Raw genomic sequence first — 133,856 nt, 5'->3', positions numbered from 1 at the left:
GCTGACTAACAACTCAGTGACATATAATTTCTTCTTCCTCAAATCGTCATCATCTTCTCCTTCGCCGTTAATGAGAACATTTTAAACTTTTAAACACAAGAAACCAAAGAGCCAATAAATATCAATAGGTAAATAATAAATAAATAAATGACAGCTAAAAGTAAATAAAACTAAGAAAATGAAAAAAAATAAAGTTAAAAAATATTTTTTAGAAAATAAATTACAATTAAAAAATGAAACTTAAAAACATTATTTCTTTTAATTTTTAAGTTTTATTTCTTTTAGTTGTCATTTATTCATTTATTTATTAATGTTTATTGGCTATTTGGTTTCTGGTGTTTGAAAATTTTAAATGTTCTCATTAACGGCGAAGGAGGAGACGATGACGATATGAGGAAGAAGAAATATATGACTGAGTTGTTAATCAGCGCTGCGAGTTTGTTTCCTTCAGTCTTGTACACGTTACTAAAAAAAAGTAATCGATTACAATTACTATTACTCTTGGCTAAAAAGTATTCGATTAGATTACTTGATTACTCGACGACAAAAGTAATTGGACATTACTTAAAGAAGTAATCGTTACTTTTCCGATTACTTTATTGTGTGAAGACAGATCTTTAGCGCTCATAACAATGAACTACTTCCAACCTATATTTCACATTTGCACAAGTATTGAAGAAGAAAAACTGACTCCCTCTTCGTGGTCGTTTCACCTTCACAATGCGGACACAAGCATAGAATTCGTTTGAAGATGTTTAATGAGTTATGCGTTCGCCAGTTTGGGGGGGGGGGGGGGGGGGGTGAAGCGGAGGAGGTTCTAGTCGCTCAAAGTTTGCGTCGCTCATTTTATTATTCATATGTGGATGAGCTCGCATGTTATACAAAAGACCAGCAGCTCCAGGATTTGAAACGGATCATGTGTAGTATCCATTAGCGGAAGAGATCGCCCCGACCACTTCTCAACTCGAAACATTGCTTGTCACAAAGACCACGTAGGGGAAATGGGGAAATATTTCAACTGCCTTTGTTATATTTTGCATCCGCTTTAGGCATTCTTCGGTTCTGGTCCTCCTACGGTCTGCGAGTACGTACCCTAAGCAGGATTTTTTTTTATTTCTGTGTGTGCGTGCGTCAGGGGGCTAGTTTGAACGAAGGACTCACAAAGCTACATTCTGCTTCCTCATACTTCGCCCTGAAAGGCCTTTGTCACGCACTGTGGCTTCCCTGGGGCACCCGACTCCCAGTCCCAGCTCGAAAAAAAAAAAAAGCGGACATTCCACAGAAACTGTACATAGAAAGAGATTGACCTCGTTTCCTACAGCTCCGCAAAATCTTTCTTTTTTCCGTTCGAAATAAAAAAATAGAAGCTAATATTATTTTTGTCATTTCATAAAAAAAAAAGGCGTGTGCCCGGGGGAGGGGGGGGGGGGGGGGGGGGGGGGCGGCGGGGGGAACGGGTTCCCTGGACAAATTGTAACGGTTACAAGTAATTTTATTACTTCAAAAGTAAACAGATTACTATTGTGATTACTGCCTAATAAACGTAATCAACTGATTACAAAATTACTCCAAAAAGTAATCGATTACAAGTAATTTGATTACTTGTAATGCGTACGGTACAAGTCTGGCACGTAGTGGTGATTTCAACTGCCCAACGAGGTATGCGAATAATCTCTTTCTATCAGCAGCTTTGCAAGTCTTCATCTGGGCGGTGTTGCACCTGAATGAGTTTATAAACGCTATGACACGGAGAGACAATGAATGATGTGTCCAAGAATTTGACAAATTATCATTCCAACATCTTCACTATGGAGGGGCATGCAGAGGAAGTGCGCCTTTAGAGCGTGCGACACTACCGGGTGATTCAAGGAGACGGCAGGCTCTTTAAATCGACCGGAAAATTCGGTTTCCTAGCCTATGGCGCTACGACCTTGTGCAGCGTTGCCCACAAATGGTGCTTTATTTTTTTTTTTTTTGTAAAATTTGCAAAAAGCGAATTTACCTGAGGAAAAAGTAAAGAAAGAAAAAGGCTTAGCTGTTGTGGAAATGCAGCGACGCCACCGGTCTCCAAACAACACGGCGCCGTTTCGCACGGGAGACAAGAGATGGCGCAACGAACGCCGCCACCGCAGAGCCGTTTATCGAGAGAGTTTGGCCATACATTGGTTTGAATAGGCGAGCATCTCTGGGCCAACCACAGGCCGCGAAACAGCCCCTAGCGGTGGTCGTTAACTCTAAATTTGTGACACGACTAATTCAAGCCGTTTTAGCGTCGCTAGAGTTAAAAGGTGTAACTCTCAGTGACTGAAAACTTTGTGCGTGCGAGATTTTCGTCACGCCAATATTCAAGTGTAGAATAAACGAACGTGCGCTCCAAACCAGGGCCAACTTGCTACAAACAGCGTCTCAGTTGAGACGGTGAAAGAAAGCACTGCCGAAGCCAGCGCACGAGCCGAGCGGGACTCCGCGTCTCCAGATGCTCGCGCGCCCAACCCTTTGCACTGTTTTCTTTCCGCCAGTCCAGAACGCTGTTCTAACAAGCCAACATCAGCAGTGCAGACAAAGGCAAGGGCACGATCGCGTGGCTTTGGAAAGTGGCTCCTATGCACGAGTTCTCGTAGAAACAAAAGCGTTTTGCTGAGCTAGGTTCACGCGCCTGTACCTTTGTCTTCACTGCCGACATTTGTGAGATGGAGCAGAGAGGCCGAGATTGAACGCCTCTATTTCACGCTTTGAATGTCGTTTGCAATATAGTGACGTCGCGGTCTCCTGATTGGTCGACGCTGTGTCACAAATTTAGTTTACGCTCTAAGCGCGGGGGGAATAATCGGCGCTGGCGGCGGCCTTTGCTCCGCCTATTGGCCAAACTCTCCCAATACACGGCTCTGCGCCACCGAACGAGCATACGGCGCCGAGAGCCAGCGTCTTTAGCAGACGATCTTTTCGACTCAAAAGCGGAGCGCGTTGGGCGGGCGGCGACAGTCGCAGAAACAAAAACAGGCGCGGTAACAACAAGCAACTGCAGTTCCTTGTCTGCTAAATACGCCGGCTCTCGGCGTCGTCTGCTCGTTCATTTGCGGCAGTTGGCTTCGCGACCGCTTGCGTCATCTCTTGTCTCCCGTGCGAAACGGCGCCGTGCTCTTTGAAGACCGGTGGCGTCGCTGCGTTTCCATAGGAGCTACGCCTTTTTCTTTCTTTACTTTTTCCTCAGGTAAGTTCGCTCTTTGAAAATTTTGTAAAAAAAAAAAAAAAAAAAATGCACCATCTGTGGGCAACGCTGCACAAAGTCGTAGCGCGATAGGTTAAGAAACCGAATTTTCCGGTCGATTTAAAGAGCCTGCCGTCTCCTTGAATCACCCGGTAGAGTGCCGACGTTAGAGCGCACGACACGAGGGCGCCCTGCTACATAATGCTGCATTTTGCCAAAATATGGGTAATCTGCGCCAAGCCTGCGCCAAAAAAACAATTCTGGTCGCCTTTCAAAACCGAAACTAAACTGAGTTCTGTAATTGAGCATGTGTGTGTTATGTGGCGCAAGCGGCCGCCCGACACAAAGTACCCTGCATCAATTGTCCATCCCGTCTTGCATGGTTTTCCCGGCGGCCCGCGTTTCGCAATTTCGTCGTCTTGCGGTTCTCGTGTCGCGTCTTTTTAAAAACATTTTCAACGATAGACGCAGGTGTGTGCGGTGGCTCCGACGCCAGCGTGCCGGGTGCCAGCCACGCGGTCACGCTGTGAAAGGAGACCACGTTCTTGCGGGGCGGGAGTTACTTTGTGAGCTGAAGCACTCACTCCTGAAAGCAACGGCGTGGGGAAACTATATTTGGTCCCTGACTTCCAGTCACCACGGTCGCGCGACGTCGGGTTTTGCCGTCCCAACGTTGCTGCAGATATGGCGCTTTCTAAAATTAAACTAAGTACCGCCGCATGTTCATCAACATTCCTGTTCTTGTTTAAATCATGCGTTACTACAAAAATCCCTCCTTAACTCAGGCTGCTGTGTTGAAGTATTGATTACCTAGGTTTCTCTCGATAGGCTTTCTTTCGAGAGGGATGCCGGTACATGAAAAATCCACCGCGAAAGAAAGTTGGTGAAGAGAAGTGTGCTAAAGCAAAGAAGGCAATGTCTGCACGCTGAGCCCGCATAGCGCGCTCGTTTATCTAGAGTTCAGTCGTTGCAAGAAGCGCTCCAAGAACTTTTTAACCTCGGCTTGCAATGTCTTGCGACGATACGCTGAGGTTATCTTTTTCCTTTTTTTGTGTGTGTGTGTGCGTGTGCGTGTGCGTGTGCCTGTGTGTGTGTGTGTGTGTGTGTGTGTGTGCGTGTGTGTGTGTGTGTGTGTGTGTGTGTGTGTGTGTGTGTGTGTGTGTGTGTGTGTGTGTCTTTCTTTTTCGCCGGCCTGGCAAGCCCGCGCCGCTGAACTGTTTTTTGTCGTATGCTCGACAGTTACATTTTGCATACAATTTTGGGAATCGGTTGGCGAAGGCGCGGAGTGGCATGGTTTCGGTTTCGATCGAACAGCCGTTGTCTCAGCTCGCGCGACGAAGCACACGCAATTGCAAGCGTGCCGAAGTTTCTCTCACGTGCATGCGAACATGATTGAATGACAGAGGCACCGGTCGGGACGCTTGCAATCCATTGTTTTACGTTCGCTTACCTTTGACGAAAATCTGGCATGTCGGGAACCAGTAAAACGGTGGCAAGCGGTTTTTCGGAATTGCTCGGCAATGCCTACACCACTGTACGCTTGCGGGATGTCTCAGCAGTAAAAACACTAGCAGCAGGTTCCGTCACATCAGAACGCAACACAGCACAAAGTGCCCTTCGTTTGTACAGCAGTTATAACGAATATTTTTAATTCTCTAAGAATATATGCTCCAAAGTCCACTTTTGCTGCTCCAAAACACTGTTTTGGCTGCTCCGAAAGGTGCTCCAAAATGGCTTAGGCCAATCACATCACTGAAAACGTGCTTACACCAATTAATATCTCTTCAGCTCGATGTGGTGTTGGTGGCATTGCCATTTGCAATACTAATTTGTCCCGCGGCACAAGTTGCACACATCTGTGGCTTCAATAGACGTCTATACCTTGAAAATAAACTCCTGGAGGTAGTCGCTGGAAAGCATGTATTTATCCCATCCCATTCCATGCTAGCCCGCGGCTGTGCGAGGTGGAGTGGTGAAGGTTGTAGTATGGAAGTTTCAATTGCCCCCTTCCAATTTTATGCAATTTCTCTTTATGCAATCTTTATCTGTTTTAAAAACACAAATTCTCCTTCCTCTTAAAGCACAATTAGCATGGAAACTGGAAACCAGTACAGAGGCTTTTGTCGTGACCCGGATGTACGATGACATGCCATCCTGAACCTTGACGAGATAAGCCGTAAGAACCTTTTTGTCAGTGATTCGAGATTTGAGAGATAACTCTGGTGACATTTCTCCGGGACCGTTGACTCTGTGCGTTGATCAAACTTAATTGTAAAATACCGCCTTTACTTAGTTTATTTGGGGGAGGGAGGGGGGGTAGGGGTGGAGGGGGGGGGGGAGGGGGCATTGGCACATCGATATTAGCTGTTTATCGGATAAATCCGAGTTTACCAAAGTTGTGCCGGCAGATGTTTTTCGGAGTTGTTCGGATTTACCCGATGCCTTTAATAAAAAGCCGCTTACAACTCCCTGTAACGCCGAATTAGAGCGCAGCTCTTGAGGAGGAGGAGGGAAGGGCACTGGGGGGGGGGTTAAACTAACCAGGGGGGGTCACGTTACCTTGAAGGTCACGTGACCCCCAATGCCGATGATGTCATCACTGACGTCACTGATGACGTCATCAGTGACGATGACGATGCGGGTACCGATGACGTCATTAGTGACGTCACTGATGACTTCACCAGTGATGATGACGATGACGATGCGAATGTCGGTGACGTCATCAGTGACGTCGCTGATGACGTCATCAGTGATGATGACGATGACGATGCGGATGCCGGTGACGACATCAGTGACGTCACTGATGACGTCATCAGTGATGATGACGATGACAATGTGGATGTCGGTGACGTCATCAGTGATGATGACGATGACGATGTGGATGCCGGTGACGTCATCAGTGATGATGACGATGACGATGTGGATGCCGGTGACGTCATCAGTGATGATGACGATGACGATGTGGATGCCGGTGACGTCATCAGTGATGATGACGATGACGATGCGGATGCCGGTGACGTCATCAGTGATGATGACGATGACGATGTGGATGCCGGTGACGTCATCAGTGATAATGACGATGACGATGTGGATGCCGGTGACGTCATCAGTGATGATGACGATGACGATGCGGATGCCGGTGACCTCATCAGTGATGACGATGACGATGTGGATGCCGGTGACGTCATCAGTGATGATGACGATGACGATGTGGATGCCGGTGACGTCATCAGTAATGATGACGATGACGATGTGGATGCCGGTGACGTCATCAGTGACGATGACGTCATTGGGGGGTCACGCGACATCGGCGGGGGTCACGTGACCTCGAGGAGGGGGCCACGTGACCTCAGGGGAGTCACGTGACTTCGGGGGGTCACGTGACCCCCCACGAGGTCACGTGACCTTGGTGGGGCTCGCGCGGTGCATTATGGGACATTTCCCATGATGCACCGCGCGGTTACGCCGACGCCGACGGCGACGGCGACGCCGACGCCGACGGCGACGCCGCTCAAGCCGGAAACGGGCCCCTAAGAGCTGCGCTCTAAAATAAGAATAAAACGGGTACGACTCATTTTGCCAATCGTTTATTGACATTGCAGAGAAAGGGGGCAGGGGAGTGGGGTGGCGTATGTAGGTACCGGGGATGTCTGCAGTTGGGTGGAGTAGCCAGTCTATGATTTCGTCACGGTGCTGCGGTGCGCCTCTCGGATATCCTATTAATAGTTCACTTTTTGCTAGATTCGGTCTATTTTTGAAATGCGTTTGGACTCCGATCTATTGGGTGGCTATTTAGACGTCCCTCACATAAATATAAATATTATTGTGACGTCCATGATCGTAATGAAGAAAGCTCACCGCTAATAAAGGATCAGTAAAAAAACTCGTCGACGTTGAGCCCAATTTTATCGGATGCAGAGCTCTCCAGGCTTTTGACGGATACAGAAAAACTTTGATACAGTCATTTGTGACAATATGAATGGTTGGCATATGACACGTGACACGAGAGCATCTTTCCCGAAATTGATTTTGAAAACCCCAAAATAAGGGGGAGCATGTTACATGTCTCCTTTCCTTTTGAATTTTATAAAAGTAGTCGGGTGGGTGCTGAACTTTTTCAATTAAAATCAAAGATCTAATGAACCTAGGTCAGCTGCAATGCTTTTTCCTGTGGAAATGGAAGCTACAAATATTCTTTTTTTTTTTTCTGCTGTCAGTTTTTTGCGACACATCTTGGTTTAGCGCAAGCAAAAATTTCGTCGACTCATTTTGCAATGTCTTTTCTGAATGCCGCGGCGTTCAGAAAATCCGCGCCAATTTCGCATAAAACACGCGATGTCCGAACAGGTGGTCGGTCTGGTCGGGCCACTCGCGCTGGACTGGTTGTGCGCTACTGTCGCTGCGCTCTCGAGCCGCGCGCGCTAGCGTCTCAACGCTCTCGAGTGGCGTTCTACCGTCGCGGCGCTCTCGCGTCGTGCGCTCTAGTGTTGCAAAGCTGCATGCAGATGTTGTGTGCCTGGGTGTGAAGTTTAGTTTAGTGTGAGCAAACAATTATCAAAACGGTCTGCTCACTTTGTTTCTTGATGTTGATGTCTTTATCGCAGTGGAAGAATTGGTTTGTATTTTTTTCTTTGCGACGCAATAATATTTTGATTGTAAACTAGACACAAAACGTTCTGCCCTTGAATCGAGCGCGGAGTAAACCTTTTATAAAAGTGTGTATGGTGATAAGACCTTTAGGGAAAATAAAATTAAACCTGTAGCTATTGTTTCATCAGATATTGTTTCGGGAAAGGTCAGTAAACACTCTCCTTAGCCCTGTGCCTGAACAATGCTCTCTGGACATTGATTTGTGAAGTGTTGCAGAAATCTGATTTTTTTTAGCAAAGCCTTTCGACACACTTAACCGCGAGTTGTCATTCGAGAAGTGCAATGTTTTGTGGTGAAAAGCTAGCGAACAAATACGTTAATAAAACAACACGTCAAAACTTCCGAATTGTATGGCAGCAGTAAAATGTAGACTGTCTTCATAGATTACGGTGAGTTCTCAGGAGCCCTGTGAACAATTTTGCTCTAAACAGCCATCTGAAAATGTGGATATCACTTGAGAAGTTAAAATGCGTGGCCGTACCAAAGTGTAGAAAGCCTCGCTGATTTTCCATATTTATTTTGCTGACTCAAGGAACAGGTACGTACTACATATCATACTTTCAACATAAACGAGTAAATCAGCACAGACAACACAGTACTGGGAATAACTGCTAGTTTGCCAACAGGGAGCTTACTTTACATATTAGAGGTCAAGAGCTTGCATCCGTAAATCTGCGTTCTCACCACACATACTTGCTCTGATTTTTCATGCCAGAAGCTCTGGTGGCTTGTTCATTTTAGGGAAACGGTGGGAACCCACCTGGTAGTTTATGCAGGAAACTCCTTTGAAGTTCCTATAAATGCCTGCATAACCGCCTCCGGGCTCCTGACACGCAGGTGCGTGAACCCAGTTACTCGAAGGAGGCGTATGATTTCGGGAGCGAGCGACAGATTCCTTGGGGTAAGGCGCGCTACTCTCCCGATAGCACGGCACGCTTTCAGTTGTAAAATGGTGACAGGTAGAAACATCCTGTCATTAAAAGTCTCAACGTGACTAGCAACTGTGGCTTGGGTATCAGCGGCAGCCGCCTCTGGCCGCCGTTTGGATCAGGCGGTCGATCCACGGTCGAGCAGCTCCCGTGCCGTTGCCTTTTGTCGTCGCACATCGTGGGTGGGATGCATTCGATGACGGAGGGATGGCCGCTTCTCTCGACGAGAAATACCCGCCCCCGTAGGCAACGCCGTAACTGTGGGAGACAAATATTCAACGCGGCGATCCCATATGCGACATCATATCGGCGAGCCGGCATATAGAAATGACTACAAAGACGCGTTCAAGGTAGGTATATGGGACTTCCGGTTGCAAATTGAAGCAGACAGCATACAGTCTAGATTTCCAGCCTTCCTGTGTATTCCTATGGGAAAACGCGCGTGAAGTTTGTCTCTTCACCGGAAAATAACATGAATAACCATTTGTCATTTTGATTGTACCGGATAGTATGTACCTTTATTGGTATTATGAGAGTCCAATTGCTTTAGTTACAACAATTTTCTTTACTACTGAACGATGTTAAACTTCGCTCTATTTCAGGCCCAAACCTCTGTTGCAAGGAAGCTATGTAAAAGCAAGCGACGATTCTAAGCAAACTGACGATCGAAAGGAATGTAGAGCGTGTTCAAGGTTCGCTAGCATTTCGGTAGTGCTTATATGTTACTAATTGCCCATCCTGTCACTGGATGAAAATGACTCCGTCGTGCATCTTTACGATCGGTTAAAAAAACATTCGAACGCAAAAAAATACAGCACGTGAACTACGAAAGGTGTGTATTTTTATTATTTCCTATGTCGGGCACTTTTTATCGGGCACCTGCTCTCTAGCTCCTGCAAAGATTTGGAGCGTACGGGTGATGGGGGATGATTTGAATTCCCAGAACAAGCATCTTCGCACATATTCATGAGCAGGAATAAAGCAGTACTTACTTATTTGCAAATCAGACCATATTACGTGGCATTCAATTTATTTTGATCGTCTGCATGCGCAAGGAGTTACTTATCCAGTGTTACTGTGTAGTTCTTGAAGTCTCTCTTGGTTTTCCACGTGTCTTTCGTTCGTTTGGCACCTATATCCCTCCTGCTGGAAAGCGTCGACGCCGTGTTCGAGCTAACAGTGTCCGAGAGTGCGCATAAATACACGTACGGAGCGGTTTTAGCATCGTTTTTCATGCCACGAACTTCAAATAAAAAGACTGTAACTGACCAATTATTTCGTCTGCGTGACTGAGAAATGTTCCAATGTGCGTAGTACGTACAAATTATTCGTGATATTTGCTCTTATAATCGAGCAAAGAGAGAAAACGCATTCGCTTTTTCCCATAGAAATGCATTACCGGAAGTCAATTTCTGACTGCTTGCTGTCTGCTTCAAAATGCAACAGCACACTAGCGCCAGCTGAGCCTCTAGCGTTTATTGTAATAACTCTATGGGCCGAAGCAGCTTCTGCAGACATCTTGTTTCATCACTGGAACTTTGGCAGCGATTCGGAAATACGTCGCAGTGGGTCCTTTTCACTTCTCGCACACTGTCTCAGTGCTCGGTGCAACATTACTTGCCCGATAGGGCTTTGAAGCAGGCGGCAATCTGTCTAGTGGAGTTCATTTCGTCTAATGTACACTAATGTTTTCTAGACTCCCTCAAATCTTGTCTAGTCCCTCATTTACGCGACTGACACTTTTTAAACAAACCAGTTCTGTTTGGCTAGTGTCAAGAGATTACTGTAACTATCAAGTGACTAACAACAACGTGCAGTCACGACCACTAGCCACAACTTCCAGAGGACAGTAAGTACTTCTACGGCCGAGTATTATTGAATAATGTACCTAAAACAGTGATTATAGCCGAGCATCTTGAAACGTAAATGTTCACTTTATCCCTGTAGCATTTAATTAAATCCAAGGCATCGGTCAGGACTGTTTTTTTTTTCAATAACAGTATTTACACATGTGGTAACTGCAGTTTTTTCTTGGTGTGACTATATTCCTGCGGTTTCTGTATCCAGAAATTTCAAGTTACGGTCATACGAGTAAATGGTGTGACCGTGACCCGTCCATGGCTGCGAGAGAGGCCCCCATTGCTCCAATCCATGAGATATATCAGGTGAAAATGTTATTTACAATTTCAGCTTTTCGACGAATCAGGCACGACCTGTGCCTGAATGCTAGGATTGGTGTTTCAAAACGTCCATGGAAGCAGGATATTGGCCCTCTTGATCTGGAAGCCCGTTGCTAAAAGCATTGTTGGCATGTGCCAAAGGCATGTTCAGTGTATTGATATGTCCAGTAATTTCAATAAGATATGTCCAGTACTTTCAGTAGGATATGTCCAATACTTTGAATATGTCCCGTATTTTCATTAAGATATGTCCAGTACTTTCAGTGTATTGATGAGCCTATCTAATTGTTCTTAGTACATAGTTGTCTCAGATGATGAACCTGTCTTTCTTTGACTATTATGCTGGAATCGCACTTCGATGATTTAGTGTGCCTGATGAGTTGAGGTCGCTCTTAGTTGAAGCCAAGTTGACTCATAACCTGCGTAGGACTTGTTTTGTTCTGAGGATTTGGTTCATGAATCATTATTATTTTTCATTATCATTTCATGAATCATTATCATTAACATTTTTTTTGAAGTTTCAATTTTTTAACTTGCAATGTATATCAAAACATTTATTTATTTATTTATTTATTTATTTATTTACTTAAAAGGTGACGAAACCTTCAAATGCCAACTTTTAAACCAGTGGCTCGATATTGATGAAAATTGGAAGGTGTATTTATCTCGTTGCCTAAATGCACTCTATGAAATTTCATCTCTGTGGGGCTATTTTCCGATAAGATACAGGGGGAGGTAAACAGATACTGATGTAAGCCGCCTCACTTGGCAAGGAAATATATCGTATAAAATTGCTGAAGAATATTTAGAAGTTATAACCTTTAGCCTTAACTAAAACATATGGTGGATGGGGCTATCTATAGTTTTACCTTAAAATCCATGTTTTTGTTATGAAAAATGACAATCTGAAAAGCATCCCCCATAGTGAGGCATTTTCTCGTCATCAAAACTCCACTTTTTCGCAATAAGAACTTCATTTAAATAAAAAAAAAATATCTAGCCCCCTTCCTCATTCAATTTCAATTCAGAAACATCCACAGCAAACAATACGTTTCGCGATTCATTGAAATTATAGATTTCCTAAAACGAAAGCTGCTGCAAACGTGTGAAACTGAGAAAAACCTGTTTGAAGTTTCCACACCACTACATTTGCTTCTACTGATGGTGGTGGACACTAAAAGGCATCAAGAGCATAGATGGTGCCTTCTGCTTACACCCTAACTCCAGCATGGCTTTGCTGAGTGGGTCCGAGCGTAGAACGCTTTTTTGAGTGTCATTTTGTTGTCGTCATGTGGACATTGATTGTGAAAGGGGTGATGAATTTGGTATGCTTGCAATACACAAATTGACATCAGCAAGTATGGGCGGGGCAAGCATCATCGAAATACAAAGCAGACAAACCGACGTGACTTTCTATAAATGAATGCTGGCTCTTGTCAGTTTTGTGTTCAATCAGGGTGGGCTTTTCCATTCTTGGCCATATACATAGCCTCTTCGACGTGAAAGCTGGACTTCTATGGTGTTCTCGCCCAAATAGAGTCTAGTCTCGAACAAAGATAATTAATGTACTGAAATTGTGAAGAAATACTATTTTCAATGAGAGTGTGACCATCATTATAGGGCACACCGGTTCAAAGCTACAGCAGTTTGAAAATAGGAAACAGAAGTTTCACATTTCAAAAACATGTGATTTTGCATCGTTGGCTGACCGAACATGTTTTATTTCTCCGAAAATACTTCAGATTGAAATCTGCTGGTTTGGCTAGAGCCACTAATTGTGCTACACTTAGAGTATCGGCACTCTGTTCCCGATATTGTTGTGGGCGACGCCATCTTTGTGCTTGTGCAGAGCAGACGCAACTGCCGATCGTTATTATTCAAAAGTGCGACTTGCTCAGCCTTAGTTTCAGCATTAGGAAGCTCATGCAACATGGCTTCGCTCTATCGCGAGCTGTTTAAACATTTCTGGATAACGGGAATGCGTTTTTAGTGATTTCAGTTAAAGCTTCAGATAACTGGCAGCCATGATTTTAAGCCACAAGATGGGCCAGTGTCGTTACCCTGAAGCTAGTGCCACTAAATAAGCTACGCTTATTTAGTGGCTCTACCTGAAGCGTGGCTAGCTTATTTAGCAGCATTAGTTCTGGCAGCTCAACTATCGGGGTAGGCAAAGGTCTGGGTTGGAAGGTACTTGACTGCACTTGGCTATGGCTGGCTACAATAACTTGGCAGGACCTTGGCCGGTTGAATCGAGCTGGCTAATCCCAAGTCAGCCCCTTGCCTCCTCGAAAGAACGAGGACGAAGACGGAGGGGCGCTTTGATTGAGTTTTGACAACGAAGGTTGTGGTAGGGTTGCCTTGCTGCATGCCCATCCGGGAGGAACAACACGAAGCCCTGCTTTCCAAAACGAGAAACTACATTTATTAACGTGACAGGAAAGGGTTGTTAGTAAAAACGTAAAACATTGCCGGAGCGTTGGAACCGCACGCCTCCGTGACCACGGTCCGTCTTCCTCCTTTCCGTGGGCGTGTGCCCTCTTTTATAGGTTTCTGCGCCTGTCATATACGTGCGATATTGCTCGCCTCGGCCGTTGTCCAGTTTGGGCATTCGGCAGCGGCCTCTGGCCGTGGTGGGAGACTCTTGCTCCCCCAAGGTATATTATGAACAGTGTTATGTAGTTTATGCAGGTAAGCTCTCGGAATTGGATTGTTGCGTTTTTAGTAATGTCACGTAGGCATTTTCCTACCCTCCACATGCCATGAAGCAGTAGCACACCTTGCAGTGATAACCTGATTGGAGCACCTGCACCGGGTAGGAATAGGTACTCTTGCCGAAGATGAATTAGCCGTCAGAATAAACGTGACAATGAGTATGATAGAAAGCCCTCATGATTCACGCTCGCAATTGACTGATCTTATTAATAAGAATCCTTGTAGAACGTCTGAAGCTTTATAAAATTGCAGCCATACGCGCGCTGCACCTTTTTGTGCTCATCGCATCTATTCCGCGATTGTTCTTATTCTTATTCAAATTATTTCTGCACACGACGACAACGCATTGATAGCCAGACAGCCGCAGATTTTGGAAATTGTAACACAGAAAAAGAAGCACTCAGAACTAACTCAGCACGACGGCCGTATCTAAGTCTTTCCACCCATACCCTTGGCGGCTGCATGCCATGTGTCGGCGGGCAATCCGAAAATACACCGGGACGAGGGTACGTAAATTAAACGCTGGTATGAGCTTATGCGAAAAAGGTAGATACAAGTGTTACCGCGAGTTTGTACAGGCTCACAAGGAATGAAGAGGTCAAAAAATGAAAGCCGTTTACGATTCCCTGTAACGCGGGTTAGAGCGCAGCTCTTGAGAAGGAGGATGGAAGCGTACTGCGGGATAGGTGGCTCCTTGAGGTCACGTGACCTCAGGGCGTCACGTGACCTCAAGAAGTCCCGTGACACCCTGGGGTCACGTGACTCCTTGAGGTCATGTTACGTCCCGTGGCTCCTTGATGTCGTGTGACGTCAGGGAGGGTCACGCGACCCTCGGGGAAGGGGGATCACGTGACCTCAGGGGGTCACGTTACCTTAGGGGGAGAAGTCACGTAACCTCAGGGGAGAGGGGTCGCGTGACCTGGGAAGTCACGTGACCTCGGGGGGGGGGGGGGTCACGTGACCTCGCGTTTACGCCGACGACGACGTCGACGCCAACGCCGACGGCGACGCCGACGCCGCCGAAGCCGGAAACGGGCCCCTAAGAGCTGGGCTCCAAAAGAAATTACTCATTTCATGGGCCAAAATTGCGAGCACTACTTTACCAGGTTGGAGTGACTTTATATTTCAATAGTTTTCAAAAAAGTACTATAGATAATAGACCTTTTTTTCTAGATTTCGCATGCATCATAAAGAGTGCTGTGAACGTAGTACAGGCGCTGCACGGGTTCGCCTTCTCTGTATTAAATATTTGAAGGAGAAAAGCCAAATTAAGACGGTGACGAACGCGCATACAATGGGAAACTTGTTTTGAAGCTTTCCCAGACAACACCCGACATCCTCAGGACGTCCTCGAAAAAAACGTCCTCAAGGTTTTCAAGACATCCTCAGGACATCCTGAGAACGTCAGTCGGTGGATTATACTAGAAACGTCCTTCCGAGGACTTCTTGAGGACGAAGGATACAAAGTTAGAGGTAATATATACGTCCTCAATTTGATTGCGTTTTTAAACAAATAAATGAATGAAATAGCGGTAGTATACACAGTTCACGTCCACTGCTGAACTAAATTTCACATACAAATTATTACATGTAGTTGCGTAAGTTTATGACATCTTTTAACTATAGTTTTGATCAAATAATTCTTTAATAAAACCAGGACGCACTACAATTATTATTAGTTTTGTATTTGCGCAGTATTTCAAAATTCAGTTCCGTTGGCAACATTCAATCTAGGTGGCGCAAGCTACCGCCTACTACAAGGTGTACCGTTATGGCAATTATCCACCCATCCGAAAGACTCAAGCAAGCTAAGCCAAGCCAGGACAGAAACATAAATAGCGCTGAGGTTGATGATGGCTTGATAATGTGGATGCTTGGGCAAGATGGTTATTCATGTTTGGATGGAGCAGCGGGGATACAGTCACACTCACAGGCACACATGAAGGAAACCAGACTTGTACCGTACGCATTACAAGTAATCAAATTACTTGTAATCGATTACTTTTTGGAGTAATTTTGTAATCAGTTGATTACGCTTATTAGGCAGTAATCACAATAGTAATCTGATTACTTTTGAAGTAATAAAATTACTTGTAACCGTTACAATTTGTCCAGGGAACCCGTTCCCCCGCCGCCCCCCCCCCCCCCCCCCCCTCCCCCGGGCACACGCCTTTTTTTTTATGAAATGACAAAAATAATATTAGCTTCTATTTTTTTTTTTCGAACGGAAAAAAGAAAGATTTTGCAGAGCTGTAGGAAACGAGGTCAGTCTCTTTCTATGTACAGTTTCTGTGGAATGTCCGCTTTTTTTTTTTTTCGAGCTGGGACTGGGAGTCGGGTGCCCCAGGGAAGCCACAGTGCGTGACAAAGGCCTTTCAGGGCGAAGTTTGAGGAAGCAGAATGTAGCTTTGTGAGTCCTTCGTTCAAACTAGACCCCTGACGCACGCACACACAGAAATAAAAAAAAAATCCTGCTTAGGGTACGTACTCGCAGACCGTAGGAGAACCAGAACCGAAGAATGCCTAAAGCGGATGCAAAATATAACAAAGGCAGTTGAAATATTTCCCCATTTCCCCTACGTGGTCTTTGTGACAAGCAATGTTTCGAGTTGAGAAGTGGTCGGGGCGATCTCTTCCGCTAATGGATACTACACATGATCCGTTTCAAATCCTGGAGCTGCTGGTCTTTTGTATAACATGCGAGCTCATCCACATGTGAATAATAAAATGAGCGACGCAAACTTTGAGCGACTAGAACCTCCTCCGCTTCACCCCCCCCCCCCCCCCCCCCCCAAACTGGCGAACGCATAACTCATTAAACATCTTCAAACGAATTCTATGCTTGTGTCCGCATTGTGAAGGTGAAACGACCACGAAGAGGGAGCCAGTTTTTCTTCTTCAATACTTGTGCAAATGTGAAATATAGGTTGGAAGTAGTTCATTGTTATGAGCGCTAAAGATCTGTCTTGACACAATAAAGTAATCGGAAAAGTAACGATTACTTTTTTAAGTAATGTCCAATTACTTTTGTCGTCGAGTAATCAAGTAATTTAATCGAATACTTTTTAGCCAAGAGTAATAGTAATTTTAATCGATTACTTTTTTTTAGTAACGTGTACAAGACTGACAACAACACACCGTGGCTGCTGGTAATCCCGAGTGACCTTCGAGAGGAGATCTTCCAAGCCTGCCACGACGACCCGACGTCCGGACACTTTGGTTACAGCCGGACACTGGCCCGTATTCGTGAAAAGTATTACTGGCCCAAGCTCCCCAAGACCGTCCACCTATACACACGATCATGCCACAAGTGCCAGCGACGCAAGAAACCTCCGACGAGGCCGGCCGGACCCCTGCTGCCATTCCTCCTCCAACTGCACCCTTCCAGCAGATCGGAATGGATCAACTTGGTCCTTTTCCGCCCTCGACGTCGGGGAACCGCTTGATCATCGTCGCCACAGATTATCTCTCGCGGTACGCCGAAACAAAAGCTCTTCCTTCGGGGACTTCTGTGGAAGTTGCCAAGTTTTTCATTGAGTTCACCGTCCTCCGGTACGGCGCTCCAGAATTTCTGATTACAGATCGCGGATCATCGTTCATGGCACAGCTGACCCAAGAAATCCTCCGACTCAGTCACACCCAGCCATCGTCGTACAACTGCGTACCACCCGCAGACCAACGGGCTGACGGAGCGACTCAAGACAATCGCCGATATGATCTCTATGTACGTCGACGTAGAGCACAAGACGTAGGACGAGGTGCTGCCCTACGTCAGGTTCGCCTACAATACGGCGGTTCAAGAGACCACTGGATTCACACCCTTCCAGCTGGTGCATGGTCGGAAAGTAACGACCATGCTGGACGAGATGCTGTCCCATGAGCCAGCTGACAATAAGAGCGACGACGCCCAGGTGGTTGTTCAACGGGCCGAAGAAGTCCGCCAGCTTGCCCGACTCCTGATTCAAGAACAGCAACGCGTCGTCGCGGGCCGCTACAACCTTCGTCGCAGGGACGTCCACTTCCAGCCTGGAGACAGGGTGTGGGTGTGGACGCCCATCCGTCGCCGCGGCCTCAGTGAGAAACTGCTGAAACGGTACTTTGGACCATACAAGGTACTTCGTCGCCTCGGCGAGCTGAACTACGACGTGATGCCCGACGGAACACGAACATCGTCACGCCGCCCACCACGACCTGAGGTCGTCCACGTCGTGCACCTGAAGCCGTACTACGCTCGATAGGACTGTGGATCTTATGCGCTCCAAAGGTCTCTTTAGTTTATCGTTCGTTTTTTTTTTATTTTGTTTTGTTTTGCATTGCATCGGGGTGATGCACGTTTTAAAGGGGGGAATAATGCCGCGCGCCAAGTAGGCAGCGCGGCCGTGGCCTAACAGTTCTCGCGCTTGCCTCCCACGCGAAGGGCCAGGGTTTGATTCCTGGGAGCGGCGCGTCTTTTTGTTTATTCCTGCAGACTAGTATTCTGGTAAATTCGAGAACCGTCTTGGCTGATTCGAGATTAGAATGTTCTACGCGCCGAACCTTCTACGCCGAATGCTCCAGAAGCCCACGCGTGTACAAAAGCAGCTCCGCGTGGCAAGCCGGAGTCCGTTTCGCCCCAGCGTGCGACTCTACAGCTACGCCGACTTCGACGCCCGCGACCCTCTGTTATTATCTTTTGTACCCTTTTATTTTTGGCACAAGTTCGCCACATTAAACGTTTATTTATTCCTGTTTATTTCTTGTTTATTGGTCACCACCCGTGTAAAGATTCTGGGCAAATGTTTCTGTACGTGAAAGCTTGACGAGGTAAATATAGATGCGAACATTATGATACCCGGTAGATACTTCCTGGTCGCTGAAGTCTTTATGAAGTTGCTCCGTTTAAAACAAGCCTTTGTGGAAACGTGCAAGCTACACAGAATAACGTTTAAAACAGCCGAGAGAGTGTTTAGGCCAGGCCGCATATAGTTAAGACTTTACATATGCGACTGAACACGTACCCAACGCCGCATAGTTTGCAAAAAGGGTATGTTGCAGAACACTTACCTGATTTGAGCACCACTTCAATTTGGATTCCTTTCCTTCCACATCGGGACTTCCAAGCATTTTCTTTTTTTCATTATTAGAGTCCCGTGGGAAAATTTTATGAGGATTTTAAACTTTCGTGTTCAGGCTTGTGGATGCAATGCAAGACTCGGGCATTTGCTTGTATACCTTTTCGTGCTTGTTGATTCCAGATATGCATTTCTTTCTTGTCTTCGGTATATCGTAGTTCAAGCTCCTCCCGAGTTTTTAAAATGAAGGAGACGTCGAAGCTCACATGACGCCAAATGTGGCCAGAAGCGAGGGACGCCGACGAGAGAAACAAAAAGAACAAGCGCCTTTAGCCATTGCCCAAATGAACCAACGTTGCTACACGGACACGGACATTTGTCTAGGAAACGCCTACATTGTTAGTCTTTAAACCCGCGCATCAGCACCTTTCGCGATTTTCATTCCGTAAAGACATACTATGTAAACAAATTTAACGAAGGAATGTTCTTTATCTTTTTTATTGTGGAACAGTTTTTAAAGGAAAAAGCGCAGCCTAATCTCGCCCCCATGCGGGGAGCACCGCGAGCGCTCGCGACTTGAGCGGGACCTTACGAAGGAAGTTCGCGGGCGCGTCTATGAAACGTAACGGCCGCCTTGGGAGCTTTCAAGCCGAACAGGGTGTTAAGGCAAACTTGAGGAAGTCGAAGTTCGGCTTCAGATCAAGTCACATCTGTGAATTCAGAGGTAAGCAACGAAGCAAATAAGCAACTAAGCAACTAAGCAACTAAGCAACTAAGCAGCTAAGCAACTAAACAACTGAGCAAAGAAGCAAAGAAGTAACTAAAATACTGAGATATTAAGATCTTAAGGTACTAAGATACTATGATATTAAGATACTAAGACACTAGGACACAAGGATACTAGGATACTAAGGTTATAGTGAATATCCCTCGCCATTACATCAGAACGATTTTCACGTTTTGTTCTGACCACACTTGCAGGACGTCTGAGCTCATAGCGTAGGCAGGTGCTTCTTTGCACGAGAACAGCTGCAGAAAAAAGGAAAAGCAGCGCGCAAAAAACAGGGACAAAGTAGAAGCGAACGCAGGACAAGCGCTGCCTGTTCGCTGTTTACCCTTCCGCAAGTGTGAGTTACAATTTTTAATTTAAAAAAGGACGTCCATAACGAAATTAGGCCGGATTTGAAGTCTGTCAAGTGCCCCCGCCCGCGCTCCGTCTTCGTCTTCCGTGGTTACCGGCAAGCGCCTCTGCACGCCGCTACAGTATGAACCAAATACCCCGCATCTGTGTTGTTAGTTTCTTTTACTCGTCCGTTGGTTTTAGCGCTTTTACCCTTACAAACATGAATCATCAACTAGCTCAAGGGCATACCCTTCTACCCCACATCGCCACCCTCAAACTGGTGCAGTGGGACCTCGTTCCCCGGAAAACTCGCTCATTAAAAAAAAAAAAAAAAAAGTAAACAGCCACGGATATTGATATCAGGAGAATGAAAAATGCCACACTGTATCGAAGTGCCACAGCACACGATTTATTGTGTTCGTGCAGGGGTCTGGAAGGCGACCTTATCACCATCTGTTGGTTCAGAATCGCACTAACCAAGGGTGGGCTTAGGGGCTGGGAGTTCGTGCACTTCTCCCAAAAATAGCATACGGCCGGTAGCTTTCTCGCGGATGTAGAAGAGGAAAGGTCTATTCACGACGAAGGGTTCTGGAGCACTTTTAAAGATTATTACTGTTGCGGCGGCGGCAACCGTGCCTTCTTCGTTGACCTGAATGGCAGCCTTGTGCAGGACATCGGTTACCACCAGCCCTCTATTGCCAGTGATTCCCGACAGATCGGCGTCAGAGAAGATCGATCGCACGCCCAACTTCTTCAGAGCAGGGACGAGGCCGTACTCCGTTTTCAAGTCGAACTTGGGAAGTTGAATCTTGACAGTCTTTTCTTTCAAACTTCCCTGGATTTTTTCTATGGTCTCGACAGTCATGGCGTCGCGAAGTTTGGAAAGTCCATTTCTTTGTCTTGGAAGTATGATTACCATGCAGTGTTCGTCCCCTTTGTAAGACAATTCTATGGCTTCAAAGTCAGGTTCAGAGGCGAACGGTACGTTGGAGACTCGCGTCATTGTTTTTACCAGAACCACCTTAGATCCTTTGTTGTGAAAAGGAAGCGGGGAGGTATTGTTGGGATCGAAAGATGTGTTCCATAGCCCCTTGAAGTAAATGGCATTGAGAATCGCCATTATGGTGTTTGGGGGAATTTTGAAGCCCGAGATCTTGCCTCTGGTCTTGTTCTTTACCCACTCGTTAACCTCTGATTCCATGTCAGAATTTTCTGCCCCAATGCCTATCGACCGGAACAATGCGGCAAAGATGTTAACGAGCTCCTTCCGGTAACTTTCGAGAACGTTCAGTGTTTTCATTACAAAGACTGCATTGGCTATCATTAAACTTACATTGTCATCAGTCTGTTGTTTTGCCAGGATCTTTTTGTAAGACTCCAGTATAGATTCTCTGCTGGGCAGTCCCGCTGCGGTGTGGCCGAGAACAGTGGAAAGTTCCGCTTCGGACTTGCCCCTGGCGCCGGCGTAGACCATGGCGAGTGCGACGGAGATGCTGGTTGGCGAGAAGAAAAGGTTCGATTCCGGTGCTTCGCTGGACAGTTCCTTGAGAAGCTTGAGGGAAAAATGGTTCTGGGCGCGGGCGAGCTTCATGTCGCTTTCTTGAGCATAGCATTCGCTATCCCACGCTAGCAGAACGAACGAGACGAGGAAAACCTTTTCGGCAAGCATCATCGAAACTGGACTTTCGTCTGTTTTTGCCACGTTCCTTATTGTGTGCATTTATTCATTCATGAACAATGGGCTTCTTCGATCGTCGAAACCTTCGGAATATTTAGCCAATAAAACAAAACATATTTTATGCATATTTTATTGCTCCTCGTAAGTTGTTGTCTGTCAAGGATACGAGGAATTCGTAATAATAACTATGCGCAACATTCAAGCCCCAAGAATACAGATTTTATTTTCATATGATTGTGATCCGTGTTCGAAAGCTGTCATTAATTTTTCCTGAGCTTTTGTTAGGTCCTCCACTTGCTTGCCTCGCTTGTTTTGTAACGTCGTTAAAGGGCTGGGAGGAAATTTTTTTTAAATATACTCTGGTGTTTATTACATTTACAAGTTGAGCGGCAAGAATTTTTGTGATTCGTAATTAAATTCCTAGAACAATAACCACAACAAATGAATTGTTGTTTTAATTTTTTTTTTAATCTAAGGATAAGCGGAATTTGTAAAAATAAGTATGCGCAACCTTGAAGCCCAAGACTACTCATTCCATGTTCATATTATTGTGATCTGTGTTCAAATGCTCTCATTTAGTTTTCCGGAGCTTTTGTTTGGTCCTCCATTTGCTTGCCTCGCTTGTTTATGGCGTCATTAAACGGGCTAGAAGGAATGGTTCTTTAAGATATACTCTGGTGTTTGCTACATTTATAAGCTGAGCGGTCCGAATTTCTGCGATTTGAAATTGAACTGAAGGAGCAATAAACACGACAAATAAGTTGGTGTGTGTTTTTTCTATTTTTTTTTTTTTATATATAAGTGTTTTTTATCGGCCTTTACAGCTGGGGTGACAAAATCAAAACGCATTGCTCCTTATGTGGCTTAGGGTTCAGAGCAGTACAAGAGGTGATGGTCTAGGCAAAGAAATCAGCAGCCCCCTAAACGGGAAACAATACAACACACACACCAAATAAAGAACTCGTCTAGAGCACGCAAAAAAAAAATATATACATCTGAGTTACTAAGCAAAATTCAACAAATACTTGCGGTCTTTAACTGCTTTGTCATTACACACGTAATGCAAAAACCAGATGGGCCTTCAATATCAAACTGAAAACAAACTAGGTCACTGCCACTTCCCTGGCGGTGTTGGGAACATACGCTGCTGCCACGCGGATCGAACAAGTTCGAGCCCACTTGTACTGGAATTTTTTTCTTCTTAATCTCGGCTGTTCTGAAAAGTTCAGCCCATTCGCGGCAGTCATCGCGTATTCTTATTCGAGATGTTGTTGAATGTACCGCGTGCATAAAAACAAGCGACGCGCTGTTTTGGGGGCACCATTGCTGCTCTCAGACTTGCAGCAAAAGGATGCTATTTCCACTCTTGGAAACAGCATCATCTATTTTCCATGGGGTTGGGATGCTCCGAGCTTGGAGATCTTAGTGCCCTTGTTAAATGTGCGATGAAGACTTTTCTGAGATTGTCTGCTCTTGGTGATTACTTATTCTACGGGATCTTAGCATTCCAAACTTCGAAAAAGTATGCTCGTGCGACGTCTATTTCCCTACTACAAATGTGATAAAAATTTGTGCCAAGGTCCTTTCTGAGCGGGAAAATCGGGAACGCAGAATTCAGCGGGGGCGTTGGCGGCGTGACGACGGGCGCGCGTCCGCCAGTCGCACCGATAGAGGAGACGCCGCCGGCGCCTCCGCTGGATTTTGTGGTCCAGATCTTTCGGATCAGAAACGGCCGTGCCACGAACTTCTACCACAATTGTAGTAGAGGAATAGACGTCGCACAAGCATAATTTTTGGATTTCCTGGATGCTTGGATCCCGTAAAATACGTTATCACTAAGAACAGAAAATCTGAGAAACGTCTTTAGTGCACCTTTAAGGCCTCAATTTTCGAAGACGGCGGCTAACCTTGCGCACTCCCATTTACAGGCCTACATTCACAGCAGCAGCGGAGGCCAGCTGATCGTGATTGCCCTCAGTATCCTTTTTCCTGCGTCTTGCAGTGTTTATTCAGGAGGTGACCCCAGGCTAGCGGTTGTACTGCACTGGCTAAATTGTTATCTACAGCGAGTGACTCGTCGCAACTTTGAAATGGCTGACCAACTGCCCGGTGTATAAATCTACACAAGTCAATCCTCATCGTGGCGCCAGGGGGAACCACCCGCGATTTATTTGTAGCCTTTTCCTCATAGATGGCGCAAATGTTTTCCAAAAAAAGAAAAAAAAAAAACGACTTGCATGCTGGTTGATGCGCATGCAAGTCGGGTCCTCGGGGTGGGCTCGGACCACGGGCTGTTCGCAGCAGATCTCGTGCTAGGTCTTCTTCGCCCTGCGTCCGCCGCTGGCTGAAGCGGCACACGGGCGGCGCAACATACGAGCCAGCCAAGACGTACATTGTGGGGGCTTACATGACGTAGAACAAGCTCTGATTTCCGACTGGATTGAAAGCTCTAACCACGTTCGAAATTATCGAAAGTACAGGGTGCGGCGGTGCGGCCGTAAGGATAGGCACATTTAGCCTACCTTGCAAAATTCGAATTCCGAACGCACGTACCTCAAACTCGGCTAACGCCACTTGGAGTGCAGTTTCTCCAGGAACCGTAGTATATTTAAACAGCAAAATAAAGGGTGAGGTAGCTTTTTTTTTTCTCGACTTTACCTACTATTGTTTTTTAATGCCGAAATTCCATACTGTAAATATACGTACTTTCCGTCACGATTTCGTACTGTTCACTCCTTGCCCCAGAGCCCAATCGCTCTTGGGGACGAGACAATTCTGACAGTCACATTGGCCACTGTACGATAGGAGCTTCTACTGTTTAGAACAGCGTTCCAACATGACTATTCGCACGTTGATCGATTGCACGTAATCCCTCAAGTGGTATTAAACTTTTTAATGTAAAGCGGAATGTCAACCTGCGACACCCTGCCCCCTCCGATCACGGCCCGACCAACGGCACCAATGCCAAACAGTTTACGATCTCATCTTGTTGTTACACCACTGATACGCGAACACACGGTCGCATCGGCGATAATTCCAGTCTTCTGTTCACAACCCCCAACACTGTCATCACGATATTGCAGCTATGTTGCTGACACGCACAAGTACAGAACCACGTTGAACGCCGGTTGCACTCGGCATCGGAAAACAGAACCGAAATCAGGGGGGAAGGCACCCAGGCAGCCGGCAACAAAACCTGCCTGTCTTGGACGCAGTTCCTGCGGTTTCCATAACGTCGAAAACGTCGACACAGTTCCGCGTGGTTTCGCTACTGTAGTGACGGTAGTTCCGTCGGTTCCGTGCCGCGCGAGTCCCGCAATCCGGAGACGGCCATCCCCCAATGTATACGTGGCGCTGCTGGCACTGCTCCGGAACTTCGCTGTTTCTAGCGGCCTCGTTTGCTCGTTTGATAAAATTAGTGATAAAAACGTCAATGCAACCGAAATGTTCTGCACGTTTAGACTAGAAGACGGAATTACAGGCGGCCTTCGCTGCCGCTGAAGCTCAATCAACTCAACAGCTATTTATTAAGCAACGTGCGCGACCTTCTCGAAAAATGAAACCGAAAGAAGATGAGTCGGAAGGGCGAAAGCTTTCTCCCGTCTGCCTGGAGAAGGAGAAAAACGTTTCGTTCCTCCACTTTTCTCGTGTCCGCTTGGGGGCGCGTCAGTAGAAGGGAGGAAGACGCGCCGTTGCTACTTTTTTCCTCCATTTTTTTCTTAGACTGTAGACATTAGCGCCAGTGGAGCCTCTAGCGTTTATTGTAATAACTCTATGTATAGAAAAATACCACAGTATCGAAGCGCCACCACACACTATTTATTTCGTCCATCTACAAGTCTGGAAGGCGATCTCATCGCCGTCTGTTGGTTCAAAATCACACTAACCAAGGGCAGGGTTTCACCTTATACGCTGCCCTTTCGTTCGATTCTTTCAATGTTTAAACCAAATGACGAGGGATTTATTTCCAATAATCACCTAGCGGCCTCACAGAACGATCTTTGATGCGCCTTCTCTTGCAAACTGTCTCCGGGCGTAACCATTTTATGGCGGCTTCGCCTTGGTATGATAACCTGTGTGGTGAAAGCGACTGGGAATTTGAGATTTAGAGCATTCGATAACAACAGCAATGCTGCGGTCACTTTCCGAGTACCTAGAGGACGGACGAGAGTTAGACGAATAGAGCGGCAAACCGGAACCCACGGCCTGCAGCGAAAATGGCACCCCCCCCCCCCCCCCTTTTCCCTTATGTCGCCGCCATCTTACCCGTTTGCCACATTAGTATCATGTGTCGTGCCCGCAGACGGTCCGAGCGCTACGGTGGGAGTCGCGTTGAACTGCGACATTTGTGCAGTAGGAGCTGATTAATGGCAAATAACGGCACCTAACACATTTGCTTAGGCGGACATTGAACAAAAAGGACCTGGTGTGTACGTATCACACGAGATCTGACCAGGTATTGGGGACTTTTAGCAAACAGTTACCGTATTCCGCGTACCGCACTACCGGGGCCTTTGAAGCAGACTTGGGAAGTAATCCGTTACAAGTAACGGATTGTTTGTAATCCGTCACCTTTCGGAGCATTGTTGTAAATGCCGCGTAATTTTTGTTTGGCGGCAGTAATTCGTAATGTAATTTTGTCACAAATATTGGTATCGGATTGCCTTAATTGCTCACCATAACTTAAAAATGTTAACATAATACTGAAACTAGAGCAATCTGAGCCGGCAATTCAGCAGTATAAAAATAGCAAGTTCAGCAAAGTAGAAACCATTGATAAGAATAGAATGACCGAAAGGCCAACTATATTTTAGTATAACCGGCGGTAACTAGAACCACAAGAAAAACGCGCAAGGCATATATACAAATATCTGAAAAACAAAGATCAAGAAGACAACGCCGAGAAGGTGTTGTCTTCTTGATCTCTATAGTGGAGGTATGGTTGGCCTGGCCAAGGTCCTCGCATCCTCAGATCAAACTCTAACCTAACGTCCGCAAAAACAGAATTCTAGATGGTGTGAAATGCACGTTGCCGAAGCACTGTGGAACTTAACATATACAACTTAGTAGAATCTTTAGCGTTCTAAACCAAATGACATGCATGACTGGCGCTGCTCTAGAGGCCGATGATGTGGCGGCATTCCAATGGAGCTGGAGGAGGAGAAAAACTTTATTCAGAAGCTCAAGTCCGAACCGTATTAATTTTCCGCACTGGAGGAGGAATTGTCCCCTATAACTTGGGTTAGAGCTGTTCGTGGCGGAGGTTCTAAAATCTTCCGCACATGAAGAAGTAGGCGAGGCCAGAGCTCATTTTGTAGGTCAGGAGGAGCTTCACAGCCCGCCACGAGGAGCAATCTTCAAGTCTATTAATTCGTTTTAAAATAATTTTTCTTGACGTTCCTACCGGCAACCCAGAAACGCTAGCCTAGGCTAGTGTTTCTGGGCTGCCGTCATAACATAGACCACATATATATATAAAGATATAAGTTCAAAACATTTCGTTTCCGTACCGCTTTAATGAAGGTGACAAAAATAGGCCGGAAAAAGAGCAACCATGTGCGTTTCCGGAAAACATTGTGCTTTGCCTTTGTAGAAAATCAAAAACTGTTGCTTTCGATTACAAGAGGAAGTCGATAGTGGAGATAGATAACGAACGTTTCTAGGGTCGCTTGAACTTATACAACGCGCGCGTCGATCAAGCCTCGCTCCGGTCGCTTTCAAGATATCCACACAAGAGAGCATTCAGACTGTTTAATGACTCCCCTATTATGTCGCCCGAAATTTCCATTCCTCCGCTCGCAGCTGCAGTTTGAAGCTTTCCTCAATGAAGGCCCTGAATGAAAACCCTCAAACCACCGCCTGTTCTTTCCCTAAGCAGCTCGCCCGACGCCTTTGTTTTCTACCCCTTCTCGCTCGAACAGAGGCGAGCCCCGATGCGCACGGTGCCGGACTGGCGAACACTGTAAAGCCAACTACAACAGATTCACGCCGGTACACTCTAAAAAACAAAGGTGTATTCTTACACCCTTTGTCTCATATAATACACCCCAAAACTTCAGTTCGACGTAACGCGCACTGATGTCAAACTGACGGTACCAAATTTCATGAGATGCTTTATGGCCGTATGGTATAACTTATAAAAATAGCTAATGTACGTGTTACTGACAACAAAAAAATAACCGTTTTTTTTTCCCAACTGTAAAACCTTGTTTTTTTTTTCTTTGTGTGTTCTTTAATACGTACTTTAGCTATTTAATAAGTTATATCGAACCGTTATCAATCCCATCGTAAATTTTGGGGCCGTCAGTTTGACTATAGCGCGCTATACGTTAAACTGAAGTTTTGGGGTGTATTATATGGGACAAAAGGGTGTAAGACGGAATCATTTTTTTTAGAGTGCAGACGGGGCATGGCATCATTGGCTCTGTAAACGTAGCAGGGCTCAAGGAGTCTCAGATTGGCGTGGAAAGTCGGTATTAGCACTTGACACGTTGGAGGAATCGGAAAGTATTTACACCGGCGGAGGATGTACGTACCGGCACCGTACACGCGAAGCCAAATCCCAAAGGTTCTCCACCCTTCCCTCCCCTCCAGGCTAAGCCTCAGGAGGGCTTGAGATGACCGGGCTCGCCGGACCTCCGGAGTGGAACTCCTCGAGTTCGGCCATCGCGACATCTTCGCTGGTACAAATCGAAGACGGCTGCGGAGCCGATGCAGCCGAATGGTGGGCCGGCGTCGGTGGGGACCGGCCATCGTTAGCTCCAAGATCCGGGACGACGACCGCAGCCTGGCAGTTGACAAACGAGACCTGGGCCGAGGCAGCAGGGGAGAGGGAGTCAAAAACAGTCCCCTGTCAGAGAGCGGACGGCTGCTTTTACGCAGGCACAAAGGGCCGTCGTTCTCAGGAGATGCACTGAGGCACCATCTGTCACCAGGTGTACGTGGTGTCCATAGGTCGGCATTTTAAGCCGACCTCACTCACACTCACTATCATTCCAGTTTTCCTTGTCAAAACTCACATTCACAATCACGATTTATTCAAAAACAGGGTCATCGCATTCACTCACCGATTTGATTTATTCATAAAAAGGTCAACACACACTCTCACCATCATGATTAAACACGAAATCAAAACTCACTCACGAACTTTATCACGGTCACCACGCTCACACGTCATCACGGTCACCGCGCTCACAAATCCCCATCAGACTCAGAGGTCATCCCACTCACATGTCATCATGATTATCACACTCGCAGCTCATCAGGGTCATCACAGTACCAACTTATCACGCTAAACACACTCACAGGTTATCACGGTCATCACACTCACTCATCGACCTTATTCAAATATAGTTATCGGCCTCACCGTAGTCGCGGCGCTGGCGCTCGTGCTGCGCTCATGGTTGCGCGCGTACAATCCCGCCACGGTGGCTGCCGTCTTCCACCGCTCTGGCAACTACTGCCGTCTTCTTCGGAGCGCCGGCTGCGAGGTCGAGAAAGGCAAGCTTTGTCGGGGTACAAGGGAGCGTCAGCGTGAGTCTCATGATCTATTCTTCACGGTGTGCACTGTTCGTCTCAAGCATTCGCGACAACCTCGTGCAAGTATGAAGCGAGCGTCTTCCACTTCGGTCATTTGGGTGTGAATTATTATTACTTAAACGTTTATCGCAAGGGTTATTTCGTTTCCGCATATAATAATATTGCGAACCTCTCCCTAATGGTAGGACGGCTTGCTGTGCAATTCGTTGTCGAGTACAACTATTTGGGAACGGCCTATCTCTATATATTTATCGTTATTCACAAAAATTATTTTGCATAAATAACTTCCCGGTGAATTTATTTTCTAAAAAAACTAAAGTTTGTCTTTTTATCATTGCACGTGGTCTCCAGCGAGGAAATAAAAAAAAAAATATGCGAATCAATGAACCGTACATGATCGAATGAATCAAAGTTTACGAAGCTACCGAAAGAAACAATTTTCGGCGGCTTCGCAAATCCCATTCATAACGGACTGAAGAAATACCTGCCAGGTCCCGAAACGTTTCCGGCTTTATTCTCGATCGCCACGCAAGATTTCAACCATGAAGGGCAATTAAACTGGTTTGAGTGCTATTACTCGCAAATGCGTGCTGTCTTCCAGGCGATGAAAAATATAAGCTTTCAGTATAATTGGAAAAATAATTAATTACAAGTAATTACACTGTTAATGATGGTTTCAATAAAAATATGACTGGGCATCACAGAAAATCGCTGAATACACCAATATTACAATGATTTAAGGCACGCGCAGCACTTTACAGCGTTCGAAAAATATTCTCAATTTGGAGGCGTTTCCGGCTGTGGGTTTCCATCGGAGTGTACCTCCGCACGAGTCCGTACCGATCCCCGTGGCCAAAACAACTTAATTAATCAAGGTACAATTATTCAATGTTTTGTCATGCGCAAAAGATTGGGGCACTTTATTCCCCGGGCGGGGAAGGTAGCTTCCGTGCGTACAGGCGCAGGCAAATATATCGGATGCTTTTTAATTGCTTAGGTGCTTAGTCTTAGCGCTTAGTCGTAGCACCCTCTCGGGCACTACTAGCGAAGTGTCTCGGATTAGCCGCTTTTTATGAAAAAATGCGTTTCGTTCCAACGCCAAGCTCGACCGGCACACTGGTCAAGGTCATAGAAACGATAGAACGCCGGACTATATTTTTTTATGCAACCTAGACGTCAGGCGTCACGTACATAAAGTCACCGCGACCTGACTTATCGTCACAACGCCATGCGAGATCAGGACGACGCCTTGACGTCAACGCCGTCATCGATCGACGTTAAAAAAGGTGCGTTACCCAACATCAAAACTGCGTTCTGACGTCATATTCTGGTGACAGCGACGACGCTGTCAATGTTGACGTTGATGACGACGACGACAACGCCACGGGACGTCAAGATGACGGCGTCTTTGTCAATCCAACGTCGTAAGGACGCTTAGTGCCAGGTCGTTGACGTCGTTGTCGACATGACGCCACTTGACGTCACAAAGAAGTTCCGAAAGATTCACGACGTCGACGTCATCGTCGACGACGTTAAACGACGTCAACACTTCGTCGTAACTGCGCGTCGACGTTGATCCTGGCAAAGGCGACGACGTTACAAACCGTCAAGGCTTCGTCGTGACGTTGACGCTCACGGTGACGTCAGGACGACGTTAACGTGACGTCATAGCGACGTTTGACGTTGCGTGGGGCGTCGACGTCAACGTCGGCATCGATGACCACGTCCACATCGTCCTTGATGTGGCGCGCGACGTCATGACCACGTTACAAGGGCGACTTGATGTCGCCAAACGGCGTCGTCCTCGACGCGACGCGATGTCACGACGGCCTTACGACACCATCTTGGAGTCGCGTAACGTCGTCGGCGATGACGTCGTAACGTCGTCGTGTCGGGGTGCTTTGACGTTACCTCTGACGTCAAAATCATAAAAAAATACAATATAGCCCCTAAGGGGCTATATTGCCTATAAGACCTTGCCCTGTGTCGTTGCTCGATCACAGCGAAGGTGGCGCTGCGATCGAAGTGGCTTGGGTCCACAAGATCGCTTTCCACATTTTAAGGTTCAACTGAAAGCATGAGCGGAGCCTGTAGCTCGTCCCACTCGTTCCTTCTGGTACACTCTAGTGGAGTTGCACCTTAAGCGCAAATGGAGGTCTTTGACGTCATTTTCGTTGCGTGTGCTCGCGCACACCGGCGGCTGCTGGCTCGTGGAAAGAACGTGCGCCACTTATTATGGGCACTAAATTCTTTGGTTCAGTATCCCTTTAAGGCTGATTAACTTCCGGTTGTATAGATATGCATACAACGCAATTATATTATTACACAACTAAATGTGCTCACATGTTATGACCCACATAATGGGTCCCGAAAGGTTACACGCGACCCAACTTGGGAATGTGGAGTTTTCTGGAAAAGCGTAATTGCGAAATGGGAAATAGTAGAGGCACTAAATGAGCTGCACTTATTTCGGCACTTCGTTCCCCGACGTTGTTGTGGGCGTCGCCATTTTTGTGCTTGTGCAGAGCAGGCGCAACTGCCGTTAGTCATGATTTAAATGTTCGACTTCCTCAGCATTAGATGCGGAATTTTGCTATGCTCTGTCGCGAACTGTTTAAACATTTGCGGATTACCGGAAAGCGTTTTCTGTGATTTCAGATAGAGCTTCAGATAACTGGCAACCATGATTTAAAGCCACACTATGGGCAAGATTCGTTATTTTGAAGCGTAGCTTATTTAGCGGCACTAGGAAATGCGTACACGTAAATCTATGCGCGCGTGCCCGCTGGCGTATCCGGAGCTCGTGTGTTATCAAGTCATTCGATGTACGCCTGTGTGTATAAATATAAATATTAAAATTACGACAGGTGTATCAATGCAAGAATGGTTGCCACAATAGAAGACGTCATCGCGCAGCTGGATTCAAACGCTCGCGAACGAGTCCGACAGAGAGTGGTTGTTGTGCTATCAAAACTTCCACAGCATCACCGACAGAATTTATCAAGAGAAGAGGTGCAAGCTCTTCGGAAGCTTCGAAAGGACAAAAACATCGTGACCCTGCCAGCGGATAAGGGCAAATCAACGGTCGTCTTAGACCGCGATGCCTACGAGCATAAGATGCGCGATATCCTTGATTGCTCTACGTATGAAAAACGCAAGAGGGACCCAACATCACTAGTCCAGACGAAATTGAACAAGATTCTTACGGATATTTTCAAAGGGCACCCAGATTCCAGGAGCCTTCACCTGCGCCTTCTTTGCCGGAATGGCTTAACCCCCGGTTTCTACGGATTTCCAAAAATACACAAACCTTACGTTCCCCTCCGACCCATCGTGGACTTCATCACCTCTCCACTCAAAGCATTGCCAAACTACCTTCATCACACTATCTCTCCTCTCGTTGGGAAAACCCCGACATATGTGCACAATGCCAGCGACTTCGTGGAGCAGATTTCGCATTTAAAGATGAACGCTGAGGAGATTCTGGTATCTTTTGATGCGATATCCCTGTTCACAAGCGTTCCGGTCTTCTAAGTAGTAATGATTGCCAGAAACGCCCTGGAGAAAGACAGCGATTTGAGCAACAGGACCATGCTCAACGTGGACGAACTTCGCCGCCTCCTTAAATGCTGCCTGAGTAACACTTACTTCAGCTTCAAAGGAGAGTACTTTAAGCAGACCAGTGGAACCGCAATGGGGGAATCCCTTTCTGTCGCCACGGCAAACCTGTGCATGGAAGCCAAAGAACAAAAGGCTCTCCAGTCCTTTGCTGAAATCCCCTAGGTGTTTCTAAGATATGTGGACGACTGCTTCTGCGTCATGAAAAAGTCTCAAGTTGACAACTTTTTGACACATCTCAATTCGATTGAGCCTAACATCCAATTCACCGTGGAACGGGAAGAGCAACACCTTACCGTTTCTCGATGTGCTTGTACAAAGGCAAAAAGAGCATCTCTAGTTCTCAGTTTACCGGAAACCAACGCACACCGGAAGATACTTACAATTTGACTCCAACCACCCAACGAGTCATAAAGTATCGGTGGTTAACACACTCCTATCAAGGGCAAAAAACCTTTGCTCAACTGGTTCTGACCGACGAAAAGAAGAAACCATCATTTGCGACCTCAAGAAGAACGGATATACGGGCAGTTGCATACACCGCATTGACCGTCGTCAAAACTGAATTCGACAACACCGCCGGTCGCAGGTTGATACGAAACGCCGGCCAACCACGCACATCAGCGTCCCATACATCAAGAGAACAAGTGAAGCGCTGGCACGGGTGCTAGCAAAGGAGGGCATTCAGATGGCCCACAAGTCAATTTCAACCCTTGGACGCTTTATGCCACGACCAAAAGATCGGCCCCCTAAAGAGAAAGCGCAAGGTGTGGCGTACAAGATTCCCTGCGCGGAGCGCCCGTCCTCGTACATCGGGGAAACAAAGAACTATCATGAACGGATTCGTCGACACAAGGCTGATGTGCGCAACTTCGATCAAGAGCGCAGCGCAGTTCCTGAACACTGTGAACAAAATGACCACTGCATTGACTTTCTAAACACACGCATCCTGGACATCGAAACTAATCCTCGCCGGAGGCTCTTCCTTGAATCTTGGCACATTCAGACCACGCCAAAAAACATTAATAGGTCTCTTGGCGCAGTGCCATTTGTGTATGTGAACGGGCTCCACCATGTGTCTTCAAAACCGATCAAAGAGGAAGAAGATGGGATCGTGCACATCCGCCTCCGTCATAGAAGAAAAAGAAGATTGCGGCTCCTTTCCTCCATTGTCGCCCCTAAAGAAGAAGCCAAACCGGTTTCGAAACATTGGGCCCCTGATTTAGGAATTGGTTGGTTGTCATATCTTAATAAGAAAAACAATATATTTTCCAATTGAAAGCTACCCGACGATTACGTTTAAAAACCCGTGTTCACATTCTGGTTGGATTCATTCAATAAAGAAGGGAAGAGGAGGGTGGGAGGAGGGCGTTTGTTTGTTATTTTACGGTAATCGAGCGCTGCGCTAGAAAATATCAAATTGAGAGCGCAAATAGGCGGAGTAGAATAAATCGATGTAATGTAGATCTGCCGACGGAAAGTGAGGGAAACCTATATTGGCTCTTAATTTGCCTACCTCTTTCAACATACCCAACGCTTCGTTCAATTGCCAAGCACAAGCCAATGAAATTTCATCTGTTTCTTGGCTGATAGTATATAGAACGAAATAAATGCAGAACACACCAATCGAGCTTTTGTTTTTCACCACTTGACAGCGCTCTTTGTGCTTATTTTGCTGCGACGGACACCGGAACATATAGCAGTGACGAAGGCTGGTTTGTTCATCAGTGCAGAAATACTCCATAATCAGCGAGACGTCAAACCTTATACTAAAATTACATAAGACACGTTTCATTGGACATTTCGCCTTTAATGCGGGAGGCTTCTGCTATGTTCCTACTATTTGTTGTCGCCACACTCACCGAAAATACCACTCGCATGGGACGCGAAGCGTCTAATGGAATTATCCACGAAGCGTATTTCACGCATCAAACTGACAACTTTGAAGATTACCTGATTTTCTTTCCTCTAGCTCATTGTTACTTGTCCCCAGCCTAGATTTTGTGATGAACCCGGTCGAGGTACTCTGAGTTACTGGCATACATGCCTTACATGTAACGTCATATGGCACCGTAACATCCGCCATTGCTGCGCACCACGCTCCTGTGCCTGTACCTTCTGCAGCATACATTTCGCAATAACGAATTTGTTATTCTTTGCAAGCCTTGTGGAGAAGAACAGAGTCGATGGGGGCAAATGTATGCCGTAGGAGGTACGGGCTCTGGAAGATGGCACGGAGCAATGGCGGCTGCCGTGACGTCAAGAAGAAGAATTGGGTTGTGTGTGTGTTTATACAGCCTAGAACTTTGTCTGCCTCACAGGGGCGACGAGTCTCCCAGCTGTAGATGAGAAATTTAGCCAGTGTGGTACCGCCGCTAGCCTGGGGTCTTTAACGTGCATCACGCAGTAGTGATACACGACCGCACGCCGGTACGATGCTCATCCAGATCGAAACGGGCAGGGGTGGGGCTCGAACCCAGGATCCCTGGGTTCTGCAGCGCGAGCTTTCGCTCCACGTGCTCCGAGCTGGTGTGCGCTAGACCACTCGGCCACCGATCCCCCCGTGACGTCAATGCAAGCACGTATAGGGAGTATTCACTGGACGCCATATTTGTGGGTGCTGTTTAGAGCGCATGCTCAGAACGAGCTCTCATCCATAGGCTGCTAAGACCGGCACTCTTGATGGTGCTGAATGTACGTTGCAAAAGAACTGTGGAAGCTCGCCATCAGCACGCGCTCAGCATTCGCGCGCACAGCTATGGCCACCAGTGAATACTCCCTATACTATGACACTTGTATGAGAACATTAAAAAATTTTAAGGGTACAACGCGAAAGACCTTACCAAATGCGGGCGCTAAACCTGCAGGTTTCATTACTGGTGCTGACGTTTCAATTCAAATTAAGGCGACAAGATAAGCGTATATTGGTGCCTGTAAGTAGGATGCCATGTGTTCGGAGTTTGTTTTTCGTCAAATGTGGAGGGTGTTTTATGAACTGCGTTTTTTGCCTAAAATTCGGAACTTATCGGATTTTATTTTCCAGCGACAACTGTTATGGCGCGTTCACACTGGAAGCGGATCCGCAAACGCGAAGCGGATCCGTGCGTTCTCAACCGCAAAGCGGCTAGGATAGAGCGGTTGGAGCGCGTTTTTGCCGACCGCTTCGGGACCGATTTCTCCCAACCGCTTTCACAAACCGCAAAGCGGCAACCAATCACAACACGACGCTGACGTGACGTCAGTGACTTTCGAAACAAGATGGCACCTGTCGCTGGTGAGGCGTCCAAGGCCCTGTAGTCCTAGCGTTACAGCAGACAAATCAACGGAGAAACGTCATGTTCACGTCCGTCACTTGAAGCCGCCGCGAAAATTATTGACTCGTAATTTTAACGGGCTTCGTACCGTTGATTTGGTACGGGCAAGTGTTTGTTTATTCTCCCGTGTGCAACAGGCCGAAACTCGCTGCCTTGTTAGTCTCTGCCCGTAGAACGTCGGAATCCGCCCCTGATCGACCGAAATGTCAGCTTTTGTACCCACTGAGACAGTAGCGTGAACTATTGAAAGCTTTCGACACCGTGCATGACCACCACGAAGGCCGATAGACACGTCGTGAGCCTGATTGCTTAGCCAAAGCCCTGCCGCGGAGCGGGTAGGGTATTTGCGCTAGCTCAACCTGTAACGTTTACTACTAACAAAAGAAATAAAGGGAACATACTTAAGAAATAAAGTGTACGTACCAGACGATGCAGAGGTAATCCATACGGTGTTTATTTGAGCTTAATGTCAAACAAACAGTAGACTCGATCGACGTGCGATTCAAGAGAGGAGAGTCCGCTGCCAACGAAGCCACGACCGGCTAGCACCGAACACATTCCCCTGCTCCACGGTCCACCCCACCGCTCAACCCTTCGAAAATGATAAGAGCGAACGAGGGGGGAAAACTGGCCCTCTATCCTGAAAACAAGGTCAGCTAGTCATGCGGAAAGGGTCCACTTCGAAGAAAAGGTTGGGGGCATCCTGTTCTGAGTCAGCAAGACGCGCCTAGCTGGGCTTCGCTTGTGGGCAAATTCGAGGGAATCACAGGCGAGTTTTGCGGGTCCATGCTTCTTTTTTCGCTGCCTGACCTCGTAGTTGTTTCAACAACAGATCCCGTTTCATCCGGCCCTCCTGCTGGGGGAGAATTCCATAGTCCCTTTTAGCAGGGTAATAGACTTTCTTACTAGCATTGGCATTTTATACCAAATATAGCTTTACCAAATCCTAGGTTGCACTTTGTTAAAACTCTCACCAAAGCATGCTGATTGTTACTATCGTTTGGCGCAGATGGCCTCGTAGCTCTTGCGCCATTAAACCCCCAAAATCATCATCATCAGCTGCCTGATCTCGTGATGCGTGCGAACATCTCGGAGAAAAATCTTCAGAGTACCAAAATGCAAAATTTTGGCTTTGGATCCTCGATTACAGTGGATTTTGAATTGCAAAGCAGGGTTGCCAAACGCAAGTCTCAAAAGATCACGCGTGATCGCCGAGAAACCGCCAACCGCCCCTCGGTGTGTCTGAACGTGGTCGCTCGCGAACCGCATCCGCAATCGCTTCGCAAACGCGGATCCGCTTCCAGTGTGAATGCGCCATTAGTGGCCAGTGCCCCGGTTTCGCGACGGCGTGAGCGTAAACGAAACGTTTCCCCGCTAAATTGGACGGAAAAGTTAACGTCACGTGACCTATGTACCAATTTGTTTCCTTCTATATTTGGCGGGAAAACACCTCACTACCTTAAAATCATTTATTCATTAACAACGTATCGACGCTCAATCAACGCAACGTCACTTCCATATCATGTCACCATACGACGCACGATCGGCGCAGTGCCAATCGCTCGTCATCGCCATATCGTGGAATAAACAGCAAAAACTTAAATATATAATATCCGTGTGCTCTATGTATGCTTGATTCAAGAGAACGCGGTTTGCACCAATTTATATTTCTTGATCTAAATTTCTAGTTGACGCTTTTCCATCCGTTGGCAATACTAATATGCCCCACGAAACAATTTGCAAACAAGTGTTGCTTCGATAAATGTCGATACCTTAAAATCAATAAACTTTTGGAAGTAGTCACTGGGAAGCTCTTATTTATTCCATCCTATCCATCCTTCGGCCTACCCTTGGCTCCGTGGGGCTGAGTGGTAAACAGCGTTATATAGAAGCTGCACTGCTCACACCCTCTTCCCTCGTGTATGAAATTTATGTGGTTCATAGCTTTCAGTGTTAGAAAAAACAAAGCACTCCTTCCTACAAGAAACACAAATAGTAGTACTGGAGAACGGAACAGCGACCTTTGCCATGACCCGAAAGTACAATGACCAGTGGCTCTGAATGAACATTGAGATAAGAGGTAAAATCCCTTTCGTAAATGGTCGGAGATTTGAAAAAAAAAATACTTGAGTGGCATTTTCCTAGGACCTGTGCTCTCACCAAACTTAAAATACCGTCTTTATTTTTTTCCCCTGGCATTGGTACGTTGAATTTCGGGGTTTGTCGCATAAATCCGAATTCAAAAATTTACCAGCGGATGTTTTTCGGAGTTTATAGGATTTATACGAAAACACGGAACTCTAACTATTAGACAACAGCTATTTTTTTTTTTCAGGAGCAAAGAAGAGTGGGGTCCTCATGCTAATAAGAACAACTTTCAGCAATCAACTTTTATGCCGTTTCGCCGTGACGTACGAACACACACCATAGAACACGCATATTCTACGAAAGTCTCACAGTGAAGTACGGACACACACATAGAACACACATAATCTGCGGCACATTACGCAAAATATTAAAAATGTGACAAGAAAAACACAAGACAGCGCTGCGAGTCTGTTTCATTCTTGTGTGCCCGTGAGCGTGACTGTTCATCCGCGCTGTTCCATCCAAGCATGAAATTCTAACTAGCCCAAGCATCCACATAATCAAGTGACAAGAAAGCTGATCAATTACGACGCCACTTTGTTTGACTCATCCAGAGAAAAGTAGTAAGTATTCCGCGGTGCGCACAAAGACGATATTTGATGTAAAAACGGGTGGCTATGAAATACGAGTCTGTGTCTGTTCCTTCTACTTAAAGTTTCCAATTTCTTCCACCACAATCTCAGGTGTTATATGACATGATTAGCTATCACCAGCTCGCCTGCGCACTCACTGTCTTTTCACTTACGAGTTACTTGTTTTTATCACAGTGCGAAAATTATATTTTACGCCTTCGCAAGAATCCTACGCACACCGTCACGAGCGGCAGCCTAAAGCTACACGAGCCTTTGTTTGCACAATGAGAGGAGCTTACAATTTCCACGTAAAGCGGGTTTCACATGCAGCGAATTTTGCCACTAGAGCAGCGCGATTTCTGCCTTCGCAGCACTCCCGCCAGCCGCAGCGGCTGAGCGGCACGGTTCCACCAGGTTGGAAATGTTTCGCCGCGGCAGGGCGGCAGTTTCCGCGCTGGTCACCCGCAGTGCGGCGGGAAATCACGTGACAGGAAGAGAAACACTGCGGGAAAGCTGGCGCATAAGACGGCGGCGTTTAGGCTGTTATAAACGGAAACAATTATTGATATCTTTAGTGTGTCTCAATGACTAGACATTTCATTTTTCACAAGACTTTTATTATGGAAAATTGCTGGGATTATGCTCAAATCGGGGGAATATCCTTTGTTCTTACAGGATGATTGAACTGGTACTCCTGGCCCTAGTTGGGATGTCAATGCAAGAGAAGGTTGTAAAAAAGAAACCCCACATTGTCTTCATCATGGCAGATGATTTGGTATGAATTATTCTGATATTTTTTTCTATTGTCCTGAGACAACTGACTGAATACGAGTTTATAGCTTTAAGTACGTACATTTGTATGTAGTCTGTTAAATAAACTGGGATGGTTGCGGCGGGTCTGCTTTGCGATGTACAAGTTTCTAAGTTTGGATTAAGAAAGCTAGATTGTTGCTGGTGTTTAGCCCCAGTGGCTCTACATTCTTTTGTACTTGGCTTTAGTTCTATTTTTACGGGGTCTTTATACTGACTACAGTGAACCAGAGGCCATCATTGAATTGCATATAGCTAATCATTTAATATAAAGGAAAATATACGAATTTCTTTTGTAAAGTTTGCCTACCGCCCTTAGGGTTCAACGGTGTTGCTGAGATTGTCCTGAGCTCCATGGAAGTGCACGAGCCAGCTTCCGTGTTTAAGAATTGTTGTGCACGGAGGCAGACGTGCCTAGCCATCTTTGCTATCTAGAAAACGGAGAGGCTTATTTGCTCTTCACGAAGCACGTCCGTTTATAATCGGCCCTGCCACGCGAATTTAAAATGATACTAATTGATCTTATTTATCACGTGTGAATTTGTTGTGTTTCGAGTTTCAGAGTCGGAGAGCCGCTTATGCAAATTGTTGTTAAACAGCGGGGGGAGCCCGGAGCCTAGAATCCACCCGGACATGTATAGTGCACCGGTGTCACCATTGTTCTCGACATTCTTTCAATCGAAGTATTAATCACTGGGCGTCGTCAATGGCCAGGTGTAATAATTAGAAATGCAAGTAAATATATTTAAAGATAATAGGTTGTGCTCATAGTTCAGTTACAGCGATGTATCACGGAGTACACAAACCTACGGTATATGGAGAAAATAAAAGTGCCAGGGAAACGGACAAGAAAGACGAGACAAAAACAAAGCGCTGCTATAACTAACTTTAATGCGGAAACACACACACGGACACAAACACACGCGCACGCACGCGCGCATGCTTCGGGCGCGCGCACCACACAGAGACACACAAACATATTTATGAGGACGGTGCACCGACGAATTCTCCTTTGCAGGCTAGCCTGATTAAGTGATTAAGTGATCTATTGCCACGCAACAGGTTCGCACAAGGCAGCGTGCCAGGTGAAACATATAGGTAACCTACCTTTCCATTCTATAGTCGATGGCAGAAATGTTTGCCACCTTTGACAATTCAAACCTACCAGCGTCCAGTGTTGCACTATGTGCGCTTTCACGTCCTTCGGCCCGCCGGAGTTACACGGAGCTCGGGTTCAATCGTGTGTCCCACAGTTGTAAGCGGCAACGACGGCAACACATGGCCATGCTTGTCGTTTTTATGCGTTGGAAGATGCCTTTACGAAGCGTTTGTGTGTTCGAGGATACAAAAATGACTACCGAACGACATTCACCAATGCCAGTAATCCATGAAATCGACATGAAATTATTTTTGATCCTGTTGTCAGATAGCTCTTTGCTCGCTGGCGGATCGAGTAGGCGTACTGGGGTTGAGATGAGAGCGGTGATTCTCGCCAGCGAACGAAGGAGATCCGTCTTCGCTATCCCTAGGCTTGTGTTAAAATGGTTCATGCCGAACGTGGCCTCGAACGTTTTGTATACGGGGTGCGCGGAGGTAAAAAAAAAAAAAAAATAAACTGACGGAACTGGCGTGGGGAGTATGTTACTTTCGGTTAGCTATTGTTTTCGCTTTCTTGTGAGGACACGCAGTGAGTAGCAAGAACTTTCAAAGTCTCACCGTTGAGTGCTAACTGAAGCGAAAAAAAGGGACTCTATCCAAAGATGTAATAATCATTTACCCGACGTTTCGGGACCAGTTCGGTAAATGATTATTAAATTTTTGGTTAGAGTCCCTTTTTTTCGCGTCATGTCTACTCCTAACCAGGCAGAGGGCTGCCGAACGTTTACCTTCGAGTGCTAACTGCCGTACCTCCTAAAATTTACTTATGCGGGATCGACATGCCTTCCTAATCCCTTGGCTGAAAAGAAAGAGCACATGTTTCTCAAAGAAATGACAAGCTAGCAAAGGTATCGTGGGCGCATCTTCAGGACTACCTGTTCGAAGACTAGCCTGGTCTACATATCTGAGAACGACTTAAAACCAGACATGACTTACTTCTGCGTACTTACTTTTTTCGGTAACGAGTAACGTATTTAGTTACTTTTCTAGAAAAGGAACGCGTAACGTACTTAGTTACCTTTAAGGACAAGTAACGAGTAAAGGCATTTCGTTGCTTTTGAAGAGTAACGCGTACTTCAACGTTTAAATAACCTGAAGTGAATCTAAGGGCGCAGACGAGTGGGTTTACATAGACTTTGAGATAAACCCCGAGACTGCAGGCGAAACACGACATGAACACTAAAAGGTCTCAAACAGTTCCGTTTTAATTCTAACCTGAGTATGTGCCTATCACGACAGAGAAGTGTTGGAACTAACGCGCTACAAGTAACGACGTTACTAGTAACGCGTTCGTCTTTATAGTAACATACTAACGTACTCATTAGAATCCCGAATGAGAAACGAGTAATGTCGTTAATATTTTACGGTATCTGCTATAGAATTACGTTACCCGTTACACGTTACTTTTGATTAAAAATGGCCGTATAATAGTTTGAAAGAAATTTTTTTTTTTCTTCTGCGCACTACAAAAATTGGCAAAGAAACCCCAACAAAGCTATGTATAAACGGCGTCATTTCAAACTCCCTGGGAAGGCACTTTCAACGTTTCCACGACCGGGCCCAAAAGACGCGAAATTATCGCTTTGGGGAATGCATAAGCGTCCTTGGTGGAGTCTTTGTATCGAAGCTACCACAGTCGCCGTGCCCTGAAAAAGCAGCCGTCTTGCTGGAAAGAGACATCCGCTCAGAAGGCAACAACCTAGCTGTGTTTGGAGATTAGTGTTTGTCCTCTGTCCCCCTTGTTCCCCTTCTCCAGTGATTATTTTCATCATTCTTGTCCAGTTTGCCGCCGCTCAAAGGATTCTGCCTAATCGTCCCTGATACTCCAGCTGGCCAAATCCTTCTCTTCAAAATAAATAAATTATCGTTCTGTCAACAACAGAAGGGATAAACGCTAAATGTGGAAGCGTTGACGTTTCCACGCTTTGAACCAAAATAAGTGGCAAGGTTATCGCAAAACTGAAAGGCGTCCATCACCAGAAGGACGTCACTATCTTTTAAAATCCTTGCCGCCGTGGTACAAAGGTGGGGACTCTCGCTGGGTAACGACTCGCGTTCAAAAGGTCGCCTCTCAATAAATCCTCTGGGCACCCTTTTTCCCATAGCGCCTCAAAAATTAGACGAAAGACTGCGTAAACACCACGGGCGGCACCTTCTTTGTATCGCAGCTAGCACCCTACTCCCTGGCATTCAAAGAACGAATTATCTATTGCTGGACGCTGCGCCCGCGTTATCCCTCTCGCAGTTTCTGGTTGTCTGTGAAGGCTACTGTACCATTCTTCTAAAGAGACACATTCGTACCTGCTATAACGATGGCTTTCGCCTGCTTCGCCCTTAATTTGCCGCTGCCGGTGTGAAAAAAAAAAGAGAAAGAAAAAAGGTTTTTGGACATAAAAGACAAACTTAGAGTAAAGAGCTTATAAACGCTCGCCACCATTTTTAATCATATCTACACGTAAGGATACTACGAGTAGGCGTGTGATTATAAGCAAAGTATGGCCGGCGCTATACTTCGTTTATAATCACCAATAATCTTCTTTGGTTATAATTATTGGTTATAATAAACGATCGGTGTCCTCTTTTCCTTGCTTGTGTAGCGTCAACCGGACTGTGACAAAGACCGGTGTGGCTATGAGGTGTATTGTTTGTGAGCAGTCCGAGTACTGTAGAGTTAGTTGCCTCTGTCATGCAACTTCTGCCTCTAACCCAGAAGGCCGTTTTGAAACGCTTGTTATAAAAGCCCCTTTTACTGCCATCTCGCAATCACTTTTCGTGCAAGATGGCAACGGCCACCAAAGCTCCGTTAATATGGACCGGGTTAAATGCTATGTTTAAACTGAGGAAAACAAAGTCAGACAATTTGCTGATTAAATGTCTGCTCTGTATGCCGAAACTCAAGCTGATGATCACATCCAGGACGTCGAATTCTAATTTGAAAAATCACATTAAAGGGATACTTCAACGAAATTTGAAATATTCCTGTCGTGTTCAAAAATAGGTTGAATATGATCCACAATATCCGTAAATCACAATGCACGTTTGTATCTTGAGCCTGGTGGCTGTATTTATCGTTATAAACGGCCCACTCTGGCAAGCGCTCGGAGAAGGCCAGCGGAGACCACGTGACATCCTACGCAATCGTCACGTAGGTCGTCTCAAGACGAGCAAAGCTACGGCAAGGCTGACGTCGAGAGGATGGCCTAGTCGTTCCAGGCACCGAAGCGAATTTGTACGAATTTTGAGTGACGGGTTAATCTTCTGTAATCTTGTAGGGGGACAATAGCGACTTCTGCGACACACAAACGGCATTTTCGGGAAGAGGGGAGTTCCTCCTGCACCTCTTCTCTCGTCGTGGCCAGAGACGAGACAACCTCCGTCACTAGCTGTCAAGGTTCCTTGACGGGCATTAAAAGCGAGGCGTTAGCGACATCCACCAGGTGCTCTTTGCTAATCGTTTATTTCGTTTTAAAATTCCTTTTCGTGACTTTTTTAACAAGATATTGGTATGTTCGATGTGATGCTGCTTTTTTGAACACATATAGAACAAAAAATGAGCGCCGAAATTTGGTTGTAGTATCCCTTTAAGGTGATTTATCCTTCAATGTCACTTACAATGTTTCCGTTAAAATGTCGTCAAGTTTTCTTAGCCAAAAGAACGCATCTTTCTTTCAAGGTCGTTTGATTAGTCGCAGTTTTCCAGCTACATCTCACATTGCTCATTAATGTAAGCTAGCGAAAAAGTGTTCGAAAACGGCTTAGTGCAGTTTACTTCAGGGTGTCGAACCGGAACCGAACCGAACCGAAAACCGGAACCGAACCGGTATTTTTTCCGGAACTGAACCCGAACCCAAACCGTTATATTGTTATCGCGATGAACCCGAACCGGAACTGAACCGGAAAAAAATAACGGTTACCGGCTCATGTCACAATGAATGTGCTATCAATGCCATTTGTCTTTTAAGTGCCGTCAACTGACACACACCTCGCTTACATATTTTTCTTCTCCACTCAGTCTTAGGAATATAAACGCTGCATCCATGAATCTTGACATAGGAACCAGTATTGCGCTGGTCGCGGCTTGCACGGAAAAAAGAGAATTGGAAGGCTGTGCAAAAAAAAAAAGATAGCGTCACGGGATTTCATTTTCCTACAATCTCGTAAATCCTAAATGCTGCTGTGTGCTCATTTCATAACACGTTTCTAGAACGCGCGAGTTCTTGAAGCTTGCTTCCATTGGAATGAGAAAAGAAAAGGCTGTGGGAGTTCGATAATAATGCATCCGGTTTCGTATAGGCACTTAGAAGCTAACATATTTGTGAGACAGCGAACTTTTCTATTTTAATATTTATCCTGTTACGTCCTTCTGGCATTGCGTTCGGTGAAGTGTTTTTCATATTCCGTAACTTGTTTAATGAAAACTTCTTTAAGGGTCTAATTTGAGTTACCGAAGGCTAGTTCAAATAAAGAAAGCTGTATTTTCTCCCCACTGTTCCTTCAATTGCTTACACGCCGAGGTGGCGGGATAGTTAGCGAGTTCTGCTTGTAAGTGGGTTTGTAAGGAGCTCGCGGATTTTACAGCTACTGCGTCGGACCCAATTAGATGAAGTCCGAATGCGTAAACGTCGATGAGGTAACCTTTGAGTGCACATAAAGAAACCATTCCTGGTAGAAATCCCTGAGCCTTACACTACGATGTATCCCGTTTCGTATGTGCTGATTTCAGATGTTTTATTTGTAATTTATTTTGATGTTGCAATTTGTCATTTATAATTTCCGAACCGGTTCGCGAACCGGTTCGCGGATCGAATTAATCGAACCGGAACTGAACCGGAACAAAATAAATTTACCTGAACCTGAACCGTAACCGAACCCGTATTTTTTCGGTTCGACACACTGGTTTACTTGTATATTTTAGAAGGAGGGTAAATGGGAATCATAGCAGTTACATATAAACGCGCTTATTTGACATTTGTTTAAGTTTGCGATTTACTTAGAGAGTGAGTTTTTGTTCTATAATTCGTGATGCAGTTTATTGATTTAATATTTCGTTGCATCACACCACTGAAAACTAGAAATTAACTGTGGTGCTTCGCATCAGTCCTAATTTTTTTTTTCTTTTCCGCCAGTCCCTCCATTCGCAGACGCTATCAGAGTTCGCGGTAATCTAAAAAAAAAGAACGAAAGACAGAGACTACAACACACTTTCCCAACAAGCCCTTGCTGAAGCAGAGGAAGATCGACCGTATTCATCAAGCTCACGTGTCTCAAAATGTGTTCGACAATCTTATGGAGGCGTTTGTGGTTGAGACTCTACAGTCATATACTAGCAGCTGTCATATGCTAACAGTGAAACACAAAGTAACGAAAAGCTAATGTAAAAGTAACGTCCGTTAGTCATGGCAAGTAACGACACCGGTATTTCGTTACATTTGCAAAATAGTAAAAGATCTCTGTAACGCGTTAGCTTTTTTTCCAAGCTAACGAGTAACGCTATTTCGTTACTTATTTTCGGTAACGGGCACAATACTGCGGCAGAGGCATATGGGCAACCCGAAAAATAACTAAATAGTATGAGAGTATGCCAACGTTTATTGCTGAACACCTCAGTCGAACTCAGGGCTGCCGACACGGACAATCAAAATCTCCCCTTGCCGACGCCTGAAAATTCCTCATTTCTGCCGAAAGTTTATTTGCTTGCCCCGAAAATTGTGTAATATTAAATATTCCTTGTTTTCTGCATCACCTCCATTTTTACCACGAGACATATATTATAAAGCCACGCGTACTTTCGCAAAAATGAGTTTGTCGGGCCAAAATCAAGGCCAAAGCCAGTCTGGCGAAGGGAGATGCAAACTATCGAATAGAACCCTATTTTCACCTTAGATGTTAAGCACGTCATCAAAACATCGTACTGCTTTAATAACTTAATTAGCGCGTTTTATAATAGTCATTCACAAACAAAAGATGTAACACAAGCGAGAGTTCTGAAACTCAAACACACGGAACACGACACACAATAAGTACCATTTCGTGCATGGCACTTTACGAAATATAATTGATCATGGTAAGCCTGTATCTCCAGACATTGCAGCATATCTTCATGTACTAAAACTGTAATTTTCAAGAAGGCTCATCGGTGCTCTCAGAAGCGTCGACTTGGCTTGGCCCTTCCTCGGCGTGTTTCATGGGGACGAGGGGTGGAATGAAAACTGATTTGCCGAAAACCGTTGTTCGAGTGCTACTCAGTGTTGCCAAATGGTCGCACAACAAACCGCCAAATGGCTGGAGGGAATAGTCTAAATATAGCCGAAACAGCTTAAATGCAATGTTATCGCAAAAAAAAAAAAATTGACCTTTCAAAATTCCAGATATATACGGTGCCCAAAATTTCCCTCCAACCACAAGATTTCCGTTATTCCCAGATAGACCTGATTATTACCTTAATCTGCGAAATTCACTGTGCGCTGGCAGCCCTGGTCGAACACTAAAGCCGAGATTGCCCTTCACTCAGCAACATAATGCGCAGCGCAAGTTTGTCTGCTTCTTTGCGGGGGTTGCGATGATGTCAGAATGGTAAACTCTAATTGGCAGATAAAAAAAATAGTGGGTAGGCCTTAAGGTGTTTCTTATTGAGATCTACCCACTATCCTTTCAATCAAAGCTAATCAGAGCCCGGCGTCGTTCTGACGTAACCGCTACTCATGTGCTAGAAGCAGACGACTTCCTTTCCCCATAGGTTCGTTGGTGGAACCTTCTAGAATAGTGCACATACCGAATGTAAACCCGGAGACTGCCAACGCGGGAAGGCACATAATCTATTGTCAACTTCGAACTTTAGCAGCAGAGAGAACAAAAAAGAGAGAGGAATTCCACATTCACCAGCTCTTTCAGAGCACAACACTGCCGTTCCCTCAAGCGCGTCAAGGGAACGACGCTTCAGCGTCAGCGGAGATGTATTCTCAAGGAAGCGAGGAAACATAACTGATGAAAACTTTGAGAACGAACTACTGCTTATGTGCAATGACTACTAAAAAAAAACAGTTTTTTTTTTTGTTTTTTACCGCTAAAATCAACTTGGCATCGTCGAACGCTCATTCTTCGCCCGAAGGTCGCGCTAGAGATCACAACCAGATGCCAAAGTTTCAGCCAGAATGGACACCTTATTCAAAAGCTATAAGTGATTGTCTGAATATCCAATGGGAAAGAGGCGACCGACGGAGTTTTCAAATACATGGGGCTCTGTGGGCACCAGAAACCGAAAACGGGCAGAAATGGGCTCCATTTTCTTATTGAAAGTTTCAGAAAATCACTTTTAAGTTTTGAATAAGATATCGGATCGGGCTGAAACTTTGGCATCTGGCTGTGTCCTCTAGCTCTACATCTGGGCGGAGAATGAGCGTTCGGTGATGCCTAGTTTATTTTTGCGGTAAACAAGAACCCTGTAATTTTGTTTTTGTGACACCCTGTATTTGGCCGTCAAATTAACGAGAAAAGTAACTCGCTAACACTTCAGGTAAAGTTACGCGTTCTTTTGAGGGTCGGTAACGAACGAGTAACGTATTTAGTTACTTGCTTTTAGGTAGCGTGTATATGTCTCCTTAAAATCTAGAAATTCCTAAACGCGTCCAATTCCTTTCTTTTTTTTTTCTTTGTTAACGGCGAGGTTTTGGCGATTTGCTCCTACCTCCCCTAGCCGCCGAAGATGCGTGCCGAACTTTCCCGGCGGCGTCGCCCGAGCCGGGTCTAGGTTTTAGCAGACAATCCTCCGAAATGTTATTATTACTCTTCCTTTCGCACGACGCGAGTCTCTGTAGTCCACAATGTTGTAGCATTTTGACTTGCGTGTTATGATGTGTAAGGTTTCTTTCCTAGATCACCGTGCACATTGCATTTGTACGCGCCGTAATGAACCATCGTTGTACAGAAATTGGCCGGTCGAGGTGCCGCGGCGCCGGCGCCCCATTTTCGCGCTTCTCGCGTTGCGCCACCTATAGGCAGCACATCGAAGCAGGCTAGCGCACTCTGCCAATGCCGTCATCATGCGATCACCTAATCTCGGCGGCGTCCCTCGTCTGAAGATAATCAAAATAACTTCACTTGGGACATTTTGTCCATGCCGATACGCATCGGCAACTTAAAAGCACGACACTGGGGCATTTCTAAAGCGTAGCTCTCACGGAATTGGTCGCTCGTGAATCAAAGAGTCGTTGCGCACCCACGCAAACACAAGGTAAACATAGGAGAACCAAACGTATTTCTGTCCCCCTGTCAAGGTGGCCGGAAGTGGCCCGCACACCCTGTATAGCAATGTGCTCAGGTAATGGGCAGGTGATCGAACTATAAGGGTGCTCCGACCCGTTCGTTTCCCCACACCTCGGTGTCTACTCAACACAAGGCCTGTGCGCATGCCCAGAGTCTTTATGAGCATGTCCATGTCATCTTCTACAATAGAGCGCGGGGCACAGTTTAATGTGAAAAATATTAACAATCGACGAAGCGACTTTAAGTGCCGGATCTGTCCTCAGAGAATGCGAGCTTGACCCACTTCGGCTTTTGTGCTGAGCTGGGACCGTGCACGCTGCAGGCCGGAGTGGAAACAAAAGAGCACCTCCTCCCCCTCACCGGAAAACACGAACTCCAGCCGAACGCTGACGCCGCGTTCGGTTATGCGTGTGTTTGTTGTCCCCATCCATGTACTACTAAAGTTAATCGCTTGGGCGTCACGGTCGCTCCTCCTCCCCAAAACTGACATTGATCGGAAGCTAAGGTTGGTTGCTACACAGAATATCTATGACAGTTCGGCCGTGGTTTATTCAAACTGGTTCTACTAGGAAGCGCACCGTGGTGACACTATCTTGTCGCACGATTCCAATGGCTACATATGTTGACAGAAAGGGCAGAACGAAGCACAACTAAATCACAACTCATTCGAATGGGAAAATGTAGGCAACGGTGAGATATCTCGAACATAAGAAACATTTCAAGAATAAAGAACCCTTTGGTCCTTGCATTTTCTCCATGGTTTGAGTAAATATTCTGTAATTTGATTCTCATTTATTTTAGAACTAGTTTTTTATTTCCATTTGTGAACTAAGAATCAATTCCATTGTCATATTGTGAAATTCTCCCCTCGCTCAGGCCTGTTCACACTCTTGCAACCGAGTACGACCGAAAGAGACGAGAGCTGTTGAAACCTCTTAAAATTTCTTAGGACTTGGAAACACCAGGCAAATCACTGGCACTCTGGCGCCATCTATGCGGTGATCCTGGAACTGCATTTCACAAGAGCGAAGGTTTTGCGGGATTCCCTAGGTCAAATGTGCGTAGTACCTATAAAAAAGGCTCGTTTCCCTACTGAAAAAAACCATTTGGCGCCCATATGGAAATAAACGGGTCCATACCGGTAACCGTTTAACCATACTGGTCACCAGTTTGTCAAAGGGGTCGCCCGTATGGCTCAAAGGGGTCCCCCGTATGAGCCATAACGGTCACCTATTTGGCAAACGGGTCGCTCGTCTGGGCAAATGGGCGACTCGTTTGGGCAAAGTTGTCGCACGGTTGCTCAAACCGGCGACCATGTTGCAAACTGCACCGGTTTAATCAAACGGCTCTCCGGAGCCCGTTTGATATTGAACGTACAGATCGGCGGCGTGGGCACGCCTAGCGTTTCAGCCGTGGCAGCCAATGTTTTCCGGAAGGCTGGGAGCGCCGGTTCATCGATTTCAGATCGTCCGCGTAATGCAAGTAATTATATTTATATTTCAATTGCGCTGATTTTCGATTATACTGCAACTAAAACTAACACCTTTTTTTTTTTGTTTTACGTAAACCCGCGACGTTGGTGAGCCGATATTTTTGCCAGACTTTAATACTTTGTCTATCTTTGTTTCCTCAATTTACTTATTCAGCTCGAATCTCTCTCGCAGAAGACGCGACCGCGTGAAAGAATGTACGTCTAGACTCCGTTTCACTTTAATTAAAGCGCAGCGAAGGTAGCACGCGTACACGCGGCTGCAAGAACATCGAGCATTGCGAGAGCACGCCCGCCGTTGCAGCACTCACACTACGAGCTTGCGCTGAGTTCTTTCTTCGCTCGGGCGCAAGCCGAGCTTCTGGCAACCCCGCCGCCATTTCCAAAGTTCGAGCGCGCGCGCGCGCGCGCGCGTTTGTTCTTTGGGACTACAAAAACGCATCTCCTTGGAATGCCTGGGGAGAGGGAGAGGGGCTGTCCCGGTGGTCCCAGCGCCTTGACCTCGCCCCCTCCCTCCTCTCTTGTCGCCCCTGTCACGTGACCCACAGCAGCGCGCGAGCTACACGCTGATAAGCATCGAGATCCGGAAGGGCGCGCCTTGCAGCCGCTTTTTTCTTTGTCTGCTTGTTGTCAGTTGCTGCTCGAAGTTCACTCGTCCTACCTGCTTCAATCTGTCGCCTAACCCTGCGGTCTTATTGGGACGCCTCTCGACAACGTATTGGATGTGCACCAAAGCTATCAGTGTTCGAAAAGACCCACGTGTATGTCGGCAACGAGCGATTCTTCAAAGAAGTCGCAAATTCTCGCGGTTTGGTTGGGTTCGGCAAATGACAGCTTGTGCGCCGCATCGTGTTGAAACTTCCAAGGAGCCGTTCCCTCTCGTTTGTGTTATTGTTATGGTAAGTGCACTGCAACCTACGTGTTGGCAACGATTGACCGTTCTTCTACGCGTACTCTTCTAAATTATCTAAAGAATTATGCAGCGCCTATTCGCGCGGCAGCCAGGAGAATAATTTCCCCGAACGTCTACCTGTATAGTGTTCACAGATCGCTTGCACGTTTGTACTTGTCTACAGAAGAGGTAATAAACTTCGAGGAGAATTGAAAACAATCTTTTGTGTCGGTTTTCCTGTCCACTTACAAGCACCTACGCGAGTGCATTTGTTCTACGTGTTTTCTCCATGTTATAAATACGTTTATGAGTTTCGGGACGTCTTAAATATGTTTAAGATAGCCAACCTCCCAGACGATACCCATTTAGGGCTAGCGCATAATTTGCCATTTCGAAGGGCACGTTCAAACGTGTGGTCACGTGCCATGTCGAACGGGTACTCGTACCATACGGCACCCGTATCAAACGGGCACCTGTATCAAACGGGTACCGTTTCGAACGGGTACCGTTTCCAAACGGGTACCCGTATCCCATAATCACGTTTGATCCAAACGGATCGACAGGTTTGATTCAAACGGGCGACCAGTTTGCCACCCGTTTGAATTTCAAATGGTTTTTTTCAGTAGGGTTACAACGTTGACAAAAATTTTTAGAGCCAAGAAAGAAAGGATAATGCTCCAGAGAAATCGATAATATGCCGGACCACCAAGTTTAGACTGCTACCCGATAGCTGGCGCCAGTGTGTCTGTCCTCTCGTTGTAAGAAGTTTTAAGGCACCCAGTTCTAACAGGTCGCAAGAGTGTGAATGGGCCTTTATATTTACGCCAAAAAAGTATATATTTCGCTTCATAGGGAGACTTCCGTACGATAGAACCGGTGTCACGCTTACTTCAACCTACAGGTCTATCGTTTTCGTATCAAGAGCTGAGACACAGTTTGCTTGGTATTTATGCCACACAAATATCATGGCGACATTTACTGTACGCGAGTCTTCGTTAGACACATCTTCCGTCGGCGTTGACTGTCTAAAATAACAATTAAATATGTGGAGTAATAAATATTATAATGAAAAAGGCCTTTCCACCATAGGGATGGGATGACGTAAGCTTTCATGGGTCATCTCAAATACCCACTCCGAACATGGATGCGATGGCGGCGGATGGCATCATACTTAACCAGCACTACGTTCAGCCTGTGTGTACGCCATCGAGGTCCTCGCTTATGACAGGCCGTTATCCCTATCTCACAGGTAAAGTACGCTGGGTGACGTTTAGTTACATTTGGAATTAGAAGGTTTACAAAACCGTCCGCTATATCAAGAAAGAAACTACCGTTTCATTGAAGTGCGTTTTCTCTCGATTAACATTTTATACGCTGTTTGTTAGCGCGCAGTTTCAAGTAATCCTGATTGCATTAAAATGAGATGTAACATTGTCAGCAGTCATAAACAGCAGAAGTGTCAAAACAATGTGATAACCAGACAGCACGTTGTGCTTTCAGTTTTTCTAATAAAGTAAGTAATATAGCTGCGCATTATGACGACTGAATGAGAGTTTTAAAAATTTAAGGAAGATCTATTGGAGGGACCGTGTTGGCATGACTTTTGGGAAAGACCACACGCGTCCCTCTTTGGGTAAACCTAGCGCAAACCCCTTCAATTTTCTGTCTTGGCTTTCGTTTTTGCTTCCTCCATGTTTTGCTGCCTGTTTTTGGCTTCATTACGGGGTCAGCGTTAGCGTTTCTCAAAGGGAAACGTGTGTGGCGTTTCTCGAGGATCTTTCTAATAATTATATCGGGATCCACCAATGGACCTTCATTATATTTTTTCGGCAAAAAGGGCTCGCCGAACACGCTTCACCCCTGCCTCTGTCGCAAGCACGTCCCGCGTCGGCTTGCCGCTCCTTGCGTCGCATTTCGGCCAGCCGAGCTTGGCGCTGCTTCTGCTCCTCTTTCTCCCTCGCCCGCCTTGCACACTTAGCAGCGGCATCCGCTGCCCGACGCTGCTTTCGCTGCGCACCGGTTTGCCTCGCGCACATTGGCTTCCGCCCCGTGACGTCACCTCCCTCTCGCCTTTGTCCCTCCTTACTCTCCTCCTCTCTACGCGGCGCGCTTTTCTTTTCACTGTTTTGTAGGCAGACGGAAGGCGTGAGCTTTTCTCTGTCATGTAGGTAGTAATGCTAACGCATCATTAAAGTCGCATATTGTTGAAGTATTTCTAACGATGATGTTTCAAATATCTTATCGCTTTCTTGGGACGGCATTCAAAATATCTGTAGCAAAACTCGAAATCTTTGCAATAGTGGCCCGTTTTTACGTCAATATTGGCCGCCAAATCTAGATATCTCATATCTAGGTATGCAACATGGTGTAATCATGCCAGCGGAACCATGGGCTGTGCCACTGAAATACACTTTTATGCCGCAACACCTCAAGCGCCTCGGCTACCAAACCCACATGATTGGAAAGGTAGGTAATTATTTCTATATAACATTTTTAACCTAACAAGCGCTGGCAGTGGAAGTTTCCCTCACCCCCCCCCCCCTCCCACTAATTTCTAGAAGTCATTATTGGAGGTAACCAAAATTATTTGCTGATTAGAGTAACACAGCCAATTGTTCCAATCTGCTCTTTACTTGACAGAGAATCTGGTTATGTTTGCTAAGTTTAAATATCTAAACTTTCGCTCTCCGTTTTTCGACATTAAGAAAAAAAAACTATCCTAGCAGCATATTTAAAATGAGTACTGTTCTAGTGTCATCTAGTGTATTTTAGTCAACGGATAAATCATATTCAAGCAGAATAGGGCGTTTGTCATCTAAGCTCCTGGGGGGGGGGGGGGGGGGGTACGTACTATAAAGTAGATAATTAAATATTGATGTAAAAGCAAGAAATTATTAAAACAAAACAGGTGGTGCACTGAATGAATAAATAAATATATAACTAAACAATAAAGAACTAAAAAAATAAGCTAGACAGACATACCTTTTTTGTCCGCAGGATAAAGGCCGTCACCATGGCAAGGAGCGCCGATTTTCCAAACGCCGTCTCCTATTCAATGTTTAATGGTTTTGTAATGAGCAGCCGCAGACTGTCGCAGCGAAGCGGCGTGTACGCAGGCGGGGGATTGGGTTAACATTAGAGATGACGCGAACTTTTTCGAGCCTAAGGTTCAAAGGTCCAGACCTAAGGAAAGGTTCGAGAAGTTTCGCTTTGGCGAACCTTTTGCGTTTATAAATTGTATTATCTCGAATTTCCAAACTTCTTGTATTTTAAACTTCGATTATTTCGAGCTTAATGCATTAAGAAATTCGCGATTAACAAACTTTCGAACTTACTAAATAAAAAAATCAACGATTTTCGAACCTTCGACCTTGTTGCTTTAAAAGTTCGAAAAGTATCGTACTTCCGAACCTGCCATCTTGGAAAGATCGACGAACTGCGAATCTCATCAGGATTCAAAATTTTGCGCCGAATCTTTTATTCGTTGTACCTAGGCGGAGTCACTACAACTTAAATCTAAATGCCTATTTTACTTGTCGTTGGCGAGCCCCGACTGGCGTCGACTGCTCCGACCTCGACTTCGTTGTTTGTAGCTTCGGAAAGCGAGCAAAGCGCGCGACGCAACCGCTGAGAGAAGCTCTGCCTTTAGCGCCAGCTCGCTGCCTTCCGCGGTGCTTTGGTTGTACGTGCGTGCATGCTCATGTCAGCAAGGGCAGAAGAATCGCGCAGAAGCAATTGGCTGAAGGCGGAGAGGTGAATGGAGTATATCTGGGGTGCCCTTCTCCCGGATGAACGGCGTGTGAGCCACAAATTGAAGGTTTAGACTCTCAAGCCTAGTTCGCTGTCCATCGCCACTCCACCAGAGAAAAACGCGCAGGAAGCAGTATACAGACCGCTCGAGTCAACGTTTTTAGATGAGGAGTTTTTAGATACTAAAAACGTTGGCTCGAGTTTAGAACCAAATTTCGTAAGTTGTGTTTGGGTATGGGCATTTAGGTTGATTGTACGCCGTCCAGTGTACATACAAAGCCTTGTGTATGTTTGAAGCAGTAGCTTAAAAAATGAACAAGGTCTGGATGCATCCGGGGACCCTGCTGAACCGCATTTTTGGGGGTCTCGAGTTTAGTCGTTGAGTGCTGCTTGCGCTCTCTCTGTGTCGGGTTCTGCGTTAATTCTATTCTTGCCTGTGGTACAGTATTTTCTCGGTACCGCGATCCATGGACCTCCAGAGAAATAGCCTGCCTTAATATGAGCGCCGGCTTTCTCAGCAGCCAGAAGTTGTGGCCAGTACCGAGTAGTGTCGAAGCAGCAAGCACTAAATGGACTTTACGGCACGTGTAAGATTCGTAGTAAAACTTCTGGAGCTCAGCGCGCGATATTTACGAGAACTCCGGTTTTTGTGAGGTTCGAAGACTTTGAACTTCGCGAGCTTAAACCCCAAAAAATTCGATCGTTTCGAACTTTTCGAACTTGAAGCTCGAACAAATTCGAAATTATCGATTCTTGCGAAACTGAATCATACAGGAATTAAAACCGTCGAATTTTGTGAACTTTAATCCTAAAAAAAATCGAAACCTCGATGACTTCGAACTTTACGAATTCGAATCCCGGCAGTTTTGAACGTTCCGATCTTTGAGAAATTGAACCCCTGGGATGTCGCAAAGTTCGAAAAACGTCGAATTCGAACTTCGAGCGGTTCGCGACATCTGTAGTTAACACGCTCCCCAGTGATACACGCGCCGCCCGAAAAGGTCATTCGGCGTTCGTTGCCATAGTGACGGTGATGAAAGCAGACAGCCTTTTGGCTGTGGAAGAACGCTGCAGCGCTGGGATACGAGGAGAGGGCCGAGGCGCTTTCCGCATGCTTTTCAAAGGATGAACGCGAACAAGAAGAGTTCGAAATAAGGACTTAACCCAGAAGGCTGGTTTTCCCGAGCACCTCATAACCCGGCGAGCCTTGCACGAAAAGCGTACTTTTTGGCCATCCCGCACCCTGTTTTTTTTTTGTTTTTTTTTTTTAAGCGTAACAGGGGCCTAAAGTATCAAGCTACCGAATTCTTGATTGTGGCATAACTATAGTTTACAAATGTAATAATGTTCGCCTAATGTGAATGTGCGGCTGCTATTATTTCTCATATAATTCTCCGGCATCTTGCATCGGATGCAAAATCCTCCCAGAATAAACAAGTACAGTGTACTACCGTCTGCAGGAGGTTTCACGTACGGAAAACGCCAAAACAAAAGCGTATTAGTCCGAGGAGTGAATTGGTTTTTTGATGTAGTATATTTTGTACTCACGATAATAATTTAAGTGTCAGCATTCTCCATGCTCATCGAGTGTTAGATTCTGCCCGACATTTTATTGTTATTTTGATTGCGAGGATTTTTTCACTAACAGAGTCACACGATCAGATTCACACAGACTCTGTGTGAATTCACACAGAATTCGCACAGATTCGCACCAATAATTGAAGACAAAACAGGACCACGACGAACACAAAAATATTAACTGCCAACAAGGATATGCTTCCTCAAGGGCTTAGCACGATTCAACAATTTCTGAAGAACTAGAAAACGGCCTCTCATGCAATTACTTATACTTTAGGGCAGTGGTTCTCAATCATTCATGTCACGCGGACCCCTTGTGGAACGCCAAAGACAACGGAGGACGCCGTTCGTGGTGAGGGGAAGGGAGAGGTATAGGTTAATGATGATAATTTTCTAATATTTTGGTATAACTAAGGGCTAGTGTGAGGTAGACTTCTCTCATTGACGTACACACAAGAAAACTCACCCGAAAATTGGAACGTTTTTTCTCAATCTGAAAAAAGCCAACTTGTATTGCCTGACTTAACTGATGAGGGAGGGCTTCACGGACCCTTAGAATGCCTTCGCGGACCCCAAAAGGTACGCGGACCCCCATTTGAGAACCACTGCTTTAGGGGTAAAAGGAATACAAACCAATCACTAGAAACTAGGGGCCCAACGTTTTCAAAACCGACTTGGTTCTTCTTGATGGGTGGCTATAATTATTTAAAGAGCAGCAACTTCTTCTACAGTTGGGGTGATGTTTTCTTTTTCTTCGTCATGTGCCGTAAAGCGTTTATGTATACGGATGGTAAAGCGCACAGGAATCTATTGATGTTGCAGGGCCAGCTTGCTCGAGGCTAGTTAACTTTAACTGCAGCAGAAGGTTATCCCAATGAGGTTATGATGGGCAGGAGATGCCGTTTCTATGTCCAATGCACGGAGCGAGGTGTAACGGAAGTAGGCGTGGCCGCGAACTCTTCTCCACCAATGGGGAGCCCATCAATTTATTTTTAGGGCAAACTACCCTCGTTGCCGTGGCATTTCCGTGGCAACCCGTTCATTTGCCACAAAAATCAATGGCATGGAGGCGTCCACTGAATTGGTGTTGAACAGGCGAGATTTGGAGCCCAACACTTGCCTGACCAGTAGGAAGTCGGCGTGTAGCGGAAGATCTCGACACCGCGTCTGGAGCGTCATCTAGAACGAGTCGTCATAGCGCGGCCTTGGTGTGTCAATGGAATGGAAAGTCAGCCGTGACAGCGAGCAGACGAAGCAGACCGCAGGCACGGAGCAGACGTAGCCTAAGCCTAACGCAGTCGACCGAGCGGCGAGCAGACGCTGGGAGCTTGGTTGGATTTAGTTTGGATGAGAGCGGTTCGGCGCGCAAGGCAGGCTGCGATTGGGTACTTTTTCCGGCGTCGTCGGGCATGACGTCATGCCAGGACCTGCCCTATTTAAATGTCCTTGATGTTAGCCGCATTTTCCAACAGGGTGGACATTTTGGTCAAGTTACCGGCAGAGTAAGGACGGCGGGAAAACATAGCCGTGCCCCTGCGAGCGAGCATCACTCGCTTCAGAACTAATATGTCGTAGTAGCTGGAATATCAGGCGCGTTAGTCAGCAATGAATGGTGCCGGAGGCCTTCGCTTTGCCTTACTTCACTTAAGTCGCAAAGCACGAGTAATGACGTCGCTGCATTTTAGAGCGCAGCTCTTAGGCGCCCGTTTCCGGCTTGAGCGGTGTCGGCGTTGTCACGTGGCCCCCCAGGTCACCCCAAGGTCACGTGACCCACCAATCTCACCCCAAGGTGACGTGACCCCCAAGGTCACGTGATTTTGGGGCCTTGGACCTTCGGGTGACGTGACATTTGTCCAAGGTAACGTGGCCTTGGCCAAGGTAACGCGAGGTCACGTGACATTGGACCAACGTTCAAGGTCACGTGACCTTGTACCTTCGGGGTCACGCGACCCCCAGGGGTCACGTGACCCCCGAGGTTCACGTGACACCCAAGGTCACGTGACTTTCAGAGGTCCCGTGACCCCCAAGGTCACGTGACTCCCCCTGGAGGTCACGTGACCGCCTCCCCGAGGTCACGTGACCCCCCCTGAAGTCACGTGACACCCCCGAGGTCACGTGACCCCCTCCCCCCGAGGTCAGGTGACCCCCCCGGAGCATATTTAAAAATGAGGGGAGGAGGAGGAGAAGGAGGAGGAGGAGAAGGGTCTACCCTCCCCTCAGTACCCTTCCCTCCTCCTCCTCAAGAGCTGCGCTCCAATTCGGCGTTACAGGAAGTTGTAAACGGCTTTCACTTTCTTTATGTCTTTTTTAGATGGTCTTTTGATTCTGGCCATTTCTAAGCCTAAATGAACGCGGTAATTGTCGACTTGGCAATGTCTTTCGAATACTAGATTGGATTGCCTTGACTCAATCGTCCGGGTATTGATAGCACGTAGACACGGAGAGTGTCCCAATAGACCTTTTAATAAATTTCCCAAGCACCAAGGTGCATGCTATAAGTGTCGTTCCTCGCGCTGCGCATGCTGGCGTCTGCTGTGGCCTATAGCCTCCCATATACCGACAAAGCCTGGCAGATCGCCATGAGAAGCGGCCGCCGAAATGGAAAAGGTGGAGCGGCTAACAACGAATGAGAGGAGAGCCACGTGACTAGCGCCCCGCTGCACCGAGACGCCGAAACACACTTCTCCCGAGCGAACAAGTCTGCCTGGGGTCCTCGGCGTCCAGGTCTAGGTTCCCCGAGAAATGCTCTTTCATGCTCTGTGCTACCAGATCCTCTCGCTCCCAATCTGCGACCAGGCACCCTATGGCTCCGTGATTGAACTGCCAGTTTTGTGAGTATAGATGAGGCTCTGGCTGTCGTACTTGTTCTAAAGCAAAAGCCTAAAAAATTTTACCTTGCACGCGCGCTCGGGAAAGCCTTGTTATGATTACTTACTTCGAATCTTCTATACGGGGAAGGCGGGAACGCGCGCGAAGCGTAGAGTTACATTTTCAGCCTTCTCCTCGAGGTTTGAGTAATTTAGCAATAGGTCTATTCTCACTGGACCGAATTACACGGTTTTCAATTTATGGTGGTTTTATATACAGTTCTTACATACTGGCTAACCATGCTGCCGGTATACCGCCCTCCTTTCGTTGTTCACTCCTTTCTCATCATTTCTAGATCTGAACTCCGTCGTCCTCTTTCGAACTTGCAGGGAAATTTAAACAAGGCTTGTCTTTACTTCAGACAGCCAAACATTTAGAAATTTTCCAAAGAAGGGCTAATTTAGTTTTATCTTGCCAAATATCTGTACCACGATCAATAAAAAGTGTTTTTTTTTAGCTCGAATGTATGCCGCGTTTTGTCACGAAACCCCGGCAGTGCGCGAACTTGGGTCCCCTTATTCGCGAACAATTCCACGAAAGCCACTTTTATTCGATACAACCGGTAGGCGACACTAGGTACCACCCCATAATAAAACGCGGCGCTATCGCTCATCCAGCCTTCATCAAACTTGACTAGGTACTTCTAGGTACCTAGTAGAGAAGGGCGGTTAACTTTTTGCAGCGGTTAAACTCAACCGACTTCGAGCATATCGGCCCTGGTGTATTTTGAATGTGCTACGATTCAAGAAAAAGTATCTGCCAGGATTACTCGCGACATCAAGGGTGCACACTCTCCTAGTCAAAATTGCGCATGTCGTTTTCTGTTGTTCGAAGCGTTTCGTAATTTTTTTTTTTTTTTGTTTCGCCGGTGGATTTGGCGGGGCAATCAGAGTAGGGAATTCTGCACTTGACTCCTTGCTTCTTTTCATTAGGGGAGCGATCTTTTGGCTGTGGCATTAGTCGTCCCAGCGTTGACATGAGTCGTTGGGTGACCCGAATTCCATCTTGTGGCAGCACGTGTCCCAGTGCTCACTTGTACCCTTTATTCAAAGGACGCGGATGCTTGTAATTTTGTTGTTGTTGTTGAACGCGCCGAGGAGTTCGACCCTGACTTAGGTAACTCGATAAAAAAAGGCCGCGCTAAGCGCGTGCTGACGTTAGCGTTCACCAAATTTGTTTCGCACCATCAAAAGTGTTGGTCATGGCAGCCAATAAAGAGCTGATGTCTCTAGGACAACCCCCGCAGGGGGCACCTGTGAAAGCAGGTGTTTGGAAAGTGGCGTCTCCACGGACCCCGAGCCATGCGGGTTCGCCTGCCCACGTCTGGCTGTGCGTGGCTTTCCCGTGTCCGGGGAAAAGGGCATCCTGGTGGTTGAGCCGAGCCCGGGGTAGGTTTGGACCCTTCGGGGCCCCCCGGGCGAGGCAATACACCACTTCGGCCCCCGCTTCCCGTAGACGGGAGTCCTGGCTTGGCCCGACCAGGATGATTCAGCCTAGTCGCCACTTCTACTATCCCCTCCTTTCTTTCACCCTTGTCTTCTTCTTCTTTTCACTCTTCTCATTTCCCTTCTTTCCTTTTTCAACTCCTTTGGCGGCAAGGGCTAACCTTGGGTGGAGACAGATACTCTCGTCCAGATCCACACTTGGTTATAGTTTCTGGGTAGCGCTAATAGAGTAATGCTTCCAGCAAAGCCATATTTGTTATGGTGTGTTACCTATTCCCTCGTTGGGCTCCGTGGTGGGCGGCGCGCCACAGATTCCGAACACTCCTTGCCCTCTTATGGCGCCCCTCTCTTCCAAACCCCGTCCGGGGCAAGCCGTTAAAAGGCGCTGCCCTGAACACAAGACTATTGAAAAAGAACCAGAGGTAGAAAACTTCACGAAGTTTTTCGTTGTTCATTCCCTCGATGAACAGAAACCTGTGTCAAAGCTTTCACCATTTGTAGTAGCCAAAGTACTTGAACACCTTGTAGGGTTTTCCTACAAGGCTAAAAAAACTCCACTCAGGAGACCTCCTAGTTGAGATAAATAACAAAAAGCAAAGTGAAGCGCTTCTCAAGCTGAACACCATACTTGATGTGAAAGTGTCGGTGAGCCCTCACCGCACACTGAACACCATCCGTGGAGTCCTCTCTGAGGATGACTTCCTTCACACTAGTGAGGAGGAACTCCTCGAGGGACTCCAAGGTGCCGGCGTTGTCGCAGTAAAACGGATTATGTTCAAAAAAGATGGTGTAGAAATTCCCTCAAAACACGTCATCCTTACATTTGAGAGGCATATACTACCACAAACAATCAAGGCTGGATACCTGAACTGCCACATCCGCCCTTTTGTCCCCAACCCCCAGCGGTGTTTCCGTTGCCACCGTTTTGGTCACGGAACACGCAGCTGTCGAGGGAAGGAGACTTGTGCAAAGTGTGGCAGTCAGGATCACATCTCTGACAATTGCGAGAATGTGGCCCACTGCGTTAATTGCGGTGGACCACACCCTACCTACTATCGTGGCTGTCCCATATGGAAGCAAGAAAAGGAAATCATTGCCATTAAAGCCAAAGAAAATATCAGCTATAGCGAAGCAAAGAAAAGGTATTCCTTCATGTCGAAGGGATCATACGCCGACGTGGCACGGAGGGGTCTTGTACCACGCTCGGAGTCGAGGGCTACCCAGGTCTCACCTGAGGTTCTGGAGGCAGCCCTCAGGGCCCCAACCCCCCAGCTAGGGCAGCAGTGCCCCCCTCTTCATGGAGGGAGTGCACATGCTGCTTCGCTGGTTCTAGACAGGCCGGCAAATGACGCACCTCTCCGCACATCGCGGTCCTCTGCCGGGGAGAGGGGGCGAAACTCCCGCCCGACCTCCTCAGAGAGGACCTCCTCTTCGAAAGAGCGGCACAACCCTCGTGCCGCTCCCCCAGTAACCAAGGGGCCGGAGGAGGCAGAGTTGAAAGACACTCTGCCCAGCACCTCCGGTGCCTCTTCGGCTGGTCGTGGCCGGGGCAAGCCACCCCGTGCAACGAGCCAGCCAAAACCTTCAGGTAAAGGCTCGCCTCCAGAAATAGAGGCGATGGATGATACCGCTGAGTCACCCACTCTTGCATCCGACGAGGGTGACATGGAGTGGCAGACTTTGAAGTCTAAAGGGAAAAAAACAGTGGTCCCTCCCAAATAACCATTAATTTCATACTCTCAATTTCTTCATTGCCTCTCTTTTTAATTTTACACTTCACCTTTTTAGATAAATGAAGAATTTGCATTTTATGCAGTGGAACTGTCGTGGTCTTTTACCCAATATTGATGACGTTAACTATTTTATGGATGATCTTAGGCCTATTGCCCTCTCTTTACAAGAAACTCATCTTCAAACACATCATACACAGATTTTACGACGTTATCAAGTGTTCCGCAAAGATCGTCTGAGTTCCAGTTCTGGTGGCGTAGCAGTGGTCGTGCAGAGCGGGGTTGCCTGCTCGGAGGTCCCTCTCTGCACACCGCTCGAAGCTGTAGCGGTACGCCTTCTTTTAGACCGCCTCATTACAATTGTGTCCATTTATTTGCCACCAAACGTTCCATTGCAACTTCACGAACTTCAGGGTCTTGTAGGACAGCTTCCTCAACCCTTCTTAATTTTAGGAGATTTTAATGCCCATCACCCCATGTGGGGCAGTACTCGCCTCGATTCTCGAGGCCGAGTAATTGAGCGGTTTTTATTATCATCTAACTTGTGTATTTTTAACGGGAGAGAGCCTACTTTTTTTAGTTCTGCTCACAACTCATTTACATCTATTGACCTTTCTATTACTTCACCTTCATTACTTCCATGCTTTTCATGGAAGGTTTTTAATAATCCCTTTGGGAGCGATCACTTCCCGATTGTTTTAGAGAGTACTGTCTCTCTTCCGACTCTGTTAACACGAATGCCCCGATGGAAACTAGATAAGGCAGATTGGTCCATTTTTCAATTAGAGGCACTGATTGATTCTTCTATAATCTCAAACATGAATCCAGATGAAGCAACACTGTATGTCACAGAGGTTATAATACAGGCTGCCACACGGAGTATCCCTCAAACGTCTGGTCGTCTTCCTAAGAGATGCAAGCCATGGTGGAATGATGACTGTAAAACAACACGAAAGTCCCAGAACAAAGCTTGGTGCATCTTTCGTAGATATCCAACTTCTAGCAACTTACTTGAGTTTAAGAAAACGAGAGCTAAAGCTCGCTGGACAAGACGCCAGGCGAAGGGAAGCTCCTGGAGAAAGTATTTGACGTCCTTGAGTAGTTTTGTATCTACAAAAAAAGCGTGGGATCGGCTTAGAAAGGTTAGGGGCGACTACTTACCTTTCAGAACTCCTCTCTTCCCTGCATCATCTTCAACATCTCTGAAAGATCAAGCGAATGTTCTTGGGAAACATTTTCAGGACGTTTCTAGTTTACGCAACTGCAGTGAAGCCTTTAAAAAGTTCAGTTCGACAGCAGAGAAACAACCAATCATTTGTCTGGTGCTCGTGACGCTCCGTACAACAGGCCTTTTACACTCTCTGAGCTCAAAGTGGCTCTTAGTGTAAAGAAACAGTCTGCTCCTGGACCAGATAATGTTCATTATGAGATGTTAAGGCACCTGTCACCTGATTCTCTAGGCAGTTTGTTGACCTTTTATAACTCATTGTGGCATCGCTCTGCATTCCCCGAGGTTTGGAAAAGAGCTAATGTAATCGCTCTTCTGAAGCCTGGCAAAGATGCTTCTCAACCAACTAGCTACCGACCCATTGCTCTCACAAGTTGCTTGGGAAAAACCTACGAAAGAATGATTAACCGACGTCTCATTCATTTCTTGGAGAGTGAGAATGTGCTTGACATTAATCAGTGTGGTTTTAGAGCTGGACGTTCCACCCTGGACCACTTAGTCCGCCTTGAAACCTCTATTCGTGAGGCGTTTGTACACCGCCAGGTCTGTCTCTCTGTGTTTTTTTATCTGCAAAAGGCGTACGATACAACATGGCGCTATGGGATCCTGCGGGATCTGTATGCTTACGGTGTTCGGGGTCGCATGTTGCGATGCATACAAAGCTTCTTAATGGGACGTACTTTCCAAGTCCGTCTGGGCTCCACCTTATCAGATGTGTTTTCTCAAGAAAGTGGTGTCCCTCAGGGAGGGGTGCTTAGTGTCACACTTTTTGCAGTTAAAATCAATAGCCTGGCTCAGGTAATACCACCGACAGTATCTTATTCTTTGTATGTGGATGATGTGCAAATTTCAGTTTCTTCTTGCAATCTGCATAGTTGTGAACGTCAACTGCAACTGACAATCAACAGGATGAGCAAGTGGGCAGCCGAAAATGGGTTTCGCTTCTCCCCCGACAAAACCGTATGTGTTCTTTTTTCACTGCGTCGAGGGTTGTCACCGGATCCTACCTTGCATCTGAATAACGTTACCATTACTGTTAAGGAGGCGCACAAGTTTCTAGGCGTGATATTCGACAAGAAGCTCACATTCGTACCCCATTTGAAAGAACTAAAACGAAAATGCCTACGATCTTCCAATATTCTTAAAGTGCTGTCGCACACAACTTGGGGGTGTGACAGACGATGTCTGTTGCGAATTTATAACTCTCTAGTGCGGTCCCGGTTGGATTATGGTGCACCGGTATATGTGTCGGCACGACCATCTGCTTTGAAGATGTTAGACCCAATCCATCACCTTGGCCTGCGTCTAGCCACAGGCGCTTTTCGCACGTCGCCCGTGCCGAGTCTGTATGCTGAAACACATCAGATGTCCCTTGAGCGACGCAGACAATATCTTAGTCTCTGCTATGCCTACAAAGTTTATAGTGATCCACACCACCCTGCATTCTCTGCTCTGCAGACCTCTGCATCATTGCGCCTTTTTGAGAATAAGCCCAGTATTGTTCGGCCCTTGAGCCTCCGGGCTGAGAGCATGGCAAGGTCGCTGCACCTTTCTTTTGATGAGCCTCCTTTGTTGAGACAAGCCTATAGGGTTGCTCCTTGGGATTTGGTGCCAATCTCTTGTGATTGGTCACTTTCGAAGTGCAGCAAAAAGGTTGTTCCTCGTCTTGTTCTCTTGCGGGAGTTCGCAGAGCTAGAGCAGAAATATAGTGACTATCTCCACTTTTACACTGATGGCTCGAAAACATTGAATTGCGTAGGCTGTGCAGTTTATTCTCTCGCTTTCAGTGAAGTGAGGCAACTCAACCCCCTAGCAACTATCTTTACTGCTGAACTGTATGGTATCCTGATGGCTATTGAATATGTTCTAGAAAATAACATTAACAAAGCAGTTCTGTTTGTTGATTCCCAAAGTGTTCTCTTAGCTATTTCATCTTTAGCAGACAGCAAGAACGCTCTTGTGCAACAGGTTCGTTTTCAGATAAACAAAGCTTTTCATCTAGGACAATTTATAAACTTCTGCTGGGTGCCCAGTCATGTGGGCATTCCCGGTAACGAGAATGCAGACCATCTTGCACTTTCTGCAAAAAATTACACGGAAACGTCTTTTGGCCTGCCGCACCAAGACCTCAAGCCAGCCTTAAACAAGTCAATTATTAAGTTATGGCAACAGGATTGGGACACACAGATAGATAACAAACTTCACATTATTAAGCCCAACTTAGAAGTGTGGGAGAGTTCCTCCCATAAGGACCGCCGTTCGGAAGTTCTTTTATGCCGCTTGAGAATTGGTCATTCTCGATTGACTCACCTGCACTTGCTCTGCGGTGAAGATGTAAAGCTCTGTGAAAAGTGTGGGAAAATGTTAACTGTCCTCCACATCCTGTGGAATTGTAGATTTTTTGATCATCAACGTCGAAGATATTTATCAGAACTTTTCAGAAACCACCTTCCATTTCATCCTTATTTTTTGCTTGGTGAGAGACCTTTGGTACCATTTGCTCGCGTTTTAAGTTTCCTACATGCAATTGGCCTTTTGCACTTGATATAGATAAGTAAAGTTAGATGTAAATGCAAGGCTCCTTAAATTAACTTTCTTGGCGCAATATGGCCGTAGTCGCTCTTGCGCCATTAAACCCTAATCATCATCGTCTCTAGGACAACGCTGTATCAACGCTTCGCTGATGTGGTAACCAGCTTTAAAGCTGCAATGACAGTTTTTCCTTCAAGTTTTTTTTGTCTGTCTCGGAAAAGCAGATACCCCTCGCTCTGGATAGGAGTGGCGATACCACCGATGCTTTGTGACTCGTCGGATGGCTTGAGTCACTCGAAAAAATGAAGAACTCGAGAAAACTTGAGTTCTTCATCTTTTCTCTTGATCAGTACATCGAGGAAAGGCAGTGTGCTGCTATTCTCGTATTCCACGGTAAATTGAACGGCGGGCTCGAAAGAATTGAGGTTTGTGAGAAAGCTGTTTATTTGTGACTTTTTTAGGACACAGAAACAGTCATCGTCGTAGATGAAGAGCACTCTAGGGCTTCCAGAAAAGGGCTGCGGAGCACGTTTTTCGGTGTTTTTCCTGGTTAGCTCTGCCATGATAAAGGAAGTAGATGTGCCAATTGGCGGTGCTGCTTGTCTGCTTGAAGTGTTCTCCTTTAAAACTTAAGTATGTACTGTTGAGACTTAATTCGAGGAGTCGGCACAGTTCATCCCCGTACGGTATGGTCATATATAGCCCTGATATATTTTATATATGCCCATATATGAGAATATAAGGAGTTAAATATGGCCAGACGCCACTATATATGGGAGCAAATACGGCCAGATAACACCATATAAGTGGGAAAATACTGTCATATGTGGCCATATAAGTGCGTAAATATGGCCACATATCGCCATATATGCGTGCAAATACAGCCATAGAACGTTGTATAAAAGTCAAATACTGCCATATATGGGTAAAAATATATCCCCTGATAATGATATATGGGCCCGTTTCGGTCGTGCAAGAAAAAACGTCATATGTACTCGCCGAGACACTAGTTGATTGATCTATATTGCATGAGTCTCATGTAATTGGTTAACTATTGTTAACATCCTTAAAGTGAAGTTATTTCAGATATTTGGACTAATTAATCAATTGCGCATTTTGAAGATTAAAAGACGAACGAAATTCGGCTGCATGTTTGACGTGTGACAATATGACGAAGTGCATAAGATTGGAAAGCGAGTTAATCAAACAATGAATTTGAGATCGCAGCTCTTAGGTGCTTGTTTCCCCGCTAAGCGGGGTCGGCGTCGCCGTCGGTGTAACCGCCCCGCTAAATTTAGCCGGAAATTGAATTGGTGCTTAAGTCACGTGACGCCAATATTCCCGCTAGATCTAGCTGTGAAAGAAATTTTGTTCATATTTCCCCCTCTAAATTTAGCGAGGAAACACGAACCATTAGCTTACTGAAGATGCAACGCGGTACTTCGTCGTCCCGAATCTTTTTCTCTTCGAACGGCTGCGAAGCCGTTGCACCCGGAGTAGCCTACGCAGCATCTTTCGAAAACCGTTCGAGCAGCATCGCAACCTTCCGTTTGCGAGCGTCAGCGATTTATAGTGTATTGAAAATCGGAAGATGTGCTGTCCGTGGTTTCTTTTATGTATAACTCTTTCGGCAAAAAAAGCTGAAATTTAAAAACTCAAACCTAACAGTTTATACATAATATTAAATTTATATATATATATATATATATATATATATATATATTTGTAGTATCGTGCGCAAAAAAAAAAAGCCACGTTTATTTTTTCATTTAAAAACTCATATCGTTTTAGGTCACTTTCGGACTGGACAGCGCCTTTGGAAGTTCAAAAGCTAGACTTCATAGAGCTGTCCTGTTCACTCGGTAATGACAGCAGGGTAGACGCTATGCATGTTTTAGGCCAATCGAGTCTCCGGTTAGGGTCACGTGACTACAGTCTAGAAGCTGGTAATAAGGCAGAACGCGGCACCTGCCTGGAGTCCCAGGCCCCACATAGCGTTCACTGCGCTATCAACTTTGGGTACAAGTGACAAATCCGCTCGTTGTGCTCATTGATGCCCCATAAAATGAGAATTTTGTGTGTGCACTTCCGATTTGGCCTTTTCTTCTCTAATTTTTGCTCTCTCCCTAAGCTGAAAGCGTGGCAGAAGGTATTACTTGCCGAACCAATCAGCCGTAGACTTTTTATCGCTTCACTCCGCCCTCTGTGCGCAGGAAATGGAAGAAGCGTAGTCTCGTGGTGTGACGGATGATGCATTAGCCGTCGGCAATCTCGAAATGCCTGCTTGCGGATGCGGACCTAGTTTGGCGTATGGCGCGCACTGCGTGGCTGCTGTAGATTAATTCTGCTCGTGTAGTAAATGATATCTCGTTCGAAAAGTCGTTCCCGTATATCGGCAACAAGCGATTTCTTCAAACAAGCCCAAGAATTTTTTTGTGATGCGTTTAGTGTTCGGTTCTACAGATGACAGCTTGTGCTACATCGTGTTAAATCTTCCTTCTCGTTTTGTGTTTGAGTGGATCTGCCGTGCCTGTGTCGACATATGTCTCGGATTACACCTTCAAGTCCAGTATTGTCAACGTAGGTGCGCTGCAACTTACTTCGCGACAATTGATCGTTTTCCTACAGGCACTCTTCCAGATTACCTCTATAATTAGGGCGTGTCAATCTCCTGGCAGCCGGGAGAATAATTTCTCCGAAATTATTCTGAAAAATTACATGTATATATAAAAAATTGGGCATATTTGGCCAGATATGCCTCATATTAACGGATAAGCGTTATATGGCAAATATGCCCAATTTTTTATATACCTATATTTTTTATATAAGTCGAGTAATGCCATTTTGTTAAGGGTCCGCACTTAGTTTTGTCCTCTCGTTTAGGTTCTTGTCTTTCTGAAGGGCAGTTCTGGCCGTGTAAATTGCCAGATGAACAGGAACGCTTGTGAAACGAGAGACCACGTGGTAAGGCACGCGGGTATTTTTAGTGTTGACTTTCCTTTGCGAAACAAGTTCCACAAAGTGGCCGGCGTTACTTACATCGTTTTTTGTTTGTCCAGCGAGAGGGAAAATTGTGCGATGCAGATAGTTGGATATTCCTCGAAGCCGCGAGGTTGAGAAATCTATATGGGCCTCAGAGGAACGTTCGGCTTGTGAATTTTTGGGCAGTTTGTAGAAACATGGCACAAATTCGTTCCTGCAGATATCGACTTCGTGAATCGACTTCAACAGCACGTGCATCCTCGATGTCGATAGTTACCCCCTGGCAGATATTTTCTATTGACTCATGGCACATTCAAAATTCACCAGGCAACATCAATAGTCTCTTGGCGCTCTACCATCCCGATACATCAACGTTCTATGTCACATGACGAAGAAAGAGAAAACATCACCACAAGCGTAGAAGAACTTGGTGCACTTCAAAGAATAATAGCTGCTACTGAACAAGAACGAAGTCGGTTTTGAAACATTGGGCCACTAGTTTTTAGGGGTTGATTGGTGTTCCTTTGGTTTCGAAGTTTTTAACCAAACAGACAGATATTTATCAAATGTTTAGCTTCAAGTCTTTATATTGCTTATACCGCGATGCACTTTAGTGATCCCAGTTCCAGGCACGTAGCATGGGGGGGGGGGGAGGGAGAGGCGTCATGGGGCCCACCCCCCTCCCGAAATCTTCCATTTTGCTGGGGCCTACTCTCCCCCCTCCCCCTCATACAGCATTTCGTCATATGCGCCCCCCCCCCCCCCCCGGAAACAAAATCCTGGCTACGTGCCAGCCCATTTCACCAGCAGCATTGAAGTGGCAAAATTTACCAGCCGATCAAACCATGATATACTTTAGGGCAGTTATTTTCCTCTGTCAATATTTTTTATGTTAATGGAAGAAGTACGAGTAGATAAGTTGAATATTCTTACGCTTGTAGGTTTACAATTTGGCAGGTTAATAGCAGTGGCAGAAATATGTAATAAACATGTTTCTTGTTTTTAACGCTCCGTAAACTAAAAATTGGTTCCGAATAAAACAAAATTTCCTTTGAGATACGTACCACTACAGATATACAGAATTTATTTCATGCCATGGTTTGTTAGACGTTGTATGGCTCTGACACGTGTATTTCTGTCACCATAACAAGTGCGCCTCTTATCCCTGGCTGTTTTGACGTGTGATGCGTTAAGAAAGGTTTTTTTTTTTTTTTTGTCGCGGGTGGGTTAAAGCAGAATCCCTTTTTTTCAACGTATGATATCAAGAGAACGCAAAATAAATTTATTAGTATTATTACATTTTGAAAATATATTATTAGGTTTAACTTAATTAAGTCCAGCTTTGGGAATAAGCTGAAAAATACACAGGTAAGTTATATCCCAAAATTATAGCTTCGTAAAGCCGCTGTATGTGACTTCCAAAAGTATTTTTAGGCCTGGTAGGCCTAGTAATTTTTTTTGCGACTAATGAAAATATTACAATTTGAAATTTCTTTCAAAAGCTATTTTAAACGTCATTTAGGATTCATGGCGCGAAATTATTAATGGCAACAAAACATCGGGACTCTTTCGAATTTAAGAAGTTTTTGAAGGTATTCCAGTTGAACTTATGGTAGCCGCATTGGCGTCCTGCGCATATCACTGCACAGACGTTCTGTTATCAACGTTTAGGAGTTCAAATTAAAACAAAATAAGTAGGAACTCTTGTTTGTCTTAAGCATGTCGCTCCCTGTTCTCTCCATCAATCATGGTGGACCTAATTTGTTTTAAATATAACATTGGAGTGATGTAATAGAACCTGATTCGACACTTTCGTGTTTTTTTCTCTTATTAGGTTTTGAGCGCCATGTCAAGGCTTCAGTACATTATAAGAATTCTGAAAATTTCAAACTATTGCAGCTTAAGATTGCGTTTCACCAACTTTTTTGAGATGTGTCATTTTGAGATATGTCATGCCGTTTTTCAAGGAATTAACAATTTCATTAAACATCCTGTTGCAGTGGCATCTCGGCTACTATGATAGCAAGTATGTACCCGTGAACCGTGGATTCGACACATTTCTCGGATTCTACAGCCCCGCACTGGACTACTACACCCAGAACTTCACTTTTGTATGTTTATTTTTGACGTTTCACAAAAATAAACCGAAATTATTAGGATACTGCATAAACGTTTTAACGTATTAGAACTAACATTTTTGTTTTTGTTTCCTCTAGGATAATCATACGGGGCATGATTTTTGGAATGGTGACAACATTTACTGGGTCGACAAAGAAAAAAAACAATACTCGACACATTACTACACGAGAAAAACGGTACAACTAATCCAGGTTCACAATAAGTCAACGGTGAGAACACGCACAATTTACTAATACTAAATACAAAAAAAAAATGCAGTTTACAGAGGTTGTGGCTTGTGGCACACCTATTGCGATTGGGGTACCACGAGGATATACGCCACATCTATGGTGTCTACAAATATTGTTCTGTTGACATTTAAATAATGATAACGCGCATTAGTGTATGATAAATCTATCATAAATGCCAGGTTTAGATTTCGAATCACTACAATGAAAACATTACTTATTGACATTTTTCTGCAATTCTAGCCTTTGTTCTTGCTCCTAAGCCATCAAGCACCTCACACAAGTGGTGGGCCCACGCTTCTCCAAGTTCCAAAAAAGGGCATCAGGGATTTTTCTTACATTCAAGAGGAGAACAGAACTTTATTTGCAGGTTTGTATAAAACATCACAGTCTCAGGCGTGCAACCCTTAATGTTTCATATAATAGACGCACATGTTAAATGCTAGTATAAATATTTTTATGGTCTGTTCAATTCTGCTAATGTGGAATACAATTACATTTTTTCGCCGTAGAATCTACGCAGTCGTCTTACGACTTCACAGCGCATAAATCATAAGAGGGAAGCCCAACTAGCTCAAGTTGTTCTGGTGACTGCGCAGTCAGTTTTTCTTCTGCAGTGGGCTTGGAAATGTAATGTTAATTGTTCTACTTTACTTTACGCATTAATTTTATAAAAAAAATAGTTACAGTATGTTCGTATGATAAAAACATTGATGCTGAAAAGTTTTACATTCAACGTTTTTTATGATTCAAAGGTATGGTGGACGCACTGGATCAGTCTGTCGGTAGCATTGTGAACGCCTTGCAAAAAGCGGACATGTTAACCGACACGATTCTCGTGTTCTGTACGGACAACGGAGCTTTACCCTGGGGATTCAAGTCAAATCAAGGCTCCAATTGGCCCCTAAGAGGAACCAAGTTCACGTTGTACGAAGGTGGTGTTAGGGCAGTGCTTTTATATGGAGTCCTCTTCTCAACAACTCAAGGCGGGTTTCCAGCCAACTAATGCACATTACCGATTGGCTTCCGACATTATACTCAGCAGCGGGTGAGTATTTATGAAATTGGGATGTAACTTAAATCTACATTGGTTTGCTTAAGTTTCCAATTTGTACATACTACATAGTAACTGTAGTGTCTGGAATATGAGTCATAACGGTATTATATGCTGTATGGTACTAAAAAAATGCATAAGTCGAATCGAATCATTTTAACACAGATTATGTTTCAGGTATGGTTTCTAAATTCAGTGTTTAGAAAACGTTGCTACGAAAACATTATAACCCGGGCAAATTATGCAGAGAACACTTTGTTTCTTGCCAGGGATTCAAAACCGGGCGTCTCGCTCTCTAGCCTTATACTTTACCCCTGCGACATCGGGATACATTAGAGTCTCCTTACAACTGTTATGTACACTTGTTGCAAAAAAAAAGTTACCCCAGTGCACGGAGAGGCACTTGGTTTCTGTGTTCACGTAATCAGTGTTGACTTCACTATAACGATATCAGAGATTTGCGAACATTTTCGTTCTGAGGTATGACGTCCACTGGTTGACAATCATTTGAGCTTCTCGCAAAATTCGACAAAGTTCGACTTTTTAAACAGTGTTGCCCAAATTCTACATTAGACTTAGAACTTTCGTAAATACTTATGGTAAATTACCCCATTAGTGATGACGTCAGAACATGGCATGCGCTGCACTCACAACAAAGCGTTGCTAGGGCCGTTGTTATAGACAAATGTTTGGGGGCTTGACTTGAGTTTAGAATTTGTCTTATAAAAGGTGAATAACGTTTTCTAAGCATTTTGTCTTCTCAATATCTCATCATGAAGACCTTTTTTATCCTCTCAGTACCATAAAGCGATGATAAACGCCCGTAATAAAGTCTCACAACCGGTTTTGCCTTGCTAGTAGACGGCACGATGTCTTCGTGGGTTATGTGGTTCTTTCGGAGGGAGTACGCGACTCTTAAATTAGGTTCATAACGAGCGACAAAACTTCTACTTTCGGGGTCAACTTATTATGGGATTTCTGAAGTAGTGCCCGTGCACAGCTTTAAACGCCGCTCGAGTTGCGTCAGCTGGCGAACGCCTGCTTGCGGAGAATTTTTCAATATTTAAGAATGGTGAAAACACTGTGAATCCGAATTCCGTACCACGACGACGTGAAGTGTATACACATCGAAGTGCAGGTCAACACACATTTCAAGATGTTTTGACAGTACTGAGGTTGCTTCTGTGCACATTTGTTTGATCGACGGAAATGTTCGAAATATACATATATATATGAGAGACAGAGAGAGAGAGAGAAAGAAAGAGAGTCTGCAAGATTTGTATTCTCTGTCTCATGGCTACAAGCAGATACGACGCACACCTATATTGGGAGCGTCGAACAGGAAGTTTTGGGTTTTGAACAGATCATGTTGAAGTCAAAATAATTGCTCCTTAAGCATAATTCTTGACCGCTGCAAACTAAAAAAAAACAATAGCCTGACACTGTTTTCATAACATCTCAACAGGCGCTTGTCTCGCTGTATTTTTATCAGGTGTCCCTACGTGTTATGATATTAGTCAGAGTACCCCGCATCTCACGCTTATAGAAATTGTTTTTATAAACCTGACAAGTTTTTCTAGATCCTCCCAATAAATACGCGACCAAAACAGTATCGTTATGCAAACGATTCAAACTATTGCAGACGGCATACTTCAGTAATTTTCTATGTCTTCGTCGTTTGCAGTAGGCATCTAGAGGCATCTCAGGAGCAAAAGTTGCTGTAGCAAGTATTTAAAAACAGCCGGTTTTCGGAAAACTTTCGTTCTGTAAGTGTAAAATTTTGGGCGTCCTATGCCTATTCATTTTAAACATTTAAATTCCACGCCCGAGTTTTGAACAATGTCATTGTTGTTTGTCAATATTACAGTTTATTTCCTTCAGAAATGCTGCACTTTTTAGTGAGTGTGCCCTTGCTTTGAACTGTGCTTTTGTTGCTTCATTTTCAGACGTTAATTAATCCTCCTTCCATTTAACATAGCAATTTGTACCTATTACCCGGTTGCCATTGATGCTTGTGGAATTGTTGATGTGATCGATAATTCAAAAATATTTTTTCAAAGTTTTCAAAAAACGTACCAAAGATTATTTTTTTTTATATTACTTTCTAAACTATTTAATCAGTACCATAATTGTTTATTTACCTAACGACTGGAAGGTGGGAAAGGTGGCGCCGATCCACTAAACGGGTGATCCATATTCTCCTCCTGAATTATCGTCCCGTATTCCTAACAAAAACATTCATTGCAAAATTCTCGAATACGTAATTTCTTCACGTTTAGCAAACTTCTTGAAGTCAAATACTTTTGTTTAATCCGGCCCAGCACGGTTTTTTTAAGTCATTTTCCTGTGAAACCCAGCTACCAACTTTCACTAATGACCTTCACCTTATTGTTAACCAAAGTTCCCAAGCTAACTGCATATTCTTTGATTTCGCTAAAGCATATGATAAAGTATCACATTGACTACAAGTGTAGATACTAAGCATAATTAATAATGATTCTGGCACACTATCTTGGATTCACGCCTTCCAAACTAAGCGGCTTTAGTTTGTACTCACGCGTGATACGTCCTCACCTTCAGCTTCTTCGACGTCCGGGGTCCCGCAGGGTTCGGTATTGGGTCCTCTTCTTTTTCTTATATATATAGCAATGCCTTACCATCCTCTGTCTCATCTGCAGTAAGCTGGTTCGCTGACGATTGTGTTATATACTGTAAACGACTTAATTTTCGCGAGGACCTAACTTTCGCAAATCGCCTATAATTCGCAAAAATTAGGTCCGGCCGCGAACGATTCCGGTAAAATGTAAACACATTGGAATCTATAGCGAGATCTCACCACGTCGCGAAAATTAGAACCCGCGAATTATTCCAAAACTTCAGGTTTGACCTAAAACGCGAAATATTGAGCCCGCGAAAAATAAGTCGTTTACAGTAAGTATATTGTGAAGTGGATAACCATTCCGATGTTTCTTCTCTTCAATGCCAGTTTGGCCGTGTACCTGAATGGTGTAACTTATGGCAAATGCAGCTTAGTACTAGTGAATACAAAGTGGGTTTTCTGGCTACACAGTGGTGCTTCTTGCTAATACCTGAACCACACTCTTTTACAAGCAACGCCCTACAAATATTTAGGGGCTAATATTTTGTCTAGTCTATCCTTTGAAACTCATATGCAATACGTTACAAGAAATACCAATCGCATGCTGGGTTGCTTAAAGCGAAAATTTTCGGCAGTCCCCTGATCGGTTAAGCTACTTTACAAAACACTTGTTCTCATTAAGCTGGAATATGCCTTCTCGATTTGGGACCGCGGTGCTGACGTGCTAACATCTGCAGTGGAAGCAATTCAAAACCGTAACGTCCGATTCACACTGACTAATTGTCACCGCGCTGCCAGCGTAACAACCATGAAACGAAATTTGAACCTGCCTAACCTTGAACTGCGTAGAGAAGTTTGCCGTTTGTGCCAGTTTACCAAAATGTACTACTACAATCGTATTTTGCGTACCAAACAATGAACATTTTCTCCTTACATATCCCCACTTCTCGACCACTAACACACGATGAGCGTACCTTCGTGTAAGACTAATACTTGTCAGAATTAACTCATAATCCGAACCACAGTGTTATGGAACTACCTTCCAGCGTCTGTGCAATCAATATCTTATAGCGTCGCTTTTAGTAATTGCCTCAACAATGTTCACGTTTTAGCAGTTCACTAATATGTACTATCGCGGACAGTATGAGCTGAAACAGCGCTCCGACCTGCGCACGGTACTACCTGCGCCACCTGTCGCCTTGCTTCGCACACACGGCGCTCATTGCGCCGCTGCGCTCTTCCGGCCGTGTGCTAGCGAGACGGCGGGTGCGACAGTGGCATGTGTGTGGTAGGGCGGCAGGGGAAAGGGGGGGGGGGATCAAGAGATTACACTTGTCCGTCCCTCTTTCGGAACTGATGTACTTCATTCTATCAGGTAGAATTACGAAGAAAAAGACTGACTGGAGAAGAAATGTCAAAGTTTCTTAAATTGCAGCTGCGATTATTTTTTTTTTTTAAGTCATATCAAAGTACGTTTTGGGTTTTTTTTCTTCGTTTTTTCGAAGTGCATACACAGAGTAGGACATCGTAAAATAAAGGCCAAAATTTGTATACGGGATTTAGCCCGGCTTCAAGGTATTTACTTGTTTATTTATATTTGTTGAGCACAGCCGTATAACAAAAAACAAAAAAAACAACGGTATCCATAAATGTTATTGAGGAGGTTTTGTAACCTTGATTGGTATGAAAAGGTTGAAAAATAATATTTCCTTGTTACTGGGCCCACGTGTTTGTTTCAAACAAAATAAGTGCTGACAAGACACCAGTGTTTTATTTACAAATTCCTAGTCTTAATAAAGTGCAACTAACAGTCAAATATTTGTCAGGAGAAGGAGCTTGAAAGTTCATCGAAATAATATTCGCAGAGGACAGTGTCAGACACAAAAGATTAATAGTCGGTGTGGAAGTTCAACTGCACTATACAAGAAGATCGGGATTAAGGATGCACCACTCAAAAGTATGCGTCGGTTAACGGCGTCAAACAGTTAGTCGCAGTCGTAGCAGCAAGCTTTTCTCCAATCGGCAGAGGTCCGATTCAGGGGGTCCTGAGCCGCAGTGAAACTTACGAAAGAAGTTAATACCGGCCCACGGCCAAGAAGTCTGGCTCGGCCCGAAGCATCTCCCATTCACTTCTCGCCGCTTCCCTCAATTTGTCGGCAGTCGCGCGGTGGAGGGGACGCCATGACATGCCTACCTTGACGCGCCTCCAAATGTGTTCGACGATATTTAGGTCGGCTCCTTTTGGGGGCCAAGGCAGCTGCGTCAGGCAGCGCTCTTCGAGAAGATACGAGCGTGACAACGCATTTTCCACTTCGGCGCTTTCTTGAAATGCACTGAAATGCATGATAGCTGAAAACGTGAACATTGGGCTGCACTGCACAGGCATCGTGATGGTGGTTCCGTCGGCCAATATTTACACTAGCAGACGGCCGGAAGAGCGCAGCGGCGCAGTAAGCGCAAGTGAGAATTTATCTCAACCTCAGGGTGCGCCGTGTTTGCGGAGCGGTGCGACAGGCGGCGCTGGTAGTACTGTGGACACTTAATACTTTTCTGTAAAGGGCTTCACCCAACAGTTAACAGTGACCGGGCGGATTTAATCAAAGCATTGGGTTTTAAAGACAGTGAAGGAAAAATAGACTTTACACGGGTAGAAATAACCAAGCGGAGGTTATCAGACTGGTGGCTAAAATCGAGGCAGGGGTGAGATTTAATCTTGGAATTCAAAACATATTAGATTTATAATGTTGGCTAGGTGGCGCAAGCCACCGCCCGATTCACAGGGTTTAGCCAGATCCATCCATCCATCCATCCACAGGCCGGAGCGCTGTTTCAGGTCATATTGTCCGCAATAGTACATACTGCATAGCATTCATAGGTTGTTTATTATAGAGTCTTGTTGAATTCCAATGAGTTAACCCGCTCCCCTCTGTAATGCCATCGTGCCTTGAAGGAACTTCTCAATAAATAAATAAATAAATAAATGGTTCTTTTCGAGCGAAATCCACTTCCATATATTCGCCCATAGCAACACCCCTAGCAACGGTTTGTTTCGAGCGTGACGTCGCACTTGCAGGGTAAATATAGTTGAGTGCTAATTTAAGCAAATATTTCTCAATGAAACCACAAGGTTGAGGGAACCTATTAGCTTTTAATGATATATAAAAGTTTTGAAATCTGTGCATCCTTCTTCCGCCAGGCGATGACAGATGTTTTTTTTTCATTTATTTACATGCGCATTATAGTCAAACTCCTGTCAAACTATTTACTTTTGAGTTGAAAGTTTAAAAACACTCATATACAGGCTTGCGATTACCTTGAACATAATCATTTTAAGTTACGTGATCTGGTAATGTATACATGCCTTGCACCTACGTCATATGAGGACGTCGAACGCCCGTAAGCCCCATGCTGGTGGTTGACTCGACGGCCCTTTGCAGCGAGAGCATTGGAAAACCGGTAAACTGCGCCGCGCTCAGCTGTGGTAATTACAACTTATCCCAACGATCGTTTCGTCGGCATGTACAACGAGACAGTGTAGCCGTCAAGTCAGAGAAAGTGCGAGCAACAGAAAAGGGATGCAGCCGCGGATTACCGAGTTTGCGGGGAGCATTTCATAGCGACGAGCAACGGCACCTTTCTACCGTTGTTTACGCTAGCGCACGCCTTTGCATATGCTTTTGATCGTTCGTGGTGTAGATGTCCTTTGTCTTTAGTTACACTGCGCCGTTTCCACGCTTCGAAGGTACCTTCGGGGCTCCAGCCGAATACGGCGAGTGTCGCGCCGCGAGCCCGGCCAGACAGCTGTCGGTCGGTGGCGGCCCCGTTGTGCAAGCTCGCCAAGACGCCGCCGCCGGGGCATCGGTTTGTGCCGTCCGCGAGACGGTAACCTTTGCAAGAATTGAAAGCCTGCAGGTGAGCCGGCTAGGAAACATCATAATATAATCCCTGAGGGAATGTGAGGGGTCTTGTTCGTTATTTTATTTATCCTTGCATAAGGGCTTAGTTTATGACGTTGTTTACCTAGCGTTGTTTACAAGTACTTCGCCAAATCGTAAAGAGTTTTATACACGCTACTCCTAGAGCCGGGCGTCAAATTATGCGCAGCGCAATGAAGCATTTTTTTTTTTTGCGGCACGACAGCTTTTTGTTTTAGAACTTAGGGCATATCAAAATCATCTTCTCGTAGCGCTATTGCACCACCGCCGAAATATTCCGCACGTACAGGCTAAGCGTCATGATCGTAAGCTCGGCTCGTTTTTCAAAGTTCACATCTAACAAAAGTAGGTAGCTTTGATGAAAATATGGGGCATGTCAGCGCATGTCCGGGCAGTTAGCGGCACCCTACGCCATGGCAAGCGCATTCGGGCAGTGTGAAGTCCACCACCAGCATGGCGCAGGACCCTGTCCTTCCTTAGCGTGATATAACGTGCAAGGCATGTATAGTCCAATGACATCACGTGACGCCACGTGTTCACATCATCACGTGACCCATACTTGACCAACTACTTCACCAGGCGACTCGTCGTAACCCCAAGCATGTGGCCACGTAACCACGTGACCAATAGTTGCCGATGACGACAGGGATCATGAGTTGTTGTGTATCTATTTAAGCAGCTTTGGCGCCTCCTCGTATATCGTTCGCAAAGATTGGAACCTACATTTACTCGTATACTTTGCATAAAATCGATTGCCGATTGACGCAGAATGCATCGTGTGTTTGTGTTAGATATCTGTTGATGACAGAATGACTGAGAGGTTATGCTGTAGGACTTTCTCTACAGTCTTACTATGTCTAACAAATTACCTAAAAAACCAAAAAGGTGATACAGGAAACAAATCTGAACAGATTGAAGTAGGTTGACTGAAAGGATCGATGCTTTCTGCGATATTTCGCTTTATGTAAAGTACCAAGTTATAAGTTTAATCGTTTCCTTTGGGAAGGGAAAAAAGCTGTTCCACTATAGATATTTAGAACCCATTGAAGGACATTAACACAAACCAAATTAACTCAACGAGATCGCACACCCTACAGTTGTCCATTCCATTAAACTTCTTCCGTTTCCTTCGAAGGACGTGCTTGTCTTTCCCCACCCTGGCCTCCCGCACACCCTTCAATCGTATGTGCAAGCGTGATCGCCGTATGTGACGTCATATCAGAATTGCCCTTCCTGCATGTACTGCAGGACCAGTAGGTTCATCGTAAAATTCGCAACCGCTGAAGTCCATGCGCTTTCATGCTTTCTCCGGTTTTTTTTTTTTTTTTTTGAAGGCGAAAGGCATTATATGTTCCATTACGGGAAAAGGTGGAGTCGGCGTTGTGCCCGAAAGATGGCCATAACGATGCGCCATCAAGCACGCGCCGCTCAAGGTCAAAGCGGACGCGCCTCAGAAATAAAGCACAAAGAAAAGCACAGCAACGCAGACGCTTCTTCACGATAGCCGTGAAGCCGTCAAGGGCGCTGCGTGTGCGCAGTGGGGGAGCGTGATGTCCCCGCCGGACACCGCAGGGGGCACCTGTGAAAGCAGGTGTTTGGTGAGTGGCGTCACCACGGATATGGTGCCTGGAGCGCGTCTTCGACTGGTGTGTTTAGCGTCCTATCCCGCCCATACATCAAAAGTGGTCCCGATGTGGCAACAAATGACGCGAGTGTCATGCTGTTGCCTGTCGCGATCCTGGCGGTTGGCCGTAGAAATGCTGGCAAAAAGCACTAGCGAACGCGAGTGTCGCTGTCATCACGGCGTCGCGTTAGGCGTCCCAACTTCCGGCTGCACTAGTTTCCGTGAACTGTCACAGTGCTTTCGTGGAAAGCGACCTGCAGCAGAACAGGCATCTGCTACATACACCATAACTGTTGGGACGCCACCAGGGTCGCGACCGGCGACAGCATGACACTTCTATGACGTCATCAGGCGGAAATCGAGGGACCACTTTTTTGGCCGCGGTAAACACACCAGTCAAAGACGCGATTCAGGCACCATACCACGGACCCCGAGCCATGCGGGTTCGCCCGCCCACGTCTGGCTGTGCGTGGCTTTCCCGTGTCCGAGGAAAAGGGCATCCTGGTGGTTGAGCCGAGCCCGGGGTAGGTTTGGACCCTTCGGGGCCCCCCGGGTGAGGCAATACACCACTTCGGCCCCCGCTTCTCGTAGACGGAAGTCCTGGTAAGGCCCGGCCAGGATGATTCAGTCTAGTCGCCTTTTCTTCTACTATCCCCTCCAATCTTTCACCTTTACCTTTCCTGTTTTTTTACTTCTCTCTCACTTCTCTTACTCCTTTTTCGCCCCTCTTTGGCGGCAAGGGCTAACCTTGGGTGGCAAAAGACCTCTGTCTTGACCCACACTTGGGTATAGTTTCCCGGCAGCACTGTTAGTGTAACGTCTCCAGCCAAGCTCATCTTGTTATGGTGCGTTACCTAACCCCTTGTTGGGCTCGGTGGTGGGCGGTGCACCGCGGATTCCGAACACTCTTTGCCCTTCTATGGCGCCCCACCCCTCTAAACCCCGTTCAGGGCACGCCCTTAAAAGGCGTTGCCTTGAACACAAAACCATTGACAAAGATCCCGAGGTAGAATCCTTCACAAAGATTTTTGTTGTTCACTCTCTTGATGAACACAAGACAGTTGCAAAGAAGTCACCCTTCATTGTAGCCAAAGTTCTAGAGCACCTTGTAGGGTTTTCCTACAAGGCAAAAGAACTGTACTCTGGAGACCTCCTTGTTGAGGTAAACACAAAAAAACAAAGCGAAGCACTCCTCAACCTGACCACCATTGTTGACGTAAAGTTGTCGGTGAGTCCTCACCGCACACTTAACACCATTCGTGGAGTCCTCTCTGAGGACGACTTTTTGGACACAAGCGAAGAAGAACTCCTCAAGGGACTCAAAAGTTCCGGCGTTGTCGCTGTTAAACGCATGTTTCCGAAAAATGGCGAACAGGTTCCTTCTAAACATGTTAATCATACTTTTGAAAAACACACTCCCAGAGACTGTCAAGGCAGGATACCTGAACTGCCGCATTCGCCCTTACGTCCCCAACCCCCAGCGGTGCTTCCGTTGCCAACGTTTTGGTCACGGAGCACGCAGCTGCCGAGGGAAGGAGACATGTGCAAAGTGTGGCAGTCAGGGCCATGTTTCTGACATTTGTGAGGAGGCTGTGGCCCACTGTGTTAATTGCGGTGGGCCACACCCCGCTTACTATCGTACCTGTCCCTCGTGGAAACAAGAAAAAGACACCCTTACCATTAAAGTGAAGGAGAACATTTCGTATTCGGAAGCGAAAAAACGATTCTCCTTTGTGTCAAAGGGGAGTTTGCCGACGTGGTGCGCAGAGGCCCTGCACCACGCTCGGAGTCGAGGGCCACCCAGGTCTCACCCGAGATCTTGGCGGCCGACCTCAGGGCCCCAGCTCCCCGACAGGGGCAGCAGCAGCTTCCCCCAGCCTCTGGTGGTGGCACGCGTGCTGCCCCTCCATCCAAGGACAGCCCGGCAGCAGCCGCGCCTTCCCCCTCTCCTAGGTCCCCTCCTAGGGAGGAGCGAGCTTCTCGCTCCTACTCGGTGGAGAGGGTCCCCCTACCGAAGGAGCAGCATGGTACCCATGCAGCTCCTGTGAAAGGAGGTGTCAAGACGAGCTTGGGTGACCCCTTGCCCAGTTTGTCCGCCACTCGTCCATCCGGTCGTGGCCGGGGTTTTCCCCCACGCGTGCCAGGCCGGACCAGCTCCGTCATACTCCATCCATCGGAGACTTCCCAGGACATGGAGATACCAACTGATGCTGACAGTCAGTCTACTCCTGGCTCTGACCAGGATGGTATGGAATGGGAGACAGCTTCTCGTAAATCTAAAAAGAAGCAACCTGTAGTAGCGCCCAAGTGATGACCCCAATAGTTGCCGTATTGTGGTCACATATTCCACCTAGCTCGAGTTGGCTCTCCATAGCTTTATTTATTTTGCTAGTTTTTATCTCCTGATATTTACATATTTACACACTTTTTTAATAGATGACGAAGTTACATTTTATGCAATGGAACTGTCGCGGTATTTTAAGAAATATTGATGATGTCAATCATTTCATGGATGAGCTTCGACCCATCGCTCTTGCCTTGCAAGAAACCCATCTTCACTCTAATTCTTTTAACATTTTAAGGCGCCATCAGGTTTTCAGGAAAGACCGTCCCGCTTCCACTCCTTCAGGTGGCGTTGCGGTAGTTGTGCAGGGTGGAGTCGCTTGCTCTCAAGTCCCACTCCGCACACCTCTGGAGGCTGTTGCAGTGCGTCTCCTCGTGGACCGCCTTGTAACGCGTGTTTCTTTATATTTACCACCAAATGTTCCTTTAAATCTTCAAGAGCTGCAGGGACTTGTAGGACAGCTTCCTCAACCGTTTTTAATTTTAGGTGATTTAACGCTCATCATCCCATGTGGGGTAGTACCCATCAGGACTCCCGTGGTGGTGTAACTGAACGTCTTTTATTGTCTTCTGGGCTGTGCCTTCTTAACGGGAGAGAGCCAACTTTTTTTAGTGCGGCACACAACTCATTTATATCCATTGACCTTTCAATTGCTTCACCTTCATTACTTACTTGCTTCTCCTGCAAGGTTCTTCATAACCCTTTTGGAAGTGATCATTATCCAGTTGTTTTAGAAAGTACCGTTTCATTGCCTAATCATTTAAAGCGGGTTCCTAGGTGGAAGTTAGACAAGGCAGACTGGACAGTTTTTAATCTTCACTCCACTTTAGATCCTTCGCTTCTTTCTTCTATGTCCCCCGAGAACGCTGCACTTTATGTTACTGAGCAGATACTAAAGGCCGCTCAGCAGTCCATTCCCCAAACATCTGGTAATATACCCAAAAAATGTAAACCTTGGTGGAATAAGGAGTGTGCCACAACCCGGGCGGACCAAAATAGGGCGTGGGGCAGATTTCGCAGATACCCCACTTCAAGCAACCTTGTTGAACACCTCAAGAGTACGTTGGTGCAACTAGACAGCCGACCGTTTTCTGTCATGAAAGTGCTCGGAACTTGGGACAGCCCTCAGAATGCAGCGAGGGCCACAAAAGCTTTTCTGCGTTTCCTAAAGGAAACGCGACTGAGCTTCTGCCTCTAAAGGACACACATACTTTATTTGTAATGTGACCTATAGTTTGTGCTCTCGTGTCACTATTCCTTTTTTTTTTTTTGACTTGTTTATTGTTCTATGATGTCCTCCTATCCTTTCCTTCCTCTTTTAACTCCCCACTACCCCCTCCCTAAAACAGAGTAGCCAACCAGGACTCCAACCTAGGTTAACCTCTCTGTTCTTCTTTTTCCGACTCTCTCTCTCTCTCTTGTTGAGTTCAAGTGACGAAAAGTCAAGGCTCGTTGGACTAGGAAGCAGGCAAAGCGGAAGTCGTGGATGAAGTATCTCTCTTCTTTAACCAGCTTTGTCCCAGCCAAGGAGGCCTGGGACAGATACAGGAAAGTAAATGGGGATTACAGGTGCTTTGCCATTCCAACATTTAATGCTCCTTCTTCATCTCTAAAAGATATTGGTAACATACTCGGGGAACATTTTTATAATTCATCTAGTTCGGCCAACTACAGTGTTACCTTCGGACAGTTAAAAGCTCGTACGAAACGACAAAAGCTTGTCATGTCAGGAGGAAACTCAGCATCGTATAACCAACCATTTACGCGATGCGAGCTTGAGATGGCTCTTAATGTGACAAGCGTCTCTGCCCCTGGACCCGATGGAATTCTTTATGAAATGCTGCGCCGCCTTTCTCCAGAATCCCTTGAAAACCTTCTCCTGTTTTTTAATCTCTTGTGGGAAAAGGCATGTTTCCCTCAGGCTTGGAAACACGCACATATCACCCCCCTCCTAAAGCCTAACGAAGACCCCTCACAACCATCAAGCTATCGCCCAATTGCACTCACAAGCTGCCTTGGGAAGACATATGAAAGACTTATAAACAGGCGACTGGTCTATATGTTAGAAAGCCAGAAGGACTTTGATAACTGTCAATGTGGATTCCGCCAAGGTCGATCTACCTTTGACCACTTAGTTCGCCTGGAAACTGTGATACGTGAGGCATTTGTAAACAGGCAGCACTGTGTTGCGGTTTTTTTCGACTTAGAAAGGGCATGCGACACAGCGTGGAGGTACGGGATTTTCCGAAACCTGAATGCCTGTAATATCCGGGGCCGTATGCTGCGAAGCATAAAGGAATATCTAACAGACAGGACTTTCCAAGTTCGTCTCGGCTCAGCCCTATCTGATTTCTTTGTTCAAGAAAATGGAGTCCCTCAAGGGGGTGTTTTAAGTGTGACTTTGTTTTTGCTAACAATGAATTCACTCGCACGACTGCTGCCACCCTCTATTTCGTATTCGCTTTATGCTGATGATATACAGATTTCATCATCGTCCTGTAACCTTTCTAGTTGTGAGCGCCAGTTGCAGTTAGCCATAAACAAATTGTCCAAGTAGGCCGATGAAAATGGGTTCAAGTTCTCTGCTTCAAAAACGGTCTGTGCTCCTTTTTCTTTGCGACGCGGGCTGTCTTTGGATCCCTCCCTGAAATTAAATGGAACACCTATTCCAGTCAGAAAGGAGCACCGATTTCTTGGTGTAATATTTGATAAAAAGCTTAACTTTATTTCCCACCTTAAAGCTCTGAAGCAAAAATGTCTTCAGTCCACAAACCTTTTGAAAGTTTTATCTCACAAGTCTTGGGGGTCTGATAGAAAATGCATCCTGCAGTTATACAACGCCCTTGTACGATCCCGTCTTGACTACGGTGCAGTAGTGTATGGATCGGCTCGGCCTTCTGCCCTTAAAATGTTGGACCCAGTTCACCATCTCGGCTTGCGGCTGGCAACAGGAGCCTTCTGGACGTCGCCCGTCCTCAGTTTGTATGCAGAATCCTATGAGCTGTCCCTGAACAAGCGACGTACATATCTTAGTCTAACATATGCTTATAAGATTCTGGCCGACCCCCAGCATCCGACGTACTCTTCACTTACAAGCTCACGGTTCTTTCGCCTTTTTGAAAATAAACCAGGCATTGTGACTCCGTTAAGCTTCCGTATTGAACATCTTCGCACTTCTCTGCACCTTCCTCTGGACCAGGTCGGCCTCGTTGGGAAAGTCAACGGTATTCCCCCTTGGAAAGCACAGCGAGTTTAATCTGACTGGTCTCCTGCGAAGTTCAACAAGCACGGCATTTCCCATGCTGTAATTAAGCAAGAGTTTGGTGAACTGCAAACTAAGTATGATGGTTATCTTCATGTTTATACAGATGGTGCCAAGACCTCTTCTTTTGTCGGTTGCGCTGTGTATTCAGAACGCTTCTCCAAGGTTCAACGACTCGATTGTGTCGCCAGCATTTTCACGGCGGAACTCTATGCGGTATCAATGGCGATCGAATGCATTATCAATAGGAAAATACTGAGGGCGGTCCTGTTTGTTGACTCTCAAAGTGTGATTCTTGCAGTTTGCTCTCTTAAATATACTAAAAATATGCTTGTACAACAGATTCGATATAAACTTAACACTGCTTTGCATGGAGGTCAAAATATAAAATTTTGTTGGGTACCCAGTCACTTTGGCATACAAGGCAATGAAGAAGCCGACAAGCTTGCAGGGTCTGCTGGTAACCTTCCACAATCTCTGTCCTGTTTACCCTATCAAGATATTAAGCCCTTGGTGAAGTCCTCGATTCTTCATTCTTGGCAATTGGAATGGGACATGGAGTGCGGTAACAAGCTTCATGTTACCAAACCGGCTTTGGGAGTTTGGGAAAGCTCTTCATGCAAGAGCCGACTTCATGAAACGTTGTTGTGCCGTCTGAGAATCGGACACTCTTTTGTAACCCATAGGCATCTGCTTTCGGGAGAAGATCCACCAGTCTGCGATCAGTGTGGTGATAGGCTCACTGTTTTGCATATCTTGTGGTTGTGCCCTGGCCTTGAGCCCAAGCGCCGCATTCATTTCCCTGAATTTTTTCAACATCATATCCCATTTCATCCTGCTCTCCTTCTGGGAGAAAATCCTCTGATCTCTTTTGAACGAGTAATAGAATTTCTTGGTAGTATTGGCCTTTTACACCGATTATAGCTTTTTGGTTATCCGTTTTGTAAAACCTGTTTTCTAGTACAAACCTTCAATTAGTTTGGCGCAGGTGGCCTCGTAGCTATTGCGCCATAAACCCCCAAAAATCTCTCTCGTCACCGCCGGACTATAATGATTTCGCATTCCTACACCACGTAAGCAGCCTTAAATGTCTTCGGTGTTGTTTTTTTTTTCTTTTTTTCCCCGATACTTTGCGTTGTGCTTCTTCTTGCGTTAGAGTGGTGCGTGCGCTAGAGGTATTGACGCTACAGGAATGTTCGTTACTGGGAACTGCATTACAGGAGCTTCCGTTACATAACGCTGCTAGAAGGCAGCCCTATAGAGAATATTTGCTGGCGGCCAAAGTTGTGTGCTAAAACTGCTGAGCATGTGCTGACGGCGAGTTTCTACAGCTGTTTTGTAACATGCAAGCAACACCATCATAATTGACGGTCGTAGCAGCCTATTCATGTAATCTCGTTCTGAGCATGCGCTCAAAACATCTTCCTCAAATATGGCGTACATTGAATACCCGTTATAGGCCTGTTTCTCTCGGCCAGGGTGCGCGAGCGTTCCCGTAAGACGCGACCACGTAAATCCTGCGTCGAACGTAAAGCAGCGCAGAAGTTTTAATAAACTAAATAAAATGAAGATCGCACGTTCAGTGCCATATGAAAACGATAACAATACCTTTCTTTTAGCTTTTTTTGTTTTCTTATATTTTTTCACAACTATATATGCATTAACCGAATTTTGCCAGCCTGCATGAGCGAACAATGTGAAATGTCGTAATGACGCACAACCGAAGCGCTACGGAAAATAAATACATGCTTGCTCGCCAGAGACACTGCCCAAACTTGAGATCTACAGGCTTCAAAGTTATAACACATTCTGTAGCAAATGTAGACGCCGCCGTCGTTGTACAGAAGTCACTAAGCAAAAATATTGCAACCGACCGCACAAAGTGTGCTGTGATCGACACTGGTAGCTGCTGCATTGTGGAAAGGCATGTTTAAGAAAATTTGCCTTCGCCCAGTGTGCTTTACAATGTTTGCAAAAGGTTCTCTTCTTTCAGTGGAATTCATATAGGAGACACGTGTGAGGAGATGTGTGCTTTGGTAGAACGACTGTGCTACATGTTGCATATGTTGAATGGGGACAGATACGTATGTGCATTTGTTTGGCTGAAACGTTTGCGGTAAAGAAGCGAAAGTATGTAGTACGCAACCTGTTCTCTAGTGGCGCGAAGGGCACACCTACAGTGGCTTAAAGGGGGTAGTGTAGTTATCGCGTAGCCTCCACCATGCATCGGGAACGGCCGCTCCTTGGAAGACGATGTAGGTGGCGCTTCGATCCGCAGCTCCGGTGGGCGCTTCAATCGGCCGGCAAATAGAGGCACCCTAACACGCTCTGTAACTAACATAAATACATCAAAAACAATTATTTGTTTCGAGTAAACTTCCAAGGACATGATTTGTGTTTGAAGGTGAATAAAAAATGTGAAACTAGCAGACGACAGTGTAGTCGAGAGCTGCGAATCGGCCGGAGCTTGCCAGAGCCAGGCTGACCAAGCGGCCAAGCCGGAGCCATAGCCGGAACGACGGTGCTGCAAGCGCCAGCGCCACCCGCGGCCGTCTTCCAACGCTGTGCCGCTTCTCCGGTTTCGTTCTTTACACTAGCCCCTTTAAGCCACTGTAGCACACCACAACGGAACCTGGGCGGCGCTCGTGGGGAGGCGAGGGAGCGTGTCCGGAAATCGCGACCACGTGGCTATTTCTCAGCGGCGGCTGCCGGAAGGTTTGGATTTTTTGGTACAGCGCAACACCTCAAGCTAAAGCCGTAGTGCATCCGAGTAGTAACGTCACATCGGCCGGAGAAGGGAGGGCACGCTGTGAAAAGGTGCAAACTCTGGTTCTCTTGACAACGACCCAGTCGTCTGCTCACTCAGGTCACGTGGTTTGTTCGTGCGAATTCATCCGGCACTGATATACGTTTCAAATACGCAGTATCGTATAATTTATTACATATATAAATATAATATAAATGTAGTTTAGAACGTTTTGGCAAGGTTGAAAGTACCGATTTTATATTTATGCTTATCCCGTAACCGCGGGATCACAGTGGAGTCCCGCCGCTCCCCAGACATTTCGAATGAACCGGCTCCGGCAGCGAATTTTCTTCCTTCATACATGCTCCGATTCTGGTAAGTTTACACTGTGTGCGAGCTACTGACGCTCTGAAAAGGAAAGCCGAGGCATTTCAGAAGAGAAGGAAACAACAACAACAAAAAAATTCCAGTCACCGCCGCAGGGAGCGCACACGAGCAAGAGATGGGTCGGCGACGTTAAGCCTTTCGTCCCTCGCTTCTAGCTACTGATCTTGCGTGTTGTTCTTTACTGTTTTCTTGATACTACGGAATTTACATGGATTCGCGGTCCTGCTGCGCTGCTAGTGACATCTGTGGCCAGTAGTCAACGATTACGCTGGTCGATTATCGATAAACCTCTTTCCCTCGACAGAGAGAGAGACAGTTTTTGGAGTTCGTGGCGGATATTGAAAGACGTACGGATACGATCGACATGCAAAAACAAAAACGTATTGAGGGGCTTCGTTGGTCATGTAGGACGCGAGTAGAGTTCTGGTAGGTTGCTTTAATCTGGTGATAGAATGGAATTTCGTTGGTCGTCGTTATTTGTAGGCAATTGCGTCGACATTTATAAATATGCGTGGCAACATTCGGTTTTTCACTGGAAGGTAAATACCAATCTTATACGTTCTTACTGAAAGTGCGTTGTATATACTGGTGTGTTTATTTATAGCACTCGTATTTATTGCATTTACAGCGTTCATACTACGATCCTAGCTCTATTAAAGTAATAATATTATTGAATAAAAAGTAAATGCTCTTTTGTTCCAAGGCAGCTTTAGTTCGAAAGAGAGAAGTGGATTAGTTTATTTTAAATTGTAGCTAAGTTTAGTATTCCTGCCGCACAGGGAAGTCAATATCTTTTCAGTAATTTATATTATAGGTAGGGTTCCGCCGTTTTCGGTTTCTACTTTTTTCAATATTCGGCGTACTTTTTTTTGGTGTTTATTTTAAAATTCAATTTTCGGTTTTTTTCGGCATATATTTATGCTCACAAATTTTTATGGGCGTTTTTCGGTGAATATACAATAAACACCAACAGTCACCGGATCAGATGATTCTTGTAGCTCTCATAATTGTGATCATTCAAAGAATAACGGCACAGATACATTGAAGAAGAAATGGACACTTTATTTGGCAAATGTGTGCAACTGTAAAAGAAACAAGAAAAAAACAGAAGTACAGACAAGTCAGATATAAAGCCTATTTCCCCCCCAAAAAAAATGGAACTTCACCGTCTGTACATCAGGATTACGTGATCGTATTATAGTACACACACATGTACATTCCCAAGTTCTCCTCGTTGATCCGCACTCTTTCTTCCCTGTTAATATGACCCTGAGCTTCGAGAATGCCCTCACAACGCTAACACTGGACATTGGCAGGCTGAGGATATGAAGAGCTGCCTGAGCCAAAATCGGCCAATCAACCAATTGTGACCATGAAAAGAGACACGGTGCGACGTTTTGACGTACAACATAACATGCAGAGCTTGCATCAAGTCAGTCTTCCTTACAACGAGTTAAAAACACGCTCGGATATGGGAAGTCATGGGGCATTTCAGACTTCACGTTGCGATCGATGATGCGGCACATTCAAACCAAAACGTCGTGATGGCATCCGTGTATCCCATAAAATCGGGCACATTTCGATAGACACTGTCGTTCCACTTTTTCGCCACGGCTCTGCGGTACGACTGGAAGGTCAAAGTGAGCTTTTCCGGTTAAAACTGAATTTTAGAACATGAATGCGACGTATTTTTATCGGTTTAAATGGAAAATCCTGAGCCTAAAAACTGACCTTTTTCGGTTAAAACCGAATTTCTGAAAATGGATTCGGCGTAGTTTTATCGGTTTTTATCGGTTTAAACCAAAAACGCCGAACCCTAATTATAGGATTGCGTCAGCTCGCGTTCCCGTCGCGATCTCATTTTTCGACTCTATATTGTCATTAGATGAAAATTATATTAAGTTTGACAACTGGCCCTGGTATAATGCAAGAAATAAGTGAATGCACACTTTAACATCACTTGCATGATTGTAAGTGGCATTTGTCTGGCCTCGTCCACGTTGACTACGTCCGCCTGATTTTTACAGTGATCCGTTTTGCTGTGTCCAATCACTGCGTGCCTCGCCATTTTGTCGAAGTAATTTTGTGTAAAATATGCATTCCTACAGCAAAAATATTGCGGCTCAATGTATTCGACTTATTAACTTTTTTTCTGTAGTCTTATGCGCATACCTCGTGTCAATTCATACCGAATATTAAGGGTAATCATTTTGTTCTCCATTTTGTTGTTAGCCCGAGACTCAGGCAGGAAAAGAGGAAAGTTTCAAAGTAGAAGAAAAATGAACAGTCGAGGACACGTCTTTAACACAGCTAAACACAAGTTTATTTGGTTCACCCACTTATATGCACTCCACGAACTTCACCACAGAACCTTCTTGACCTTCTCGACCTCCAAAGCCAAAAGATATAAAAGGACTTTTCTCTTTCCACCACAATTGTCACAGAACCTTGACGTTTTCCACAAAGCAACACACCCTAGCTCCCCTGTCCCAGAAGGCAATTCGGTGTCGGTACATTCGTGAAAATGCAGCCCCGCGTGCTGCGATTTCACCGTCCCAATTTCGTAGATGACTTTTGATAATCTTTTTTTTTGCGTAGACTGTACATCACTGTGTTAGAGACGTGTCCTCGACTGTTCATTTTTCTTCTACTTTGAAACTTTACTTTTTTCCTGCCTCAGTCTCGGGCTAAGAACAAAATGGTTAACATCCACCAGCTCGCCTGCGCAATTACTACATTATCATTTGGGTAATGTTTTGCCCGTGTAATAAAATCTTTTGCCGCATTTTCAGTGTGCAGCTTTTATTTTCGCTAATAAGGCACGCTTATATGACTAAAAGCCCGTTGTTACGACGGTCGACCCGCGCGCGTTGCCTTTGGTTTTGTGCTTCGACACGTGCCCCCGATGACCTTCATTTGCAACGTCAGGAGAAGAGTGCTCCGGCCTTAGCTTCTAGTAGGTGTTGAACAGCGGCGGCGTACTGAAGTGCTTTAGTGGCGTACGTGGGGGAAGGAAGAGGGGAGCAAATTAAAGAGCCTTCCCGTGACTGATGACTGACGGGGAGAGGCAGAGCATTGCCTCTGCTCAAGAGTGAGGTTTTTCGTCTGTACATGAGCATTCTTTGCCGGGAAAGGGCGCTAACTGTAAGATTAACCACTTTCCCAGCCGACGAAAGGAAAACCCGTCACCCGTTAGTTATGGAAACACAGGGGAAACCAGGTTTCTTTGAGGGAGCCATTTTTATAGTGCGGGGAAGATCAGCTGACAGCAGCCGTTGCCAAGGCGTGGTTTCAAAACGCCGCTACACTTCCTCAAGCTTTCACCGGCGCTGCATGAATGTGCGCAAGGCGTCTCTATTTGAATGTTGCAACCGATAACTGTCTGCCGAAGCTCCCCTGATATCAAAATTGTGGAACGATCGAACCACTCTCGCTGTCGGTACATTCGTGAAAATGCAGCCCCGCGTGCTGCAGTTTCACCGTCCCAATTGCGTATATGACTTTTGATAACCTTCTTTCGCGTAGACTGTACAACACTGGGTGTCTGATTGCAGATTTCATGGGTATTGTTTCTTTCAGGAGGGAATGGGGAAGACCTCGGAAGTATTGACGGAGTCGATATGTGGGAAGCATTGCGTACAGGAACTGAATCCAAGCGTAAAGCTGTGGTGCACAACATCAATGGCGGATTCAACTACTCCGCTATTCGGGATGGCGATTACAAACTGATTGAACGAACATTCAGAATAAGCCTCTATGACCAGAGATTTGAGACTGTTGGAGGCAAGCGCCCATACGATGACCTTGACACTTTGATGAACAACTCCAAGGCTGCCAACGCGCTGAGAGCCTTTTATAAAAAGAAGCATCTGAAGTACCGTGAAAACTGGAGAAGAGACGCCAAAATTGACTGCGGTGAAAAAACCTCAACTGTAGACATTCATCAGGGGATATACTACTTATTTAACATAAAGGAAGATGCCTGCGAAACGGAGAATTTGGTAAAGAAGCCAGAACTGGTAAGTGAGCTTTATAGTTATAGAGTGACAATAGTACTCGGAGTAAAAAATGGTACATACAAAAAGGGGGGGGGGGATTGTTGCCTGAATTATATTTGTTGCTTTTCTTCACAACACACATTACATTATAACTTTTCGGAGAAAGTTGTAGTTCTAAATCCGTGGGATTACGAACTACTCTTAAAACCGGGGAAAGATGTAGGATAAATGCAAACGAGGTTCCCTTCAGACAAACCTCCCGTGCCATCACTTTGAATAAAACAAAAGAGCTGAATCACTACAATCAGTACTGAGCATCAATAAAATTGTAACCGGAAATACCATTTTTTGTTTTTTAGACTGAGCAGGGGAATCGAAACGACAGGCTCACTTTTTGCATGCAGACTCGTGTTACTGGGCAGAAGCATGTTCTTTGGTTTAGTCAGTCACTTGGAACTTCAAACCTCATCATTTGTTTCGTAATATAATTATATTTCTTTATTTTCCTCGTCGGCTTCGTTCTGCCTTTAGGTGCAGTTATCGCCTGATCTAGGATGCCGTCTCGCCACGACTTTGCTATCGACCTGGCTTTGTCGGCTTCCGGCCTCTTCGCGGCTGTGAAACTTTCCCCGACCAGTTTTCTGTGCGACTAAAGTCAACATAGGGTCAGAATTAGTGATCCTGTTTTTGCTTTTTTTTTTTTACGGTATATCATAACCTTAATAACATTGTTTTGCCCCCAACATAACCCATGCATTTATATGTCAATTTTGTGTGAGGAATGCGATGGCAGGAGTGGGACAGTCCACATATTTCATTAGTGCATATTGCCAAAATGTTGACGTACTGCTAGACCGATGATGCCGTGGTTTCGGTACTTGCAACTCTAAAGGCGTACCTGCTTGGCGTGGTGTACACGACTTAAGTCAGTGGTTGTCAATTCGGCACGCAATAGTAAGTAGCACACATTCGTTTTGCTCGATTCTTGAACCGAAATGGTTTGGCCAACAGCTGTAATAAACAAACATTGAAAACACGTGTTAATAGATTGCTTGTAACCACCGCTATTTTAACCTTAACATCTCGCTCTTTGCTAGGAATGACAACTTACACTGTTGAAATGATTTTGGGAGGAAGGGAGCAGCTTCACCCGTCCCTTTATAAGGATGTGTGCTCTGAATTTTATGTAAACACCAAGGTTAACCAGAAATATTGGTTAATCATGTCAATTGATTTCATATGGCATTTAGGCTACTGATTATTTGTTTTGTGTGAGAATTCACCGCACTCTTGATTTCCGGTCGAAAACCACAAATAATCGGAGGGAAAAAATACTGCTGCCATCGGGCTTCGCTGATGAAGACCCGTCTGCCTATAATATGAACTTGTACAATTTTTGGCTCAATGTCGCATGTGTCCAGTTGCGTACCAACTTGCTTTTGAGGGGGGGAGGGGGCGGTGCCTTTGGTATTCCCTGGGCGCCGCTGGCCAATGTTTGCCCTGCCCAGTGGTGGCTGTTTCAGGGGGGGGGGGGGGGGCAAAAACACATGCCTTGCCCCCCCACTCTGAGAACTGAAGAGGGGGGGGGGGGCAAGCGCCCCCTGGCCCTAGGTTGGTACGCCCATGCATGTGTCTAATTCCTAATGACGCGCGCCTTGCATTGTCTATTGCAGTCGGCGGCAGCGCTTCGAGAGTTTCGGTCCTTTTCCGCTCACTACCGGCCGGCGCTCGCCCGGCGGCGACGTTCCCGCTGCGGGCGCACGGATACTGACGCACCTATCGTTGCCCTGGATGGATACCTACTGACCTCGGCTTTGAATCTTTATATAGTGTGAAGCTGCCGACCCATTGCAGTTTGGCTCGGCATCTGGATGCGCTGGTGCGCATGGCGACAATACTTGGACAATTCGGATACCGCTTGCCGGCCGGAACTTCCCGATGCACTCAGCACTGGATACTGTGCTTGTGCGTGGTGTGTGTGTGTTCCGTGCACCGTGTTTAGTCGGAGCGGCTGCTTCCACTATCGCTTGTCTCTTTTCGTATGTGGTATGTATGCCCTTAGCATCAATCTTGTGGCCCAGAAAATGTGCTGCCGGTACACTGAAGCGGCACTTAGCCTTGTTGAGCCGCAAGTTTGCCTTTGCCAGTCGCTGTACCACGGCTGACAATCGTTCCTTATGCTCTTGCTCCGCGGCACCACTGACAATGATGTCGTCGAGGTACACACATACACCGGTTAGCCCGAGCAAGGTGGTCTCCATGAACCTTTGAAATATTTCTGGCGTTGCTGCCACACTAAAGGGAAGCCTCTTCACCTTGTACACTCCTTTTACTGTGTTTATGGTGAGCAGCTCGGCCGTACCTGGAGTCACGTGAAGTTGTTGGTAGGCTTGCGCTAGGCCGAGGGCGCTGAATGTAGTTCCTCCCCGCAGACTGCTCAACACTTCCTCCGTTGTTGGCCAAGGATATGACGCCTTTTCCCTAGCCTCGTTCACGGTGCTGCGATAGTCACCACAGAGACGAATGCTTCCATCCTTCTTTCTCACCAACACCAACGGCGTGGCCCAGTCAGACTGTTGCGTAGGCTCGAAAATGTCTTGCTGTTCCAGTCGGTTAATCTCCGTCTCGACGGCTGAACGGTGCGCAAAGGGAACGTAACGGGCCCCGGGCTTTCAGAAACTTGGGTCGAGCTTCATCTCTCAATTCCAGATGTATTGGTGCTCCTACATGACCACTGATGGTCTCGGAAAAGACTGACTGAAATTTCTGTAAAAACTGTGTAATGTTGCCATCGTGTGTGGTTTCGTGAATGCCACTGACCTTAATGCCCAGTGATCCAAACCAGTTACGTTCAAGCAAGTGGCATCCAGCGCCTTGCACCACAAGTAATGGAAGCTGGCAGGTTTTGCTTGAGTGGCAGACATTCTCTGTTACTCCATGGACATAACAAAAACGTAGTAAATAAATTGATTTAAATTAAACTAAAGTTTTTTTATATATAAGTTTTGTACCTTAAATCCCTTGTTCTTAATTTTTAAGGCTTTAAATTACTTAATCACATTTCAGAACATGCCAGTTTGATATTTTATTAGGTTACTCCATGAAAACACTCTGAAAAAGTATACTGTAAATTTCATGACGTCAAAATGCATTTTATGAGCCAAATCTTTTTGCCGCTATTCGTTTTTGTCAAAGAAGTAGCTTAATATTTTGGTCAGTGCACAATTTGTTGTAAAAACTCAACAAATCCGAACATTGGCCACTTCTGAGTGTAAGTACATGAAAACCTTGTGGAAACGGTTTCCGACATTTTTTTCTATCTATTCCTTTGGACACTTCTCCCCAGCTGCATTGTTTTCCATTGAGTTCAGGGTGACGGTGAGACTATGGAAATTACATTTATGGCTTGCTCCAGACAGAATATATGAGTAATCTCTAGAGCACATCAAGTGAGAAAATTAACAAAACAAAAAGCTTCCATGACGCAGCTTCTATCCCCTATGACTTTCTATTTCCTTTTTTTTTTTAAGTTGACAAGGCTTTGTACGGTCTCCAAACTCAGGCGGTAAAAAATATTTCGGACGAAAATGCTCGCCGCCGCAAAATCAAAATTTCAGTCTTTTGGTTTCAGATCCTGTCTTGTTCCCTACCGGTCTACGTGCACGTGCACCCATGTATACTTTTCTTGTTCCTTCACTCAATTCGCGTTCTGTTTCGCTTGCAATCGGACACCAAATGGCTGATGCCTTTATCTGGCGCCTGCGCTCACCAGCAAAAAAAAATGGTTACCTTACTAAAAAAAAGTAGCAACACTCCACACCGCTTCAAATTGATCACACAGGCAAGGCTCCTCTCGAGTATCGAGAAGAGGCTGTGATGTATCACGCCATTTCCATTCACCATGTTGAAAAAGGCAATTGTTTCAAAAGAAGGAAGTCCAAAGCTCCACTGTATGATGTGTTGTTAAAGTGTGGTTCTTTTTAACCTCTGTAGCGTCGAGTACTAGTTGCATTAATATAAAACAAAGGATAAGCTGAAGAAGGAGCTGGCGACGCATACAGCTTTAGATAGGTAACAGGGGGTTGGTGACTTTGCCGAAAAGGAATTCGCGGATTACATAAAGATAGAGGTATGTTTATTTTATAAACAAAAACAAATTAGTCGTTAGTTGTCTATACAGCAGGAGTTTAGTCTGCCAGAACATGGCGACATTGTTAGCCACTGTAGATAAGCAATTTAGCCAGTGCAGTACGACTGCTAGCCTGGGGTCTTTAACGTGCACTACACAGTAATGATACACGACCACACGCCGGTACGATGCTCATGCAGATCGAAACGGGCAGGGGTGGGGATTGAGCCCAGGATCCCTGGGTTCTGCAGCGCGAGCTTTCGCTCCACATGCTCCGAGCTGGTGTGCGCTAGCCCACTCGGCCACCGATCCTCCTTGTATGCCAATAAGCTGAGACAAAATGAAAGAAAAAACAGTCGAATTTAGATAACATTTTTGCAGTGATTTCAAGTGAATTAAGACTGGGCGTATCTTCCCGCCCAAATATACATATAATCATAAGTCTAGATTGTGTATATATACCATCGACTATTTTGGTGAAAATTTAAATTAGAATTCTCATCCGCTATCGACATTTTACGTTTACTCTCGTTCCCAGCCGTTGTATCGCCGTTCCCACGGCAAAACGTCTTCCCCTATACTAGAAGGGACGCCATTCAAAATGGTGGCGCCCTTGTGAGAAAAGTATGCATATAGCCGGATTGAATGTAGTAAATACTCTAATTATACTTCATCTCCCAAATGTTTTCAGTAAAAACAAAGACAAGGGCGCCTGCGCCTAGCTGAATAGAATGTTTTTGTTTGCACGAGAACTGGTGCACCGCTCTTTCCAAAGCCACGCGCTCGTGCCCATGCCTTTCTCTGCACTGCTGATTTTTGTGAGATGGAGCATAGGCACGAATTTTCGTTTAAACTAATGCTTACGTATATGTACGAGGAGTTTATATACAATATTTTAATAGTAGAATCGCTATAATTATTCGGGTATTTTATTTGACCGATATTTGCTTAGAACGGGGCAACTACTTTCTAGACATCGAAAACGTACCGATACTATAAGCTGTCAAATGTAGAATATAAATATATACGTTTATATTTTCAGGCCGAAGTGCTTCAGGACCTCAAGTTGAAAATCGAGTGTTCTAAGGCACGAGAGGTGACGCCACTTAACAAACCAGCCGATCCTGCAGGATTCCCAGAGTACCACAACGGCGTGTGGGACCATTGGGTTCCAACGTAATTAAAGGAAAGCATCACAGTAACAAATAAACTGGCTTAGAATAAGTATTTCGGCTGCTCATTTATATGGTACAAAAGCATATAAGTGAGAGGCGCATCCGATTTGTAGAGGTTCGGTGATTTATTTTTTATTACTAATAATTTAAATGAAGCAGCGTAATGTTTGGGCAACAACTCAAAGAAATTCTATTTGCAATGTTAGTATACTACTCCGAAAAACTACGAAGGTCATATTTTGGTTCACGCGATGAGAGCGAATGCTCAATCAGCTATTGATTTGGCGTGGCAATGATGGGCTAGAAAAGGGGGGGGGGGGTGACAATTGCTCGCTTCGTCCAGCGGGAGAAAATGGCAAGGATGTGCAGTACGCAGCGTTACCATCAATGATGATGATGATGATTATGCGGCTGCTTCTTTTATAACGGGCTTGATCGATTAATCGTGCCCAAGCCTGGGGTTGAATTTAGTGCCCCCTGTGTTGTGTTCGATGCCAACAATCCTTCAGTCGTCTCTTCGTCCGCTCGATGGTCTTCCGAAAGGCCTCAGTATTATTGGCTCTCTCACTTGTTGTTGAGAAGCCCAGCGCTGTCGTTAAATGCGGGACACCTCCGTGCAGTCGGTTCGCCTCTTTGGCGGGAGAAGTGGCAGATGGTCAGATTCCACCACAACAAAGTATGATGAGCTCCGCTGTTTCGTTGTCAACCTTGCATACTCGGCACACAGTCGACGGCACATAATTGTCGAAGCGCTGTTTGTACATCAGTGAGCGCAGGGCACACGCACGAGCCGTGAACAATAGGCGGCTGCCCAAGCTATTGTCGTACAGCCGCGTCTCTGCCGTGATTTGCTGTTTTAATTCCATATACATTGTCAGGGTTGCCTTTTTCTGGTAGCCTGCAGCCATTGCACATTCTCCTGTTCGCGAACACTCTTGCGCACCACCGTCTCTCATTCTTTTTTTTCTCTGTGGTCGCCTCCACCGGTTCTGTGAAGAAGCCAAGCTTTTCATCAAGCTGGTGAAGACGCTTTCGTCAACGTCTCTGAGAAGGAGTCATATGAGTGTATACGAACAGCCTCTTCGCCCAGCGGCCCCGGTCCATGGATCGAAGCCGCCCGCCGTAGGAGACCTCGCTTGTCGCCTCCCTCGCTTCGAGAGACGACCAGCCCCGGCCCCCCTGCACTGTCTCATTCACAACCGTGCCACGGCAGCCCAGCGCTTGGCGTCCCACTTCTCGTTCTCTGAGCTCCAATGTGGTTCTTATGTCACCTGGTACACACACCTCTGCGTTGGCGAATGTCAACACCGGCACCACCACCGGCTTCCACATTTCGCGGCTCACTATGAATCTATTACACGTCCATATACTGCGCTTACGGAGGATGTTAGCTCCCCGAGTCGCGGATTGACGGAGGTGGGCGTAATGATCTTTCAGATAGCCTGCCTCGCTGGACAACTCAACACCTAGGTACTTATACTTGTTCAGTACCGGTAATACGCCAAGGCCCAATCTGAGGCTGTCGAGATTTTCTTTCTCAGTGCCCGCGAATTGTATCACCGCGGACTTGGATGTGTTGTACTTGAGACCAAGCAAGGCAGCCTCATCAGCACATATGTCGAGAAGTTGTTGCATTTCCGTTTCACAGCCCGCCGTCAGCACAATGTCGTTCGCAAAGGCCAGACCCGCTTCACGGTATTTCCATTTTCCAGGTGCAGTAGCGAGAAGCCCAGTCCCGATTCTATCAACCGCTCTTCTTGTCGCGCGGCATACAGCATGTAGAGAAGCGGCGAGAGTGAACATTCTTGGCGCAATCAACGTCTTACAACGATCTCTTCTGATCTGACCACTCCCTCCTAGCTGTCACCATGTTGCGTGTGTATAAGCGATTAATAAGCTCGGTGCACTTTGTCGGCATATCGAGCTGCTCGAGACTTGGTAGAAGCTGGTCGTGTGGAACGCTGTCACAGGCCTTAGCGACATCTAAGAAGGTGCATAGTAGTCTTCTCTCCTTTTTTCGAGACACTTCAATGCACTGTGTGAGGGTGCACACATTGTCTTCCAGTCGCCGGCCACGACGAAACCCTCCTTGGAGCTCGGTGAGACGACCCTCTTTCTCCACTCCTGTTGTCATGCGCTCTTTCAGGATGCATGCGCAAGCCCTGTACATAATGCTGGTAATAGTAAGGGGCCTGTAGTTCCGGAGGTAGCGCCAATCTTCTGTTTCTTCGGAACAAGCACAACCTTTCCTCGCCTCCAATCTCTAGGTACAGGCTGTCTTCCGACGAGAATGTCGGTGAAGATCTCAGCCCGGTGTTCTCTCGCATCCCTCTGTAGTGTTTTGAGGACGAATGCTGCTGTCACGTCAAAGCCAGGAGCCGTGCTACTTTTGACATGGGTCAGAGCACGTACAGATGACACCAGGCCAATCTTTTCGTCGGGACTGGCGAAAGTACATTCCGTGCTGCTGTCTGTGGTGATAGTTTGGTGCGGCGCCGTTTCGTGTGGTGCGAACACTTCCATCAAATATTCTGTGAAACACTGGTCAAGAGTGTCCACCACATATCCATGTCGTTCGTCTATATTCACTGGAGTTTGATCCCTGCCGTCCAGGGTTCCCAGGTATTTCCAAAACTTCCTTGGCGCATCTTTCCCAGTTGACCGTATTACCTTAATTTTTATCTAGGTCTGCAGCAGGCCGCTTCTTTTGTACCAGTTGTTTGGTAGCGCTTTTCTTTTTTTTTTTTTTTGTTCCTGGTACATGTTTTACTTTTCTGAGATTTCGTGGCTGGAGCCTGTGTGGAGTGCGAAACGGTGCTGCCGATTCACCTCTTTTTTGGATTGCTCAATCCCACCATCGCTTCCGTCGCCTTCGGCCACCATGAATCTTTGTTGAATGATGTCTTATCAGTTGTTTTAATGTATCTACGCATTCCATGTACCCTGATACGTTCTTCCTCTGGTCGCTCTTCTCAAACATTTCACCTATATTTGCCGCAGCTGCGTGGGAAAGACACGGCCGACTTGTGTCTTACCGCTTGTTTCTCTCTCATCGACGTGCCCGCACCAGCGCCACAACGACACTCCGCCGCACTATGAACACCAAAGAAGAAAATATCTTCATAGTTGATCACTGTCGGGAATTGATACAGAATGAATATTTCCCTTGTCAGCCATAGCGAAATTGGCCACGGCCACGGTGGAAGAAACATTAAGCTGATAACTCTTTGTCCGACGCGGCGGCCACATAATGTTCGGCGCACCGATCTCTTCACTCGCACGGAAATAGATGGCGCTCAAGTATCGGGTCCCTCCCAAACCGACCGCTCCGGTTGTTTCCCCAGCAGGGGTCCCGAATTCCCTCGCTCATTGCTTCTTGTTATACTCTCACCGCCGCGACGCCGCCACGAAGTCGCAGTCCATAAACCTGTGTTCTCTTCCCTCTTCTTCTCTTTCTTCTTCCTCTCCGGGCTAAGGTTCACCTTAGTGCATGATGGTGGCACCAGTAATCCACACAAGGGGGATCGGTGGGGATTGAACCCAGAGATCCTGGGTTCAATCCCCACTCCTGCCCGTTTCGATCTGGATGAGCAACATACCGGCGTCCGGTCGTGTATCACTCGTGCGTGGTGCAAGTTAAAGACCCCAGGCTAGCAGTTGTACTGCACTGGCTAAGCTGTTCATCTACAGTGGGTAACAATGCAGCCATGTTCTGGCAGACTAAACTCCTGCTGTACAAACGACTAATTTGTTTTTTTGCTTTGTGATCGACATAGCTCTAAAGCAAAACACGAGGCCATCCACTTGCCATACACCACCACCACACCACCATACCGTGAAAAATGCGAGCACGCTACGCCGCTGACACCGTGGCCACCCAGGAGGGACCTCATCCACTTAGGGTTCCTGTATAGGCTCCCTACGGGAGCCAGAGTTGCGCGTTCATCCGCGTAGCGCCGTCTTTCCTGCACGGCATGTTGATTCTACTCCTCACCATACCTCGGCAAACCTCACTCATGAGGGCCCTCACTCACCCTCACTCACCCTCATCTTCACAGGTAAGGTGAGAGTGAGTGAGTTTCTGAACCAGGAAAATTCATCAGTGTGAGGATGAGTGAGGGTGAGTGAGGGCCGTGAGGGCTGTGAGGGCGGTGAGGGCTGTGAGGGCCGTGAGGGCCGTGAGGGCCGTGAGGGCCGTGAGGGCCATGACGCGGTGAGGGGTATGGGGGCCATGAGTGCGTGAGGGGCGTGAGGGCGGTGAGTGGCGTGAGGGCCATGACTGCGTGAGTGGTGTGAGGGCGGTGAGTGCGTGAGGGGTGTGAGGGCCATGAGTGCGTGAGGGCAGTGACATCAGAGGCGTGAGGGCCGTGAGGGCGGTGAGAGCATGAGGTGGTGTGAGGTCCATGAGTGCGTGAGGGCGGTGAGTGGGTCAGGCGCCCTTCAGATCGAGCATCTTTCTCAGCAATTTTGGTATTAATGGCGGGTTGTTCTCTAGCTTTCCCTAGATCGACACGAATTGCTGAGATCGGGTCCGGCTCGAAATAAGCAAGCAACTCGGTGCAATTCGAATACGTTTGAAGCGGCTGCATCCAATCAGGGACGCAAAATTTTCACGTGATACTTCGTGTCGGTGATGATGACACCGAAAAACTTGGTTCTGGTTTGAAATCGATCGTTTTTTTTTGGAAATAAACTGTTTCAGGAAGGTGCATTAGTATTCTTAACGAGATTTAAATGCATAAAAACACGTTTATAACGCGTAATTGTGTCTAAATAGTGCAAGAAAAATAAAATTTTATGATGACGATGGCAAATTGCAGCAATTGGTTGCTACGTGTGATCGCGGGCGGCCCGTGTTGCTGGTGTTGCGACGTGAAGTTTCTGGGCGAAATTGCCCCATCTGAAGCTGGCCTGAGTGGCGTGAGGGCCATGAGTGGCGTGAGGGGCGTGAGTGGTGTGAGGGCCGCAAGGGCGGTGAGGGGCGTGGGCATACCTCGGCAAACCTCACTCATGAGGGCCCTCACTCACTCTCACTCACCCTCATCTTCACAGGTGAGGTGAGGGTGAGTGAGTTTCTGAACCAGGAAAATTCATGAGTGTGAGGGTGAGTGATGGTGAGTGAGGGCCGTGAGGGCTGTGAGGGCGGTGAGGGCCGTGAGGGCTGTGAGGGCGGTGAGGGCCGTGTTAAGAATGGAACCTTCGGCGACCTTCTTCCGAGTTTCAACGCTGCGGAAACGAGTCAAGACGAGTCCGGGACCGTCGCCCGCTTGTCGGGGCCTGCGCGAAACGAGTCCCGACGAGTCCGGGACCGTCGCCTGCGTGACGGGGCCTGCGGCAACAAGTCTCAACGCGCCCGTGACGTTAGCGGGACGTGTGTGTGTGCGTGGTGGTTGGTGCGCTCGGGAAAGGGAGAGAGGCATGGCCTAACAGCGGAGAACTTTGGCTACGTCGCACTGGACGGCGGACTTTGCTGCGTCGCACTTGACGGCGGGTTGCTGCATCGCACCTGCTGCCCTGGCGGGGAGTGAGGGAGAAAACGGACCCTATATAAGGCGGAGCGTGAGGCTGCTCCGTTGTTCTCTCGGATTTGACGACTGTATCGCTACCATGTAATTAAACCGTTCGTTACGTTACCAAGTCTCCCACCTCCACTGAACCCCTGGGTTTTTCACTTCGGGGAATGGACGTCGTCTCGAGCCAGGAAGCTTCCGGACGTGCGGCCTAAACCCCGCCTCGAACAACTGGTTGGCAGCAGTTGGGATCGGACCATGCGACATCGTGCTACATCAGTGGGTGAGCGTTTGGACTTTGCTTTGAGATTCGCCAGGCTTCAGATTATGGGTAATTAATTTTGAACTGCTGGGAATCCTTAGTGTTTGACTCGTGCGCTAGGTTTGTGTACAACCTCGCGACAAGTTTTATAGCAAAGCCAAAGCTAAAGAGCAGCGATCATGGATCTAATGAGGTTACTGAGAACAGATTTACTCTGTTTATGTGAAGAATTTGGTGTGGAGGTGGAGCAAAAGATGAAGAAATCTGAGATCAGTAAAGCAATTTCAGAGAGCGCGGAAGCAGAGGATATTAAAATTGCGTGGGAATTACTTCAGAACGCTAAAAGTGAGGCTGCAGCAAGAGAGGAACGAGCGCAGGCTGCAGCGAAAGAGGAACGAGAACAGGAGCAGGCTGCAGCGAAAGAGGAACGAGAACGGGAGCAGGCTGCAGCAAGAGAGGAACGAGCGCAGGCTGCAGCGAAAGAGGAACGAGAACAGGAGCAGGCTGCAGCAAGAGAGGAACGAGCGCAGGCTGCAGCGGCAGAGGAACGAGCGCTAAAAAGGCTAGAGCTCGAAATTGAACAACAGCGATTAAACTCGCAGAACAGTAGAGTTGGGGCTCCGGTACGAGCAAGTGAGGCCGAGTCGTATCAAATGAAGAAGCTCCTGCAGCCGTTTAAAGTTGGGGAAGACGTGGGCCTATTCTTAGTTAACTTTGAGAGGACATGTGAGAAGTTGAGCTTCGCCCCAGAAACGTGGCCGCAACGGCTTTTGACTTTGTTGCCCTGTGAGGCTGCAGAGGTTGTCGCGCGCCTTAGTACTATAGACGCGGACGACTACGACAAGGTGAAGTCGAGCCTTTTGAAGCGGTATCGCCTTTCTGCCGAGGCGTTCCGTCAAAGGTTTAGAAACGCATCCAAAAAGAGCAGCGAGGGCTACTCGGAATTTGCGTACGCGCTTAAAACCAACTTGATAGAATGGTTGAAGAGCGAGGAAGTGTACGAAAGCCGCGACAAGGTAGTCGAGTGTGTGTGCCTCGAACAGTTCTTTCGTAGCATTCCGCAGTCAGTCAAGCTCTGGGTGCAGGATAGGGTGGGAGTCGACTCTGTCGAAAGGGCTGCTGAGCTAGCCGAAGAGTACGCAACGCGTAGAAAGCTGAGCGGAGAGGACAGCGAACCCGGCCGGAGCGATCAGCGCAAGCCCTTCCAACAGGGAAACGGCTCGCGAGAAAAAAGGCACGAGAAGCCAGAAACAGGACAAAAGGTCCCAGAAAAGAGCGGAGATCCCTCGAACGGAGATCCCTCGAGCGGAGATCCCTCGAACGGAGACGAGGCACGGAAAAGCCAAAAAGGGCAGTTCGAGGCAAGGAAGCCGTTCCTGTGCTACAACTGTCAGGAGCCGGGACACACAGCGGCCAGGTGTAACAAACCGCGGGTTGTGTTCTCGTACGTGAGCGGTAGTGACAGGGACCTGGAGCTTCTTCGTCCCTATCTTCACGAGCTCCAGGTAAACGGAAAGCCGTGCAGGGTGCTTCGTGACAGTGCAGCGACGATGGACGTTGTTCATCCGTCGTATGTAACGACATCCGACTTTACTGGAAAGGTAGTTTGGATCAAGCAGCTGCTCGAGAAGCACAGTGTCTGTCTGCCTATGGCGAGAGTAAGGATAACTGGCCCGTTCGGAGAGCTAGTGACAGAGGCGGCTGTCTCGCAAACAGTCCCGTTGGAGTATCCCTATTTGTTTTCTAACCGGTCAGATTTCCTGCTGCGCGAAAGGGGTCAACAACTGGGAGGAGGACTAGTTCAGTCGTGTACGAGGTCCAAATCGCGTCAGCTCGCCCCTTTGTTAACGAGTGATCCAGAGCGAAAGGCAGCTGACGGGGAGCAAGCACTCCCAGAGTTGGAGGCAGAGAAACGGGATGAGGGGGTCCGGGATGTAGAACAGCCCGACCTCGTAGCACTAGAGAGCGTACGCCGTCCCAACGCGCCGGCGAAAAAGGCGGAGGAAGACGGGATCATTAAAGGATCTCTCGTAGCTCCGGCGTCACATAACTTTGGTCCTCTGTTACGAGTAGACAGAGCGTCTGTGACAGTCGAGCAGAAGAGCGACCCTAGTGTGTCAGGGTTTCGCGGTACAGCTCAGGAGATTGCCAGGACCAATGTGACGGGGCATGAAAAAGGCGGAATGTTTTATCGGCGCTATAAGGACCGCATTTTCACGTCTAGAAATCACGTGAAAATCGATCACTATGACTTCAGCGTAAGAAAGAGGAAAAGCAAATTTAACAGCAATGCCGATGGGTTGAGCAGATTTTTCTGATATCACCAAAAAGAGTAGGGATGATCTCAGAGGTTTTCGTCATCCACGGGAATGAGGATCTAAGTGGGGGCACTTCGTTAAAACCCCAAAATGACCTCACAAATTGCGAAGCTTTTGTCTTTTCTATTTTGTTCATAGTGACCTTTTTGGAAAAATGAGTTTTGCTTTGGCGACAGCGGGTCTCGATACCCGAAATGGTCCTAAGGTTTTAAATTGCATTGTTTTGGCAAATTTTGGTAATCCGTAATCCAGTCTGGCGGGTCTCTGGCGGATTCCGGGCGTTTGGCTGCGGTGTGGCGTGGTGTTGTGGGGGACGTTTCCGCTGATGCCTCCGTTGTAAGAGGTTTGGGAGTTTGTTTAGTGCTTGCAGCATCTTCTCAAGGCCTACTCCAAGCCCACCTCTTCAGGCCAGCGATAGTATCACCGGCCATTCGAGGTTTCCCTGGCCCCGGAGGGGCTGTTAAGAATGGAACCTTCGGCGACCTTCTTCCGAGTTTCAACGCTGCGGAAACGAGTCAAGACGAGTCCGGGACCGTCGCCCGCTTGTCGGGGCCTGCGCGAAACGAGTCCCGACGAGTCCGGGACCGTCGCCTGCGTGACGGGGCCTGCGGCAACAAGTCTCAACGCGCCCGTGACGTTAGCGGGACGTGTGTGTGTGCGTGGTGGTTGGTGCGCTCGGGAAAGGGAGAGAGGCATGGCCTAACTGCGGAGAACTTTGGCTACGTCGCACTGGACGGCGGACTTTGCTGCGTCGCACTTGACGGCGGGTTGCTGCATCGCACCTGCTGCCCTGGCGGGGAGTGAAGGAGAAAACGGACCCTATATAAGGCGGAGCGTGAGGCTGCTCCGTTGTTCTCTCGGATTTGACGACTGTATCGCTACCATGTAATTAAACCGTTCGTTACGTTACCAAGTCTCCCACCTCCACTGAACCCCTGGGTTCTTCACTTCGGGGAATGGACGTCGTCTCGAGCCAGGAAGCTTCCGGACGTGCGGCCTAAACCCCGCCTCGAACAGCCGTGAGGGCGGTGAGGGCCGTGAGGGCCGTGAGGGCGGTGAGGGCTGTGAGGGCGGTGAGGGCGGTGAGGGCCGTGAGGGCCGTGAGGGACGTGAGGGCGGTGAGGGCTGTGAGGGCTGTGAGGGCTGTGAGGGTTGTGAGGGTGGTGAGGGCCGTGAGGGCGGTGAGGGCCGTGAGGGCCGTGAGGGTCATGAGGGCCATGAGGGCCAAAAGGGCTACGAGGGCCATGAGGGCCATGAGGGCCATGAGGGCGGTGAGGGCGGTAAGGGGTGTGAGGGCCATGAGTGCGTGAGGGGCGTGAGGGCGGTGAGTGGCGTGAGGGCCATGAGTGCGTGAGTGGTGTGAGGGCGGTGGGTGCGTGAGGGGTGTGAGGGCCATGAGTGCGTGAGGGCAGTGACATGGGAGGCGTGAGGGCCGTGAGGGCGGTGAGGGCGGTGAGTGAATGAGGTGTGTGAGGGCCATGAGTGCGTGAGGGCGGTGAGTGCGGTGAGTGCGTGAGGGTGGTGAGTGTGTGAGGCGCCCTTCAGATCGAGTATCTTTCTCAGCAATTTTGGTGTTAATGGCGGGTTGTTCTCTAGCTTTCCCTAGATCGACACGAATCGCTGAGATCCGGTCCGGCTCGAAATAAGCAAGCAACTCGGAGCAATTCGAATACGTTTGAAGAGGCTGCATCCAATCAGGGACGCAAAATTTTCACGTGATACCTTGGGACGGTGGTAATGACACCCAAAGACTTGGTTCTGGTTTGAAATCGATCGTTTTTTTTGGAAATAAACTGTTTCAGAAAGGTGCATTAGTATTCTTAACGTGATTTAAATGCATAAAAAAACACGTTTATAACGCGTAATTGTGTCTAAATAGTGCAAGAAAAATAAAATTGTATGATGACAATGGCAAATTGCAGCAATTGGTTGCTGCGTGTGATCACGGGCGGCCCGTGTTGCTGGTGTTGCGACGTAAAGTTTCTGGGCGAAATTGCCCCATCTGAAGCTGGCCTGAGTGGCGTGAGGGCCATGAGTGACGTGAGGGGCGTGAGGGGTGTGAGGGCCGCAAGGGCGGTGAGGGGCGTGAGGGCGGTGAGTGGCGTGAGGGCGGTGAGTGGCGTGAGGGCGGTGAGTAGCGTGAGGGCGGTGAGTGGCGTGAGGGCGGTGAGTGGCGTGAGGGCGGTGAGTGGTGTGAGGGCGGTGAGTGTCGTGAGGGCTATGAGTGCGTGAGGGCCGTGAGGGCGGTGAGGGCCGTGAGGGCGGTGAGTGGCGTGAGGGCGGTGAGTGGCGTGAGGGCCATGAGTGAGTGAGGGTCGTCAGGGCCGTGAGGGCGGTGAGTGCGTGAGGGCCGTGAGGTTCAGTGAGGGTGAGTGAAGGGCTGAAGGTGAGTGTGACTCTGAGGGTGAGGATGAGTGAGGGGCTGAGGGTTAGTGTAGCTGTGAGGGTGAGGGTGAGTGAGGGGCCTAGGTGAGTGTGGCTGTGAGGGTGAGGGTGAGTGAGGGCGACCTAAAATGCCGACCTCTGGGCGTGGGGGCGGTGAGGGCCGCAAGGGCGGCGAGTGGCGTGAGGGCGGTGAGTGGCGTGAGGGCGGTGAGTGGCGTGAGGGCGGTGAGGGCGGTGAGGGCTATGAGTGCGTGAGGGCCGTGAGGGCGGTGAGGGCCGTGAGGGCGGTGAGGGCGTGAGGGCCGTGCTTGCGGTGAGGGCCGTGAGGGCGGTGAGGGCGGTGAGGGCCGTGAGGGCAGTGAGGGAGGTGAGGACGGTGAGTGGCGTGAGGGCCATGAGTGAGTGAGGGCCGTGAGGGCCGTGAGGGGCGTGAGGGCCGTGAGGGCAGTGAGTGCGTGAGAGCCGTGAGGTTCAGTGAGGGTGAGTGAAGGGCTGAAGGTGAGTGTGATTGTGAGGGTGAGGATGAGTGAGGGGCTGAAGGTGAGTGTAGCTGTGAGGGTGAGGGTGAGTGAGGGGCTTAGGTGAGTGTGGCTGTGAGGGTGAGGGTGAGTGAGGGCGACCTAAAATGCCGACCTCTGCTCCTCACATGACTGAATTCGGCGAATAGCGCCGCCGCGCGTTTGAGGCTCGCGGCGCGCTCAAAAACAGGGGAACGTACTGTCGGGGCGCGTGCAACGTCTACTTTCCTGCACGGCATCTGATCCGGATCCTCACGGGATCGGATCTCGGCGAATAGCGGCGCGGCGGCATGTGAAAAACAGACGCGCAACTCTGGCTCTCGGAGGGAGCCTATGCAGGAAGTCTAATCCCACTCATACCTCAGCGCCCTCCGCGGCGGCGCGGAACCAACCACTCCTGGTGCGAGGCTAGCTTTGAACACGATCCGTTCGCGCGCTCAAAGCGGGAAGAGCGGCCAGTCAACACTGAAATATGTTTCTTTTACCGTGGGCACGGCACATTGAGCTCCATGCAGTGAAGACAGGCTGCAGTAAAGTCATGGTGTGCTGAAAACCCTCAATGTACTTCTTTTACCTTCTATTTCCTGCAGCGCTGGGTGGCGCAGCTATCCAATAATCGATGGCTCACTACCCCGCTATAGACGCTTTGCAGCAGCTGTACATGGGCGCCGCCATAACTGACCTTCAGTTTTTGTTTCTTCATATTACGTTTACTTCACTTCATTATTACCATAGCAGGCTAGGTCATTGCCATCCTAGATTTTATTCTGTCTTTCTCCCCAACATTGGCCTTTGTGGAGGCTCGTCCACACCAATTTCAGTGGCTCGATCGGTATCTCGGTAAAACAAGAGAAGGTCAGCAATGGCGGCTGCATTCTGGCGCGTGTGTAAAGCGTCTATAAACCACCACAGCTCCGCATGCTGAATTACTGAGTTACTTTCGCAAAGCGCGGTCGTCACGCCTTCCCCTTCTGGCCCACCATAGCGTGGCTTCATACCTTTATGGTGGCTGAGCTCTGTCGACTAATAAAGACATGTTTTAAGCGTTCCGAGTCCGTGGTTCGGCAGTATTTCGGCAAGAAAACAAAGATACGGATGAAGATGTTAGAACTTTACTTGGGCTAGTTGGTTGCTCATGGTGGTCAACTCCGAAATTTGGAGTTGAAATTTGCAGTTTTATATTTTCAAAAATAAAAATATATAATATCCGCGAGCTTCATGTATGCTTGATTCAAGAGTACGCGGTTTCTATCAATTCATATTTCTTGCTCTGAATTTCTATTTGACGCTTTTCCATCCATAGGCAATGCCAATTTGTCCCACGACAAAGTTTGAAAACAAGCGTTGCTTCGATAGTTGCCGACATCTTAAAATTAATAACCTCTTGGAAGTAGTCGCCGGGAAGCTCATATTTAACCCATCCTATCCATTAACCTCCCCCACGGCATGCGGGGTAGAATGGAAAAGAGTGAGTGTGTAGCACGAATGTCCCGGGTGCAGAATCCCTGTCGTAAAAGCCCCGCTTCGTTAGCCCCACGTTTCGAAAATCCCGCGTTCAATTACCTTGTCCCGTATTCCCCGCGTGCCGAAAGCTCCCTGCTCACTACCCCGTACCACCCTCTTCGCGATTCAATCAGCATTGTTCCATGTCTGAACTTAATCTGTTGAGCGCCTACAAGGACCTTGTAATTGAAAAAGAAAACAAAATAAGGTTAACTTCAATTGCCGGAAAACTTGGAATGACGTATAAGAGGCCGATTGCGTCAATCTGCATCACCTGCGATGCACTCCGCTGTCATAGAGGGGTACTCAGAGGCAGAGTTATTAACTTTATTTACTTAGCTCAGTACAAATATCTTTTTAGAACGACGCAAGAAGAACGGAACTAGTGTTTGGTGGTGCAAAAATGATGGCGCCTTAAGCTGCGGTTTAACAGTTTTGACAGAAACCACTTCGTCGGAACTGTGAATCCGTGCGTGCTTTAAACTCGACGAAAGCTTAGGTTCAATACTTATTGGTAATATCTGTAACTTCAAACGTTTTACCAGTGAATGAGATCGTCTGCGTACTTTCACTTCTAACGTCGCAAGACGCGAATGTGTTTAGTGCACGCCTGAAGAACCGCAGATTTATCCAGTTATTCATTACTTGAGTCCCTGGTACAGTACCTCATGATTACGTTGCACAAGCTCGCGTGCACTCTATCTCTTAGTTAAAAGCAGAATGCTCCGCCGCCACGTTGATGACCCGACCACCTGACAGGGGGGTCCGCGTCATGGGCTTCTGAAACGGAGGCTCTTAAAAGCGGGGCAAAAAGGACGGGGTGTTTGTGCCGGGGTATTTGACACGAGGCTTTTGACATCGGGTGCTTTTGTGCACTACCCCAAAGAGTGTAATATCTAAGCTTTACTGCCCACCCCCTCTTCCCTCGTGTATAAAATTTGTATGGGTCATAGCTTTCAATGTTACAAAAACTAAATCCCTCCTTCCTCTAAGAAACAGAAATAGTAGTAGGGCTTGAACTGAAAAGCGGAACAGCGGCCTCTGTCATGATCCGAAAGCTCAATACCCTGTTGTTCTAAATGAATCTTTAGATTAGAGGTGAGATCTCTTTTGTTAATTGTCCGAGATTTGAAAAAAAACTTGACTGGAATTTTCGTAGGACCTGTACATTGACCGAACCTGAACTACCGTTTTTATTTTTGACCCTGGCATTGGTACATTGAATTTCGTAGTTTATTGGAGAAATCCGAATTGACGAAAGTTTTACCGGCGGATGTTTTTCGGAGTTTATCGGATTTACCGGAAAACACGCCACCCTACCTATAAAACAACAGCTTTTTTTTTTTCAGGAGCAAACAAGAGTGGGGTCCTCATGCTCATCAGGACAACATTCAGCAATTAACTTTTATGCCGTCTCGCCGTGACGTACGAACACACATCATTGAAAACATAATCCACGAACGTCGCGCCGTGAAGTACGCACACAGACATAAATCATATATTTATTTATTTGTATTTTTCCGGTGCCCCTAAACAGCCCGTAGGCCTACATAAGGATGCACCGTTGACACTTACATGCAGTTTTGCATAAAAAGCATGCACGCAAACGCATGCATAATTTGAAGAAACAAAAACGTGAAATATAAATGTAAATGAGAAAAGTGCATAAAGTTGAAAACAACACTGTTTGCTAAAAAGACTGATACAAGAGAGCGTCACATTATAAAAGCACTAGCAGAGACCTCATACTAAAACTTTCCCGCAAAAAGATGTCTACTTCGGGCGTGTTTGCGACATTTGACATGTTAAAATTATACTGGAGACGCTCAATGGGTCTGAAGCTTTTTGGCTCAAAGGAACCGAAAACACGATGGGAGCGAAGAGACCTGCCAGGTACAGCAATGAATACGGATGAGGTTTGCTTGGGGTAATCTATGAAACCGTGAAGACATTTGTGTAAAAATAAGAAGTCTCGTGCCTGCCTCCTTTCGGAGAGGCAATGCAGGTTTAAAATCTTCAACAATCGCTCTTGGCTGAAATAAATTCGCCTGTTTAAATAACGATCGTAAAGTATTCCAACAAACTTCTTCTGTACATTTTCAAGTTCATTCGAGTTTGTCTGGTTTAAACGATTCCAAGAAACGCTGGAGAAATCCAGTTTAGACAGGATGAGGGATCGGGTACAAATGCAAAACGCAAGAATATCCCCTAAAGTTTCGAGTCATTCTGGTAATCGCGCCCAAAGTACGGTAACATGTAACATGTATACCACATGATCAGATAATTTAAATTCACTGTCCAAGAAAACTGCTAGATCACGTACAACTGAAACGCGCTCAATCGAGCACTTGTTCAAAGTGGTGTCAAAGGTGTTAAAGAAATGTTTTCTCGAAAAAGGTATGACTTTTGTTTTAGCCGGGTTGACAACCAACTTCTTGTCCTTGCACCAGTCTGTCAATGCTGTAATATCTTGCTGTAATTCATCGCACTCAGAAATGTCAACAATAGCTCGAAAACGCTTAACGTTATCGGCGAATTGTAACATTTCCGAGTGATTTATGCATGAGCAAATATCGTTCACGAAGATGTTGAAAAGCAGAGACGATAGGCTAGAACCCTGCGGGACTCCCGATCTGGAGAGGTACGCGGTTGATTGTGCACCACCGTATGAAACAGAATTCCATCTGTCATGCAGATAGCTGTGAATCCATTCGCAAAGTGGTAAGGAGATACCATAGGACGCAAGTTTCTTAACTAGTAGTGAATGGCTCACTAGATCAAATGCTTTTTTAAAAATCAAAGTAGATTGCGTCGACCTGCTGCTTCGACCCTAGTTTGGCACCCACAAATTCCGTAAACGCGATTAAGTTTGTTTCCACAGAATGATTTGGCATAAAACCATGTTGTTCCACGTTTATACATCTGGAAACAAAAATGCATAATATGAAAATGCATGGCCTTTTCGAACACCTCGGCAAACGAACAGATCAGTGAAATTGTACGATAATTACTGACAGTTAGTGCCAACTCATCTTTGAATATTGGCACAATTAGAGAGTACTTCCATGCAGTTGGAAAAGCCTATCTTTCAACGACCGATTAAATATAAAAGTTAAAATCGGAGCTAACACGTCACCGCACCCTTTCACTATAAACAAAGGAATTCCGTCGGCTCCAGCCGATTTCTTAGGTGGTAAAGCCCGAATCCCCGCAAAAACGTCGTCAATGCTGAGCTCGGGAATTGATAAGTATACGTTTTCCTGGTCTGGCAGTGGTGCAAGTTTGAGACGTATACTTCCCGTGGAATCAAAAATAGCAGAAAAGAAATCTGCAAACGCTTGACAGACGTCGCTCGGACTGCTGATATGTTCCGAACCGTTAGATAGTGTTATCTTCTGTGCCGTTTTCTTGTTATTCGAGAAGTTCCTGGTATATTTCTAAAGACTTTGCGGATTTTGCTTTAGGCTTGATTCAACACTTTGAGTGTGGCTTCGGTGGTCACGACGATAAAGACTCTTCGCTAAAGCTCGCTCCGATTTGAACTTTTCGTACCAGAACAGATTATTAGTCTGCTTGTAATGTCTGTGATAACGTAGCTTTTTCCTCATTGTATGTTTCAATTCGTGGGAAAACCAGGAAGGGTAGTGATTTGTGACACCATGTACGTAAGCCGGAATGAACATCTTCATAGCTGTTGTCACTAGGTCTGTAAGCATTAGTACTTGTTTATCCACGTCATCTTTACCTGATGTAATGACTGAACAATCTGTGTTCGCAAGAAACTCGTAAAGCCCCAGGTGATTCCCCTTTGCATAAGAAAAAGCAGTCGCTTGCGGACATGCTGTACCTTGGTTATCAGCTATACTCAAATCCACTTCAAACGGGACATGCCAGGTGTCAACAAGGACAAGTGGGGCGCTAGCTTGTAGTATACATTCGTTATCATTTGTAAGGAACAAATCCAACACGTTGCCTTTGTAGTTGACAAGAAATTTTTTTTTGGTATAGTTCCAAGTAGTTCGCAAGCTGAGATAAATCATTCGCTTTCCTTCGCACCTCTGAGTTGGACGAGTTTACTATACCAGTGTCCCAATTCACACCAGGCAGGTTAAAATCGCCCGTAATAAAAACACGGTATTTTTCGAAGTCTATCATGCTCAAAGCGTGATTAATACAAGAACTAAAGGTGGAAAAGTCGCATTGCGTAGGGAAATAGTAATTCCCCAGAAGAATATTCGGTTGTTCGTGAAGATTAATTTCGATCCACACTGATTCCTTGTACATTTCCATATCAGGTCGGCTATATGATTCTAAATAGCTTCGGATTGCTATCAGAGCACCGCCCCCGTGAATTTGATTGCACATTTTGTAATCTCTGTCCCCACGATAGACTGAAAACTGGGACGGAAAATACTCGGTACTAGGAATATCCTCCCGCAACCATGTCTCAGTTATACAATATATGTCATATTCAGAAGCGATACAATTTTCTATGAACTTCGCAGCCTTTATACGTATGCTACGTGTATTCTGGTAATACAAAGATAGTTTGCGTTCATTATTCATCGCCGTTCCTGGGTTGGCTCCTCGTTTGGTCAAAACGCATGATGTCCTTTAGCGGACCGTAAAACGGACGGAATAGACAACCCTCAGACCACAGTTCAGCGTCGCTGATGACGTCCAACTTGTCGTCGTCTACAGCAATGTGGAAGGATGAATAAGTGTCAAACTTACTTCGCAGCCTGGGGCACACAAAGCCGGTGACCTCGGAACTGACGCCAACAGTTCACAAACATTTTCAGATGATGTATCCGGGTGAAGGCGTATTACAAACAGAGACTTCCGCGGGCGACGAGCACTTGAGATGCTCGACGACTTGCATTTGCCGACTCTCATGGTGCTCTTCTTCCGTCTAACCTCTTGGAATCAATCGTTGGCTTCATCTGTCGTAGCATCGTTGATGTCGCTCTGTCGGCCCTTCTTGTTGTGGGATGTAGTACTGGCACTGGGGATTCAAAGCTGTCATCGTACCGCTTCCTTGCGCCACGGTGCGTTGCGCAGTGCTGGCCAACTTGCCCGGCTCTGCCAATTTTTGCAGAGCGCCGGCGAACGTAGCCTGTTGTTTCTCAGGTGGGGTCACGGTGGGGGGATTTTCAAGCACAGCGCGATGTTGGTTCGCGGCGTCTAACGTCTCGATCGCCTTGGCTCGTAGCTCTCCATTTTGATCTCGGAGCGCAGCAATCACTTGCCCCTGAGACGACAGCACCGCTGACAGCTTGTCTACTCTTGCGAGCAGCGATTCCACGAGGCCGAGAAGCTTGTTCTCGGTATCCGCGTTGCAAGCCACCGCTGGTACCGCTGGTTCCTTGGCGCCAACATCTTTCTTAAAAGGGGTGGTGTCGCTTATCGAATTTCGCCGCCAAGTGCAAGTTTTGCATTTATATTTGCTCCGTTCGCTTGCCATAAGCACATCGTAATCTTCCGCGGTTATGTAGATACATTTGCAATGAAACCGTTGGCCACAGTTGCCGCAGCACTCGAGATACTGCTGCCTGCCGAAGATTTTATTGGAGCAGTCGGCACACACGTCCTCCGCATTCGCCATCTTGGCTTGGCATGTATCACATGCCAATCTGCGGCATGTATCACTAGGTATTAAAAATGTGGCTCGAAGCTGGTGATTTAAGACTCCACTTTGTTGGACTTATCCAGTGATAAGTGGTAAGTATTTCGTGGTGCTCACAAAGATGATATTACAGGGGAGCTGTTAAGGGCTAGATTCCCAGGATTGTGTCCCCCTCAAAAAACTTAAGACACCGAACTCTGGACACCTACCACCATCAATGAGTGAGGGCGGCAAGCCACGTATCTGGTTTCCGCCGACACTCATAGATGGCGGCAGCCTTTCCACTCCGGCTTGCCGACTTGCGGCCGGCCATTGCTTTCCATTGACAGCTCCGCTGGTGTTCCTTCTTCGCCAGAGTGGAAACGCTGAAAGTTTTTTTGTTTTTTTTTAGGTTAAAACGGTTGGCAATGGGAATACGAGTAAGTTTTTATATCAAAGGGCGAAAATTATATTTTACGCACTTGCAAGAATCCTACGCACACCATCACGAGCGGTAGCCGAAAACGGCATGAGCCTTTGTTTGCACAATAGACCGATCTCACCAACAAGTTTGGCTACGCCACCGCTACGGCAATGCCTCGAGGAAACTCAAGTCTCCTTGCGCGTGCGACACACTCGCCGGAGCCCTGCGCGTGTAGAGCACGAGACGGCACAAGCCCTAGCATGCATGGCCGACCACCTCCTATGAACTAAAGTTATGGCGGCGTCACGCATGCGCCGAACGCTTTGCGACGTCGGTTTATTAGAGGAGCGTGCCATTTCCACGCACGGTATAAGATAATACTCTTCAGGTGAGGATAGCCCGCTCCTCGCGACGGTGCCGTTAAAGTTCGCTTCCACTCTCCTTCTTTTTCTCTTTCACTACGGTTCCAAGCGGCGCCGGCAGGTGACTCGTCGACCCATGGGCACGTAAAGTCCCTCTATCTTGGGAAAAGGGGCGCCATTCATTGTTGTAGACATGCTCGAGGCACGGGCCAGGCGGCGTATAAGCAAACCATATCCCGTACAGCACCTGGCCACGCCTTCTTGTCACGTGACATGACGTCACTTCCGGCGAGGCAATTCGTCATGTCACGTGGCATGACGTCACTTTCGCTCCAAACCGAAACCAGTTGTTTTATTGGTTTGTGAAATGTCACGTGACATGACGTCACTCGCGTTGCTGTGGTCAGGCAAACATGGCGCCCGCTACCTGAAACACGAAGCATACGCGGTCAAGGCAGTCGCAGCTGAAGCCTAAAACTCTTGAAACAGGAAGCCTACGCGGCCGACGCAGTCGCGGCTGAGACGCTGTGAACGCGGTGCCGCGAGGGACTGAACACTTGTTGACGCTACAATGTGATGCCCGCAGTATGCAACGTCTTGCATCGTCCGTGTGCAGGAGTGCTTAAATGGCGCAAGCACTTTTTATTAGCCTTCCCAACTCATATCGCTTGATAAGAGCGAAGCTACCAACGCCTACCGCTGGTATCCGAAGTCGAGCCTTCTCTCGATGTCGCCGCTGGTGTAGACTTTATTCTTGCAGAGCAGGTTCGTCGCCGACGGGGTGGATGTGAACCATGGCATGCATGAACGCTTGCCTTTTTCGATACGAAAAGATGCTCTGTCGTCACGAACGCTTACGCTGACCCACAAGCTCAATTTGAAGTATTGCCAGCATTTTTATTTCGCCTGTACGTTGTCATCGCATCACCGTTGCTCGCGGCGACGCAAATCTTCGTGTGCAAGAGCCCGAGACTGACACGGCTGCAAAATAAGCAGAGATTTAAAAGCTCGCGTCGGATCCGAAATCGCACCCAACAATCCTTGACACAGAGCAGACGTTCGATTGTATTTATTCGAATGAGCAGCTTTGTTTTTCCTTTCATTAATCTAGACAGTTTGAATGGATGTAACCTCTGCCTGTGTACATAACATGTGGCAATGAGCGTGAACAACGGGGGAGGCACCCAGCATTCACATGAGAAGAATGAAAACACATTAGAGAGCAGCTGGACTTTTGATTCTACTTGCTGCCTGACGAGTTAGTGAACAACGACATGAAGCGTGCAGTCTTCTGCCACGCATGTGAACCCTCCGTGTATGCCCTTCTTTCAATGTCTTATTTTTTCTCCGCTTTTGAAGAGACTTAGGGCTAAGGACATTGGTAACTGATCACCGGTCCATGCTCAACAAATGCTGCCGGCGAGTCTGTGCCTGACTACATTGCTGTGCTGCGTCGTGTCGCTCAGCACTGCGAGCAGACATCATTTTCGTATAAGTTTTGTGACCGGTTAGTTTGTGGGGTACGCGAGGAGGCCATTCAGGCGACACCTTCTCGCCACACCAGATCTCACTTTTGACAGGGCTCAACAACTTGTGATTGCTGCGGGGTATGTCACAAGCGAGAAACCCCACACTTCCGGGCTCCGGAGACGGCAGAGATTTGCCACATTGACAAACACGACCCACATAAGGCATGAAACGGCTCATCAATGCCAAGCCACAACCCTGCCGCAATGAAAACATCTCCGAGTACAGCTAGAAAATGTTGCGCACGGCACAAGTAGCTATAATTTTGAACATGCCATTTCTGTGGTGGAAACGGACACATCATACATGCATGCCGTCAGTAGATGGCCAAATCCAGACGATGACTGGATCCTGCTCCAAAAGCAGGATCCAGTCATCGTCTGGAATAAAACAGGTCAAAGGCAGAGCCTTAACTTCATTGAACAGGGGCAGAAATCGTCGAAGTTCAACTAAATGAAATTCCCATCTGCATAGAAGTTGACACTAGAACTGCTTGGTCCACAAATGTTCTAAAGAAAATATGTCGTCTTGGAAAAGCAGCATAGACTTAAACTTAAACCGCTCTACAAACATATTCACAACGGAAGTTGGTGGTTCTGAGATGCATCAATTTTTCCACGCGGTTCAAGGGAAAGGAGCGTGAGCCACCGTTGCTGATCGTAAAAAGACGTGGAGCAAGACTGCTCGGAAGGAACCGGTTTTAAGCTTTCGATAAGCTACCTGATGCACGAGCAACAGACCTTTCCGCAAATATGTGGTTTCCCCAGCGTCTGCTTCATGCACTGCGACGTTAAGATGTACGACACGAGGAATTATCCAAGAAGCGTAGACGAAGTTGACGTTCAAAACGCGGAGAAGGCAGAAGGAAAGCAAAACAGAGGGTGCGATGAACTTTTTTTTTTACCGCACACTCATTTTTTTTTTTGCGTGTTCTCAGTTCCTAATGATAATAAAGAGTGAATCGCGCTACTACCACGATATATGAAGCGTTTGAGCCAGCACGAGCGTACATTCGAAGAGTCCCACAATTCCCCTTGTTGCAAGGTTTCATCGGATTTTTCGGAAAGGTCTATTGCGCATTCGGAAAGAGAGAGAGAGGGGGGGGGGGCTCTAAGAAGACGACAAACTGTAACCCTCTTTGTCTAAGCTTGAGAAAGGACAGCCTTGCTCTTGTCCACTGTCTAACACAACACAAAGCACTACTATTCAAAGTGTCCTTCAATTAGCCGAGTCACTCCTACAGACTCGAGGACTGTCAAAAGAATTCCCAAGGGTCTTCGAGTAAGGAGTTGTGGACCCACACACACTTTCGTACTAAATCCAAACTTCAAACAAAGTTTCTGGACCCCTGAGGATGGGCAACTCTGCCCGCTCATCACAGATGAATTCTAAAGCTTTCCTCTGGTGGAAACTGAAGTTAGTGATTGAAATGCAAGCCGTCCTCCCGATGTTCCGCAATTAATTAATCTATGACACCGTACGAGCCCTTCTCGCACCCAAAAAGCTTTCGGAAGTTGAGTTTGAAGAGATCATCAAGCGCCTCAATGCACACCACGACCCCAAGTCAACGAAACTGCTCAGTCGGTTCAAATTCCATCAATGGAACAAACCAAACACCGACAGACTCCATCTCGGAGTATGGGGCCGCACTGCGAAAAATCGCTGCCGAATGCAACTTCGGCACAGTGACGGCCACACCGACCACACCCTCTCCGGCAACGCCCACGACAGCCGTGCCCGTGTCAAATGCCAGTTCACCCCGAGAGACTCGACAGGTCCCACAAGCCCCAGCGAGAGAATTCTCTGCTGTGCTACCGCTCGAGGTGATGCTGAGGGACCGATTTATTTGTGGCGTCAAGTATTCCCACCTTCAATGTTTGCTAGTGGAACGGAAAATCACCATCGACTGCGCCTACACTCTCGCATTGAAGACAAAGTCTGCCGCCAGCCAGCAACTCCAGATGCGGAAACAAGGTGAAGTGCCCAGTTACACTGCAACCACAAGTAATGGGGCGAAAGCATCAAAGAAACCCTGTATCCTTTGCACATGTATGCTTTCACCTGATGAATGCAAGCTCGGCTAAAGCCACGTGCAAAGTTTTCTACAAGGGACACCTGGAAGAGGCGCATTTCAAGCACAGAGTTCGACGAAAGTCACAGGAATGCTCGTCAAGTCGTACCCATCAGTTGACAGTTAAGCAAGGCGAAACGCATGGAGACCTCTGCGGTGAGCAGCGTCGCTCAAGGGGACACATCGTGGATTTTTGCCACGCTCCTGGTGGATGAACGACCTTTGGAAATAGCTCAGAATCTCTCAACAAACGTCGCAGGTTCCATTTCGCTTGTCCGTCCTTTAAACCGAAACTCATTAATAAAACGAGTTTAACCCTAGTATGCGTAAGTGAATGAGCTTCTTCCATATGTCTCCGATTTGAATTGTGTTGGAAGATGCAGTCGGGAAAGCCCGATGCAACCGGCTCTCTCGGCGCTGTTAACGCCGGGGATGACGCTGCACTATTTGATTTGAAGCACTATTCGCACACCCCTACTGGTATCACAATAGCAGATGTCAAATCTCCCGCGCTCTCGGGCCGCGAGCGATAGTGCTAGAGTTCCTGTATGTAGCTATTTACGGTAGCAGAGTTGCGCATTCAGCCTCGGCGGGTGGCCGTAGCGCCGGCTTTCCCGCACGCCCTGGATGCTTTGCTCCTCACGTGACTAAATTTGGCGAATAGCGGCGCCGCGCATGGAAGACAGAAAAAGAGGAGAAGGAGGCGAAAGCAGAAGAACATACGTCGGGGCGCGAGCAACGTCGGCGGATGGACCGTAAAGTTGGCTTTCTTGCACGGCGCCGGATGCTTTGCTCCTCACGTGATGGATCTCGGCGAATAGCGGCGTAGCGGCGCGGGGAAAACAAATGCGCAACTCTGCTCCGCTTCGGGGGAGCATATCGAGGAACTCTAGATAGTAGAGAGTTTTAGTAGATCGTTCCCATGACTCCGATAACGATACCCGATAGTCCGCCACCACCTCCCTTGCGCATGCATAGTATCGTTATCGGGGCCATCAAAGGTATCGGAACGATCTACTAAATCTCTCTAGTGCTAGGGTGCCTACATGTCTGTCTGTCCCAGGGTGAAGACATCTATTGTTGCCCTGAATGTGCCAGCGCGTGACGCTCTCGCGCACTCGGTGCATGAGTTGAGCGGTAAAATGGCGTCTATGCATTAGCCAAAGCTAGGCGCTCGAGCAGAGTGACACCGGATTGGGCGCACTTCCAAATGCATAAAAAAACGATCGGGCGGAAAAATGGCTGAGATGTCACCACTCAAGCAAAAGCGCGCGTGTGTATGAAGGCACTCTATCTAGTGCCAGTTGGCAGCGCCCGTCGCGGTCATTTCGGTGAAAGGGAGGAGAAAAAAGGGAGAGAGCTCGGCAGGACGCGCGCCGCTCTCATGACAGGCATCTTAGTACAGGAGGCGTTGGCTTAATATTGAGTCGGGATACTGAGCACCAAGCCGGAGCGAAATGACAAGCATTATCGATGGGGTTTCATGTTTTCGGATAAATTTGTAAAAATCCTAAAAGCTTTTGCAGGTACAAATCTTCGTCAATTCAAATTTATCACACCAATTTTTGAGGTCGCCACAAAAAAATAGAATGCAAAAAACGATAACATTTTACAAATCAATTTAATAAGAATCGTGAAGACCCCTGTGCAGTGGAAAAGGTAGAGAACGCAAAAACAGGCCAAGCACGCGGCAAGGAACCAAGGGACGAGCTCGCGAGTCAGATTCTTCGACGAGGGCAAGAGAACGGTCGAGTAAGTAAAGAGCTTTTCGAGCCACTTGGCGGTTCTGTGTGATCTCCTGGTGAACGGACGCAGTGCGGTCAGGTCGGGTTCGAATATCCCGTATTTTCTGGCGTTCCCAAACGTGGTGCCCGATCGGAAAGACGTTGCTTGAGTTCGTCCCTCAGGAGTCGGACACACGCTACAAGTCGCACTCGTTTTGGTGGCGCTCGTGCGAATGAAACCCAGGGCTCAAAGCCCCGTCAGGTGTGCAAGTACGATCAAGGCGTCCTAATCGCATTATGGTCGCGTCTAGTCGCACCTCATACGAGCAAGATGGCGATGCCCTGAGGCCGCGCTTGCAAATGTGCGTAGACGCCTTAAAAAAATTACGCTCCTTTGCAGTCCATCTGAATATACTGTAAAGTGGTGTGCACAAGAGACATTAACAAGCTGGAAAGTCTATAACTGGTGTAATACTCACTTCCAAGAGACTGTATTTTATTGATATACTTGTCATTTAATGGTCTTTTAGCGCACGCCACTTAGCAGTACATCGTAAAAAAACAGCGCTGTTTTTGGTCGATGAACTTGCCCAATTGTCCATTGTACTTCGCAGTATTTTCAGATTGACCGTAGTATGGCGTAAGTTTCAAAAGGTATATTGGAGGCTAGGGCTTAGCTACCAGCTCCAGCGGCAGATAGGAGACACGTAACGGAAATCAGGCTCGTCATAAGGACGATGCGTTTTTGCGACAAACAGGGAGAGACCCTAAAGCTAGTAGTGGCATTTAGGAAACCGTTACAACGTTGCACGTACCGCACTCCGAGATCCTTTAATATGTGTTTTTAATAGCACGCCCCACGCTCACAGTATCAACCGGGCGCGCGCTTAAAAGCGTGCTCCAAAGGCTCCGGGAGTGCGGTACGCAGGACAAGGTAAAGATTTCATAAAGGTCCTCAATAACGCCGCGGATTCGCCTGTGCGCTAGCCGGTTCAGTGTGACTATACCGATGGGCTACTACAACGGAAGAGCGGTTCGCGATTTCCTCCAGAAAAATATGCACATACGTGATTGCTTTGGGAACACCGGGCTAGGCGGCACTGGCCCGAATAATGCCTGTCGCAATGAAGGGTGGCACCGCGCGTTTGAGATGCTTGCAAACGTCGTTCCAATCAATGGCGAACTTTCAGAAGGGGTTCAGAAAAACTTCGTGCCGGCGAATTGTATAATGGTATGAAATAACATGAGATCGAGACAAGTTAGCGAGCTGTACTCAGCACCCGAAGGTGAGCCTTGTGGAGCGCCCTCGCGCCCCAAGAGCTCTACTGGAGGGAGACCCCTCCGCAACCAATCCTGAGAACGCCAGTGTCGCCCTTGATTGAGGCCTAAGTTGCGCGAACGCGACGTTGCGGACCTGGAGGCACTGGCCAGAGAAGCGCACACAGTTAAATCGGGCTTGCTTGCTGAGCTACACTTGCGCACCATTCCGAGGGACGCGGAGATTTTAGAGCCGGGATGCGCGTGGACGAGACGGGCAGCGTACATGTGTGTCGAAGCACATGCACCATACGTCGCCGTCGCGGGGCGCGAGAACAGCGCAGTCGCCCTGCCTCGCGCCCTGGATTCCTTTGTTTTGAGAAATAGCGCAGGCTGCCAACGCAGACTAGGCGGGGCTTTGGCTACCTAAAATGGCTACTGAAACGCCAGTGCGGTTGAAAAACCTTGTTTTGACAGGCGCGCTTACAACATTGTGGGGTCATGCACAGCACGTCGACAGCGGTAACCATGTAGCGCGTGACTATCAGGTGCAGATCAAGTACTACAGGTATAAACAGCTTGGGCCCATCAAGCGCGAATGCACGTGGGCAGTGGCGAATTTCCAGTGTTCCCAGGAAAACGCGCGAAACGGGCGTCAGTCATCAGGTTCTCTGCACCCCCAGCCATAAGGCAAGAGTCGCAAGGTGCATTTTGTTTATTTTGGCCTCCTTGATGTGTCGGGCTCCGAATTTGACACCTCTGGAAGGGACGTACTTCGTGTAGAGATCGGTGGTAAGGTGTTTTGCGTATTGACACTGGCCAGACTCTTTCCCTAATCGGCGACATGGCGTCCGAAGTCTGTCGCAGCAGAGCACTTGATATTGAGGAGTTTCAGCGACGGTGTCACCGCCCTGGCGGCCGGTCGCCGAAAGAGAACGAGGGGGATAGGTTTGCGGGTCGTTGGCTTTGTGAAAGTGCGTTGGCCGCGAACGTAGGCTTATAAACTTCGGCAGCAAGATTATTACGCGGCTCTAGTGTTCCGGTACGAGGAACAGAGATGACACGAACTGCTACGACTAGCTACGACCACCCGCCGCAGCGATGCAGGCGTCGAAGGAGCGCAACCTGTGTACTACGCAGTCAGTCGCCGTCGCCCGACGCAGGTCGTTTGGCATTCAGGGATTTCCGCCCCGGGTTCTTCGCCTGTTCTTGGAACTGAGTATTATCCCCTGTGCTTGTGTATGTGCTCAGTGGCTGGATATGGACCTCATAGAGCAGAGTTCTTCAGACTCAACAGCGACTCAAAGTTGACGGCGGAGGGGCTTGCAGCAACGCTTTCGGTTGGTGCACGGGTGCGACGTCTACACGTATAAATTTTAAGAATGCTGCTAATAAGGTGGGCCATAGTCGCTTTATGTTGACACGATTTTGAGTTTAAGTACTCCGTGCAAAGGCGAATCTATCGCGTTTCTAATCCACCTTTGTTTTTGTTGTTTTTAGCACGCACGACCGATTGAAAATGCTTCTGTGCTGATCACTGAGTGAATGTCTTCGGCCTTACATTGCGGAACGCCCAATAAAGTCATATTCGTTCAGCGAAAACACTTCCCTTTCGAGTGACCTTCTTTGATTGATAATTTCGCCCGTACTTAAGTGCTTTAATCAACACGATCGATTAAGTTTGCTTCCTTAGTTAGGACATTTTTGTGCCACATGCGGCACTAATGCTTGGCACGATGTATGCCACTGGTGGCATTGTGAATTGGTTTACTTCCAAAGCTAACAGTATGACAGGTGGGACCATTCAATTTGCTAAAAATATGATGATATGGGAATGTCGTTGCATAACTAGCGTTTTACGTTTAAGATTGACAAGAAACATGCCCATGTGATGATGCATGTCTACAGCATAAGCTTTGCAGATCCAGAATGGATGTGCTATAGGCTACAGGCTCAATCAAGACTTTTAATGGACCAAATTGGTGATTACAGGGCAATAAATATTGTGGTGGAAAACTGCCCATTGACTCGGTGAGGTTTGATCGTGACCATTGGTGTGCTGTTGGCAAATTAGGTAATGGCTCACCTTTTCTTTGAACATCTGGCTTCAAGGAACATTGTATCTAGATGTGCTTAAATATCTTTATTTTAAGGTTCAGTGGACCCCTCTGCATCATTGCAGGAAGGTACTCTCAAGCCACAGCAAACAGCTGTGAATATAAAATGCATAATAACAGGCACCAGTGTCCAGGCGTATAGTCTGCAGAAGCCAATTTGAGCCTAAAAATGTTTTTGTTTTGTTTAGATAGTTTGCATTTGGTGTATAATTCGCAGGGCCCGATTTCTGCGCCCAGTGCATAGTCCGCCAAGCTGGTGCGTTGCGTCTTCGTGCTTTTTTTCCTGGGAGGCATTTTCTTCAGAAGTTCTTCGGCGAACGCTATTGAGCCTGAAGAACTGCTCTTGAGGCCCATATGCAGCCACTGAGCACACACAAGCACAGAAAATAACACTCGGTGCCAAGTACAAACGAAGCACCTGGGCGGAAAGCTGTGAATGCCAAACGAGCAGCGTCGGGTGACGGCGACTGACTGCGTTGCGCCCCTTCGATGCCTGCATCGCTGCGGTGGGTGGTCTTAGCTATAGTCGTAGCGAGACGATCTTCACTTCAAGCAAGAAATCTTGCCATACCATAGTCAAGATATGTGTGCAAGTGTTCGACGACGTGGGCTCTCTCACGTTGGTGCAGTTGTCATCAAGAAAGGTACATATCGACAATGTTGCGTGTTTGAGGCTGAAACTATGACGCATACTTATCTAAACCTAAATTTATCGGTCTGCGGCTACAAATATTTTCGTTGACGTCGCTTAGATGATGTAACCATTCAGGCCTCGAATTAAATGGTGTTGCGAACTCTTCGGTTGTCTATGAAAACCTATTTTCGCCTTAATAAAATACATTTTCAAAAGGACACGTGTCTTCTGCTGATACATATCTTCCAATTTACAATGCAGAAGCAAACAGAAAAACAACTGCATACATTTACCACTTAGCATAAGCACCTTTTGCAATTCATTCTTGAGCACACTCAAATATCAGCTTAGGTTGCTCTTGCTTTAGAAGCTTTGCTCAGTTCTGTAAAAAGAAAACAGTTAAAAAAGCTTTACCTTCGTTCTCCTCATCGCATTTAATACAGACTTGTTTGTCAGCAGACCACACACAGCAGATATCACCGTGGCACATACAACTCGAATGACCGATGAGATTATTGTTATTACAATAAAGCTTTCCAAGACGAGGCTTGTAGGGGTGCACAAGTACATCGAAATGAGATTGGCGCTTCCGGGGCTTGTTTACATTATACGTAAAAGGCAGGACGATCGGCAACCAGCTGGTCGCAATATAACACCAAGGATACCAATGTTTCGATACATAGCACGCAGGATAAAGACCTCAATCGTCCCTTGTATGCTGTAGTTGTTATACTTTCCATCCAACCGCTTTTTAGCACAATTAACTAGAACAACCGAAGAGTGCGGAACACCTTTTAATGCGAGGCCTGAATGGTTACATCATCTAAGCAACGTCAACGAAAATGTTTGTAGCCGCAGACCGATAAGTTTAATTTTAGATAAAGTACGCGTCATAGTTTCAACGCGCGAACATTGTTGATATGTACCTTTCTTTGGACCCGCGTACATTCGCTTCAACTTAATGACGGCTGCACCAGCGTGAGAGCTCACGTCGAACACTTGCACACATACCTTGACATATGGCAAGATTTCTTGCCTTTGACTGGCTTGAACACTTCATCTGTAGCATCACGGTAGGTCTTGGTTGAAACGATGATCGTCTCGCACACGGCAACAAACAGAGAACGACACGCTTTGTTTTATTTATACGCTACCGGTCTACGGGCGTCGCAAATCTATCCCCCTCTTGTCCGCCATGTTGGATCGATCGGAGCGCCCCCTATATTCGCTGAAACTCCTCAATACGCGAAGTTAGAGTGGCGGAATCGGCAATGGTGCAAGGCGCAGTATCACCTTCCCCTTAGCCTTGACGGCAGACGAAAGAGGCAGCGTCTTGTCTATCTGCCAGGCATGCTTATTAATAGTATCTTAGGACAAATATTCGTATGTCGCGAGTTGATATTCATACACTAAAATTAAAAAAAATAAAAAAACATTGTGTGCCACTACAGCCCTTGACACTTCTATCTATTTTGTCGCCCCCCCGCTTTTGGGACGGGGACTTGAATGCTCGCTTGTAGATCGCGCCAGGAGCAAGCATTAGTTTGGACCGAAAGGGCTCGGCCAGCCAGGTTGCAGACGCGGTCTCTCGGCCGGCCGGGCGCCCCTTGATGGTGGTTGGTAGGTGATGACGAAACCAGGGGATTGCGAGGAGCGCGAGAAAAGCCGGATAGCGCGTTCGGGTGCAGGGAAAGTACACAGCGTACAGTGCCGGGAAAGCGAGAGGACTGGGAGGGGTAGGGGTGGGGAGAAGCAACAGCAACTCGTGGCAGCAGTTAAACACTACACGAGGGAGCAAAATATCGTGCCATGGAGTGAAGCAGTAAGCAAGGAAGAGCTAAACGAAACCCCTAAAGCAGATTTTTTTTTTCAGCCGGTATTAAGAAAACGTGCGGGAATTGCCGTTTATGCCGGGAACGCTGACAGACGAGATGACACGCCGGTTAATTAATATCAGCTAGGCGGGGGGGGCTGCTCGTTTCTTCGCTACATCTTAGCAATCGACGAAGAGTAGGGGAGGGACACTCCCTTCAAGGTCGTGTTTCCTAAGAAGCTACGGCGGAGGTTTATCAGGTACTGGCACGACTCAGGCCTGGAATGGTAGAAAGGTTGCAGCAAGACTTTTCAGGAGTTGCATCGTATCGGGACCTGGCCAGTGATGCGACAGGAGATATATTCGTACTCTGGCAGCAGTTTTTCCCACCTAAAGGAGACGCCGAAAGTTTGCAAGCCTCCGTATTTGACGCAGCTTTTCGTGAATCACTACCCGTGGGAGAAAGTCACCTGCGAGCGTAGAGCCACTGCCGAGAAGTCCTCGGGGAAACCAGTACCTCTTGATAGCTCTCGACAATTTCGGGAAGTACGCATACCTGGATCCACTGAGGATGCTGGTTTTAGGGTGGATTTGGTAGCAGTTGCAATATAATTCCCTGCGCTTCAACACGCCCAAGTGTCTCGTCAACGACAATTCTAGTTATGCCCCCGTCAAATCGTTTTATAAACTTTTGCTTGGCTTTAAAATACAGCGCAAGAGGACTGCACCCTACCATCCTCAGGCCAAGGTTGTTGAGAAAGGGAAGCGAAATTCAAAGAGCGTGCTGGTCGCACTGATGCAGATACATGGGGATTCGGATTGCCGAAGTGTGTTTTGTTATGCCCACCTCATGAATACATCAACTGGGTTCACACCAGTGTTTTTCAACCTCAGAACAAAGCTACCGTCTTCACTGGAGAATAAGATCCGAAATATCGCCGGACAATCGGTCACCCACTATCTAGGTGTGCCGTGGGGTTGAACAACCACCATTCCGGCCTTGTATAAGACAAAAAAAAAGAAGAAAAGAAAACCTGGATGCCGCAAGGATCGAGCAGACAGCAAAATACCTTGAGTTATCGCCACCTGGAATATAAATCCAAGGACTTTGTTCCGAGAAACACGCTACATCTTAGCAACGCGGTTTGCAGATTCTCAGCGTCGCTGGCACCTAAGTGGGAAGTGCCTTATAAATTAAACACGCGGGTGTAGCGCCTTTCTTATCGACTCGCTCGGTTAGAAGCGACAGGCTTCTAAGGAAGAGAAGCTTTCGAAACTGAGAAAAAAACGACCAATCAAGACGGAGGCGCAGACAACGATAGTTTTGCTATGAGCTTCTCCTCGAGACAAACTGTCTCTGTGCGAGACTGCAGTCCGATCTAAAGGTCATGGTTGCAACAAGACCACGATGCGACAGCCTTTGCCGAAAATGGTCATGGCCATGAAAAATGCAATCGCGCGCCTAGCTTACAGCATCTGAGATGGGACGCACTTCAAGGCGATCGCCATCCTTTCTTAAACCCCGCGACGGCAACGTCGATCCTATTCTATCACATGATAAAACAGCTGCACTACCCAAACTTCGTGAGGACACAGAAATTGTGGTCCTACCAGCATGCAGGTGAACATCGACAGTCGTCCTCGATACGGCGGTATGTGAGCTCAAGGTGCAGGATCATCTTGGCCGTCCCGCATATGAAAAAACTTAAAAATGACCCAACGGCACATGTCCAGCGGAAACAAGAGGAAAATGCTTGCGAAACTTTTCAAGCAGTTCCCAGAGTCAAAAAGCTTTTACCTGCCACTCATCTGCAGGAAAGGCTCTGCACCCAGCTTTTACGGGCTCCCCAAAATCTACAAGCGTAATGTTTACCTACAGCCTATCGTAGACATTACGATCTCTCCAGTCCGGGCGCTCTCAAAATATTTCCTCCAGACTAGTTTTTTTTTTTTTTTTTTGGAAACACGTCAACGGATGTATTAAACACTATCCACTCTGTGGAGCGTTTCTCACAAGTAAGACTCGGTGAAAGTGGTACACTGTATGGTGTCCTTCGACGTTGTGTAATTTTTTACTAGGGTACTAGTTCCCTTGGCAGTCGCCGCAGCAAGAGAGGCTCTCCAAAAAAACGACTCCTTGGCTTCAAGGACCAGTCTCACTGTGGACAAAGCGTGCCGCGTGCTAAACTTTTGACTCAGCAGCACGTACTTTTGTTTCAAGGGTGAATTCTTTAAGCAAGTCAGTGGCACTTCAAGGAGGGCTTTCACATCTGTTACAACAGCGAACTTCACGGTGAAAGTAGTTGAACAGGAGGGATCGCGGTGGTTCTCCAACAGATCCAAAACGTTTATGTGATAGGGGGATGACTGTTTCTGCAAGAATTCGGAAACTCATAATTTCTTGGCGTAGATGATCTCCATTGAGCCGGCCATACAGTTCACCGTAGAATGCGAGATCGATGACACTTTACCTTTCCTCGAGAAGCTGGCGAAACCTGAAGGAGAGGTATTGAGGATCAGTGTATGCAGAAAACCAACCACACAAAGCGGTACCTTCATTTCAAGTCAAACCACCCGGTGAGTTACATGACGTCACTAGTGTCGACACTTCTCCAGGGCAGTGGCAATCTGCTCCTCTGAGACTGATAGAAGAAAGAAGCAAAATGGCTATGCAAGAAGTTTTGTTCAGCGTGTCGGCTGTCGCCAAAGTCGCGCCCGCCAAGACCAGAGATCATCAGGATTAACGCAGCCGTGTCCCATCGCGAGCATCAGTGTACCTTACGTTAAAAGGACCGGCGAAGCACTGGCAAGCGTATAGCGAAAAGTAGGCAACCCAGTTTCCACACAGCGAAACGTAATGGCAAGAACCATGGACCGCCTACCAAGGGAAAAAGCACAGGGCGTGGTTTACAAGATCCCATGCAAAGACAGCCCAGCCACCTATACATCGCCGAGACAAAGAACTTTCACTGGAGAATGCGCCAACACAAGAATGACGTCCGTACCTCCAACCATGAACCAAACGCAGTTGCAGAACACGGCGACGAGCGTGACCTCCCGATTGACTTCGCTCATGGGCACGTGATTGACAAGGAGACAAATTTCCGGAGACGGCTTCTCTTGGTATCTTGGCACATCAAACAAACGCCAGGAGACAGCAACATGTCCATAAGTGTGTTTCCTTCTTTGTACGCGCAAGGTCTGCGTCACATTACAAGAACAGTGACCAAAACAGCGCCTACTTAAAAAGTGAAAACGATGTTTTCTCATTTATAAAGACGAAGAGATTGAAGCTGTGACTGCCCCATACGGCCTAGGGCCACCCCTGAAGAAGCTATGTAGGCTTCGAAACGTGGGGACTTTTTTTACGGTTTTGTTGTTGGAGAATTATTTTTTAATTTGATCATTTCACACAACCAGATAAATCTCTTTCGAAGATGTTTACCTTCAAGGAATTTGCAGTCGTTGAACCCCTGCATGGCGTTCAGCCGGTGTTTGAAACAACGCCGTGGCAATCGAAAGCTTCGCTGTGGCGCAGGACTTTGTCGGTTCTGAGTACGAATTACACGATCTCGGTGAAGGTTTTGCCGGAGGCTATGACACCCCGAAACCCACTCGAGTCTCGAGAAAATATCGATGTTGCTCCGAAGCTTCCTTGAGAGTTTGAAGAATATTATTGAACATTTCCTTAGTCGACAGGAGTTTCAAATCGAGTCCAAACAATGAAGCGCAATACAAACCTCAAGTAAAGTTTGAGCGGAGTTTCGAGTCGAATAGCGTTTAAGGATTCGGCCGCTACGCCGTTATGGTAAACTCGCAGATAGCATTATGAGGCCTGTTTATGTTTGCTTTATAAATATGTAAATAACGTACAGTGCTTTTTTATATCTTGTACGTTGAACATCAGGCCCTTCTGGGGCTTAAATGTTAATAGCACATCAGTTATTACCAGTTCTATGTGTGCCTCTCGTGTTTTTAATTTAAAACAACGCCACATGTAACATATGTTTCCTCGGTAACAGCCCTTCGTAAAATTCTTTTATACCTACCTGTTGGTGTCGGTGTATGTGTCGGTTTCACAGATTTGTAAAAAAAACGTCTGTGATAGGTACACTGATGTGGTTTGTGGAGGTCATTTACGCGGCACGGGGGAGATAATAGAAAGGAAAAATCATCCCAATAAGCTGGATAATTAACAAAAATGTGTTAAATAAGTGTTTAAGTAGCAAAAATAAACGCATGGTTCACATCAAAAACATTTTGGGCGTCATCGAAAACCACTAAATTTGTACAATTTAGCAAGGTTCGGGGATCTTCGAAGGTCCAGTGGTGCATTAAACTTCCCACTCGTGAAACATGGGCAAAGCTCGGGCGGCGCGAAAAGGCGAATCACAAAGAGACGGAAAAACCGTGCAGGCGCATTTACGCAACTCCTGCTTTCCGTCTATTGCACGAGAGTAGACTTCAACACGCCACCGCGCATAGTGGTTTTCGATGATGCTTAACTATGTTTTGATTAGCATCATGGGTTTACCCTCACCGGTGTAAACGTTAACTCAAATAAGTAGATACGTACTCGAGTTATATCGGGACGATTACATTCTATATTATCTCCCTCTGGCCAGGCACGTAGCCAGGTTGGGGGGGAGGGGACATGGGGCCTGGCCCTCCCCCCACCCCCCCCCCCCCGAAATATTCTAATTTGCTGGGACCCCCCTCCCCCCTCCCCCTCCTCCTTATGCAGCATTTTGTCATGGGTAC

The 133,856-nt window shown here is 46.8% G+C and overlaps 2 protein-coding genes and 1 pseudogene across 2 annotated transcripts; 2 read left to right on the top strand and 1 right to left on the bottom strand.

Annotated features, from left to right (window-relative positions):
• Window positions 1-20,325: 20,325 nt before the first annotated feature.
• LOC115312637 (intracellular coagulation inhibitor 3-like) lies at window positions 20,326-21,522 on the bottom strand. The gene has a single exon (XM_029971500.3). It carries the CDS (start codon window positions 21,520-21,522, stop codon window positions 20,326-20,328), a length of 1,197 nt encoding a protein of 398 aa, XP_029827360.3.
• A 30,776-nt stretch (window positions 21,523-52,298) lies between these two features.
• Window positions 52,299-99,070, top strand: LOC121834760 (annotated as a pseudogene).
• A 6,327-nt stretch (window positions 99,071-105,397) lies between these two features.
• On the top strand, window positions 105,398-107,137 carry LOC121834851 (the record flags this gene model as incomplete). The annotated part of the gene is made up of 1 exon (XM_042288746.1): window positions 105,398-107,137. A coding segment is annotated over one exon (1,740 nt), but the record flags the coding sequence as incomplete, so codon positions are not given.
• Between the last annotated feature and the right edge of the window lie 26,719 nt (window positions 107,138-133,856).

Source organism: Ixodes scapularis, unplaced genomic scaffold (genome assembly GCF_016920785.2).
Source record: "Ixodes scapularis isolate PalLabHiFi unplaced genomic scaffold, ASM1692078v2 PGA_scaffold10__122_contigs__length_95168666, whole genome shotgun sequence".
Lineage (NCBI taxonomy): Eukaryota > Metazoa > Arthropoda > Arachnida > Ixodida > Ixodidae > Ixodes > Ixodes scapularis.
This window is presented reverse-complemented; position numbering and strand designations above follow the sequence as displayed.

Excerpts from the sequence above, each read along its gene's own strand:
- LOC115312637 (XM_029971500.3), bottom strand. The coding sequence starts at position 21,522 with ATGCTTGCCGAAAAGGTTTTCCTCGTCTCGTTCGTTCTGCTAGCGTGG.